This window comes from Phyllobates terribilis, unplaced genomic scaffold, assembly GCF_046119375.1.
Source record: "Phyllobates terribilis strain yellow unplaced genomic scaffold, ASM4611937v1 Scaffold_1__5_contigs__length_1240528914, whole genome shotgun sequence".
Lineage (NCBI taxonomy): Eukaryota > Metazoa > Chordata > Amphibia > Anura > Dendrobatidae > Phyllobates > Phyllobates terribilis.
Genome location: NW_027362761.1, coordinates 1,023,415,196 through 1,023,559,374, shown reverse-complemented (window position 1 = coordinate 1,023,559,374; position 144,179 = coordinate 1,023,415,196).

Genomic DNA, 144,179 nt, shown 5'->3' with positions numbered 1-144,179 from the left:
GTCAGCCAGTCGATGAGGTCAACGGAGGAGGTGGAGGAGGATGTGACTAGCCCAGGGGATGGGGATGACTCGGTACCCGGGCCTTTGCCTGGCCTTGGGGATGTCGCGGTGGTCGGCTCCCTGGCCCGTACCCTGGGGTCACTCTTTAAAAGAGTGGATAATTGTTAATTTTATAAGAGTTTGTGACGCCACCTGTGGTATCTGGTGACAAGCACCAGCGCTGCAGCAGTCCACTGAGACCCGTGATAAGGCTGCTCGATGGTATAGCTCCCCACAGGTGGAGCTAGGTCTCAGGGCAGTTAATGCAGGGGGAATGCAGGACAGGCGAGACCCAGCTGGGTCAGAGCAAGAACGGGAACGGACACGGTAGTCACTTCAGTACCTTTTACTGGAGGAAATTCAGGCACATCCCGGAGCACTGTAGGGTGAAGGGTGAATATCAGGATCCTCCCCAATGAGCGGGTGTAGGGCCTCCTGTTTCTTGCCTCTGCGTAGTAAGTTTCTGACCTGCCTGGAGCTAGGCCTAACTTTGTCTCTGTCCTGCGCTGGCTGACCTTGTGGTAGGGCCTTCTCTTGGAGTTCACACTCCCACTATGCGGGGCCTAAGTGTCTCCTGGCTCTGTTACGTATCAGCACCTTAGCCATCCTGGGACTTGTAGTTCTCCAGGGATTCCGGTTATGCCTTACTGAATCTAGTTAGCAGGAGCCTCGTGCTCCACTGCTGAACTATTAACTGAGTTCTCTAGACTAGACTGAGCTCCACTGCAGACTGACCTCTCTTAGGCTTCTCTACTGTAGGAACTCTTCAGAGGAACTGAACTGCCTAGCTCCACCTTCCCTATTTATATCCCTAACGGGCTCCCTCTGCTGGTCTGAGGTGGAAGGTGGAGATGTGTGAATGTTTATGGGGGCCTCTTGTGGAGGATTCCATCAATACACTCTTCTAGGATATGTGATACCAAGCACAGCGGGGCGTCACAGATGCTATTGACGACGAGGTTAGGTTGCGCCTTCCTGGACACAGATGGAGTACTGGAAGCACGTCAACAACTGCATCCTCAACCACAACTCTGCCTCTGACCACAAGTCGTAGTGGCTCTTCAGGTCGCATGGGCTCTAAGCCTTGCATAGCCTGGGCATTTATTCAGAATGATAAGGATGACCCAACTCGTGTTATCTGTAATATTTGTAACCAAAACATAAGTAGAGGCCAAAAAATCCATAGTTTGAGTACTTCATGCATGAACCGGCACATGGATATGAAGCATAAGTTGCAGTGGGAAGCTCACTGTGCTACAATGCGGCCTAGCAGGCTGGGCCAACCACCGTCTGCCCCATCTTGTGCATCCGCGGCCTCTTCATCCTCTGTGACTGGGGGGACAGCAGTCACACATGTTTTTGGACGCAGACCTGCCACCTCTTTACCTGCAACAGCCAGTGTGATTGGCAGGTCCTCAGTTCATTGGGAAGTGGAAACACCTGCTGGTGTTGAGCGTTCTCTGACATCGAGAGCACCAGCTTTGGATCAAGGCAATCTAACATGTCCGCCTGCATCTTCCTCACAGACCGGCAGTTTGCCGGGGACATCCTACTCAACCCCATCTAAGCACAACAGCCAGCCCTCGGTCCCTCAGATGTGGAAAAGTAAAAGACCATTTCCTCCTAGCCATGAGAAAGCTAAGAGGTTGAATTTCACCATCTGCAAGCTCTTGGCTACAGAAATGCTGCCTTTCCACCTGGAGGACACAGTGGATTTTCGAGACCTTATGTCCGTCTCAGTGCCCCAGTACCAGATGCTCAGTCGGCACTACTTCTCAAAGAAAGGTGTGCCTGCGCTCCACCAGCATGTCGCACACAACATCACCGCTTCTTTGAGAAACTCTGTGTGTGACAGGGTGCATTTCACCACAGACACTTGGACGAGTAGGCATGGACAGGGGCGTTACATGTCGCTGACTGGGCACTGGGTAACTATGGTGACAGCAGGACAAGGGGCTGCTGTCCAAGTCTTACCGTCCCCACGAGTTGTGCGTCAATCCTCTTTATCTCAAAGTTCCTCCACTGCTTCTGCCTCCTCAACCTCCTCTCGGTCCTCCACCTGCACCCAAAGCCTGTCTGGTAATGCCACCTGCATTCTAACTGCGCAGAAGGAATCCTGCACACCTCCTTACTATGCTGGCAGCAGGGCTCAAGGCATCAGTGTTTACTTTGAAATGTCTGGGAAATGTGAGTCACACAGCTGAGGAGTTGTGGTCAGCTCTGGAGACCCAGTTTCATGAATGGTTGTCTCCACTGGACCTGCAACCAGGGAATGCCGTGTGCGACAATGCTGCATCGCCGGGGCAATGTCACACACGTGCCTTGTATGGCTCACGTGTTGAACCTGGTTGTCCATAAATTGTTAGCCCACTATCCCGGACTAGATGGCCTTCTGCAGGAGGCACGGTCGCTGTGTGCTCACTTCCGCCGTTCGCATCCCGCAGCTAAATGACTTACATCTCTACAGAAGTCGTTGGGCCTGCCAGTTCACCGGCTGAAATGCGATGTGCCGACACAGTGGAATTCAACTCTGACCATGTTGCAGCGACTGTGGCAGCACCGACAAGCCCTGGTGCAATACGTTCTGACGTATAGCCTGGGCCAACAAGATCCAGAGGTGGGGCAAATCACGCTGCAGGAGTGGTCTCAGATCAGGGACCTATGAAGTTGACGCGCCCCCTGGGCCGTGGGGTACCCTGAGCCGGGCCGGTAGACGCTGGGGGTTGTAGTCACTGTGGCGGTGACCCGGTCCGTGATCCAGGGCGGTCAATCCAAGGGTAATTTGTATATATGGGTTTTATAATGTCCGACTACGCCACCTCTGGAGTGGGGCAAAAGGGGCCGCCGCTGCGGAACAGTCCTCTGAAGCTGGTGGTTTTGCAGCAATGGTATTATTACTCACCACAGGAAGAGTGTAGCTTGAGGGCAGTGTGGGTGGATGATGGTGGTTGTAGTGCAGGGAGTCAGTAATGAACACAGAGTCCGTGTGATGCAGTCCCAAGATCTTTACTCACAGTTGTTGCAGTCCAGATTACAGGTACCAGAGCAATCTCACCCGTCGTGCTGTGCGTACTCAGTGAGGGGCTCAGTCCACCCCCAGATAGCTCCGGAGTACTTAGCAGGACCCCCTTCTGTGTGTCCTTTCTCTGGCCTTCTACCTGCACCTCACACCCAGTGACACTTCTATCCGGTATCCTCGGGCCTTGGCGGGCGACTTGTGTTCCGTCCCCTGGGTCCTATGTGGCTACCTTCTTAGTGAGACTGGTGTGGACTTTTACCTGCAGTACATGAAATGCTGCAGCCTCCAGTTTCTAGTTGAGCCTTGCTGTTTCTCCGCTAGTTGAGGGACCGGTTCCCCTTATCTGGTCTGACCCCTCTGCCTCCTGGTAGCAGCAGGAGTACGGGTGGCCTTCTGCACGGCCCATAGCCCTAGGGTCCCTTCAGTTCCTGGAGCCTTCCTGCTCCCACTCCTCTCTTCTCTCCTTCAGTCCTGGGCCTCCCAGGCTAGGCCCGCCTCTGGAGCAGAGCTCATGCCGAGCCTCTGCTCCTGTCACTTTTCCTCCTCTGACTGGCTTGCTCTTTCTAAGATAGCTTCCTATTTATACTCTCCCTGTCATGTGCTCCGCTAAGCTGCTCCCCTAAGCACCCACTACATAGGACCCTTCCACCAGCTAGGGACCTGGGACTGTGCTCTCCCTTAGGAGCATTCTTGCCCTACCCCCACTGCGGGTATGTGTTGGATGCAGGTGTTAGGGTCCCGAGCCATATGCCTTCCTTACCTGAGGGTGAGATACCACACCTCTGGGTGAGATGCAGTAACTCTGTGGCGACTGAACCCTCAAGGGCGCCACACACCCTTCTGCACAGTTTTGAAATGGCGACGAAGATGTTTAGTGCTGACGACGATGCCATTATCAGCATGACTATTCCGGTGATTTACATGCTGGAGCACACACTAAACAGAATTCAGAGTCAGGTGGTGGGACAAGAGGAGGTGGAGGAAGTAGAGGAGGAGTCGTATGCGGAAGGGATAACATCTACAAGGTCCAGACGGTTGGCAGCACCAAGGCGGCAGGCATGGGAGGGTGGGGGAGAGGGATTAACCAGGGCGCATGGTAGCAGCCAAACTGTTGAGGAAGGTGCAGGAGCCGAGGAAGAAGTGGAGGATGAACTGGCGATGGGCATGGAAGACTCATCAGATGAGGGAGACCTTGATCACATTTCTGTTGTGCGAGATTGAGGGGAGAGGGCAGAGGAAGGAAGCATGATTCTTACCTCGCTACCAACACAACAAGGACTAGGTCCTCCTGGATGCGCAAGACTCATGAGTGCCTTCTTGCTGCACTACCTGCAACATGACCCTCAGATTGTCAGAATTCGAAGTAATCCCGACTACTGGGTTGCCACACTCTTAGATCCCCGGTACAAAAGTAAATTTGCCGAAATAATTCCTGCCATAAAAAGGGATTGACGCATGCAGGAGTATCTGCAGACGCTGTTGCAGAATCTTACATGTGCTTTTCCACAAAACACCAGTGGTGCACGTAGTGAATCTCACAGTTCTAACTTGCCAACCGTGGGACTGTCGAGTCTTCATCACTCAAACCGTAACAGTAACACAGTATCTGCTGGTAACAGCAATTTTGTGGAATCGTTTCACCACTTTTTTAGACCATCCTTTGCAAGGCCACAGGAGACAAGAAGTCTGACACATAGTCAACGCCTAGAGAGGATGGTGCAGGAGTATCTCCAAGTGAACATCGAAGCCATGACTGTGTCACTGGACCCTTGCTCATTTTGGTATTCCAATCTGGAAAAATGGCCGGAGCTCGCCACTCACGCCTTGGAGATCTTGTCATGCCCTGCAGCCAGTGTTCTCTCTGAACGTGTGTTCAGCGCTGCTGGTGGTGTGCTGACAGATAAGTGCACGCGTCTGTCCACTGAGAATGTAGACAGACTGACGTTCATAAAGATGAACAAATCATGGATTCGCAAGGACTTTTCTACCCCTGTGTTATCCTTGGGAGACTAAAACCTTGAGGATTTGGTAAAATCACCTCACCAACCGTTTTAAGCAACTGTGGGGCAATTGATGCCACTTAACCCTAGAACGCATGACCATAAAAATCTACACTTTCATATACCTGGGGCCTTTTAGGCTCGTGTGCAAATAACATGGAATAACTCAAACTCAAATGACAAACAACTATATACATGAAGAATACCTAGAGTTTCAAAATTCTAACTAAAGTAATCTTGCAGAAAATAGAAAACAATTAACAGGGCGGGCCTGCGAGGCCCCAGGTATGCGTTCTAGGGTTAAGTGGTGTCTGTGCCACAATTTTGGGAAAAAATGGAGACTCTTTTTGGAGTCCCCTTGCTGTGTCTTACGTGACGTTGGCATCGTCAATTCCAGGTGGGTTGGGTCGCTCCCCCCCCTTTTTAACTGTAAGAAACTAGATACACTATGGCTTGGGGTAACACAGATGGTTGAGTCTGAAGAGCTCAGAGGTCTGCTCCAAATCTTCAGTGTCTGCTAGTCAGCGTAGAATTTTTAACTGCATCTAGCCTAGGCAATACTTTGGGCGTAGTAGCCCAGCTGCGAAGCAAGCTGCACCGCCTGTGTATCTAGTAAGAATTTTTAAATGCATCTAGCCTAGGCAGACTGTGGGGACCCCCAACCAAGCCCAGACGCTCAGCCCCCCTACCGCCCCCCTTTCCTTGACAATACAATAATGTAACACTTACAACTGGATGGGTGAGGATCGGTCACAGCTTTATTAACTCTTTATACTCATTCCATTAGAAAGGCATTTTATTTCTAAAATAATTCAGCTTGTTGCAGCATGCCCTGGGTCTCCACTCCGGCAAGTTGGCCAACAAGTGTAACTCTCCAACATGTCCTTTCTATTTCCAGGCCACGGAGGATCCTGCGTACTCGTATGCAGGACTCTGACCCCCACCCATCACTCTTAACGCTTGTTCCACTCCATCCTGGAGTCCTGACAGGAATATGTCCAGTTCAATATTCATTAAGTGAACAACGTCGGGCCGTATGAGGCCTGCTTTATCTCCTTCCAGTTGTCGGTGTCGTACCACTACACCGCTTCTGTCTCTTCTAAATTTTGCCATCCGAATATTTATTACCCGCCTTGTCCGTTCGATGGCCGTGATGTCTCGCGCACCTTGCCATACCGCTATCGGCACAATCGCTGACCATACTATCGCTAGTTTTGTGAAAAATTCTCTGAAGCGCTCAGTGTCTAGTTTCATTATTGCCATTAGTTATGCGCTGTTATGATGACCTAGGTTGTTTCCCCCGGCCTGTATAACCAAGATGACCGGACATCTTGCCTCTCTCCCTACCTTGATTACCTCCATTAGTACCTGTGGCCATAGCAGGCCTCTAATACCGCTCTTGAAATATGTGTTATGAAACTCTAATTTCCTCCCGCCTGGGCGGACTTTCGCCCTTTTTTCTGCCCAATACATATACGAGTGACCTATCACCCACACTGTTGGCTTAGCGTCACCTGTAAAAGAAACAAACCACGTTAGGATAACAAGTCCGGTCTTATGTATCTTGCCAAACACGTGGATTGCCATCTCCCTATCCTCTGAACTTCCGTTTCTGACAGTCCTGCTCTTGCTGCTTCCGTGGCCGCGCCTATGCGGAATGAGTGTGTCCCGTAATCTTTGGGGTGGTTCCCTGCCGATGTTATGCATTTATTAAATATAGCTTGGAACTGGTATCTTGATAATGGCATTCCATCAATGTGTGATAGGAAGAAATTACTTTGTGATCTGATGGTTAGATATGTTTTTACTATTGTTACCCAACTCAGTGTACCGTTTGTGGGTTGTAGAAGTACCCAAGTGCCCCTGCCCGCTGGAACCGTTTTCGATTTGTGTATGCGTAGACGTATTGCATTATTGGCTATGACTACGTCCTGGTGTAATAAGCCTCCACTGGTGGTAATTTTGGATTGAGGGACTAATTCCCTTATGCATAGCGCCCCGAAGAAGGCGATCACAAATGCAGTAGACAGTAGTGTTGCTTCAAATTGTGAGTGTCATGTTAATGGTGTTAGGGATATGATGTGAGAAATCAGTTTTAGTGACACGGGATGGGACGTCTACACTCCTGACTTGGCTGACCCCTTTTCCACCCTTTTATGGATTGTCTGATGATGAACCTTTGTCACATCTCCCCAATTCAGTAGTTGGAAGTGAAATGCTACTCTGGTCAGACACCGCTGCGCTGACGCCCCTGATATGCCCCTCATAATTAGCTGGTGGAGAAATTCTATGGTGACTTATGATCTGGCTTGTTCACATTGGTCAACCCGTCTGCCTGCTACTAGTCGTGTCCACTCTTCCCATGCCTTACCGTATGCTTGCCACGTCGACGGGGCAACTGACGCTCTGATTAATGGCATCAACTATTCGCCACTAGATCCCATAGGGAAGGTGGGCAACTGTTGCCCGATGGGTGGGCGTTGTGGAAGAGCTCTGTGAAAATCTGCCAATTGAATTGTTATAAAGCGTTAGCAGCAGCTTTAGACCCCTCAGCATAGTGGCTAGCGCGGACCCATACATTGTGTTTTAGGCACAGGAATGCTAGCCTGGGTAGTAGGTCTAGCACTGGGGGAGACGATGATGCCATCTTATTAATGCAGTGCGCTAGGCTGGTGTTTTTTGTTATGAAGCGTATATTTTTGTAAGCCAGGCGCGCGCCCCATATTTCTATTGCTACCACTATTGGGAAGAAAAATTATTTTCAGGGCTAGATGCAGCTAAAAATTATTATTAATTTATAAGCTGGTGGAGCTTGGTATAGATGGACTAATACAATGAGTCCCACACACTGCTAGAAGGCCAAATATTTTTTCAGAGCTAGATGCAGATAAAAATTATTTTTCATTTGCAACCTGATGGAGGTCAGTATAGATGGACTAATAGACCAAGTCCCACACACAGCTAGAAGTCCAAATATTTTTTCAGAGCTAGATGCAGATAAAAATTATTTTTAATTTGCAACCTGATGGAGGTCAGTATAGATGGAGTAATAGAGAAAGTCCCACACACTGCTAGAAGGCCAAATATTTTTTCAGAGCTAGATGCAGACAAAAAATTATTTTGAATTTGCAACCTGATGGAGGTCAGTATAGATGGACTAATAGAGAAAGTCCCACACACTGCTAGAAGGCCAAATATTTTTTCAGAGCTGGATGCAGATAAAAATTATTTTTAATTTGCAACCTGATGGAGGTCAGTATAGATGGACTAATAGAGAAAGTCCCACACACTGCTAGAAGGCCAAATATTTTTTCAGAGCTGGATGCAGATAAAAATTATTTTTAATTTGCAACCTGATGGAGGTCAGTATAGATGGACTAATAGAGAAAGTCCCACACACTGCTAGAAGGCCAAATATTTTTTCAGAGCTAGATGCAGACAAAAAATTATTTTCAGTTTGCAACCTGATGGAGGTCAGTATAGATGGACTAATAGAACAAGTCCCACACACAGCTAGAAGCCCAAATATTTTTTCAGAGGTAGATGCAGAAAAAAATTATATTCAGTTTGCAACCTGATGGAGGTCTGTATAGATGGATTAATAGAACAAGTCCCACACACAGCTAGAAGCCCAATATTTTTTCAGAGGTAGATGCAGAAAAAAATTATATTCAGTTTGCAACCTGATGGAGGTCAGTATAGATGGACTAATAGAGAAAGTCCCACACACTGCTAGAAGGCCAAATATTTTTTCAGAGCTAGATGCAGACAAAAAATTATTTTTAATTTGCAACCTGATGGAGTTCAGTATAGATGGACTAATAGAGAAAGTCCCACACACAGCTAGAAGCCCAAATATTTTTTCAGCGGTAGATGCAGAAAAAAATTATATTCAGTTTGCAACCTGATGGAGGTCTGTATAGATGGATTAATAGAACAAGTCCCACACACTGCTAGAAGGCCAAATATTTTTTCAGAGCTAGATGCAGAAAAAAATTATATTCAGTTTGCAACCTGATGGAGGTCAGTATAGATGGACTAATAGAACAAGTCCCACACACAGCTAGAAGCCCAAATATTTTTTCAGAGGTAGATGCAGAAAAAAATTATATTCAGTTTGCAACCTGATGGAGGTCTGTATAGATGGATTAATAGAACAAGTCCCACACACTGCTAGAAGGCCAAATATTTTTTCAGCGCTAGATGCAGAAAAAAATTATATTCAGTTTGCAACCTGATGGAGGTCAGTATAGATGGACTAATAGAACAAGTCCCACACACAGCTAGAAGCCCAAATATTTTTTCAGAGGTAGATGCAGATAAAAATTATTTTTAATTTGCAACCTGATGGAGGTCAGTATAGATGGACTAATAGAACAAGTCCCACACACAGCTAGAAGCCCAAATATTTTTTCAGAGGTAGATGCAGAAAAAAATTATATTCAGTTTGCAACCTGATGGAGGTCAGTATAGATGGATTAATAGAACAAGTCCCACACACTGCTAGAAGGCCAAATATTTTTTCAGAGCTAGATGCAGAAAAAAATTATATTCAGTTTGCAACCTGATGGAGGTCTGTATAGATGGATTAATAGAACAAGTCCCACACACAGCTAGAAGCCCAATATTTTTTCAGAGGTAGATGCAGAAAAAAAATATATTCAGTTTGCAACCTGATGGAGGTCAGTATAGATGGACTAATAGAGAAAGTCCCACACACTGCTAGAAGGCCAAATATTTTTTCAGAGCTAGATGCAGAAAAAAATATATTCAGTTTGCAACCTGATGGAGGTCAGTATAGATGGACTAATAGAACACGTCCCACACACTGCTAGAAGCCCAAATATTTTTTCAGAGCTAGATGCAGAAAAAAATTATATTCAATTTGCAACCTGTTGGAGGTCAGTATAGATGGGCTAATAGAATGATGCTATGCCCAAAAGATTTTACTTCACTAGGTGCAGTAAAAAAATTGGTATTCTATACACAGGAGGTATATCTTGCAACACAGATAGGCTACTCCACTGACTAACACACTCTGCAATAGGCCAAAAAGGATTAGCTTTGCTAGATTCAGCCAAATGCTGTGAAAAAAACTTGCACAGCACTGGCACAGACCTGCCTGGCAAAAACTGATAGGAACTGATGTAACCTAGTCCTGAAAAGGACTGCAATTACAATTAGTCTTTACTCCCACAATCTATCTATTTAAGAGCACAGACGTGCCTGATAAAAGTCGTTGGAAATGCTGTAACCTAGTCCTTAAAAGGACTGCAATCACAACTATTCCCTACTCCCAAGCTATCTGTAGATTTGTGCGAAAATTGGCTTGAAATTAACAAGGTATAGCGCACACAGCAACAGCGGTGCCGTCTAACACGCAGCTGCAGCAGTGAGAAAATGGTGGCGACGGAGAAAATGGCTTGGTCTTATAGGGCAAGGACATGTGACATACACTGCCAATGACACATGCCCTTGCTTGTGTGAAAAAAGCACTTCGCTCCGTGTGTGCGCTGCTGATAGGCTGACAGATTGCACCTCCCCACTGTAAATGCGGGAAAGAGAAAAAAAAATGGAGATCTTCATTATTCCTGCAGAGATCCATCCCCTGCCCCTCCCCCCACCCCGCTGTACACTCAAACTGCGTATTAACATTAATTTTCATCATTACTGAGAAAAAATCCAGTTATGATTTTGGTGCACGAACAGTTATCGAACATAACCTCGAACAGCCGAATTTTTCTCAAATCGTTCGTGTTCGCCGAACGGCTCGAACACCGCCCAAAACAGCTCGAATTTGAGATTGGCGAACAGTTCGAGTAGAACAACGCTCATCTCTACTTGTAACCAGAATACCCAAATCCTTCTCCTGTTCTGTAGTCCCGAGTATACTCCCATTTAATGTATATGTAGCAATAGGATTACTCCGTCCTAGGTGCATTGCTCTACATTTATCTACATTGAACCTCATCTGCCAAGTGTTTGCCCATTCAGACATCTTATCCAGACCGTTCTGCAATATCGTAATGTCAAGATCAGATTTTAATATCCTACATAGTTTGGTATCGTCAGCAAAAACTGACATTTTACTCACAATCCCATCCCCAAGGTCATTAATAAAGAGCTTAAAAGGAATCGATCCTAGCACAGATCCCTGTGGCACCCCATTGTTGACTATGTCCCATTTAGATAATGTACTATTTATGATGACCCTTTGTTTCCTATCATTTAGCCAATTCCTTACCCATCTACATATAGTTCACTCAAGTCCTCGCTTCTGTAGCTTCAGTATGAGGCTGTTATGTGGTACAGTATCAAATGCTTTTGCAAAGTCCAGATAAATGACTTCAGCCACATTACCAACATCAAAATTTGCACTTACCTCCTCATAGAACCCCAACATGTTGGTGAGACACGACCTATTTTTCATGAATCCACGCAGATTATCATTTATTATATTATTCTCTGCGATATAACTCTGCATGTTATGTCTTATGATGCCCTCAAAAACTTTGCACACTACTGATGTCAGACATACCGGACAGTAGTTACCTGGATCCACCTTCTTACCTTTCTTAAATATTGGCACCACATTGGCTATCCTCCAATCCTGTGGAATTACCCTGTTACAAGAGAGTCTAAGAATACGAGATACAGCGGTTTGTCAATTACTGAGCTCAATTCCCTCAGTATCCATGGATGAATACCATCTGGTCCAGGGGATTTGCTCAGATGCAGGCATACTTCTTTTTGTGTTAAACTAGTTATATTGATTTTTGCCCTGTTGAAAGATTGTTTGTTGGTTATCTTGTTATTATCGTCTTTTAAAGGGCCTGTATCATGTGATTTACTCTTTTTGGCATTGATGTATGTATAAAATCTTTTGGTATTTAATTTAATGTCCTTCGCGATTTGTTGCTCTGTAGAACACTATGGCACAAAACATACATGTTCATAGTGCGAATTGAGATCAGGAGCAAAAATTAGAATATCATCAAGGTATACCACCATAGACCTTCCAATAGACTCAGAGAATATATCATTCATAAATATTTGAAAAACTGCTGGCACATTGGTTAACTCAAAAGGCATGACAAGATTTTCAAATAGGCCCTTAGATGTTAAAAATGCTGTTTTCCACTCATGACCCTTCCAGTTGAATATCAAATCATAAGCCCCTCTATGATCAAGTTTAGAAAACCATTTGGCCCCTGTAAAATGATTATATAGGTCGGGATGAGAGGAAGTGAGTAAGTATTCTTAACCGTAATTTAGTTTCATTCACGGAAATCAAGACAAGGATGGAGACCCCCCATCTTTCTTTTTAACAAACAAAAACCCAGCAGCTACAGGCGAGGAAGAAGGATGGATATAACCCTTCCATAAACTTTCGTGTACATATTCTTTCTTGGCAGTACGTTCAGGTTCCAAAAAATTGTACAGGCGAGCCTTAGGTAATTTGTCATTTGGGATAAGATTACTAGCACAATGATAAGGACGATTGGGAGGTAATATCTCTGCCAAGAACACATCTCCAAAGTCTTTCAGGTACCCCAACCCCATTCCAGACTAGCAGAGCAAATTTGTACAGAACTAAGACATCTGTTATGACGGTTGGGGCTCCAATTAACAATATCCCTCCAACGCCAATGGATAACAGGATTGTGCCTAAGCAGCCATGAAAACCCCAAATCCAACCCAGCAGGTAAGGTATCCAAAACCAATCAAATGATGGACTTCAGTAAAGTGTTCCCACTCTTAAGTGTGAACTCCACTGTTACCATCTGAACAAGATTCTAAAGTAACGATGTCGTGTCTATAGCAAAAATTGGAATGTGTCTTTCCGTCCTAATTTCAGAACCAGTCCTGAATCGATGAAGTTGGCTACAGACCCACAGTCAACGAAGGCTGACGCAGATAACAACTTTTTCTGGAAAAGTAGTTCCATGTTTATCAGTACTTTATTTGAGGAGTAAAAAGGTACCCGGAAGTCTGGGCAACCTCCTCGACAATCACCCAGACTTAAGCGTTTCCCTATGGCTTGCTTGCTTACTTGAGGGCGTGTAGAGCAGTCCTTAAGAAAATACCCAGCGCAACCACAGTAGAGTCCGAGATTGTGCCGACGCCTCCTCTCAACTGTCCGACAGCTGGCAGCTCCAACTTCCACCAGTTCCCCCTCAGGTAAGTGGACAGATTTGGGAAGAATGACTGAAGCCTCTTGCTGCTCATCATGCCTCTACCGAATCCTGTGATTCAACCTTATGGCCTGGGTAATGGCCTCACCCAAGGAACAAGCTGGAGTATGCAGATAAAGTGCGCCCTTAAGTGTATCAGAGAGGCTTCTGCGGAACTGGCACCTGAGAGCTGCATCATTCCATTGAATGTCAGTAGACCATTGTCGGAACTTGGTACTATAGTACTCAGCGATATGGCCCTCTTGTGTCAGGTTCATGATCTTTGCCTCAGTGACCTGGATCCTGTTGGGTTCATCATAGATCAACCATAAGGCATCAAAAAGGGCGTCAACAGAAGACCGTTCTGGGGCTTGTGGGGACAAGTAAAATGCTCAAATCTGAGGGCCCCCTCTCAGTAGGGACTTGATGATTCCCCTTCTGGGACTCATCTCCTGATGACTAGGGTCGCAGGAGAAAAAATAGCTGTCAGCTGTCCCTGAACACCATAAACAGTTGTTTCTCCCCAAAAAAATTATCAGGGAGAAATATTACTGCTTAGGGCGAGACCAACTGTACATCAGAAGGTACAGGCATCAAAGCTACTGCTTGCAGCAGAGGCTTCTGGGAAGCATCCATCGCGCTAGAAAACTGACCTTGGAGCTGGGACTGCGACGATTCAAGTTTCTGGTGCTCTCTTGCCAGGTCTTGAACCAACTGGGTCAGATTCGCCACTTGATCGCAGAATGCATGGAGTGGATACATACTGGTGGAAAAAAAATATAAGGACAGTTGTAAAGTGACGCTAGTCACTACTCACGGACAAGCTGTGAGGCTGGGTAGTCAAGAGGTCCGAGGTCAGATACCAAGAGGGTTCATCATAAGCAAAAGGGGTAAGGCAAAGGAACAGTCAGGTCATGTGACGTGTCACATGACTAAATGACGTCATGGAAGGTCCTTTTACACCACCGCGAGACACCGGGGAGACCGTATGCATCGGATAAGGAGACCGGGGGCCATCGGATGGTGAGTATATGTTTTTTTTTTTATTTTTTACCATTTTTATTTTAACTAACTTGGTCACACTATATAAAATCCATGCCGGTTGCATATAGTGTGACCAAGTTGTCAAGCACTTTCCAAGTGATGCTAAAATCGCTTGGAAAGCACTTGACAACCCGCATGCGAAATCGCATGATCAAAACGCTTCACAAACGCTTGTCCCTGGCTGAAAAAACACATGTAAAATCCGCATTTGCTAGTCCCTGGGTTGGGGGTAAAGTGTGCCCGTGGAGATGCTGGGAACTGTCCCGTGACCTGGGTTGGCATATGCACGGCCGGTAGTTTGGTGCCACACAAAGTGGCAATGTTTAGGACTGTGCACAGTGCGTAGGACTGTGTGCAGTGAGTTTGCAGTCTTATGGTGTGTCGGCATTGGTAGTGCAGTGTGCACTGTGTGCGGCTGTATGCCTGCAGAGCAGTATGGTACTTGTGTGCAGGCAGCAGAGCCTGTGTGCGTGATGTGCAAGCGGCGGAGCATGTGTTTGTGATGTGCAGGCGGCAGAGCATTGCTTGTAGCCTATAGGTAGCAGAGAATTGCATGTAGCCTGTAGGTAACAAAGCATTGCATGTAGTCTGTAGATAGCACAGCCCTGTGTAAATGGTGTTCCCCAGGAGGGTGAGATAATAATCATTTTTTTTTTAGCTTGAGTAAATATATTCCCTGTAGCCACTTGGGTAGGGTTGTCAGATGATGCCCAACCCTCTGTTTTGGGCAGAGGGGGTGGTTATGTAGCAAGGCCAGGATGGTGAGGGTTAAATTCTAGCACTGCAGGTCTTTATTAGGAGTGTACCTGCAGTGTGTTGCTGTGGCACCCCTGAGGGTTCGACCACCACAGGGATGCTGCACCTCTTCAATGGGGTGTGGTGTTCCTCCTTTGAGGTAAGAACGGTGCGATGGTCAGGACCCCACCTCCACATCCAACACCACACTTCTCCCACCAGAGGGGGCGAATTGGCCCTAGTGTGCTACCCCTACTGGAAAATGGGAGACTAGGGAACCAAGAGATAGGGGGAACCAATTAGTGGGTGAGGGTGGAGGACTCACATTTAGTTACACTTAATATTTCATATTTAATAAACAGCCATCTTGGCTCATGGTTCTTTGATTGTGTTCTCCATCCCTGAACGTGGCTTCTGGGTGAACCTGCAGAGGATGGAGACACGGCCCTCGTACCCTGGCCTTGAGTCGAGGGGCAGGTTGGAGTAAACAAATGTCTCAAACCCGGTCAAGGACCATAGCCAAGAAGGCCTGGAGCTTAGGAGTGTAGCTCCACCACAAAAGGATCCCAGGGGGATGCAGACAGAGCAGTATACGCCACCTGTCCTCGCTGTTCTGATCTAGTCAGAGGGATTCCGGCTGCAAGAGGGGTTACCGGCCCCCAACACCTGACTTTGCTACTCTACGTCCTAGTCAAGGAAGCCCGGCAGGCCCAGAGGATCCCACCGGGTAACGGAACGAGCGGAGCTGCCACCCGTACCCTTTTTCTGAGCGAAGTCCAGAGGGAGACCCGGCCTATCTACACACACACAGACAGGAAAGGAACCGGTCTGAAGTCTAGGAACACTCTGGTGCGGGGTCCTGATTAAGCACTTGAATTACTCGGAGGTTGTCGGACCCCCGTCCCTGGTGACCGCAGAACTCTATGAGGAGCAGGGAGAAGCCTTGCAGCTGTACTCTCCAACGTGAGTAAAAACCCTGGAAGTCGACCCCTATGGCCTCCGGACTCTATTTCTGCACCGCACCGCACTATGCAGCACCAGACCTCTTACACTACAACCCTCTTCATCCTCGTCTCTGCCGTGAGGCCCTGCTCCGCCTGTGGGGAGTAGTAACAACTTCGACTGCCACAACATCCCGCCTCGGAGGACTGCAGCAGCGCTGGTGGCCTTCACCAGGTACCACGGGTGGCGTAGTCGATAGCAACCACTCAACCCTGATAGCTCATTACATCCTTTTTAATGTGATGGCCCTGGGCATGGAACTGGTCCAGGCCACGGCTGCACCCCATCAAAAACAGGACCCGGCTCTGAGTAATCCCCCATCTTCCCAGGGTTAGGGCTGTGAGCGTCACATTGCCAAGAACCAGGAAATGGGTTTAGCTTGTGTTGCTGACTGTGGAGTCAGTCAGTCTTCTAGATGTAGCAGAGGCGAGTATGTAAGCTTGTGAGTGACCAGCCAAGATTTGAGCTGTAGCTGGGAGAGACATAACTGAGGGGAGTTGGCTTAGGAGGTAAGCAGTCTTTGGTTCTAGAGAGAAAATACCTGTTAATGCTGGACAGTCTACCAGAGTGTGGGAGCTGGGGAGGTCTCATACTGACCAGGGTATGGGTGCATATCTCCCTACTTTTGAAGAACAGAAAGAGGGACACATCACGCGTAGCAAATTTTGGCCACGCCTCTGGCTCACCCCAATCCACGTCCATTTACCATTTCTTTCTATACGACGTCTGACTTTTTTGTGTCTGTAAGACCATGTTCACATGTTGCAGAAAACATGTGTTTTTTGTTTTCTGCAGGATCTGCCCCAAACTCCACAATAAGAATCAAAGCTTTTCTGTACTGTTAAAAAGCGTTAAAAACTCTGCGCATATTTTCCCCAAAATCACATCAAATAAGCAGGAAAACGCATAAAAGAAACGCAGCAAAGACGCCATAATCAGAGGAGATTGTTACTGTTACTGTATCGTCTGGTGCCGACGCCTGCAGAAAAAAGCAGCAGAAAGAACGCAGCATTTACGCTACGTGTAAACACTGCCTCAGCATTACCGTTTTATTACATTGTTATGGGTTTAATAAATAACTTACGCCATTTTTTTTTACGTCATTTACTGATTCCCGTAATTAATCTGATCGCTGTGTCGTGCGGGTCATTATAATTACAGGGACACTAAATATGTCCATGTTATTTACTGATTTGTGATGGTTATTATTTAAAAATAAACGCATTAAAAATAAAAAAACATTTCATTATCAAGTGTTTTACATTATTATTTTTTTTAGTAATTTTATTAGATGAAAAAATCTTTTAGGGTGTATGCACACAATCTGGATCCGCTGCGGGTTTGACTCTGCGGGTTTATGCAGCCTCAAAACCGCAGCGTCCAGCGGATCACCCGCGGAAACTGACATGCGGCCTTTCCAGACCTCAGCATATCAGTTTCTCGCTGCGTCCAAAATGCTGCATTATAATCATACAGGTAAATCCGCTTGTGTTCACTGAACCATGTGGAGTTACCGCATCTAATGACATTCTATTGTGGACATTTCATAGTGGAGACCAGTGTCACTGCAATTTAGGTTGACATGCTGCGGCTTGTAAATCCGCATCTGGTGAGTTTACGCAGCGTCAAATAGAAGCACAGTGGGCGTGGGATTTCTAGAAATCCATCCACTGTGCTTGTAATGTAGAACGCAGAATTTTGGATGCAGCGGAGGTGAGCTGTGTTCAAAACACTGCTCTTCCTGATCTTGGGCTCATAGCCTTATAGGAACAAGATAACTATTTTTCTTCGCTCACCTCAGTATACAGCCACCATAAAAATACATTGTTATATATACAATGTATTTCTATGGAGATGTATACTCTGCTTCTGGATTCATTGCAATGTAGAGTCAAGATAACCAAATTTTCCTATCTTTATCATTATGGGCTGTAGCTCAGTGGTTAGAGCACACAGCCTGTGAACATTAGGAAGCATGTTTACATTGTGATGCAAGCTGATGTGAGACCTGATGAGAGGAGGTGAATATTTACTTTATGCACTGAGAAGAGGTGACCGTCCCGCCCCCTGAGGAGGTGGAGCGACAGAGCGATGAAAACGGGTAAGTATAAAAATCAGGAGAACAGCTGATCCGTGACGGGACGATTGGGAGCTATGTGGGTGGATGTATACAGTAGCTACCGGAGTATTGGTTGTGTAGCTGCTGGAATTTTGGATGTGTTCCTGCCGGAGTATTGACCTGCCGTATGCCAGAGCACGGCTGTTTTGTGCTGAAGTTGCTCCAGGGTTTATGGCGCTAATAAACCTTGCCTTGTTAGACTAAAAATGTTGTCTGTATGAACGCTGCCTAATGCATACCTGAAGCACTACCTGAGCAAAACCCTACAGCCTTTATACACTGAATTTTTGGACAATTTAATACTGGAAAAACCATGTTCTGCGATTACATTAGGAATGTTTATGATTTCTATTATTAACATCTTGATCTATGGCTTACATATATTTTTAGACACTCATGGTAAATATCTAATGCAGGATTGGAACTTCATATGTGTAACGGGTCTGGGAGGTGGAACCTCTGTGCAACTATACAAGGGGGCAGTCCTTGTAAGGAAGCGGGTGGCTCCCAGGGAAGACAGGCAGGTAGTCACGGCAAGTGACAGGGACAGTCTCTGGGTTGAGGGGCAGGTAGTCACGGCAAGTGACAGGGACAGTCTCTGGGTAGAAGGGCAGGTAGTCACGGCAAGTGACAGGGACAGTCTCTGGGTAGAAGGGCAGCGGGCTGGTGGCTGGTGAGCGCTCCCAGGTGAGCGGGCGAGAGTCTCTGGACAGGCAGGTGGTCACGGCAAGTGACGGCAGAGCCTCCAGGTAGGCTAGCAGGCCGGTAGCAGGTGAGCGCACCCAGGTGAGCGGGCAAGAGTCTCTGGACAGGCAGGTGGTCACGGCAAGTGACGGCAGAGCCTCCAGGTAGGCTAGCGGGCAGGTAGCAGGTGAGCGCTCCCAGGTGAGCGGGCAGGCTGGTCCATAGACAGACTGACAGGTGTCGGAGAGCAGACCGTCGGACCGCAGGCTTGCAAGCTGGTAAGCGGATATCAGGCAGTTATCAAGCAGGAATCTGGCAGATGACTGGCAGGTAACAGGCAGGAATCAGGCAGGTGACTGGCAGGTCACTGGCAACGGGACCTGAGGGCTGAAGCAGAGTGAAAGCTTTGCAACAACATTGCTCGGGCACCTCCATTTTGGAGGAGGTGCCTTATATATGGAGAGGTCCTCCGGCCATTGGCCGGGGACTCCTTAGGACGGCGCGCACGGCCCCTTTAAGAGAGGGGGAGCTCGCGCGTGCGCGCCCTAAGCACAGAGGCCGGGAAGCAGCGCGCGCTGCCAGCAGAGCGGGAGGAAGCCGCCGGGCACGGAGCGGAGAGGTGAGGGGAACGGCGTCCCTGCCTAGCAGGGGGCAGGGACGCCGACGCTACAGTACCCCCCCCTTTAGGCCCCCCTTTTTAAGGCCAGAGAGAAATTTAGCAAGGATGAGAGGGGCATGGATGTTCTCCCGGGGCTCCCATGTTCTCTCCTCAGGACCAAACCCCTTCCAATCTACCAAAAAAAAGGTCTTTCCTCTTACCCTCTTAGTGGCCAGAATACTCTCTACCTCAAAGACGTCTTCAGCGGAAACCGGAGGAGGAGGAGTACCTGGATAGTTGGAAAAAGAGTTAAAGACAACAGGTTTGAGGAGAGATACGTGGAAGGAGTTGGGAATCCGTAAGGTGGCCGGGAGTTTTAATTTGTAGGCCACTGGATTAATTTGCCTGAGGATTTCGAAAGGACCGATGAAGCGAGGACCTAACTTGTAGGAGGGTATCTTGAACTGTACATGATTGGAAGAGAGCCAAACCTTGTCTCCCGGACGGAATTGAGGAAGATCCAGACGTCTCTTGTCAGCATAACGCTTCATCCGCTCGGAGGACTGAAGAAGTGCAGACCTGGTACTCTCCCAAATGGTAGAAAACTCGCTGACAAGAGACTGCGCGGCAGGGTTGTCCACAGAGGCGGAGACGGAAAACGGAATCCGGGGGTGCTGGCCATAGACAATAAAGAATGGGGACTTGGAAGAGGATTCGCTCTCATGGTTATTATAAGAGAACTCGGCCCAAGGAAGGAGGTCCACCCAATCAGAATGGTGGGCATTAACAAAGTGCCGGAGATAGCTGGTAAGGATCTGATTGATCCGCTCCACTTGACCATTGGACTGAGGGAGCGGAGGAGAAGTCCAGAGTGACGTCCAGCAGTTTACATGTGGCTCTCCAGAAGCGTGAGGTAAACTGAACCCCTCGATCCGACACGATGTGGAGGGGTAGGCCATGGAGACGGAAGATATGGCGAATAAAGTCCTTAGCCAGCTCAGGTGCAGACGGAAGACCAGACAGGGGAATGAAGTGGGCCATTTTAGAGAAGCGGTCCGCGACCACCCAAATGACAGTACACCCGGCAGAGACAGGAAGATCGGTAATGAAGTCCATAGCGATGTGTTGCCACGGGGCAACAGGTATGGGAAGCAGCAGGAGATGACCAGCTGGTAAGTGTCTGGGAACTTTGTTGCGGCCACAAGATTAGTGTTGAGCCACCCCCGTAGTGTTCGAGTTGGGTTCGGTTCGTCGAACACCCGTGTGTTCGCCGAACTGTTCGTCGAACTGTTCGTCGAACACCTTCGAACACCGTTAAAACCAATGGCAGGCAAACAAAAACACATAGAAACACATAGAAAACACCTTCAAAGGTGTCCAAAAGCTGACAAACTGCTCAGAAGACACAACTAACACATGGAAAAGTGACACGTACATATAGTCATGCGAAAAGAAAAGAGGTGGAGGAGTAAAAGGAGGGGGAGACACACATATAGGCATGTCATGCCCTTCTAAAATCCAAAAAGTGAGAAGCCGAGACGGCCAGTCCGCTCCTGCCCGTGCCACCTCCGTGTCGCCGGGTTTGTGCCAGAGCCGCGGTGAACCCTGACGGCCAGCCCCCCTCTCCCAATACTGGTGCCTGTCCGCTGGTGGGTCGAGAGAGCCCCCCTGTGGTGGAGGCAGCTCTAAGCTTTTTAATTTAAATTGTCCCTCTAATTTGAATGAATACACTTTAAATCCATTTACAAGGATCTATTGGAGGGCAAGTCTCATGCCAGCAGCTGCGTAATTCCAGCTCCAGTAGCGTCCACTAAAGCTGCTGCAGTTAAAAAGCTTTTATAAGGATCGAGCTCGGCTGTCCACCGCAAGGCATCCTAGTGCCAGTCCCAGCCCCTATGCCTTGGGGTGCCTCCTGATGCTCTTCACTAAGTATCCCGTGGTCCCGAAGCATTTCCTTTGAAAAAATTAAGTGTCCAAACTACAGGTGGTGTAGCTTGCTTAACAGCCGGGATAATCCGCTGACTAGCAGACACTGCTACTAGGCACAAAGTATTTCCTGGGCTAGATGCAGTTAAAAATTTGTAAGTAGATACTCTCGTTGGATGCTGAGAAAGCATTCCATAGAGTCTCCTGGCACGCCATATATGATTCTCTTAAAAAGCTTGGGGTAGGGGTCTAGGGGACCCTTTTATAGCCAAAATCACGGCCCTGTATCACAATACGTCACCTAGGCTGAAGATAAATGGAACTGTAGCACCGAGGGCTCGGTTGCTACAGACGTATTGCACCTCACCCAGAGGTGTGATATCTCACTCTCAGATAAGGATGGAGTGTGGATCAGGACCCGACACCTGCATGCATTACACCACATTGCCGTGGGGCAGGGCGACCAATATGCCCCTGAGATGGGCACGACAGTCCCTGTCCCTGGCTGGAGTGGGGGGAGGGAACACTGAGGAAGGGGAACCCTGCAGTGCAGGAGCAGGGAGGAAGCAGTTCCTGGGTGCATTGAGAAGGGAGTATAAAAGGTGGGCACCATCTTAGTTCAGTGCAGAGAAGTCTGAGCAGAAGTGGCAGGGAGCAGGGGCTCTGCATGAGCTCTGCTCCGGAGGCGGGCCTAGTAACAGAGGCCCAGGCCTGCAAGAGGGAGAAGGAAGGAAGAGGAGCGGAGAAGGCTCCAGGAACGAGGAATGAAGGGATCCCAGGGGTGCGGACGGGCGAGTCGCCACCGCACGCCCGAATCCACCTGCGTGGAGGGGTCAGGCCAAAGGGGGAGACCGGTCCCCGAACTAGTGGAGGCAGGAAACGACCCTCAGCTAGAAACCGGAGGCTCTGACATTTTATGTGGCGCAGCCCCTTGCTCCACCCGCTAGGAAGGCACCACATAGGGTCAGGGAAACTGGCGCCAAGTTTACCAAGAGGAGGCCCGAGGCAGCCGGACAGAAGTGTTGGTAAGAAAGGCCAGACAAAGGACACACAAAGGGGGTCCTGTGAAGCGCTCCAAAGTTATCTGGGAGTTGTCTGAGCCCCTCACCTGGTGAGCACAGTACGACGTGGGCAGCCGTTACCTGCAGACGTGGTCTGGATAATAAGAACTGTGAGTAAAGGCCCTGAACTGCATCACTGACTCCGTGTCGTTACTGCTGCTGCCCTGCACCATCACCCCCATCCTCCGCATACACTGCCCTGAGGCTATACTCCTCCCGTGGGGAGTTATGCTACGCTCTGCTGCACCCACAACACCAGCCTTAGCGGTCTGCCCTGTAGCGGCGGTTCACTCTGACCGCAATCCACGGGTGGCGTAGTCGGACATTTAAACATCAAAACCACATAAATAGTTCCGCCACTGGTTTGACCGCCCTGAGCCACGGAACCGGATCGCCGCCACGAAGACTACAACCACCAGCATCCACCAAAAAGGGTCCGGCTCCGGGTGTCCCAAGGCCCAGGGGGTGCGTCAGAACATTTTCATCACCTTTCACAATCACCAATGGGACAAGGCAGGGATGTCCTCTGTCCCCTCTCTTATACATCCTAGTGACGGAGCACCTGCTCTCATCAATTCGCCATAACCCCAATATTAGGTGGATTGAGGTGGGAGGCACCGAGTACAAGTGCTCTCTATTTGCTGATGATGTCCTAGTATATATCACTCAATCACATATATCCATCCCTGCTGTTATGGCTGAAATAGATCACTTTGTTACATGGTAAAATTTTAAAATCAATGCAGCGAAGTCTGAGGCCCTCGATGTCTCCCTCCCTAAATCCATATAGGATTCCATCCAGTCCAACTTTCCCTTTGCCTGGCCCTCACAGGGTATCAAATACTTAGGAATTCCTATTCATAGAGACCTCTCCCATCTATGTTATCTTAATTTTGGGCCCTTTATTGAACAATTCCATACAGACCACGGTTGGCAAGTTGGAACTGTGAGATTCACTACGTGCACCACTGGTATTTTGTGGAAAAGCACATGTAAGATTCTGCAACAGTCTCTGCTGATACTCCTGCATGCGTGCATCCCTTTCTATGGCAGGAATAATTTCTGCAAATTTACTTTTGTACCGGGGATCTAACAGTGTGGCAACCCAGTAGTCAGGATTATTTCTAATTCTCACAATTCGAGGGTCATGTTGCAGGTAGTGCAGCAAGAAGGCACTCATGTGTGTTGCGCATCCAGGAGCACCAAGTCCCTGTTGTGTTGGTGGCGAGGTAACAATCATGCTTCCTTCCTCTGTCCTCTCCCCCCAACCTCGCACAACAGAAATGTGATCAAGGTCTCCCTCATCTGATGAGTCTTCCATCAGTTCGTCCTCCACTTCTTCCTGGGCTCCTGCACCTTCCTCACTAGTTTGGCTGCTACCATGCGCCCTGGTAAAATTATCTCCCCCACCCTCACATGCCTGCCGCCCTGGTGCTGCCAACCGTCTGGACCTTGCAGATGTTAGCCCTTCCGCATACAACTCCTCCTCCTCTACTTCCTCCACCTCCTCTTGTGCCACCACCTGACTCCGAATTCTGTTTAACATGTGCTCCAGCATGTAAATCACCGGAATAGTCATGCTGATAATGGCATCGTCAGCACTAAACATCTTCGTCGCCATTTCAAAACTGTGCAGAAGGGTGCATAGGTCCCTGATCTGAGACCACTCCTCAAGCCTGATTTGCCCCACCTCTGAATCTCGTTGGCCCAGGCTATACGTCAGAACGTATTGCACCAGGGCTTGTCGGTGCTGCCACAGTCGCTGCAACATGTGCAGAGTTGAATTCCACCGGGTAGGCACATCGCATTTTAGCCGGTGAAGTGGCAGGCCCAACGACTTCTGTAGAGATGTAAGTCGCTGAGCTGCGGGATGCGAACGGCGGAAGTGAGCACACAGCGACCGTGCCCTCTGCAGAAGGCCATCTAGTCTGGGATAGTGGGCTAAAAATTGCTGGACAACCAGGTTCAACACGTGAGCCATACAAGGCACGTGTGTGACATTGCCCCGGCGAAGGGCCGCACCCAGGTTTGCAGCATTGTCGCACACGGCCTTCCCTGGTTTCAGGTCCAGTGGAGACAACCATTCATGAAATTGGTTCTCCAGAGCTGACCACAACTCCTCAGCTGTGTGACTCACATTTCCCAGACATTTCAATGTAAAAACCGCCTGATGACGTTGAGCCCTACTGCCAGCATAGTAAGGAGGTGTGCAGGATCCCTTCTGCGCAGTTAGAAAGCTTGTGGCATGACCAGACAGGCTTTGGGTGCAGGTGGAAGACCGAGAGGAGGTTGAGGAGGCAGAAGCAGTGGAGGAAAATGACATAAAGAGGATTGACGCACAACTCGTGGGGACGGCAAGACTTGGACAGCAGCCCCTTGTCCTGCTGTCACCATAGTTACCCAGTGCCCAGTCAGCGACATGTAACGCCCCTGTCCATGCCTACTCGTCCAAGTGTCTGTGGTGAAATGCACCCTGTCACACACAGAGTTTCTCAAAGAAGCGGTGATGTTGTGTGCGACATGCTGGTGGAGCGCAGGCACACCTTTCTTTGAGAAGTAGTGCCGACTGGGCATCTGGTACTGGGGCACTGCGACGGACATAAGGTCTCGAAAATCCTCTGTGTCCACCAGGCGGAAAGGCAGCATTTCTGTAGCCAAGAGCTTGCAGATGGTGAAATTCAACCTCTTAGCTTTCTCATGGCTAGGAGGAAATGGTCTTTTACTTGTCCACATCTGAGGGACCGAGGGCTGGCTATTGTGCTTAGACGGGGTTGATAAGGGTGTCCCCGGCAAACTGCCGGTCTGTGAGGAAGATGCAGGCGGACATGTTAGGTTGCCTTGATCCAAAGGTGGTGCTATCGATGTCGGACAGCGCTCAAGACCAGCTGTTGTTACCACCTCCAAAGAAAATGATGACCTGCCAATCACGCTGGCTGTTGCGGGTAAAGAGGTGGCAGGTCTGCGCCCCAAAACAGGTGTGACTGCTGTCCCCCCAGTCACAGAGGATGAAGAGGCCGCGGATGCACAAGATATGGCAGACGGTGGTTGGCCCGGCCGGCTAGACCGCATTGTAGCACACTGAGCTTCCCACTGCAACTTATGCTTCATGTCCATGTGCCGGTTCATGCATGAAGTACTCAAACTATGTATTTTTTGGCCTCTACTTAGCTTTTGCTGACAAATGTTACAGATAACACGAGTTGGGTCATCTTTATCGATCTGAAAAAATGCCCAGGCTATGCAAGGCTTAGCACCCATGCGACCTGAAGAGCCACCATGACTTGTGGTGAGAGGCAGAGTTGTGTTTGAGGATGCAATTGTTGACGTGCTTCCAGTACTACGTCTCTGTCCAGGAAGGCGCAACCTGACCTCGTCGTCACTAGCATCTTCCTCCACCTCCTCTGCTGACCTCATCTCTTGGCTGACTGTGGGTTGACAGTAAGTGGGATCTCCGACCTCATCATCATCACCCTGTGCGTTATCACACCCGTCGTCCTCAGAGCCAACCTGTTCCTGCCCTGACAAAAAACTAAAGTTGTCGCTCCAATCAGGTATTTGAGTCTTATCATCGTCTTCCTCATTGTCTCCACCAACAGGAGTTACAGTTTGGGAATGAGGGTCTACATTATGGTCAGAACCTTCTGCGTCTGGTCCTGGATCCGACTCATAAAGATTCTGGGCATCAGTGCAGATCATTTCCTCGTCTGGATTCACAGAAGCGCTGGAGTCGACCTCTGATTCCCAGGCTATAGTATGAGTAAACAGCTCTGCAGACTCAACCATCTGTTCTACCTCATACTCAGACGGGCAGCTGGAGATTTGGGAGCTGTGAGGAAGCAAGTGCGATTTGGGTGACACCTTTGAGGACTGGAGTATTTGTGATGTTGAAGTTGATGTGGAGGAGAGCCCACTTAAAGGAGCACTTGATATCCGTTGAAGCACCTGCTGTTTTTGTGCCTCATCTGGAATTTGTAGCGATTGGCGTGGCCGTAAGAAAGGGATCTTATCACATTGTCCGCTAAAAGAAGTAGACATTTTAGTTTGGCTGGAAGATGGTCTTTCTTCTGCACCTACCCCACGGACACAACCTTTTTTCCCCTTCCCAACACGCCTATTCCCCTTTCCACCAGCAGCAGGCCTTTTTCCACTCATTTTGGTGGTTAACTAATTCACAACTCTGGAGTTGTTTGCACAAAAAAACAATGGATGGTAACCGAGCAGAGCTGAGTGGCCAAACTGTGGTATTAGGCCAAAACTATTGGCTGGGTTAGATGCAGAAAAAAATTATTTTTAATTTGCAACCTGATGGAGGTCAGTATAGATGGACTAATAGACCAAGTCCCACACACCGCTAGAAGCCCAAATATTTTTTCAGAGCTAGATGCAGAAAAAAATTATTTTTAATTTGCAACCTGATGGAGGTCAGTATAGATGGACTAATAGACCAAGTCCCACACACTGCTAGAAGCCCAAATATTTTTTCAGAGCTAGATGCAGAAAAAAATTATTTTTAATTTGCAACCTGATGGAGGTCAGTATAGATGGACTAATAGACCAAGTCCCACACGCTGCTAGAAGCCCAAATATTTTTTCAGAGATAAATGAAGAAAAAAATTATTTTTAATTTGCAACCTGATGGAGGTCAGTATAGATGGACTAATAGACCAAGTCCCACACACTGCTAGAAGCCCAAATATTTTTTCAGAGCTAGATGCAGAAAAAAATTATTTTTAATTTGCAACCTGATGGAGGTCAGTATAGATGGACTAATAGACCAAGTCCCACACACCGCTAGAAGCCCAAATATTTTTTCAGAGCTAGATGCAGAAAAAAATTATATTCAATTTGCAACCTGCTGGAGGTCAGTATAGAAGGACTAATAGAACAAGTCCCACACACTGCTAGAAGCCCAAATATTTTTTCAGAGCTAAATGAAGAAAAAAATTATTTTTAATTTGCAACCTGATGGAGGTCAGTATAGATGGACTAATAGACCAAGTCCCACACACTGCTAGAAGCCGAAATATTTTTTCAGAGCTAGATGCAGAAAAAAATTATATTCAGTTTGCAACCTGATGGAGGTCAGTATAGATGGACTAATAGAATGATGCTATGCCCAAAAGATTTTACTTCACTAGGTGCAGTAAAAAAATTGGTATTCTATACACAGGTGGTATATCTTGCAACACAGATAGGCTACTCCACTGACTAACACACTCTGCAATAGGCCAAAAAGGATTAGCTTTGCTAGATTCAGCCAAATGCTGTGAAAAAAACTTGCACAGCACTGGCACAGACCTGCCTGGCAAAAACTGATAGGAACTCATGTAACCTAGTCCTGAAAAGGACTCCAATTACAATTAGTCTTTACTCCCACAATCTATCTATTTAAGAGCACAGACCTGCCTGATAAAAGTCGTAGGAAATGCTGTAACCTAGTCCTTAAAAGGACTGCAATCACAACTATTCCCTACTCCCAAGCTATCTGTATATTTGTGCGAAAATTGGCTTGAAATTAACAAGGTATAGCGCACACAGCAACAGCGGTGCCGTCTAACACGCAGCTGCAGCAGTGAGAAAATGGTGGCGACGGGGAAAATGGCTTGGTCTTATAGGGCAAGGACATGTGACATACACTGCCAATCACACATGCCCTTGCTTGTGTGAAAAAAAGCACTTCGCTCCGTGTGTGCGCTGATGATAGGCTGACAGATTGCACCTCCCCACTGCAAATGCGGGAAAGAGAAAAAAAAATGGAGATCTTCATTGTTCCTTCAGAGATCCATCCCCTGCCCCTCCCCCCGCCCCGCTGTACACTCAAACTGCGTATTAACATTAATTTTCATCATTACTGAGAAAAAATCCAGTTATGATTTTGGTGCACGAACAGTTATCGAACATAACCTCGAACAGCCGAATTTTTCTCAAATTGTTCGTGTTCGCCGACCGGCTCGAACACCGCCCAAAACAGCTCGAATTTGAGATTGGCGAACAGTTCGAGTAGAACAACGCTCATCTCTACACAAGATGAACAGCTAGAGACGAAGTCTACCACATCCTTACGCAGGGTAGACCACCAGTAATGCCGGGAAATGAGTAGGAAGGTCTTCTTTTGGCCGGCATGGCCAGCTAGTTTAGAAGAATGACCCCAGCGAAGAACCCTCTCATGGTCTGGAGGCGCCACGAACGTCTTGCCGGGTGGAAGACGAGTCAAATCCAAGGGGGCCACATTCATCACCTTGGAGGGGTCGATAATGTGCATAGGCTCCTCCTCTTGGTCGGAGGACAGGAAGGATCGGGACAAGGCATCAGCTTTGACATTTTTGTCCACCGGGCGGAAATGAAGGATGAAATCGAAGCGGGCAAAGAACAAAGACCACCGGGCCTGACGTGGATTAAGTCTCTGGGCATTTTGGAGATATGCCAGGTTCTTGTGATCCGTATAGATGATCACCGGGTATAGAGCCCCTTCAAGCAGGTAACGCCACTCCTCCAGCGCCAATTTAACGGCAAGCAGTTCTCGGTCTCCTATGGAGTAATTGCGCCCAGAGGAGGAGAAGATTTTAGAGAAAAAGCCGCAGGTTACCATTCTCCCGGAGGAAGGATTCTGGGTGAGCACCGCTCTGGCTCCAGAGGAGGAGGCATCAACCTCCAGGTAGAACTGTTTGTTGCAGTCCGGACGGTGCAGCACAGGGGCAGAGGAGAAGGCTTGTTTCAGGGAAAGGAAGGCCTCCTCAGCTTCGGATGACCATACCTTGGGATTTGCTCCCTTACGGGTGAGCGCAGATATGGGCGCAGTCCTTGACGAGAAGTGAGGAATGAAGAGACGATAGTAATTAGCGAAGCCCAGGAATCCCTGTATCGCCTTCAAGCCCTCCGGACGGGGCCACTTTAGGACAGCAGAGAGCTTCTCGGGATCCATTCGCAAGCCTGTCTGGGAGATAACATAGCCCAGGAAAGGAAGAGAGGTCTGCTCAAAAAGGCACTTCTCGTATTTAGCATAGAGGTGGTTCTGCCTGAGCCTAAGCAGGACCTGACGAACATCCCTCCGGTGTGTGGGAAGATCCGGAGAGAAGACCAAGATGTCATCCAGGTATACCACCACGCAGGAGTAAAGAAGGTCACGGAAGATGTCGTTGACCAGTTCTTGGAAGACGGCGGGAGCATTGCAGAGACCGAAGGGCATCACACGGTACTCATAGTGTCCGTCCCGGGTATTAAATGCTGTTTTCCACTCGTCTCCCTGACGGATACGGACCAGGTTATACGCTCCCCGTAGATCCAGCTTGGAGAAGATCCTGGCGCCTTTAAGACGATCAAATAACTCAGAGATGAGCGGAAGGGGGTATTTATTTTTAACCGTGATCTGATTGAGTCCTCTATAGTCAATACAGGGGCGTAGCGAGCCGTCTTTCTTTTTGACAAAGAAGAATCCGGCTCCAGCCGGGGAGATAGATTTTCGGATAAATCCCCCAGCCAGATTGTCTTCAATGTACTCAGACATGGCCTGGGTCTCGGCTGCAGACAACGGGTAGATACGCCCACGGGGAGGAGTGGTGCCAGGTACCAGGTCAATCGGGCAGTCATATGGCCTATGGGGTGGCAACGTCTCTGCTTCCTTCTTACCGAAGACGTCCGTATAGGGCCAGTAAGGAGCCGGGAGACCTGGTAAATTAGCTGGAGTTGGCGGAGGGCGAGCTGGGCGGACCGGAACCAGGCAGGTCCTATGGTAGTCTGGACCCCATCGGAGTACTTCACCGGATCGCCAGTTCAATACGGGTTCGTGTGTCTGGAGCCAAGGTAGACCTAGCAATAGGGAGTGAGAAAGTCCGGACAGCACATGGAATGAGATTTCCTCAGAGTGCAGCATTCCCACCTGCAGGGTTATGGGTTCAGTGACGAGCAGGATGGTCTCCGAGAGAAGTCTTCCATCCACGGAGGCGACTGATAATGGTTCAGCCAGGGACTTGGTGGGAATACGGTATCTCTCTACCAGAGACTGGGAGATGAGGTTTCCAGCAGCTCCAGAATCCAGGTGGGCGAGTTCAAAGTGACGGTTTTCTCCCCAAGCAATAGAGACCGGTAAAGTCAGAGACGGACAGGGCTTACTTTTGTCTAGGACGACCTCTCCGAGCGGTCCTAGACACTGGCATTTCCCGGCTTCTCCGGGCAGGAACGGATGAAGTGCTCCATACTGCCACAATAGAAGCAGCTTCCCTCGGCTCGGCGAGATTCTTGGTGAGATCTGACCATCTTGGTCTGGTCGATCTGCATAGGTTCAGGCGAGGGCGCCCGCGGAGTGACTGGTTGAGAGGCAGGTCTCAGGGAAGTAGGAGCAGAGCAAGAAAAGTCTTTCTCCCAGGTAGTCTCTTTGGCACGTTCTTGGAACCGGATGCCAATCCGGGTAGCTAGTGACACCAGGTCATCCAGAGTGGTAGGAATGTCCCGACCAGCTAACTCGTCCTTAATCCGACCGGAAAGACCCTCCCAGAAGACGGACACCAGAGCCTCATTTTCCCAGGCAAGCTCAGAAGCGAGGGTGCAGAACCGTATGGCATATTGGCCCACGGTGAGACTCCCTTGGTGGAGACGTAGCAGAGAGGAGGCAGAAGAGGTTTTCCGTCCAGGTTCATCCAAGACTTTCCGGAAAGCAGCGAGGAAAGATGGCAGGTCGGACACCAGGGGATCCCCTCTCTCCCACAGGGGATTTAGCCATGCCAGTGCCTCCCCAGTGAGATGGGACATGATGAAGGCCACCTTGGCCCGGTCAGAGATGAACTGGTATGCCAATAGCTCAAAGTGCAGGGTGCACTGGTTTATGAAACCCCGAGCTAAAGTAGGTTCGCCAGCAAAGCGTGGAGGTGCCAGAAGCCGAGGTCCATAGTCGGGTACCATGAAGGGACTGGATTGCGGTACCGCAGGAATGGGCACGGCTGGACCAGAGGTAGACATAGACGAGTCACACAATGCGCCTAGACGAGAGTTAACGGACCGTAGATAGGACAGTACCACCTCCTGCAGAGTTTTCTGACGTAAGACTTCCTGGTGCAGATCGGAGATCTGGGGGCCACAGGGTTCCATGGCCCGAGCAAACTGTAACAGGTCTGGGAGGTGGAACCTCTGTGCAATTATACAAGGGGGCAGTCCTTGTAAGGAAGCGGGTGGCTCCCAGGGAAGACGGGCAGGTAGTCACGGCAAGTGACAGGGACAGTCTCTGGGTAGAGGGGCAGGTAGTCACGGCAAGTGACAGGGACAGTCTCTGGGTACAAGGGCAGGTAGTCACGGCAAGTGACTGGGACAGTCTCTGGGTAGAAGGGCTGTGGGCTGGTGGCTAGTGAGCGCTCCCAGGTGAGCGGGCGAGAGTCTCTGTACAGGCAGGTGGTCACGGCAAGTGACGGCAGAACCTCCAGGTAGGCTAGCAGGCCGGTAGCAGGTGAGCGCTCCCAGGTGAGTGGGCAGGCTGGTCCATAGACAGACTGACAGGTGTCGGAGAGCAGACCGTCGGACCGCAGGCTTGCAAGCTGGTAAGCGGATATCAGGCAGGTATCAAGCAGGAATCTGGCAGATGACTGGCAGGTAACAGGCAGGAATCAGGCAGGTGACTGGCAGGTCACTGGCAACGGGACCTGAGGGCTGAAGCAAAGTGAAGGCTTTGCAACAACATTGCTCGGGCACCTCCATTTTGGAGGAGGTGCCTTATATATGGAGAGGTCCTCCGGCCATTGGCCGGGAACTCCTTAGGACGGCGCGCGCGGCCCCTTTAAGATAGGGGGAGCGCGCGCGCGCCCTAAGCACAGAGGCCGGGAAGCAGCGCGCGCTGCCAGCAGAGCGGGAGGAAGCCGCCGGGCACGGAGCGGAGAGGTTAGGGGAACGGCATCCCTGCCTAGCAGGGGGCAGGGACGCCGACGCTACAATATGTTGTAATATCCGCTGCTGTACATGTTTAAATAAATTAGTATTTTCTTTGTTCAAGGCCAGATTTACGGCCTGACAACCCAGTCTTCGGACCTGAGCTAACTGACTCATATAAATTAGAAAGTTAGTTTAGGTCAGGAGTCCAGGCAGTATATTGTGATCCAAGCATGGTCCATGTTAAACAGACATGTAAAACCAATATAATCATGATTTATATCAGGAACTGTACTGTCTGCACTTTTTCTCCCTTCTTCCTTGCTGGTAGGGTGATATTTGGTCTCGTTGGCTTATTCAAGCTACTGTATGTTCCTGTGTTGTGCTGTTTTCATTGCATAGATACCATGCGCTATATAAGGTTAAAGGGTTAATTTTTTAAAAATATACCATCATGAAACGTTGTTAAAAACAAACAGATAAAAGGATGTAAAAACTCATAGACAGAAAGCAGAAAACTTTACTAATGTGTGGCCATGCGCAATGGAGAAAACCTACAAACAAGGAAAAAGGGCCATCATAGGAAATAGCAGTTACCAAACTATCTTGAATCTCAAACTATATGAAAAGCAGATCCTGAACATTATATCTGGATCCATTTATCAGGAGCTAGTTCAGAAATCCTACAATTTCCTCATTCGCCGAGTGTTTGCCGCCCTGTTTTAGATGGCTCGATATTCAGGAATGAGCGTTCCTATGAACAATCGTTTCCCAAATATTGGCCAGACTTAATGGGCTATAGGTATTTCTTGGTGACAAGTCTACTTTACACATCTGGCAGATATTTCATGGAGAGCCTCTTTCAAATTGGGAATCATGGAACATGGAGTCTCTTTCAAATTGAGGCACAATCATTTGTAGGAATGCTCATCGTTGTGGGTTCTTCTTAAGGCTGCATGCCCACTATGCGTTTTTCAAGCGTTTTTGCCACGGAATTTCCGCAGCGAAAACGCTTAAAAAAACGCTTGGTAATACGTGCCCCATGGTCCCCAATGATAATCCGCATGTGCTGTGCACATGCTGCGCAAATTTCCGCTGCGGATTATCATTGCGGAAAAATACGCAGCATGTCCATTAATTTTGCGGACACGCAGCGTAATTGCCGCCATTGACTTGCATTGAAATACTTCATATCCGCATCACTACATGTGCACACGCGGATATGAAGCGATTCAATGTGCGGATGGTACCCAAGTCTGGAGGAGAGGAGACTCTCATCCAGACCTGGGTACCATAGAAACTGTAAAAAAAAAGAATTTAAAATAAAAAATAAAGATTACACTTACCTTATGATATCCCCCGGCCTCCTCAGCGATGCGTGCAGTGTGTTGGGCGGCTCGCGGTGGTGTGAGACCTGACATGACGTCATTGAGTCAATGACTCAATGACGTCATCTGAGGTCCTTCACACCACCGCGAGACACCGGGGAGACCGGACGGAGCGAGAAGGAGACCGGGGGCCATCGGAAGGTAAGTATAATCTTTATTTTTTATTTTTCACCATTCTTATTCTTTTTTTTTAACTATTACTTGGTCACACTATATAAATCTATGCCGGTTGCATGGATTTATATAGTGTGACCAAGTTGTCAAGCACTTTTACAAGTGATGCTAAAATCGCTTGGAAAAGCGCTTGATAACCCGCATGCAGAAATGCATGCAAAAACGCTTGACAAATGCTTCTACCTGGCAGGAAAAACGCATGTAAAATCCGCATGCGTTTTTCCTGCCAGCGAGAAGCGGAAAAAATATGCAGCATTTCTGCATCGTGGGCATATAGCCTAAACAGGCCGATAAACTACCAACCAATGAAGAAAATGCTTGTTTATTGGGTATTTGCCAGCATGTTTAGGAGGTCAGTATTAGGCACCTGTCTCTGCAGGGCTGTGCTCTACTCCATTCCTATATGGCTGCCGCCCTTTGCTGTGCTCCATGTCAGGTTCTACAAGTTGTCCAACATGTCCCAGTGACATAATCTCCTCTATTCCCTGTTTCTGAGTTTTAAGACAGCACTATGTTCAACAGCCATACGTTTGGACTTTGTCAATAGCCAATTTAGGCTTTTGCTATTATTTCCTCAGACTTCTGAGATTCTACATCTAGCACCTATGGCTTCAGAAGACCAGCTGGTTAACTCATCATTTGCTGTAAGCTTTTTAAACTAATATTTAGAGACTAATCACTACTCTACATTTACAGTCATGGCTTAAATTTTTGGCACCCTTGAAATTATTCCAGAAAATGAAGTATTTCTCCTAGAAAATTATTGCAATTGCACATGTTTTGTTATACACATGTTTATTTCCATTCTGTATATTGGGACAATACAAAAAACATAGAGAGAAAAAAGGCAAATTTGACATAATTTCACACAAAACCCCCAAAATGAGCTGGATAAAAATTTTGGCACCCTCAGCTTAATATTTGGTTGCATACCCTTTGGAATAAATAACTGGAGTTTGGACCACTCTTTTGCTAACTGCTACAGGTTTCTCATATTTGAAGGGTGGCGGGGGCATTTATGCATATAGCATTTATGCATACTTTATCGAAGTGCCATAATTTAGCAAAGTGCCCTGGCAGTTAGAAAATGGCATTGCTAATATTCATCTTTCTTCTCTTCTTACAGGTATATATTTTTCACTGCTTGTGTGATCTGTCCTGAAAACTGCATTATATCTCCATGCAATGCTCTGCAGCCTATCAATTTCTGGTATATATTTTTCACTGCTTGTGTGATCTGTCCTGAAAACTGCATTATATCTCCATGCAATGCTCTGCAGCCTATCAATTTCTGGTATATATTTTTCACTGCTTGTGTGATCTGTCCTGAAAACTGCATTATATCTCCATGCAATGCTCTGCAGCCTATCAATTTCTGGTATATATTTTTCACTGCTTGTGTGATCTGTCCTGAAAACTGCATTATATCTCCATGCAATGCTCTGCAGCCTATCAATTTCTGGTATATATTTTTCACTGCTTGTGTGATCTGTCCTGAAAACTGCATTATATCTCCATGCAATGCTCTGCAGCCTATCAATTTCTGGTATATATTTTTCACTGCTTGTGTGATCTGTCCTGAAAACTGCATTATATCTCCATGCAATGCTCTGCAGCCTATCAATTTCTGGTATATATTTTTCACTGCTTGTGTGATCTGTCCTGAAAACTGCATTATATCTCCATGCAATGCTCTGCAGCCTATCAATTTCTGGTATATATTTTTCACTGCTTGTGTGATCTGTCCTGAAAACTGCATTATATCTCCATGCAATGCTCTGCAGCCTATCAATTTCTGGTATATATTTTTCACTGCTTGTGTGATCTGTCCTGAAAACTGCATTATATCTCCATGCAATGCTCTGCAGCCTATCAATTTCTGGTATATATTTTTCACTGCTTGTGTGATCTGTCCTGAAAACTGCATTATATCTCCATGCAATGCTCTGCAGCCTATCAATTTCTGGTATATATTTTTCACTGCTTGTGTGATCTGTCCTGAAAACTGCATTATATCTCCATGCAATGCTCTGCAGCCTATCAATTTCTGGTATATATTTTTCACTGCTTGTGTGATCTGTCCTGAAAACTGCATTATATCTCCATGCAATGCTCTGCAGCCTATCAATTTCTGGTATATATTTTTCACTGCTTGTGTGATCTGTCCTGAAAACTGCATTATATCTCCATGCAATGCTCTGCAGCCTATCAATTTCTGGTATATATTTTTCACTGCTTGTGTGATCTGTCCTGAAAACTGCATTATATCTCCATGCAATGCTCTGCAGCCTATCAATTTCTGGTATATATTTTTCACTGCTTGTGTGATCTGTCCTGAAAACTGCATTATATCTCCATGCAATGCTCTGCAGCCTATCAATTTCTGGTATATATTTTTCACTGCTTGTGTGATCTGTCCTGAAAACTGCATTATATCTCCATGCAATGCTCTGCAGCCTATCAATTTCTGGTATATATTTTTCACTGCTTGTGTGATCTGTCCTGAAAACTGCATTATATCTCCATGCAATGCTCTGCAGCCTATCAATTTCTGGTATATATTTTTCACTGCTTGTGTGATCTGTCCTGAAAACTGCATTATATCTCCATGCAATGCTCTGCAGCCTATCAATTTCTGGTATATATTTTTCACTGCTTGTGTGATCTGTCCTGAAAACTGCATTATATCTCCATGCAATGCTCTGCAGCCTATCAATTTCTGGTATATATTTTTCACTGCTTGTGTGATCTGTCCTGAAAACTGCATTATATCTCCATGCAATGCTCTGCAGCCTATCAATTTCTGGTATATATTTTTTCACTCCTCTAGCTTTTTTATTCCATGATACTTAAAGGTCATCACACTTACTTTAAGAGTTTATGATCCATGCCGAGTTTACTAGTCTTTTTTTTTTCCCTGCACTTTATGGTCTCCTGTTGTCTTTTAAGCTAGTGATTGATTGTTAATGAGTTAAATCTGTGCAGATCTAAGCAGATACGTCCCTATATATTGAGACTTAGTTAAGGGGAGGCATTTATGCGGGGGCATTTATGCATATAGCATTTATGCATACTTTATCGAAGTGCCATAATTTAGCAAAGTGCCCTGGCAGTTAGAAAATGGCATTGCTAATATTCATCTTTCTTCTCTTCTTACAGGTATATATTTTTCACTGCTTGTGTGATCTGTCCTGAAAACTGCATTATATCTCCATGCAATGCTCTGCAGCCTATCAATTTCTGGTATATATTTTTCACTGCTTGTGTGATCTGTCCTGAAAACTGCATTATATCTCCATGCAATGCTCTGCAGCCTATCAATTTCTGGTATATATTTTTCACTGCTTGTGTGATCTGTCCTGAAAACTGCATTATATCTCCATGCAATGCTCTGCAGCCTATCAATTTCTGGTATATATTTTTCACTGCTTGTGTGATCTGTCCTGAAAACTGCATTATATCTCCATGCAATGCTCTGCAGCCTATCAATTTCTGGTATATATTTTTCACTGCTTGTGTGATCTGTCCTGAAAACTGCATTATATCTCCATGCAATGCTCTGCAGCCTATCAATTTCTGGTATATATTTTTCACTGCTTGTGTGATCTGTCCTGAAAACTGCATTATATCTCCATGCAATGCTCTGCAGCCTATCAATTTCTGGTATATATTTTTTCACTCCTCTAGCTTTTTTATTCCATGATACTTAAAGGTCATCACACTTACTTTAAGAGTTTATGATCCATGCCGAGTTTACTAGTCTTTTTTTTTTCCCTGCACTTTATGGTCTCCTGTTGTCTTTTAAGCTAGTGATTGATTGTTAATGAGTTAAATCTGTGCAGATCTAAGCAGATACGTCCCTATATATTGAGACTTAGTTAAGGGGAGGCATTTATGCGGGGGCATTTATGCATATAGCATTTATGCATACTTTATCGAAGTGCCATAATTTAGCAAAGTGCCCTGGCAGTTAGAAAATGGCATTGCTAATATTCATCTTTCTTCTCTTCTTACAGGTATATATTTTTCACTGCTTGTGTGATCTGTCCTGAAAACTGCATTATATCTCCATGCAATGCTCTGCAGCCTATCAATTTCTGGTATATATTTTTCACTGCTTGTGTGATCTGTCCTGAAAACTGCATTATATCTCCATGCAATGCTCTGCAGCCTATCAATTTCTGGTATATATTTTTCACTGCTTGTGTGATCTGTCCTGAAAACTGCATTATATCTCCATGCAATGCTCTGCAGCCTATCAATTTCTGGTATATATTTTTCACTGCTTGTGTGATCTGTCCTGAAAACTGCATTATATCTCCATGCAATGCTCTGCAGCCTATCAATTTCTGGTATATATTTTTTCACTCCTCTAGCTTTTTTATTCCATGATACTTAAAGGTCATCACACTTACTTTAAGAGTTTATGATCCATGCCGAGTTTACTAGTCTTTTTTTTTTCCCTGCACTTTATGGTCTCCTGTTGTCTTTTAAGCTAGTGATTGATTGTTAATGAGTTAAATCTGTGCAGATCTAAGCAGATACGTCCCTATATATTGAGACTTAGTTAAGGGGAGGCATTTATGCGGGGGCATTTATGCATATAGCATTTATGCATACTTTATCGAAGTGCCATAATTTAGCAAAGTGCCCTGGCAGTTAGAAAATGGCATTGCTAATATTCATCTTTCTTCTCTTCTTACAGGTATATATTTTTCACTGCTTGTGTGATCTGTCCTGAAAACTGCATTATATCTCCATGCAATGCTCTGCAGCCTATCAATTTCTGGTATATATTTTTTCACTCCTCTAGCTTTTTTATTCCATGATACTTAAAGGTCACCACACTTACTTTAAGAGTTTATGATCCATGCCGAGTTTACTAGTCTTTTTTTTTTCCCTGCACTTTATGGTCTCCTGTTGTCTTTTAAGCTAGTGATTGATTGTTAATGAGTTAAATCTGTGCAGATCTAAGCAGATACGTCCCTATATATTGAGACTTAGTTAAGGGGAGGCATTTATGCGGGGGCATTTATGCATATAGCATTTATGCATACTTTATCGAAGTGCCATAATTTAGCAAAGTGCCCTGGCAGTTAGAAAATGGCATTGCTAATATTCATCTTTCTTCTCTTCTTACAGGTATATATTTTTCACTGCTTGTGTGATCTGTCCTGAAAACTGCATTATATCTCCATGCAATGCTCTGCAGCCTATCAATTTCTGGTATATATTTTTTCACTCCTCTAGCTTTTTTATTCCATGATACTTAAAGGTCATCACACTTACTTTAAGAGTTTATGATCCATGCCGAGTTTACTAGTCTTTTTTTTTTCCCTGCACTTTATGGTCTCCTGTTGTCTTTTAAGCTAGTGATTGATTGTTAATGAGTTAAATCTGTGCAGATCTAAGCAGATACGTCCCTATATATTGAGACTTAGTTAAGGGGAGGCATTTATGCGGGGGCATTTATGCATATAGCATTTATGCATACTTTATCGAAGTGCCATAATTTAGCAAAGTGCCCTGGCAGTTAGAAAATGGCATTGCTAATATTCATCTTTCTTCTCTTCTTACAGGTATATATTTTTCACTGCTTGTGTGATCTGTCCTGAAAACTGCATTATATCTCCATGCAATGCTCTGCAGCCTATCAATTTCTGGTATATATTTTTTCACTCCTCTAGCTTTTTTATTCCATGATACTTAAAGGTCATCACACTTACTTTAAGAGTTTATGATCCATGCCGAGTTTACTAGTCTTTTTTTTTTCCCTGCACTTTATGGTCTCCTGTTGTCTTTTAAGCTAGTGATTGATTGTTAATGAGTTAAATCTGTGCAGATCTAAGCAGATACGTCCCTATATATTGAGACTTAGTTAAGGGGAGGCATTTATGCGGGGGCATTTATGCATATAGCATTTATGCATACTTTATCGAAGTGCCATAATTTAGCAAAGTGCCCTGGCAGTTAGAAAATGGCATTGCTAATATTCATCTTTCTTCTCTTCTTACAGGTATATATTTTTCACTGCTTGTGTGATCTGTCCTGAAAACTGCATTATATCTCCATGCAATGCTCTGCAGCCTATCAATTTCTGGTATATATTTTTCACTGCTTGTGTGATCTGTCCTGAAAACTGCATTATATCTCCATGCAATGCTCTGCAGCCTATCAATTTCTGGTATATATTTTTCACTGCTTGTGTGATCTGTCCTGAAAACTGCATTATATCTCCATGCAATGCTCTGCAGCCTATCAATTTCTGGTATATATTTTTCACTGCTTGTGTGATCTGTCCTGAAAACTGCATTATATCTCCATGCAATGCTCTGCAGCCTATCAATTTCTGGTATATATTTTTTCACTCCTCTAGCTTTTTTATTCCATGATACTTAAAGGTCATCACACTTACTTTAAGAGTTTATGATCCATGCCGAGTTTACTAGTCTTTTTTTTTTCCCTGCACTTTATGGTCTCCTGTTGTCTTTTAAGCTAGTGATTGATTGTTAATGAGTTAAATCTGTGCAGATCTAAGCAGATACGTCCCTATATATTGAGACTTAGTTAAGGGGAGGCATTTATGCGGGGGCATTTATGCATATAGCATTTATGCATACTTTATCGAAGTGCCATAATTTAGCAAAGTGCCCTGGCAGTTAGAAAATGGCATTGCTAATATTCATCTTTCTTCTCTTCTTACAGGTATATATTTTTCACTGCTTGTGTGATCTGTCCTGAAAACTGCATTATATCTCCATGCAATGCTCTGCAGCCTATCAATTTCTGGTATATATTTTTTCACTCCTCTAGCTTTTTTATTCCATGATACTTAAAGGTCATCACACTTACTTTAAGAGTTTATGATCCATGCCGAGTTTACTAGTCTTTTTTTTTTCCCTGCACTTTATGGTCTCCTGTTGTCTTTTAAGCTAGTGATTGATTGTTAATGAGTTAAATCTGTGCAGATCTAAGCAGATACGTCCCTATATATTGAGACTTAGTTAAGGGGAGGCATTTATGCGGGGGCATTTATGCATATAGCATTTATGCATACTTTATCGAAGTGCCATAATTTAGCAAAGTGCCCTGGCAGTTAGAAAATGGCATTGCTAATATTCATCTTTCTTCTCTTCTTACAGGTATATATTTTTCACTGCTTGTGTGATCTGTCCTGAAAACTGCATTATATCTCCATGCAATGCTCTGCAGCCTATCAATTTCTGGTATATATTTTTTCACTCCTCTAGCTTTTTTATTCCATGATACTTAAAGGTCATCACACTTACTTTAAGAGTTTATGATCCATGCCGAGTTTACTAGTCTTTTTTTTTTCCCTGCACTTTATGGTCTCCTGTTGTCTTTTAAGCTAGTGATTGATTGTTAATGAGTTAAATCTGTGCAGATCTAAGCAGATACGTCCCTATATATTGAGACTTAGTTAAGGGGAGGCATTTATGCGGGGGCATTTATGCATATAGCATTTATGCATACTTTATCGAAGTGCCATAATTTAGCAAAGTGCCCTGGCAGTTAGAAAATGGCATTGCTAATATTCATCTTTCTTCTCTTCTTACAGGTATATATTTTTCACTGCTTGTGTGATCTGTCCTGAAAACTGCATTATATCTCCATGCAATGCTCTGCAGCCTATCAATTTCTGGTATATATTTTTCACTGCTTGTGTGATCTGTCCTGAAAACTGCATTATATCTCCATGCAATGCTCTGCAGCCTATCAATTTCTGGTATATATTTTTCACTGCTTGTGTGATCTGTCCTGAAAACTGCATTATATCTCCATGCAATGCTCTGCAGCCTATCAATTTCTGGTATATATTTTTCACTGCTTGTGTGATCTGTCCTGAAAACTGCATTATATCTCCATGCAATGCTCTGCAGCCTATCAATTTCTGGTATATATTTTTCACTGCTTGTGTGATCTGTCCTGAAAACTGCATTATATCTCCATGCAATGCTCTGCAGCCTATCAATTTCTGGTATATATTTTTCACTGCTTGTGTGATCTGTCCTGAAAACTGCATTATATCTCCATGCAATGCTCTGCAGCCTATCAATTTCTGGTATATATTTTTCACTGCTTGTGTGATCTGTCCTGAAAACTGCATTATATCTCCATGCAATGCTCTGCAGCCTATCAATTTCTGGTATATATTTTTTCACTCCTCTAGCTTTTTTATTCCATGATACTTAAAGGTCATCACACTTACTTTAAGAGTTTATGATCCATGCCGAGTTTACTAGTCTTTTTTTTTTCCCTGCACTTTATGGTCTCCTGTTGTCTTTTAAGCTAGTGATTGATTGTTAATGAGTTAAATCTGTGCAGATCTAAGCAGATACGTCCCTATATATTGAGACTTAGTTAAGGGGAGGCATTTATGCGGGGGCATTTATGCATATAGCATTTATGCATACTTTATCGAAGTGCCATAATTTAGCAAAGTGCCCTGGCAGTTAGAAAATGGCATTGCTAATATTCATCTTTCTTCTCTTCTTACAGGTATATATTTTTCACTGCTTGTGTGATCTGTCCTGAAAACTGCATTATATCTCCATGCAATGCTCTGCAGCCTATCAATTTCTGGTATATATTTTTTCACTCCTCTAGCTTTTTTATTCCATGATACTTAAAGGTCATCACACTTACTTTAAGAGTTTATGATCCATGCCGAGTTTACTAGTCTTTTTTTTTTCCCTGCACTTTATGGTCTCCTGTTGTCTTTTAAGCTAGTGATTGATTGTTAATGAGTTAAATCTGTGCAGATCTAAGCAGATACGTCCCTATATATTGAGACTTAGTTAAGGGGAGGCATTTATGCGGGGGCATTTATGCATATAGCATTTATGCATACTTTATCGAAGTGCCATAATTTAGCAAAGTGCCCTGGCAGTTAGAAAATGGCATTGCTAATATTCATCTTTCTTCTCTTCTTACAGGTATATATTTTTCACTGCTTGTGTGATCTGTCCTGAAAACTGCATTATATCTCCATGCAATGCTCTGCAGCCTATCAATTTCTGGTATATATTTTTTCACTCCTCTAGCTTTTTTATTCCATGATACTTAAAGGTCATCACACTTACTTTAAGAGTTTATGATCCATGCCGAGTTTACTAGTCTTTTTTTTTTCCCTGCACTTTATGGTCTCCTGTTGTCTTTTAAGCTAGTGATTGATTGTTAATGAGTTAAATCTGTGCAGATCTAAGCAGATACGTCCCTATATATTGAGACTTAGTTAAGGGGAGGCATTTATGCGGGGGCATTTATGCATATAGCATTTATGCATACTTTATCGAAGTGCCATAATTTAGCAAAGTGCCCTGGCAGTTAGAAAATGGCATTGCTAATATTCATCTTTCTTCTCTTCTTACAGGTATATATTTTTCACTGCTTGTGTGATCTGTCCTGAAAACTGCATTATATCTCCATGCAATGCTCTGCAGCCTATCAATTTCTGGTATATATTTTTTCACTCCTCTAGCTTTTTTATTCCATGATACTTAAAGGTCATCACACTTACTTTAAGAGTTTATGATCCATGCCGAGTTTACTAGTCTTTTTTTTTTCCCTGCACTTTATGGTCTCCTGTTGTCTTTTAAGCTAGTGATTGATTGTTAATGAGTTAAATCTGTGCAGATCTAAGCAGATACGTCCCTATATATTGAGACTTAGTTAAGGGGAGGCATTTATGCGGGGGCATTTATGCATATAGCATTTATGCATACTTTATCGAAGTGCCATAATTTAGCAAAGTGCCCTGGCAGTTAGAAAATGGCATTGCTAATATTCATCTTTCTTCTCTTCTTACAGGTATATATTTTTCACTGCTTGTGTGATCTGTCCTGAAAACTGCATTATATCTCCATGCAATGCTCTGCAGCCTATCAATTTCTGGTATATATTTTTCACTGCTTGTGTGATCTGTCCTGAAAACTGCATTATATCTCCATGCAATGCTCTGCAGCCTATCAATTTCTGGTATATATTTTTCACTGCTTGTGTGATCTGTCCTGAAAACTGCATTATATCTCCATGCAATGCTCTGCAGCCTATCAATTTCTGGTATATATTTTTCACTGCTTGTGTGATCTGTCCTGAAAACTGCATTATATCTCCATGCAATGCTCTGCAGCCTATCAATTTCTGGTATATATTTTTCACTGCTTGTGTGATCTGTCCTGAAAACTGCATTATATCTCCATGCAATGCTCTGCAGCCTATCAATTTCTGGTATATATTTTTCACTGCTTGTGTGATCTGTCCTGAAAACTGCATTATATCTCCATGCAATGCTCTGCAGCCTATCAATTTCTGGTATATATTTTTCACTGCTTGTGTGATCTGTCCTGAAAACTGCATTATATCTCCATGCAATGCTCTGCAGCCTATCAATTTCTGGTATATATTTTTTCACTCCTCTAGCTTTTTTATTCCATGATACTTAAAGGTCATCACACTTACTTTAAGAGTTTATGATCCATGCCGAGTTTACTAGTCTTTTTTTTTTCCCTGCACTTTATGGTCTCCTGTTGTCTTTTAAGCTAGTGATTGATTGTTAATGAGTTAAATCTGTGCAGATCTAAGCAGATACGTCCCTATATATTGAGACTTAGTTAAGGGGAGGCATTTATGCGGGGGCATTTATGCATATAGCATTTATGCATACTTTATCGAAGTGCCATAATTTAGCAAAGTGCCCTGGCAGTTAGAAAATGGCATTGCTAATATTCATCTTTCTTCTCTTCTTACAGGTATATATTTTTCACTGCTTGTGTGATCTGTCCTGAAAACTGCATTATATCTCCATGCAATGCTCTGCAGCCTATCAATTTCTGGTATATATTTTTTCACTCCTCTAGCTTTTTTATTCCATGATACTTAAAGGTCATCACACTTACTTTAAGAGTTTATGATCCATGCCGAGTTTACTAGTCTTTTTTTTTTCCCTGCACTTTATGGTCTCCTGTTGTCTTTTAAGCTAGTGATTGATTGTTAATGAGTTAAATCTGTGCAGATCTAAGCAGATACGTCCCTATATATTGAGACTTAGTTAAGGGGAGGCATTTATGCGGGGGCATTTATGCATATAGCATTTATGCATACTTTATCGAAGTGCCATAATTTAGCAAAGTGCCCTGGCAGTTAGAAAATGGCATTGCTAATATTCATCTTTCTTCTCTTCTTACAGGTATATATTTTTCACTGCTTGTGTGATCTGTCCTGAAAACTGCATTATATCTCCATGCAATGCTCTGCAGCCTATCAATTTCTGGTATATATTTTTTCACTCCTCTAGCTTTTTTATTCCATGATACTTAAAGGTCATCACACTTACTTTAAGAGTTTATGATCCATGCCGAGTTTACTAGTCTTTTTTTTTTCCCTGCACTTTATGGTCTCCTGTTGTCTTTTAAGCTAGTGATTGATTGTTAATGAGTTAAATCTGTGCAGATCTAAGCAGATACGTCCCTATATATTGAGACTTAGTTAAGGGGAGGCATTTATGCGGGGGCATTTATGCATATAGCATTTATGCATACTTTATCGAAGTGCCATAATTTAGCAAAGTGCCCTGGCAGTTAGAAAATGGCATTGCTAATATTCATCTTTCTTCTCTTCTTACAGGTATATATTTTTCACTGCTTGTGTGATCTGTCCTGAAAACTGCATTATATCTCCATGCAATGCTCTGCAGCCTATCAATTTCTGGTATATATTTTTTCACTCCTCTAGCTTTTTTATTCCATGATACTTAAAGGTCATCACACTTACTTTAAGAGTTTATGATCCATGCCGAGTTTACTAGTCTTTTTTTTTTCCCTGCACTTTATGGTCTCCTGTTGTCTTTTAAGCTAGTGATTGATTGTTAATGAGTTAAATCTGTGCAGATCTAAGCAGATACGTCCCTATATATTGAGACTTAGTTAAGGGGAGGCATTTATGCGGGGGCATTTATGCATATAGCATTTATGCATACTTTATCGAAGTGCCATAATTTAGCAAAGTGCCCTGGCAGTTAGAAAATGGCATTGCTAATATTCATCTTTCTTCTCTTCTTACAGGTATATATTTTTCACTGCTTGTGTGATCTGTCCTGAAAACTGCATTATATCTCCATGCAATGCTCTGCAGCCTATCAATTTCTGGTATATATTTTTTCACTCCTCTAGCTTTTTTATTCCATGATACTTAAAGGTCATCACACTTACTTTAAGAGTTTATGATCCATGCCGAGTTTACTAGTCTTTTTTTTTTCCCTGCACTTTATGGTCTCCTGTTGTCTTTTAAGCTAGTGATTGATTGTTAATGAGTTAAATCTGTGCAGATCTAAGCAGATACGTCCCTATATATTGAGACTTAGTTAAGGGGAGGCATTTATGCGGGGGCATTTATGCATATAGCATTTATGCATACTTTATCGAAGTGCCATAATTTAGCAAAGTGCCCTGGCAGTTAGAAAATGGCATTGCTAATATTCATCTTTCTTCTCTTCTTACAGGTATATATTTTTCACTGCTTGTGTGATCTGTCCTGAAAACTGCATTATATCTCCATGCAATGCTCTGCAGCCTATCAATTTCTGGTATATATTTTTTCACTCCTCTAGCTTTTTTATTCCATGATACTTAAAGGTCATCACACTTACTTTAAGAGTTTATGATCCATGCCGAGTTTACTAGTCTTTTTTTTTTCCCTGCACTTTATGGTCTCCTGTTGTCTTTTAAGCTAGTGATTGATTGTTAATGAGTTAAATCTGTGCAGATCTAAGCAGATACGTCCCTATATATTGAGACTTAGTTAAGGGGAGGCATTTATGCGGGGGCATTTATGCATATAGCATTTATGCATACTTTATCGAAGTGCCATAATTTAGCAAAGTGCCCTGGCAGTTAGAAAATGGCATTGCTAATATTCATCTTTCTTCTCTTCTTACAGGTATATATTTTTCACTGCTTGTGTGATCTGTCCTGAAAACTGCATTATATCTCCATGCAATGCTCTGCAGCCTATCAATTTCTGGTATATATTTTTTCACTCCTCTAGCTTTTTTATTCCATGATACTTAAAGGTCATCACACTTACTTTAAGAGTTTATGATCCATGCCGAGTTTACTAGTCTTTTTTTTTTCCCTGCACTTTATGGTCTCCTGTTGTCTTTTAAGCTAGTGATTGATTGTTAATGAGTTAAATCTGTGCAGATCTAAGCAGATACGTCCCTATATATTGAGACTTAGTTAAGGGGAGGCATTTATGCGGGGGCATTTATGCATATAGCATTTATGCATACTTTATCGAAGTGCCATAATTTAGCAAAGTGCCCTGGCAGTTAGAAAATGGCATTGCTAATATTCATCTTTCTTCTCTTCTTACAGGTATATATTTTTCACTGCTTGTGTGATCTGTCCTGAAAACTGCATTATATCTCCATGCAATGCTCTGCAGCCTATCAATTTCTGGTATATATTTTTTCACTCCTCTAGCTTTTTTATTCCATGATACTTAAAGGTCATCACACTTACTTTAAGAGTTTATGATCCATGCCGAGTTTACTAGTCTTTTTTTTTTCCCTGCACTTTATGGTCTCCTGTTGTCTTTTAAGCTAGTGATTGATTGTTAATGAGTTAAATCTGTGCAGATCTAAGCAGATACGTCCCTATATATTGAGACTTAGTTAAGGGGAGGCATTTATGCGGGGGCATTTATGCATATAGCATTTATGCATACTTTATCGAAGTGCCATAATTTAGCAAAGTGCCCTGGCAGTTAGAAAATGGCATTGCTAATATTCATCTTTCTTCTCTTCTTACAGGTATATATTTTTCACTGCTTGTGTGATCTGTCCTGAAAACTGCATTATATCTCCATGCAATGCTCTGCAGCCTATCAATTTCTGGTATATATTTTTCACTGCTTGTGTGATCTGTCCTGAAAACTGCATTATATCTCCATGCAATGCTCTGCAGCCTATCAATTTCTGGTATATATTTTTCACTGCTTGTGTGATCTGTCCTGAAAACTGCATTATATCTCCATGCAATGCTCTGCAGCCTATCAATTTCTGGTATATATTTTTCACTGCTTGTGTGATCTGTCCTGAAAACTGCATTATATCTCCATGCAATGCTCTGCAGCCTATCAATTTCTGGTATATATTTTTTCACTCCTCTAGCTTTTTTATTCCATGATACTTAAAGGTCATCACACTTACTTTAAGAGTTTATGATCCATGCCGAGTTTACTAGTCTTTTTTTTTTCCCTGCACTTTATGGTCTCCTGTTGTCTTTTAAGCTAGTGATTGATTGTTAATGAGTTAAATCTGTGCAGATCTAAGCAGATACGTCCCTATATATTGAGACTTAGTTAAGGGGAGGCATTTATGCGGGGGCATTTATGCATATAGCATTTATGCATACTTTATCGAAGTGCCATAATTTAGCAAAGTGCCCTGGCAGTTAGAAAATGGCATTGCTAATATTCATCTTTCTTCTCTTCTTACAGGTATATATTTTTCACTGCTTGTGTGATCTGTCCTGAAAACTGCATTATATCTCCATGCAATGCTCTGCAGCCTATCAATTTCTGGTATATATTTTTTCACTCCTCTAGCTTTTTTATTCCATGATACTTAAAGGTCATCACACTTACTTTAAGAGTTTATGATCCATGCCGAGTTTACTAGTCTTTTTTTTTTCCCTGCACTTTATGGTCTCCTGTTGTCTTTTAAGCTAGTGATTGATTGTTAATGAGTTAAATCTGTGCAGATCTAAGCAGATACGTCCCTATATATTGAGACTTAGTTAAGGGGAGGCATTTATGCGGGGGCATTTATGCATATAGCATTTATGCATACTTTATCGAAGTGCCATAATTTAGCAAAGTGCCCTGGCAGTTAGAAAATGGCAGTTGGACAGGGCAGGAGACAGGTAAGACATGCAAGACAATTAAACAAACTTGCTTCCAGGTCATCTTTTTGGCAAACAGTATTCACCATTTGTATCTGTGCCATTTATACTCTGGTTGCTACAATCATCCACATTCACCGTTCTCCCACAAATGCGGCACACTCCATCCATATTAATCCCTCACTCCTCTCTTCTCCTATGTACAGTTGTCATGCTCTCTTCACAATGTTATACCACGCAGATCCATTCATTCCCACCATACAACGCAGGAAACGCTCTCACAAATCACTCAATCATCTGCTCACTCTCTGTATCTTCCTTCTATTAGTCGCAGGTGATATTTCTCCCAACCCAGGACCCTCCAGTAATAATAACACTAACTCTTTCCCTGTTACATTCAGAAACCCTGCTAATCTCATTAATATTCCCTGCATATCTTCTGTCTCATTCAACTGTGCCCTTTGGAATGCACGCTCAGCTTGTAATAAACTCTCTTACATCCATGACTTTTTCCTCTCTAATTCCCTCAACCTTCTGGCTCTCACTGAAACCTGGATCCAGCAGTCGGACACCACCGCCGCTGCAGCTCTCTCCTATGGTGGCCTACATTTCTCTCATACCCCGCGACCTGACAACAGATCAGGTGGAGGTGTTGGTCTGCTTCTTTCAACAAAATGTACTTTTCAGGTTATCCCCCCTGTACCCTCCCTTATCTTCCCGTCCTTTGAGGCCCACACAGTCAGACTCTACCGGCCCTTCTCCCTGCGAGTGGCGGTTGTCTATCGCCCCCCAGGTCCCCTCCGTCAATTCCTGGATCACTTTGCTGCCTGGCTTACAAATTTTCTATCCTGCGACATCCCCACGATAATCATGGGAGACTTTAACATCCCAATTGGCGATCCTCTTTCCCCATCTGCCACGCATCTTTTATCATTAACCTCCTCCTTCGGCCTTTCACAGCTTGCTAATTCTCCTACACATGAGGACGGGAACACATTGGACCTGATCTTCTCCCGGCTTTGCTCAGTACATGACTTTACTAACTCTCCCCTTCCACTCTCTGACCATAATCTTCTTTCATTCTCTGTCAAGAACTGTGACTCTACTCAAGACACTCCCACCGTCCACACTTATAGAAATTTACGCGCCATTAACACCCAGAAATTTATAAAAAAGTTGCAATCATCATTGGCCCCAATCTCCTCCCTCTCATGTCCCGACTCTGCATTGAAGCATTATAACAAAATAATGCTATGCGCCCTGGATGAAGCCGCACCTCCTACACAAAGAACAATTCGGCATAGACGGCGACAACCCTGGCACACGCCTCAAACACGTCTTCTCCAGCGGTGTTCCAGGTGCGCTGAACGGCTGTGGAGAAAATCAAATCTGCCCGAAGATTTCCTCCACTATAAATTTATGCTGAAAACATATAACTCTGCCCTTCACCTCTCCAAACAAACCTACTTTAACAACCTCATCATCTCACTTTCCAATAATCCTAAACGACTCTTTGACACGTTTCATTCTCTCCTCAATCAAACAGCACAGGCCCCGACCACCGACCTCAGCGCTGACGATCTGGCTAACTATTTCAAAGAAAAAATTGACCATATCCGACAGGAAATTTTCTCCCAATCCCCAAATGTTATGCATGCTCCCCCCCGCCACATTGTATCTTGCTCATTTTCTGACTTCGAACCAGTCACGGAAGATGAAGTGATCAGGCTCCTTGCATCTTCTCGCCCTACCACCTGCACCAGCGACCCTATTCCCTCACATCTCCTTCAGTCCCTTGCTCCAGCTGTCACCTCTCACCTAACTAAAATTTTCAACCTTTCCCTCTCATCTGGTATCTTTCCCTCTTCTTTTAAACACGCCAGCATACAACCATTACTTAAAAAACCATCCCTCGACCAGAACTGCACGGCCAACTACAGACCTGTTTCCAATCTTCCCTTTATCTCTAAACTCCTGGAACGCCTGGTCCACTCCCGTCTAATCCGCTATCTCTCAGACAACTCTCTTCTTGACCCTTTACAATCTGGTTTCCGCTCTTTACATTCTACTGAAACTGCCCTCACTAAAGTCTCTAATGATCTACTAACAGCTAAATCTAATGGTCACTACTCCCTGCTGATTCTCCTGGATCTCTCTGCAGCATTCGACACTGTGGATCATCAGCTCCTCCTCACTATGCTCCGCACTATTGGCCTCAAGGACACGGTTCTCTCCTGGTTCTCCTCTTATCTCTCTGACCGCTCCTTCTCTGTGTCTTTTGCCGGCTCCTCCTCCTCCCTACTTCCTCTTACTGTCGGGGTTCCTCAAGGATCAGTCCTCGGCCCCCTTCTTTTCTCCTTATACACCGCTCCTATTGGACAAACAATCAGTAGATTCGGTTTTCAGTACCATCTCTATGCTGATGACACCCAATTATACACCTCTGCTCCGGACATCACCCCTGCATTACTACAAAAGACCAGTGATTGTCTTTCTGCTGTGTCTAACATTATGTCCTCCCTCTACCTAAAACTGAATCTGTCAAAAACTGAACTACTCGTCTTTCCTCCCTCCATTAATCTACCTGTGCCCGATATTGCCATCTCCGTTTGTGGCTCAACCATTACTCCCCAGCTACAAGCCCGCTGTCTTGGGGTCATTTTTGATTCAGATCTTTCTTTCACTCCTCACATCAAATCACTCGCTCGTTCATGTCATCTACACCTCAAAAACATCTCAAGAATCAGGACTTTTCTCACCTTTGACTCGGCAAAAACTCTTACTGTCGCTCTTATTCATTCTCGTCTTGACTATTGCAACGCTCTACTAATCGGTCTCCCTCTTACTAAACTCTCCCCTCTCCAATCCGTCCTGAACGCAGCAGCCAGGATCATATTCCTCGCCAACCGCTACTCAGATGCCTCTTCCCTGTGCCAGTCATTGCATTGGTTGCCCATCCAATATAGAGTTCGTTTTAAACTTATCACGCTTACCCACAAAGCGCTCCATGCTTCAGTACCCCCCTACATCTCCTCCCTTGTCTCAGTCTACCACCCTACACGTGCCCTCCGTTCTGCAAATGACTTGAAACTAAAATCCTCCATAATCCGAACTTCCCACTCCCGTCTCCAAGATTTCTCGCGTGCTGCGCCAATTCTCTGGAATGCACTACCCAGGACAGTTCGATTAATTCCCAATACCCACAGTTTCAAGCGAACCCTAAAAACACATTTCTTTAGACTGGCGTATCACCTAAACACACTCTGTCCATCCCAGCTTTCCCCCATATTAAAATCTTCTTCAACTTCGGGTTCAAACCAACCATGCACATAAAAGCCTCTGTCAGGACTGCACACATACTGGCTGGCGACCAGTCCATGTATTATTATTTATCCTATTCAGTATATCAAGGCTGCATTATACAATATATGTACTTTTTACCTTTTGTGTCTCCCCCACTTCCTCATAGACTGTAAGCTCGCGAGCAGGGCCCTCACTCCGTTCGATATGAGATATGCTTATTCTGTATTGTCTGTATAAGTCCCCCCTAAAATTTGTAAAGTGCTGCGGAATATGTTGGCGCTATAAAAATAAACTATTATATTATTATTATATTATATATTATAAGGGTGCCTTCTCACAACAGCAATTTTAAGATCTCTCCACAGGTGTTCAATGGGATTTAGATCCGGACTCATGGCTGGCCACTTCAGAACTCTTCAGTGCTGTGTTTCCATCCATTTCTGGGTGCTTCTTGAAGTCTGTTTGGGGTCATTGTTCTGCTGGAAGACCTATGACCTAGGACGCAAACCCAGCTTTCTGACATTGGCATTACATTGCAACCCAAAATCCTTTGGTAACATTCAGATTTCATGATGCCTTGCATGCAGTCCAAGCACCCAGTGCCAGAGGCAGCAATACAACCCCAAAACATCTTTGAACCTTTACCATATTTCACTGTAGGTACTGTGTGCTTTTCTTTTTAGCCGTTTTCAGTTAAACAGAATGATGCTCTTTACCAAAAAGTTCTTTCTTGGTGTCATCTGTGCACAAGACACTTTCCCAGAAGGATTTTGGATTATGTACTCACATTTTGGCAAACTGCAGAATAGCTTTTTTATATCTGTGTCAGCAGTGGGTCCTTCTGGGTTTCCTGCTATAGTGTTTAATTTCATTCAAATGTCAACAGATAGTTTGAGCCGATAATGATGCACCCTGAGCCTGCAGGACTGCTTGAATTTCTTTGACTTGATTGGGGCTGCTTATCCACCCTCCAGACTATCCTGCGCTGCAAAGTTTCATCAATTTTTCTCTGCCGTCCACGTCCAGGGAGATTAGCCATGAGTTGTAAATTTCTTGATTATGTTGCACACCGTGGAAAAGGAACATCAATATAAGTCTGAATATGAACTTGAAACCTTGAGATGGATGATATTTTTCAACAATTTTGGTTCTCAAGTCCTCAGACAGTTCTCTTCTCCTCTTTCAGTTCTCCTTGCCTAGTGTGGCACACACCGATACACAATGCAAAGATTGAGTCAACTGCTCCTCTTTTTATCCAGTTTTAGGTGCTATTTTCATATTGCCCACACCTGTTACTTTCCACAGATGAGTTTGAATGAGCTTCACATGCTTGAAACAAAGTTGTTTACCTATGATTTTGGAATGGTGCCAACAATTTTTTCCTGCACATTTTTGGGGTTTTGTGTGAAAGTATGTCCAATTTGCCTTTTTATTCCTCTGCCTTTGTGTTGTTCTAATACACACAAAGAAAATAAACATGTGAATAACAAAACATTTGTAATTGCAATTATTTACTGGGAGAAATACTTTATTTTCTGGAACAATTTCAAGGATGCCAACACTTTTGGCCATGACTGTATATTTGTAAACTCTGGTGATATCTACAAACCCTCGGACCTGCTGGTTAACCCTCTGTTAGTTCTCTGTGGGTTAACCCATCATTTGCAGTAAACATCATGAACTGCTACAAGAGACAGTTCACCTTAATCAATTCTGCCACCTACATCTTTGTGCTGCTTCAAACCTGCCATTATCCTTATCGTCTGCCTCTTGGTTTAGTGGCTTCCAGCATGTCCTGCCTCACTTGTTTTTCTGCCATCTAGCATAACCAGTTGTTCGGGTTCTACTGTGCCATGTGTTTTCCAGCTGTGCCAATGTCCTGGGTCCATATGCCCACCCTGATCTGCAGCTTCATAAATCACCACACCAGGAGGCTGGTAGTCGGGACTAAGCGTTCCTACATATGCTTGTTCCCCAATTTTGTTCCTGTCTTAATGGGCCTTAAAGTATTTCTAATTAACATGACAACTTGACACAGCTAGTGGATAGTGTATAGAGGCTCTTAAAGGGAATCTGTCACCAGATTTTAGATACTTCATCTGAGAGCAGCATAATGTAGGAAAATATGTATCATTTAATTTACTGGGTACAGCATGTGTGACACAATCAGTTTTTAGATATAGCATGTAGTTACATAGTTACATAGTTACATAGTTTATAAGGCCGAAAAAAGACAAGCGTCCATCCAGTTCAGCCTATTTCTTGTGCACTGCAGCTATTCTGCAGCGTTGATCCAGGGGAAGGCAACAAAAAAACATGCGGTATAGGCCAATTTACATCATTGAGGAAAAATTCACTTCCCGACACCAATCAGGCAATCAGATTAAATCCCTGGATTAATTAACTATCACTAAGCATAAAATGTAATTTTATTGTTCTCAAGAAAGGCGTCCAGGCCTCTCTTGAACTCATTAAGTGAGTTGGACATCATCACTTCCTCTCCCAGAGAATTCCAGAGTCTCACGGCTCTGACCATAAAGAATCCCCTTCTATGCTGGTACAGGAACCTCCTTTCCTCCAGACGCATAGTGTGCCCCCTCGTCTTTGTCACCATCCTTGGTATAAACAGGTCATGGGAGAGAACTCTGTACTGCCCCCTGATGTATTTATACATGTTTATGAGGTCTCCCCTAAGCCTTCTCTTTTCCAACGTAAATAGGCCTAATTTTGACAACCTCTCTGGGTATTCTAGTCCCTCCATTCCCTTTATTACCTTATTCGCCCTCCTTTGTGCCCTCTCTAGCTCCAATATGTCTTTCCTGAGCACCGGAGCCCAGAACTGTGCACAATATTCTAAGTGCGGCCTTACCAGTGCTTTATACAGAGGAAGAACAATGTTCTCATCATATGCCCCTATTCCTCTTCTGATGCATGCCATGACTCTATTTGCCTTCGCAGCTGCTGCCTGACACTGGGCACTCCAATTTAATTTGCTGTTAACCAAGACGCCCAGGTCCTTCTCCATGTCAGATTTCCCCAATGGTTTCCCATTTAATATGTATGGGTGACTGCTGTTTTTCTTTCCCATGTGCATGACCTTACATTTATCGGCATTGAACCCCATTTGCCATTTTTTGGCCCAACTCCCCAATTTATCTAAATCCTCCTGTAGCTGTGCCCTATCCTCATCTGTATTACCTACTTTACAAAGTTTAGTATCATCTGCAAATATTGCTATTTTACTATGCAACCCTTCCACTAGATCATTAATAAATATATTAAATAATATAGGGCCCAAGACAGACCCTTGAGGCACCCCGCTAGTAACCCTAACACACCCTGAGCTTACTCCATTGATAACTACCCTCTGCTTTCTATCACTCAGACAGCTATTTACCCACTTGCACACATTATCCCCTAGACCAAGCATTCTCATTTTATAAACCAACCTTTTGTGTGGCACGGTATCAAACGCTTTAGAGAAGTCAAGGTATACAACATCCACTGACTCTCCCCAGTCCAGCTGTGAGCTCACCTCCTCGTAGAAGGCGTTCAGGTTTGTTTGGCAGGAGCGGTCCCTCATAAATCCATGTTGATATGGAGTTAGACAGTTATTATCATTAAGATATTCTACAATAGCATCTCTAAGAAATCCTTCAAACAATTTACCCACAACAGACGTTAAGCTTACTGGTCTATAGTTCCCAGGGTCACTTTTAGACCCCTTTTTGAATATTGGTACCACATTTGCTTGGCGCCAGTCTAGTGGGACAGTCCCTGTCCATAAAGAGTGCTTGAATATAAGATACAGCGGTCTGTCTATCACATTACTTAATTCTTTTAGTACCCGGGGGTGTATGCCATCTGGGCCTGGTGACTTGTCTATTTTGATATTATTTAGGCGTTTCTGAACTTCCTCCTGGGTTAGGTGGGTGATATTTAGCGGAGGATTTACTTTATCACTTTGCATTTCCTCCGATAAATTGTTTTCTTTTGTGAAAACAGTGGAGAAGAAGCTATTGAGTAGGTTTGCTTTACCCTCATCGCCCTCTATGATTTTACCTAGGTTATTTTTCAATGGGCCAACTCCATCAGTTTTAATCCTTTTACTGTTTATATAGTTAAAGAACAGTTTGGGATTCTTTTTACTTTCCTTGGCAATTAGTCTCTCTGTCTCCTCTTTTGCTATTCTTATTTGTTTCTTACAGATTTTGTTTTTTTCCCTATAAGATATTAGCGCTTCCTCGCTGCCTTCTTGTTTAAGTTTACCGAAAGCCCTTTTTTTGTTTTTCATTGCCCTCTTGACTTCCTTATTTAGCCACATTGGCTTCCTCCTATTCCTAGCCCTTTTATTCCCATAAGGTATGTACCTTCTACAGTGACTATGTAGGACTGTTTCCCATTTTCTATCCGTGCTCCTATTACTAAAGATACTATCCCAGTCTATAAGGTGAAGGGCATCTCTTAGCTGATCAAACTTTGCCCTCCTGAAGTTCAGTGTTTTTGTGACTCCCTTGCTGGGCACCCTACTGAAGCACATGTGGAATTGTATAATGTTGTGGTCACTATTTCCCTGGTGCCCCCCGACCTGCACCTAAGTTATTCTGTCTGGCCTGTTAGTTAATATTAAGTCTAAAAGGGCCGTCCCTCTAGTTGGTTCCTGCACAAGTAGTGACAAATAATTGTCTTTGATGATTGACAGAAACCTGTTTCCTTTCTGAGATCGACAGCTTTCGGTTTCCCAGTCTATATCGGGGTAGTTGAAGTCCCCCATAATAATCACCTCGTTATTTTTTGCTACTTCGTCTATTTGTCTCATTAATAGACTTTCCGTGGCTTCTGCTATATTTGGTGGTTTATAACAGACTCCTATGATAATTTTATTATTGTTTTTTGCCCCATGTATCTCCACCCATAAGGACTCGACCTCCTCATTTCCCTCCCATACATCCTCCCGTATTGTAGGCTTTAGACACGTCTTTACATATAGACAGACTCCATCCCCTTTCCGACTTCTTCGATCACTTCTAAACAGACTGTAACCCTGTAAGTTAACTGCCCAGTCATAGCTTTCATCTAACCATGTCTCGGTTATTCCCACTATGTCATAGTTACCTGTAGATATTTCTGCTTCCAGTTCATCCATCTTGTTTGTCAGGCTCCTGGCATTTGCTAGCATGCAGTTTACACGATTTTGTTTTGTTCCAATCTTCTCCCTGTGGATTGTATTAGAAATTTTCTTACCTCCCTTCCAAGTATCTTGTCTTGGACCTTCTTTGTCGCACTTCATATCTTTCATTAGTATGTTCTCTGGTTGCATGTTCGTGTCCGGCATTTTTCTTCTCATCCCCTCTTCTTCTAGTTTAACGCCCTCCTGATGAGTGTTGCGAGTCTCCTGGCGAATGTGTGTTTCCCGGGTTTGTTGAGGTGTAGTCCGTCTCTGGCAAGGAGTCCGTCATAGAGGTAATTCACACCGTGGTCCAGGAATCCAAATCCTGGACCACGGTCAGGATTAAAGTAAAGCTCAGAACGCTAACCTGCTCACACAGCAGCTTTCTGTGTACATTGTGCATTGGCAGTAAGCTGCTTATCAGAGGAGGAGGCGTGGTTGGACCAGGGCTCACACGAGCTGTAGTCGAGGCACTGATAATCTCCTGGTGATAAAACATTGCATAGAAACAACAGTACTCAGCCTAATAAGTGACATATCACTAAATCTGAGTCTCAGCCACTACATCATGCTGTCCTCAGATTACATAGAAAAAACTCACTGACAGATTTCCTTTAAATTGAGTCAGTGAGCCCAAGCTGGCAGAATAAACTAATCTTTAATCAAATATGCATGGCCAAGAGGCCAAAAGGCTTTGCACCATTCCGCCCAAGGGTTTTGCATGTCAATCACCAGTGAGAGAGGTGGGGGCATGCAAAAACACTAGACGCAAAAGTGCAAGGAGCCTCTCTTCTATGCTAACAGTGCACTGAGAACCCTATTAGCATATTTCATTCTCCCTTTTGCTGCCAGGGGAATTTTTGACATTTTGCACCTTTGGTAGCCAGGACAATTTTCACTCTTTTGACATGTACAATTAAAATCTAAATCACAGCATAAAAAGTTGATGTCAAACTCCCATAGGCATATGTTTTCTGAAAGTAGACACCTGACACAATGTGAAAATCCCACTAAGCACTATATACAATATATAATTAATGCATTAAAAAATTATATTAATAGCTGAAGTGGCGGCAGGCTAAAATTATGATTTTTACAAGGCATAATAGGAGGAAAAAACATCCCACAATTTGTTATCCTATTTTTAATTCCTGCTGTGTACAGCAATAACATATTTGGTTGTATACTATTTTTGGGCACAGGGCCCTGCTCAGTAGGGAAGAACCACCATTTGGGTTTTGAAGTGAAAATTTTGCTGAATTGGTTTACATTTACCGAGCCCCTGAGGTATTAATACAGAGGAAACTCCTCAGAAACGACCCAATTTGGAAACTACACCCCTCAAGGAATCCATTTTCAGATATACTGAAGATTTTTAATCTACAATTATATGTAGATTTAGCTCAAAATATTTAATTTCTTCAAGAGATAATAAGAAAAATTGTAACCTGTATTTCTCGATTTCTCCCAAATACAGCAACACTTTATATGTGATCATACACTACTGATTCAGTGCACAGCAAGGTTTGGAAATAAAGGAGTGCCATTTGGAGTGAAAATTTTGCTAAAATGGTTTTCTGCCACCATATGCCCTTTGCAGAGTCCCTGAAGTTTTAGTACAGAGGAAACTCCCCCCACCACTCCTATAAGTGACCCCATTTTGGAAACTACACGCATCAAGGCATTTATCAAGGGGTATACAAATTTGCTCTCAAAAATATCTTTAAGAAATTAATGAGCAAAAACTCAAAATTGCTATTTATTTTCCCAATTAGGGCTTATTTTTTTCGACATTGATAGTGTGCCATAAATATCATTACTTTTTTCTCTGTGTCAGTACAATAATTGAAATGCCAAATTTATATAGTTATTTTTTACAATGTTTGCACAATTAAAATAATTTGTAAGAAAGAAAAATATTTTTGTATCGTCGTCATATTGCAGAAAACATTAACTTTTTATTTTTCTGTTGACTGCGCTGTATTAGGGCTTATTTGTGTTAGGACAGGTTGTAATTTTTACTGGTATCAATTTGGGATATAGTGGACTGCTTTTTATTTCATATTTTGTGAGAAAGCGTGACATAAAAATTAAGATTCTGATTTTTTTTATGGTGTTGACTAATAGGGATAATTTTATAGTTTGGGTCATTACGGACATAATAATGCCAAATATGTATAATTTATTTGTATTTAATAACGTTTTTACAATAAAATTTAATATTTTAAAAGAATAGTTTTTATGTGTCATCATATTGTAAGAGTCATAACCTTTTTTAAAATTTTCATCGACAGAGCTTTGCACCTTTTTAGGAGTCATGAAACCTTTAATTATAAATAGATATTTAAATTTTTTATTTATTTTTCAGGTTTAATACACATCCAGCCTTAGGTCGGTTTCACACATCCGGATATTTCCGGTACCGGAAAAACCGGTACCGGAGATATCCGTGTCCCTTGTGTGAGTGTGTGTCTTACGTGTTGCATCCGTGTGCGGCACGTGTGCCGCATCAGGATCACACAGACGGGCACCTGGGAATCAGCGCTACAGGTATCGCTGTTCCCAGGCATGGGGGTGCACGCTGCCAACATCATGGTTCCCTGCCGGCGCTGCGATCAGCACCAGCAGGGACCATGATGAGGGTAGTGGTAGTCTACTCCCGGTGTCCCCACCTGTAAAAAATAAGAATAAAATAATAAAATCCATATACTCACCTCTCATAGGTTTCCCTTGCTGTATTCCATACGACCGCTGCTACCGAGGAGCCGGCAGAATGAGCGGTGTCCTGTCACTCACTGAGCGCAGCTCTGAAGCCGCTCATTCTCCCCGGCACCCCGGCAGCAGCGGTCGCATGGATTACAGCGGGGGACACCTGTCACGCTGTCTCTGTATACTGGAGGTAGGGGGCCTAAGCTGACCCTAAGCTGGGGCCCTGACTAATCCCTCAACCTGGAGGTACTGTTAAAGGTACAGAGGTCCAGGCCGCCAGCGTAACCCCTACCTCCTGAGGATCCCTGCACCTAAGTAATCTAGTCCTGAGAAGGACCCCGATCACAACAAAAGAGGACAAGTAATAATATGCCCACACACAGTACTTAGACGAACGAGACAGTACAAGGGAAAAACCAAAACCACCTTGCATACAAAAACTACACAACTACAACAGAGGGAACACCAACGGGAAAGGAGATAAATGATAAAGCGAGGAAGGGAAAAAACACTCCAAATACACTTATCTCAGAAACTCCAAATACCACGATCCGCTCTGTTAGTCTGTATGAAAAGCTTTCACCGACACTTCCCAAACAGACCAGCAGGCATTTGAAGGAGTCTCACTACAGCAACATTGATTGCAGCTGGGCGAGGCTGGACCTCGTCTAGCACAGAGAGAGAGAGAATTAACTCCCTCACTGCCGAAAACACAAAGCACCAAAAAGTCAGCTGCGAGAAGTCAGGCTGTGTAATCGTGACGATCTTCGTGGCGACACACCCGTGACAGTACCCCCCCTTCTACGAGGGGCCTCCGGACCCTCAGGGCCAGGTTTATCCGGGTGAGTCGTGGTGAAGGCCCGAACTAATCGGTCTGCGTTAATATCCGACGCAGGAACCCACATCCTCTCCTCAGGACCATACCTTTTCCAATGAACCAGGTACTGAAGGGACCGGCGATTAAAACGTGAATCGATGACCCTTGATACCTGGAACTCCAAGTTACCATTGACCACCACTGGAGGGGGAGGTAAAGGTGACGGTACCACCGGCGCCACATACCTCTTAAGCAACGATCTGTGGAACACGTTGTGAATTTTAAACGTAGGGGGGAGGTCAAGACGGAATGCCACCGGATTAATAATAGAACTGATTCTGTACGGCCCGATGAACCTGGGACCCAGTTTCCAGGAGGGAACCTTAAGTTTAATATTCCTGGTAGACAACCATACCCGATCGTTCACACTTAGGTCCGGACCAGACACTCTCCTCCTATCAGCCATACGTTTGTATCGGTTCCCCATAGTATTCAGATTCTTCAGCACCCCTCTCCATACTGAAGCGAGTGATGAGGAAAATCGTTCCTCCTCAGGAACCCCCGAAGAGCCCCCCCTACTGAAAGTACAAAACTGGGGGTGAAAACCATATGCCCCAAAAAACGGGGACTTACCAGTGGACTCGCTCCGCCTATTATTAAGAGCAAACTCTGCCAGAGGTAAGAAAGAAGCCCAGTCCTCCTGGTTCTCTGACACAAAACACCGGAGATATGTCTCCAAGCTCTGGTTCATACGTTCCGTCTGACCATTGGTCTGAGGGTGAAAAGCCGATGAGAATGACAAATGCATCCCCCGCCGTGCACAAAACGCCTTCCAGAACTTGGACACAAACTGAGACCCCCGATCAGACACCACATCGGAGGGTACCCCGTGAAGCCTCACAATCTCCCCAATGAACACCTGAGCAAGAGTTTTAGCATTAGGGAGAGCCGGAAGAGCGATAAAATGTGCCATCTTGCTGAACCTGTCCACTACAACGAGTATGACCGTTTTACCCGAAGACGGAGGGAGGTCCGTAATAAAGTCCATAGACAGATGAGTCCAAGGACGCTCCGGGATCTTCAAAGGTAAGAGGGCCCCAGACGGACGGGTATGTGAGGTCTTAGAGCGCGCACAAACCCCACAGGACGCGACAAAAGTTACCACCTCCTTATGTAAGTTAGGCCACCAAAACCGACGCGAGAGGAGATCCACAGTTGCTTTACTCCCCGGGTGTCCTGCCAAAACTGAGTTATGGTGTGCCTCGATCACCTTTTGTCGCAACTGATCTGGAACAAACAGTCTCCCCGGAGGTCCAACAGGGGCGTCCCCCTGAGCCTCCAATACCTCCTCCTCCAGCTCAGAGCATACTGCCGAAACCACCACCCCCTCCTGAAGAATAGGAATCGGGTCGTCCGTATTCCCGGCCCCAGGGAAACTACGAGATAAGGCATCCGCCTTTACATTTTTTGACCCAGGACGATATGTAACGACAAAATTAAACCTGGTAAAAAACAATGACCACCTAGCTTGTCTGGGATTCAGACGTTTCGCGGACTCCAGATATAGCAGGTTCTTGTGATCGGTGATGACGGTGACCGGATGGACTGCCCCCTCCAAAAAATGGCGCCACTCCTCAAAAGCTAACTTAATGGCCAAGAGTTCCCTATTGCCGACATCGTAATTCCTCTCAGCGGACGACAATTTTTTAGAGAAAAAGGCACACGGATGCCACTTACCAGGGGACGAACCCTGTGACAATACTGCTCCCACCCCTACCTCGGAAGCGTCTACCTCTACAATGAATGGCTGTGACGCATCAGGTTGAATGAGTATGGGTGCCGAGGCAAAACATTTTTTTCAAGGAGGAGAATGCTTGACAAGCCTTGTCAGACCACCTAGAAAAATCCGTCCCCTTTTTAGTCATGTCTGTGAGAGGCTTAACCATGGACGAGAAATTACGAATGAACTTCCGGTAATAATTAGCAAACCCCAGGAAACGTTGTAGTGCCTTAAGATTCTCTGGCCGATCCCACTCAAGAACTGCCCGCACTTTCCCAGGGTCCATACGAAAACCGGACGCTGAAACCAGGAAGCCTAAAAACTGGAGTTCCTGTACGGCGAACACACACTTTTCCCATTTGGCATACAGTTTATTATCCCGCAAGATCTGTAACACCTGCCTAACGTGCTCCTGATGAGACACCAGATCCGGCGAGTAAATTAAGATATCATCCAGATATATGACAACAAACTGTCCCACCAGGCGGCGAAAAATGTCATTAACAAAGTGTTGGAACACCGCCGGGGCATTAGTCAGACCGAATGGCATGACAAGGTTCTCATAATGCCCCTCCGGAGTGTTAAACGCCGTCTTCCACTCATCCCCCTCCTTCATCCTAATCAGATTGTACGCCCCCCTGAGATCCAACTTAGAGAACCATTTGGCGCCCACGATCTGATTAAAGAGATCGGGAATAAGTGGGAGTGGATACGGATCTCGGACCGTAATCCGATTAAGTTCACGGAAATCCAGGCAAGGGCGTAGGCCTCCATCTTTCTTCTTAACAAAGAAGAACCCCGCAGCCACCGGTGAAGATGAAGGTCTAATATGCCCCTTAGCCAGACTTTCTGAAATATAATCCTTCATGGCCTGCCTCTCAGGACCAGAAAGGTTATACAACCTAGCTTTAGGTAACTTGGCCTCAGGGAGCAGTTTTACAGAACAGTCATACTCGCGATGAGGAGGTAGTTCCTGACACCCTTTCTCCGAGAATACATCCTCAAAGTCCGCCAGAAATGGAGGTAAGACCCAAGGAGTAACCGCACCGATGACCGTGTTCATGCAGTTTTTATTACAGAATTTACTCCATTGGCTTATCTCTCTGGTTTGCCAATTAATAACCGGGTTATGCTTAGTTAACCAAGGAAGGCCCAACACTATAGGAGTGGGAAGACCCTCCAACACGTAGCAAGACAACAGTTCTTTATGTATCGCCCCCACTTGAAGTTTTACGTCATGCACAGCTTGCAAAAAACTTCCCTGACCGAGAGGCCTGGCATCGATCGAGAATATGGGGATGGGTTTAGCCAACTCACTCAATCGCATACCTTGAACCCAGGCAAACCGAGCATCAACCAGATTAGCCCCGGCCCCACTATCCAGAAGAACAGATATCCTCTCAGTTCTCGTACCCACCACCACCTCCGCCGGTACGAGAAACTGAGACGAACCTAGGGACGAAATACCTACTCCCAGATTGCCGTCCACCACACAACCTGGGATCAACAGTTTTCCGACGACTCTTCACTCTGCAAGGGACGGGATGGACACCCCCCAATAAAATGTCCCTTTCTCCCGCAGAAGAAACACCTTCCTGTCTTATGGCGCACCACCGGTCCCCTCCCCCGAAATGATGTCCCTCCTAATTGCATAGGCTCCTCTGGACTGACCAGGGGAACCACCATATGAGGGGACCTTGTAGGAGGTGGAGTCATCACAGGGGGTCGAGTTATCCCGCACCTCTCCCGAAGCCGTCTGTCAACGCGAATAGCCAGGGCCATAGCGGCTTCCAGTGACGCGGGAGAGTCATACTGTGCCACCACATCCTGTAATTTGTCGGATAAACCTTGACAAAACTGGCTCCTAAGAGCCGGGTCATTCCACTGGGTGTCCGTGGCCCACCTACGGAACTCCGAACAGAATTCCTCCGCCGGACGATCTCCCTGCTGGATCCTACGTAACTTAGACTCAGCAAGGGAGATCCGATCTGGGTCATCATATACGAGTCCCAGAGCAGCGAAAAACCTATCCACTGACTGGAGAGCCGGGGAGCCCGGGGGAAGAGAGAACGCCCAAGATTGTGGGTCCCCTTGTAGGAGCGAGATGACAATTCCCACCCTTTGTTCTTCACTCCCCGATGACCGAGGCCGCAGCCGAAAGTACAATTTGCATGCCTCCCGGAAAACAAAAAACTTGTCCCGCCCCCCAGTGAACCTGTCAGGGAGAGCTACTTTAGGTTCTGGTCCGGCTTGCTCCTGAGGATGCAAAACCTTGGACCTAACGTCCGCCAGCTCCATGGACAAACTCTGCAACTGCCGAGCTAGACCGGCTACTGGATCCATGGTAGCTGGAGAAAAACTAAGTGGGTCGGTGAAAATGTCACGCTGTCTCTGTATACTGGAGGTAGGGGGCCTAAGCTGACCCTAAGCTGGGGCCCTGACTAATCCCTCAACCTGGAGGTACTGTTAAAGGTACAGAGGTCCAGGCCGCCAGCGTAACCCCTACCTCCTGAGGATCCCTGCACCTAAGTAATCTAGTCCTGAGAAGGACCCCGATCACAACAAAAGAGGACAAGTAATAATATGCCCACACACAGTACTTAGACGAACGAGACAGTACAAGGGAAAAACCAAAACCACCTTGCATACAAAAACTACACAACTACAACAGAGGGAACACCAACGGGAAAGGAGATAAATGATAAAGCGAGGAAGGGAAAAAACACTCCAAATACACTTATCTCAGAAACTCCAAATACCACGATCCGCTCTGTTAGTCTGTATGAAAAGCTTTCACCGACACTTCCCAAACAGACCAGCAGGCATTTGAAGGAGTCTCACTACAGCAACATTGATTGCAGCTGGGCGAGGCTGGACCTCGTCTAGCACAGAGAGAGAGTGAATTAACTCCCTCACTGCCGAAAACACAAAGCACCAAAAAGTCAGCTGCGAGAAGTCAGGCTGTGTAATCGTGACGATCTTCGTGGCGACACACCCGTGACAACACCTAGGAGAGGTGAGTATATGGATTTCATTATTTTATTCTTATTTTTACAGGTGGGGACACCGGGAGTAGACTACCACTACCCTCATCATGGTCCCTGCTGGTGCTGATTGCAGCCCCGGCAGGGAACCATGATGAGGGCAGCGTTCAGCACCGGTGCTTGGGAACAGCGCCATTCCCATGCGCCGGTACGTGACACATGGATGACACACGGATGTCATCCGTGTGGTACGTTTTGTGGACCGTGTGTCTGCAAAAAAGCAGACTTGTCTCCGCGTGGAGCACACAGACACACGGTCCGTGAAAACACACTGAGATGTGCCCAGACCCATTCATTTGAATGGGTCTGCCTGCGTCTGTGCCTCTGGTACGTGTGGAAACTGTCACCACTCGTACTGGAGATACTGACATGTGAAAGAGCCCTTACACAGAGACAGGAAGAGATTACACATTAATTCCCTCTTGTCCCTGCTGCACATTGTCTGAATTGAGGGGGCATTTAAGAAGGCTGTATCTATGGCCATGTTCATACATTCAGTGATTGGTCAGTATTTTACCTCAGTATTTAGATGCCAAAATCAGGAGTGGAACAATCAGAGGAAAAGTATAATAGAAACAAGTTACCACTTCTGTATTTATCACCCACTCATGGTTTTGGCTTACACATACTGAGGTAAAAAAACTCACCAAATACTGAATACAGTATGTGAATGTGGCCTAAGGCTGGATCACAGATATAGAAGCAAGATTCTCAGCTTCAAAATTAAACCTTAAATTGCTGCTGTGGTTGAAACCCTGCCCGAGACATCACAGGTTAGGCCACATTCACACATTCAGTATTTGGTCAGTATTTTACCTCAGTATTTGTAAGCCAAAACCAGGAGTGGAAGAATCATAGGAAAAATATAAAAGAAACACCTCACCACTTCTGTATTTATCACCCACTACTGGTTTTGGCTTACAAATACTGAGGTAAAATACTGACCAAATACTGAACGTGTGTACATGTTCTAAGGGTGCAGCCAGATGGCCGTATAACACAAATGATGATCACATCACAATACTCAGATTGGCTGGTGGCTCTCCAGACCCCAGCGTGACAGCCTGAATTTATTTCTATTTAGCTTTCATGCTCTAGTTAGGAGAGCCACCGGCCACTCTGTGCACCGTGATGTGATCGTTGTCCATGTTATACGGACTGCGCCCTACGGCCACGGCCCCACTATCGGCATTTGGTCATTATTCAGTCAGTATTTTTTCTCAGGAGTGGGAGACAAAAACTGGTGAGGAACAATCAGAGAAAAGGTATAATATATTCAAATGCTACAATTCTGCATTTATCACCCACTCCTGGTTTTGGCTCCTACTCCTGAGAAAAAATACTGACTGAATACTGACCAAATACTGATAGTGGGGCCGTGACCCAACACCTCAAACTGGATTGCAATTACTGTTGCAGATAATCTTCAAAATGAGCCCTGGATCGCTTCTGTTGCTGCAATCCAGGCTCATATATTGGAATTAGTAGCCAGGACATATCTCAGGCGTCTTTGGGTGCGGAAGTGCCACCCTTGTATGGATGTATGAGATACATCCTTGGGGAGGGAAGTATTAGGCTACGTTCCCGCAAAGACCTTTTGATGCATTTTTGACGCTGCATATTTTTGCTGCATCAAAAAGGCAGCATCATACAGTTCCAGAACAGTGGATGAGATTTATAGAAATCTTATGCCCACTGTGCATTTATTTTGCTCTGTGTAAACTGACCTGCGGTGCATGTTTCAAATCTGCAGCATGTCAATTTCTCTTTCAGGTTTTCTGTGCAGATTTTTCCCATAGACTTGCATAAGATGCAGAAATTCCGCAGGTAAAAAACACACATGAGTTTTTGGTACATTTCTGCTTTAGAAACTCATCAAAAAGTCATGTAATCCCCACGCAAGTATATCACTAAAGTTTTGTCAAAACCAAATACCTGAAAGTATAATAAATAAAGCAGCTTTATTTAAACACCAACAAGAGACCAAAAACATCGTCAAAAGCATGATAAAAATACATGTTAAAAAAATGCACACAAACGCAATGAATAAACGCAAGTAACCTAAGTTACATAATAAGGCTATGTGCCCACGATGCAGAAATGCTCAGGATTTTTTCCTGAGCGTTTCTGCATCTCCCTGGCAGTAAAAAACGCATGCGGATTGTACATGCGGATTGTACATGCGGATTGTACATGCGTTTTCCTGCCAGGGACATGCGGAAATGGAGCGTTATTCACTGACATTTCCGCATACGGATTGACAAGCGCTTTCCAAGCGATTAGCATCACTTGGAAAGTGCTTGTGACAACTAGGTCACACTATATAAATCCATGCAACCGGCATGGATTTATATAGTGTGACCCGAGAGAGTGGTTAAAAATAAAAAAATAAATGTATGCTTACCTTCCGATGGCCCCCGGTGTCCTGCTCACTCCGTTCTCCCTTGCCGACAGCGGTGGATTGAAAGACCTGCCGACGTCAGCGTCGCATGACCCGTCACATGACTCTGACGTCAGTGCAGGTCCTTCAATCCACCACGAAGTGCCAGGAAGCAAGGAGGAGCGCAGCGGGGGGCCGCCGGAAGGTAAATATACGTTTATTTTTTATTTTATTCTTTTTTTACAGATTTTTTAATGGTACTTGGGTGTGGATGAGACTCTCCTCTCCTCTACACCCGGGTACCATCCGCACATTAGAACGCGCCAGTTACGCAAGTACAGATGCAGTCTTGCAGAATTGGCTCATTCTAATGCAAGTCAATGGCAGCGAAAACGCAGCACTTCCGCAAAATAATTGGTAGTGCTGCGTTTTTTTCCGCAATGATAATCCGCAGTGGAAATTTCCGCAGCATGTGCACAGCACATGCGGATTATCATTGGGGAACATTGCTGCCCTTCTATCATGCGTTTTTAATGCGTTTCCGCAGCTGCAAAAACGCTGCAGAAACGCATTAAAAACACATCGTGGGCACACAGCCTTAGTGCAGAAAATCTGCAACATCAAAAACTCACCAAAAGCTCATCCTGGGAATGTAGCCTTACACTTCAGTTTCAGAATGGTGGTAGCGATTAAAACACATGCTGCAATTTTTATAGGGGCTGTAATCCCTACAAGACTATGTACTTAGTGTCTACTCTCAGTTTGGGCAAACATTTTCCCTTTAACTATTAAAGACAAACAATTTTGCAAGCAGTGTCTTTATTTTATCCCATTCCTAATATTTTGATGCTTGATAACCTTACAAATTAATGCATAACAAATATAATAATTTTTTTGGTAATTTTTCAATCATTTATTTCAGCAATGTTATTTTTCAAGGTCAGTTCTGGTAGAAGAACAGCAGGGACGTCTGTAAAATGTTTATGCTTCTTAAGGTCAATAAATTCATTTTTTTTTCATTCAAGGGAGCACATCGATCATAAAGTCATAGAGAATATCTGATTATTGAAAATCAAATATCTTGTACTGCAAAGTCAAACCCAATCTGAACATTCCATGTATTGGAATTTTTTAGTTTAACAGATTTATAATGTCTTGTAGATTATATTATTATCCATTATTTTATGTTAACCTAAAACTAGTCCAAAAAGATGGGCCCATCAAAGCAAAGGAAACAGTGAAGGTACATTACTATATGCATGCGTACTGTTATCATGTTTTAAGTGAAAGATCAATAATTTATTGGATTTTTTTGTTGCCTCAGAAGCAAGGAAAGGATTAATCCTTACTAAAGATGATCAATTGGGGCTAAATTAATTATTGAAAGAGGCTGTCTTGTTGAAACAATCTTTAACTCCTTCACGACCTTTGACGTACATGTACGTCAAAAGTCGTGCCCCTGCCTTTGATGCGGGCTCACATGCCGAGCCACATCTTTCCCGGCAGATGATGGCTGATTTAATCAGCCATCATGTACCTTTAACAGCCATGGATGGAGCGGAGCTGCACCCGCAGCTGTTATCCTGTAAAATGCTGCTGTCAATCTCTGACAGCTGTATTTAACGTGCGCCTATTGACGGGTGAAATTATGCACCTCCCCCCATCGGCACGTGTTAAATCGTGGGGTGTCGATGGGTTGCCATTACAACCAGGCGTCTGCTGATGACTCCTGTGCCTGTCATTATGATACTCCTGTGAAAGCCAGTGTTTTCATAGGAGATTGTGATTTTAGCAATACCTAACAGTGCTGATGCATTGCTATATACAGCACAAGCAATTGCAGCTTCAAGTCCCCTAAGGGGACTATTAAATACAGTAAAAAGTAAAAAAGAAAAGTATTTAAAAATATGAAAAAAGCACAAAAGTTCAAATCATCTCCTTTTTGCCCCATTAAAAAAAATACACATATTTGGTACCGCTGCCTTCGTTTTGGTCTATCGAAATATAAAATAAATTAATCCAATTGTTAAATAGTGTAACAAAAAAAATTGAAACCCCAGAATGTTTTTTGGTCCCTGCAACATTGCAATAAAATGCAATCTACCCAAAAATAGTAAAAATGTCACCTCAGGGGCAAAAATAAGCCCTCACACAGCCCCATAGCCTGAAAAATTAAAAAAGTTACAAGTCTTGGAAATTGGCAAGCTAATTATTTTTTTTTTTTTACAAATTTCCAAAAAATTTTTCACCACTTAAATAAAAAAAAAAACTATACACGCTTGGTATCTGTGCACTAATACTGAAGTGGAGAATCATATTGCCATCTCAATTTTACCTTATAGTGAACTTGGTAATTTAAAAAAAAGAAAAACAATTGTGGTATTGCACTTTCTTGTAATTTCAACACATTTGCATTTTTTTCCTGCTTTCTAGTGCATCACATGATAAAATGAAAGATGTCATTCAAAAGTTCAATTCTTCCTGCAAAAAAACAAGCCACTTTACGGCTATGTGGACAGAAGAATTAAAAAGTTATGGCTCTTGAAAGAAGGGGAGGAAAAAATGGAAAATCCCCCAGGGGTGAAGGGTTTAAAGCACAACTCACTGGTTGCCATTATAAGCAGTTCTTATAAAGTATTCTAATTTACTGAGATAATTATTTTTGTATTTTCATTGACTGTAAGCCGTAATTTGAATCCTTGATATGGATCAATGATTTTTTTTATTTCTGTACATATTTTTTCTGGTGCTGGAGTTTCTCTTTTTTCTTGTGGCTCTATGGCTGGTGGTCCAGTGTCTTTTCCGTGCATCATTCCTATATTCCGATATTTCTGACAACTATGGTGAGCCGATTATTTTTGTTTTTCTTACTTTTTCATTTGAGACCGGACAGTATAGTCCTCCATACAGTATTATGGGCTCCATATAGTCCTCCATACGGTATTATGGGCACCACATAGTCCTCCATACAGTATTATGGGCACCACATAGTTCTCGATACAGTATTATGCGCACCACATATTGCTCCATACAGAATGATGGGTCCCATATAATGGTCCATATAGTATAATGAGCCACATATAAGGCTCCATATAGAATGAGCCTCATATAATGCTCCATATAGAATAATGGACCCCATATAATGCTCCATACAGAATGGGCTCCGTATACTGCTCCATAAAGAATGGGCCCCGTATATAATGCTCCATACAGCAGAATGGAAGAATGGGCCACATATATAATGCTCTCTACAGCATAATGAGCCTCATATAATGCTCCATACAGGAAAATGAGCCCCGTATAATCCTCCATACAGAATGGGCCCCGTATAATGCTCCATACAGAATGGGCCCCGTATATAATGCTCCATACAGCAGAATGGAAGAATTGGCCCCATATATAATGCTCCATACAGCATAATGAGCCCCGTATAATGCTCCATACAGGATAATGATCCCTGTATAATGCTCCATAAAGAATGGGCCCCATATAATGCTCCATACATGTTAATGAGCCCCATATAAGGCTCCATATAGGATGGGCCCCATATAATGCTGCATATAGAATTGGCCCCGTATAATGCTCCATACAGAATGGGCCCCATATATAATGCTCCATACAGCAGAATGGAAGAATGGGCCCCATATATAATGCTCCATACAGCATAATGAGCCCTGTATAATGCTCCATACAGGATAATGATCCCCGTATAATGCTCCATAGAGAATGGGTCCCATATAATGCTCCATACAGAATGGGCCCCGTATTATGCTCCATACAGAATGGGCCCCGTATATAATGCTCCTTACAGCAGAATGGAAGAATGGGCCCCATATATAATGCTACATACTGCATAATGAGCCCCGTATAATGCTCCATACAGGATAATGATCCCTGTATAATGCTCCATAAAGAATGGGCCCCATATAATGCTCCATCCAGGATAATGAGCCCCATATAAGGCTCCATATGGGATAGGCCCCATATAATGCTCCATAGATAATGGGCCCCATATAGTGCTCCATATAGAATGGGCCTCATATAATGCTCCATATAGAATAATGGGCCCCATATAGTGCTCCAAACAGAATTGGCCCCGTATAATGCTCCATACAGAAAGGGCCCCATATATAATGCTCCATACAGCATAATGAGCCCCGTATAATGCTCCATACAGAATAATGATCCCTGTATAATGCTCCATACAGAAAAATGAGCCCCATATAATGCTCCATAGAGAATGGGCCCCTGATAATGCTCCATACAGAATGGGCCCCTGATAATGCTTCATACAGAATGGGCCCCAGATAATGCTCCATACAGAATGGGTCTCAGATAATGCTCCATACAGAATGGGCCCCACATAATGCTCCATACAGAATGGGCCCCACGTAATTCTCCATACAGAATGGGCCCCACGTAATGCTCCATACAGAATGGGCCCCACATAATGCTCCATACAGAAAAGATCAGTCCAGGAGAAAGAGCAGATAATGTCTGTAAAGCGCTGTGGAATTAATGGCGCTATATAAGTGAGTAAAATAAATAAATAAATAAAAACATGTCTGATACGTTTTATTACAAACTTTCTTATTATAATGTGTACTATTGGCAGTCTTTTACGTCCTTAATAGTGTTGAGCGAACATGCTCGACATTGCTCGGTACTCGCCTGAGCATCACGCTACTCGGGATGTTTGGCGAGCACCGAGCATTTCCGGGTTACTCGGGCGGGAGCTCGGGTCTCCGCCCTGCATGTTTGGCGCTCTTTACAGAGCCAATGAACATGCAGGGTTTGCCAGCCAGTCACTGTAATGCCGCAGCCATGTTGGTTGTGGGCATTACATTGATTAGCTGGCCGCACAGCGTCACATCGAGTATTTAAAACCAGGCGCCGCAATCTTGGACACAGATGGCTGGGATCAGACAGTGTAGGGACAGCGCTGCTGATTTAGGGAGCGATATATACTGCAAAATAGTTAGTGTAGGGTCTGTAAAGGCTGCCAGATCAAACAAACAGTCCTTCTCAGGACTAATATCCATCCCAGATATCAGGCAGGCTGGCAGGCTGTATAGGAGACGCAGTGGTTATACCAGCAAATGCTGCAGTACAGTCCTGTGTGGTCTTGTTGCTGAAATTGCTGGACTTAGCTCAAGGTCTCAGGGGCCAGGAAAAATCCTTTTTTTTCATTTATATCCTCTTTTTTTTTTTCCTCCTTCGCACTGTACAAATACCCATCTTATTAACCTTTTGGTGTCCCCCCCCCCCCAAAAAAAAAAGTGTGTCTGTGACAGTTCAGACACAAATATGTTTTTTTAAAAGAGTATGGTGTAGGCCAGAGAAATAGAAGTGTGGTTTTGCAGTTCCACGGTTCAAACCTCTGTATTATCCACTTTTGGGCCATTTTTACCTAAAAAAAAAACAGTTTGAGTGTGTCGCTCACTGTTCAGCCGCAAATATATCTATTTAAAAAAGTCTGCTATACACCAGTAAATTATAACTGTGGTTTTGCCGTTCCACGGTAAAAAATCTCTATTATCCAGCTTTTGGTAATTTTTCTGTAAAGAAAAACAGTAATAGTGTCTCCTGATTGTTCAGACACCAATATATCTGTTTAAAATAGTCTGGTGTAGGCCCGAGAAATAGAACTGTGGTTTTGCAGTTCCATGGGTCAAATCTCTGTATTATCCTGCTTTTGGCATTTTTTTGCCGTAAAGAAAAACAGTAATAGTGTCTCCTGATTGTTCAGACACAAATATATCTGTTGAAAATAGTCTGGTGTAGGCCCAAGAAATAGAACTGTGGTTTTGCAGTTCCACGGGTCAAATCTCTGTATTATCCTGCTTTTGGCATTTTTTGCTGTAAAGAAAAACAGTAATAGTGTCTCCTGATTGTTCAGACACCAATATATCTGTTTAAAATTGTCTGGTATACCCCAGTAAACAATAACTGTGGTTTTCCCATTCCACGGTAAAAAATCTCTATTATTCAGCTTTTGGTATTTTTTCCGTAGAGAAAAACAGTAATAGTTTCTCCCTGATTGTTCAGATTGTTTAAAAGAGTCGGGTGTAGGCCAGAGAAATAGAACTGTGGTTTTCCTCTTCCACGGTTCTAATCTACTTATTATTACCCTTTTTCCATTGATAGTGCAAGTGTAAGCTATTTTACTTCCTTTACAATGGGCAAGGCGCGTGGCAAGGGACGTGGAACTGGACGTTCTGTTGATGGTGCGTGCAGAGGATGGAGCCATGGCCAAGAAGAAAATGTGTCACAACCAACAGCCACATCTTCTCGCTCCCACTTCTTGACCAAATTACTAGGGAAGCACAGAACAACCCCAGTGTTGCGAACTGATCAGTGTGAACAGGTTATTAATTGGATAGCAGATAATTCTTCCAGTTACCTGGGCACCACCACCTCCGGTCTGTCTTCCACACGGTCAAATCTTAGTAGCCATTAGTCTCGACTGCATACTCCTCCTCACCCTGATGCTCCTTCCTCCCACCATGCCTAGTGTCGTCAGACAGCAACTGATCCCACACTTGGACCCTCTGAAGAGCTGTTTACTGGTCCATTTCCAGATTTGTGCCCCTCGCCTGCTCCGCTTGAAGTGGTGGAAGAGGAGATCCCATGTAGTGATGCCCAAATATTTGAACAGCCACGGCCACAGGAAGTCGACGCTGGCAATTTGTCACAAGAGGTGGACGATGATGAGACACAATTGCCCGGAAGTGAGGACCAAGTGCGGACAGCCGGCCGCCAGGCGGCTGGGGACAGAGTATGGATACCAGGCCGCCGAAGCAGCCATGAGGTAGTGGCCAGCTTCGGCCTACTCCAAACTAAAAGGCCCCATTTCAAGTGCAAGCTAGCAGTATTGCATTGCAGCCTGGGGGTGGGTGGGTGGCAGGCTGCATACTTACGCTTGCATTAAAAGAAAACAAAGCAGATGCTAACTTCTATCATCATGATCATGCTCCTCACCTTGGCACTCTCAACTCCCCTGATGGAGAAGCCAGGGCCCACCGGAGGAATCTGGTTCTCTTGTGGGCTTGTCCAATGCTGCCCTAAAGCAGGCCAGGCTAAGACAAGTGTGTGGGAAGGTGACAGGAGAAATAGGGGCGGCTGGGGACCGTTTATGGACACCCGGCCGCCGGACGGCTGGGGAATGAGTATGGATACCAGGCCGCCGAAGCAGCCATGAGGTAGTGGCCAGCTTCGACCTCCTCCAAACTAAAAGGCCCCATTTCAAGTGCAAGCTAGCAGTATGGCATTGCAGCCGGGGGGTGGGTGGGTGTCAGGCTGCACACTTACGCTTGCATTAAAAGAAAACAAAGCAGATGCTAACTTCTACCATCATCATCATGCTCCTCACCTTGGCACTCTCAACTCCCCTGATGGAGAAGCCAGGGCCCACCGGAGGAGTCTGTTTCTCTGTTGTGCTCTTCCAATGCTGCCCTAAAGCAGGCCAGGCTAAGAAAAGTGTGTGGGAAGGTGACAGGAGAAATAGGGGCGGCTGGGGACCGTTTATGGACACCCGGCCTCCCCCAGGTCGCTGGGGACCGTGTGTGGACACCCGGCCGCGGGGCGGCTGGGGACCGAGAATGGACACCCAGCCGCCCCCTGGTGGCTGGGGACCGAGTGTGGACACCCGGCTGCCGGGTGGCTGGGGACTGAGTATGGATACCAGGCCGCCGAAGCTGCCATGAGGTAGTGGCCAGCTTCGGCCTACTCCAAACTAAAAGGCCCCATTTCAAGTGCAAGCTAGCAGTATGGCATTGCAGCCTGGGGGTGGGTGGGTGGCAGGCTGCACACCTACGCTTGCATTAAAAGAAAACAAAGCAGATGCTAACTTCTATCATCATCATCATGCTCCTCACCTTGGCACTCTCAACTCCCCTGATGGAGAAGCCAGGGCCCACCGGAGGAGTCTGGTTCTCTGGTGGGCTTGTCCAATGCTGCCCTAAAGCAGGCCAGGCTAAGAAAAGTGTGTGGGAAGGTGACAGGAGAAATAGGGGCGGCTGGGGACCGAGTATGGACACCCGGCCGCCCCCTGGCGGCTGGGGACTGAGCGTGGACACCCGGCCGACGGGCGGCTGGGGACTGAGAATGGATACCTCGCTGCCGAAGCAGCCATGAGGTAGTGGCCAGCTTCGGCCTCCTCTAAACTAAAAGGCCCCATTTCAAGTGAAAGCTAGCAGTATGGTATTGCAGCCTGCGGGTGGGTGGGTGGTTGGCTGCATATTTGTGCTTGCATTGCAAGGAATGGGGGAGGTACCATTGAACACTGCCCTGTGACAAGGATTTGCACGGGTATAGTTGCAAGTCTGCATCTTCTGATGCGGCAAGGATCACTTCTGATGGGCACACTTTTAGGTAGTGACCTGGGAGTCAGAGATGCTTCCAGGGGTCTTCCCCATGCTGTTCCCATGTCTTTTCAGCACTGTATGCATGTGTCACACAGCACATGGCCAGATAAGGTTGTAAAATGTTAAAATTACATTTCCCGGTGAATGCATTTGTCATAGTTGAAAGCAATACAAAAGTGCAAAAACGCATGAAAAATCCTACTTGTGAACATAGCCCAAGGTGTGGAGGAGTATTTTTGTTTTTGGTTATTTATTTTACCTTATACACAAGTCTTTACCCTGGAAAGGAAATTCCTTAACATACTTCACAGGAAAACCGTTTCAGTTTAGTGTTTGAACGGTTTATTGTGAGCCCGTAAAAGTGGCTTAATACCTCTGACCACGTCTTTGACAGCAGTGACCTGGGGGTCAGAAATGCTTCCAGGGGCGATCCCCCTTCTGCCCCCATGTCTTTTGAGCACTGTCACTATTGTTTTGGGCATTTTTTAGGCTTTCTACAGACTGCCGGGGGTGCCGCCGCAAAAATGCTCGGGTCTCCCATAGACTAACATTGGGCTCGTTGCTCGGGTCGAGCACCCAAGTATCACGGTGAGCTCGGCCCGAGCTTCGAGCACCCGAGCATTTTAGTGCTCGCTCAACACTAGTCCTTAATAGTTTTCCTGTCTTAAATTTCTATGGCTATATTACTTCTTGCAGAAGCTGCAGCCTCACAGGAGCCTATGACATAATGAAGGCTGCTTCCACCTCCAGAGAAATAAGTAGCTTTTCTCACAGATACATAAAGGTGCGCAATATGATGAGCTATTGGATGGCAAAGGGCTTTTTTTACAATTCTTGCACAAGGTCCCACTTGTGTCTGTATTCACCCTTACTGTGCCATGTGTCACAGGCCTTGTGCAAGACATAGCCCACCAACAAGAGGTTTTGATGACATGGCTTTACATAATGTCAAAATAACAGAAAGCAGCTTGGAGAAAATCCAATGACAACAGCAGTTCTCATTCAATGCATTTCTCAATCACTTATATGCAGTGATCTGTGCGCTTTCTGCCGGATAAGTAATGATTCAGGAATCTACAAGAGACAACTGTGGCATCGATCATGATTACTAGTGAAAATTCACATGAGAAATGACAGTTTTTATATGGTAACATCTTGTGAGTAGTGTTGAGCGATACCTTCCGATATCAGGAAATATCGTATCGGATTGGATCGGGCCGATACCCAAAAAGTATCGGATATCGCCGATTCCGATACCGAAAACCAAGGCAAGTCAATGGGACACAAATATCGGAATGAAAATAAACCCTTTCTTTCCTTGTAGGTTAATTCTACATGAAGTAAAACAACTAAGAATAATGTAGAATGACATGAAAAGCCGGCAATTCATCAGCGGCATTCACCGGTACCCGACAATTTACAACAGAAAGAATAGAGCTTCACACATAGATTAGGTAGATAGAACCATGTCAGTCACATATATATGAAGTACTGTGACAGTGTTGCTTACTGTACTTGTCATTTAGTGTAAAGGATTTATTTTAAAAAATATTAGTGTTTTCGTGCACCGTCTCTTTAAGAAAGCCGGCCGGCAATTCAGCATCTGTACCCGACAATTTATAATAGACAGAATAGAGCTTCACACATAGATTAGATAGATAGAAACATGTCAGTCACATATATATGAAGTACAGTGACAGTGTTGCTTACTGTACTTGTCATTTAGTGTAAAGGATTTATTAAAAAAAATAATAGTGTTTTCATGCACCGTCTCTTTATAAAAGCCGGCCGGCAATTCAGCATCTGTACCCGACAATTTATAACAGACAGAATAGAGCTTCACACATAGATTAGATAGATAGAAACATGTCAGTCACATATATATGAAGTACAGTAATAGTGTTGATTACTGTACTTGTCATTTAGTATTAAAATAAAGGATTTATTTAAAAAAAAAATGGCGTGGGGTTCCCCTTAATTTTAGGCTCTAGCGGAGGTTAAGCAGACAGCTGGGGCAAATGTTTGAAGCCTGGGAAGGGGGTAATACCCACGGAGCTTCCCAGGCTACTGATATCAGCCCCCAGCTGAATACATAGCCTTTACTAGCTATTAAAATGGGGGAACCCCCCCAAAAAAATAACGTGGGGTCCCCCCTAATTTAATAGCTAGCACAGGCTAGGCAGACAGCTGGGGGCTGATATTAATAGCCCAGGAAGGGTGCCATGAATATTGGCCCCCTCCCAGGCTAGAAACACCAGCCGTCAGCTGCCCCAGAAATGGCGCATCCATAGGATGCGCCAATTCTGGCACTTAGCCTCGCTCTTCCACGCTGCCCTGTAGCGGTGGCAGGGGGTAATAGGGTAGGGGTTGATGTCAGCTTATAATGCCAGCTGACATCAAGCCCAGGTTAGTAATGGAGAGGCGTCTATAAGACACCCCCATTACTAACCCCATAGTCAAAGTTAAAGAAAAACACAAACACCCAGAATAAAGTCCTTTAATTGAAATAAACACACAATTCTTTATTGTTCTAAATTAAACCATACTTACCATCACGCCCATTCCAGCTGAAGCCAACAATCTCCTGCAATAAAAGAAAAATAATAAAGCAACATCATCCTTACCTTTCAATGGTTCCCAGGACAGCTCCAGCTCTGCTACATCGAGATGACAGGCTGGACCGCAGCAGAACGCTGCCATCCAGCCTGTCATCCCGCAGACACTGAGAAGCGCAGGCATGCTTGCGCTCCTCAGTGTCTCTCTGTGACGTCATCCAGATGAGCCGAGTTCATGTCCAATGAACTCAGCTCACCTCATGCACGTCACTGACAGCGTGGGAAAATTCTCACGCTGAAGTGCTGAGTGCAGGAGAATTTTCCCACGCTGTCAGTGACGTACATGAGGTGAGCTGAGTTCATTTGACATGACCTCGGCTCATCTGGATGCCGTCACAGCCAGACACTGAGGAGTGGAAGTATGCCTGCGCTTCTCAGTGTCTGCGGGATGACAGGATGGATGGCAGCGTTCTGCTGCGGTCCAGCCTGTCATCTCGATGTAGCAGAGCTGAAGCTGTCGTGGGAGCCATGGAAAGGTAAGGATGAGGTTGCTTTATTATTTTACTTTTATTGCAGGAGATCGTTGGCTTCAGCTGGAATGGGCGTGATGGTAAGTATGGTTTAATTTAGAACAATAAAGAATTGTGTGTTTATTTCAATTAAAGGACTTTATTCTGGGTGTTGTGTTTTTTTAAATACTTTACTAGAAATTCATGGTGGTCATGTCTAATATTGGCGTGACCCCATGAATTTCGGGCTTAGGGCCAGCTGATAATGCCAAGCTGGCCTTAACCCCTTTATTACCCAGTGAGCCACCGCACCAGGACCCTGGATGAGTTGGGTACAGCGCCAGAAGATGGCGCTTCTATGAACGCGCCATTTTCTGGGGCGGCTGCGGACTGCAATTTGCAGCGGGGGTGGCCCAGAAAGCTTGGGTCTCCCTGTGCTGCGGATTCCAGCCCCCAGCTGCCTAGTTGTATCTGGCTGGGCACAAAAATAGGGCGAAGCCCCACGCATTTTTTTTTTAAATTATTTCATGAAATTCATGGAATAATTAAGAAAAAAAGGGCTTCCCTATATTGTTGTGTCCGGCTAGGTACAAATAGGCAGCTGGTGGTTGGGGGCAGCCCGTTCCTGCCTGCTGTACCTGACTGGACACAAATATAGGGCGAAGCCCCAGATAATTTTTTTTTAATTATTTCATGAATTTCCTGAAATAATTAAAAAAAAATTGACGTGGGGCTTTGCACTATATTTGTGTCCAGCCAGGTACAGCAGGCAGGAACGGGCTGCCCCCAACCACCAGCTGCCTATTTGTACCTGGTTGGACACAACAATATAGGGAAGCCCTTTTTTTCTTAATTATTCCATGAATTTCATGAAATAATTAAAAAAAACAAAACGTGGAGCTTCTCCCTATTTTTGTGTCCAGCCAGGTACAACTAGACAGCTGGGGGATGGAATCTGCAGCGCAGGGAGGCCCAAGCTTTCTGCCCCCCCGCTGAAAATTGCAGTCTGCAGCCGCCCCGGAAAATGGCGCGTTCATAGAAGCTGGATGCTGTACCTGGCTGGCATACAAAAATATGGCGAAGCCCACGTCAAAAGTTTTGGGAAAAATTAATTAAAAAATAAATAATAATTTAGGGACTGCATCTTTATTAACTCCTCAAATGTCATTTAGTGTTAAAATAAAGGATTTATTTAAAAAAAAAATGGCGTGGGATCCCCCATAATTTTAGTCTCTAGCGGAGGTTAAGCAGACGGCTGGGGCAGATGTTTGAAGCCTGGGAAGGGGGTAAAACCCACGGAGCTTCCCAGGCTACTAATATCAGCCCCCAGCTGAATACCTAGCCTTTACTAGCTATTAAAATGGGGGACCCCCCCAAAAAAAATGACGTGGGGTCCCCCCTATTTTAATAGCTAGCAAAGGCTAGGCAGACAGCTGGGGGCTGATATTAATAGCCCAGGAAGGGTGCCATGAATAATGGCCCCCTCCCAGGCTAGAAACACCAGCTGTCAGCCGCCCCAGAAATGGCGCATCCATAGGATGCGCCAATTCTGGCACTTAGCCTCGCTCTTCCACGCTGCCCTGGTGCGGTGGCAGGGGGTAATAGTGGTGGGGTTCATGTCAGCGCCAGCTGCCATGAAGCCCAGGTTAGTAATGATGGGCGTCTATAAGACACCCCCATTACTAACCTACAAAGTGTTAAAAAGAAAAAACACACACTACACCCAGAAAAAAATAATTTATTTGAAATAAAACACACAATTTTATTTAATTCTTAGTTTACTAAAAATAATAGTTACCTGTCCACGTTCCTGCGCTGATCTCCCATGCACAGCTGTCACATCTGGAGATGGTGACAGCTGTCATGGCTGCTGTAAGCTCACGCTGCCGGGAACACGTCCGCTCCCGGCAGCGGGAGCCACTGACTGAGGTCACCGGAGTGCATTCAGGCAGCGCAGCTCCGGAGACCTCCTTTACGGCACTGCTGTACCGTGGGAATTTCTCACGATACAGCAGGGCCGTAAAGGAGCTAACCGGAGCAGCGCTGCCTGAACTCCGGTGAACCCTTACGGCCCCGTCATTCTAGCGGCGGCAGCGGTTCAGAGCGGTCACATTCTATGTGGCTGCTCTGAACTGGAGATCTTCGTGGGACACTCGTGGACTACTACGGAGGGGTAAGGATAAGGTTGTGGTTTATTATTTTATATTTTATTACAGGAGATCGATGGCTTCGGGGAATTAGGTGTCTAGGTGAGTATAGGTGTAGTTTTTTATTTTTTACTTTATTTTAGGTGGCGATCGGCGGGGACAGGTAATGTATGAACTAATTTCTTTTAGGTAACCACTGGCCACCAATGACATGTATTTAACATTTATTGGGGACACAGTAGGGCAATTTAAATAGCAGGATCAGGCTGATGGGAACTACTGCTCCCATCGAGCTGATCCTGCTGGCAGGAGTGGACGGGGGACAGACATAGGCCGATGGGAGTAGTAGTGTCACATCGGCCTATGTCTGCCTGCACGCACAGACACCGCGCACACCCGCACAAACATCGCACACACACCCCGCACACACACCCCGCACACACACCCCGCACACATCGCACAGACACCGCACACACCCGCACAAACATCGCACACACACCCCGCACACACACCCCGCACACACACCCCGCACACACACTAATCATGACGGGTCTGGGAGGTGAGGCTGACCTGTGCGGCCGTGGGAAAGTTCATGTGAGTTCATGCAGTCAAGCATGAACTCACATGAACCCTCTGAGGGCACCGCGGCGACTTCAAATGAACAGCTGATCGGCATCACCTGATACCTCAGCTGTTCATTTGAAATAACCGGCGGGAAAGCGCAGCACAGAACGGGAAAGCCGGCGGTGAAGTCTTTTCACTGCCGGCTTCCCCGCCCGGGTCCTTCGCTCCTTGGTGCTGCGCTCCCCGCCCGGTCCTAATTTACGATTGGGATTGGAGGTGGCGAGGGGAGCGGAGGATCAGGGTGGGAGGCTGCGGGGAAACAGTATGGGGCTGTGTGATTGTTTAAAAGCCGGCGGCTTTTAAACAATCAGGAGAATTCTCCCCCGCTGGGATGGCATTCTGATGACAGGCTGGATCGCAGCTGAGCGCTGCCATCCAACTTGTCATCCTTCACAGACACTGCAGAGCGCAGGCATTATGGGAACTTCCGATTCCGGTATCCGATATTGTAAAAGTATCGGAATTAAGTATCGGAATTCCGATACCGCGAATATCGGCCGATACCCGATATTACAGTATCGGAATGCTCAACACTACTTGTGAGGAGACAGAGAATGCCTACAGCTCCTTATTACAGAGCCTCAGAGACTTTCCAGAAGTTCCATGCATGTTGTCATGTCTTGTGTATACCTTCTCCTGGGTAGCTGCAATCTGAAAACTCATGTCTAAGTCCCTTTTAGGCTAGGGTCCCATGATGAGCTTTTGATAAGCTTTTGAAGCTACAAAATTTTTGAACCTATTGTTTAAATTAGGTTTCTTGTGTTTTTTCATTGATTTTTTTTAACATGCGTTTTATGGCGTTTTTGACGCTACGTTTTTGACCCTGCATTTTTGTCTCTTTTTGGTGTGTCATGTTTTAAATAAAGCTGCTTTGTTTTTGATGCTTTCTCTTTTTTTGCATCAAAGTACTTTATTGATATATAAGTGCGAATTACATGTGTTTTTTAATATGTTTCATCCTCGGACACACACTTAAAACACAGGTTTTTTACCTGTGGAATTTCCGCACCTAATGCAAGTCTATGGGGAAATTCCGCACAGAAAACTCAACGGACCCGCAAGAGAAATTGACATGCTGCGGATTTGAAACACGCACCGCAGGTCCGTTTACGCTACGTTATAAAGCACAATGGGCATGAGATTTGTATAAATCCCACCATCTTTGCTGAAACTGTAAGACGCTATGAAAATACACAGCATCAAAAAAGCACAAAAAACTCATTGTTGGGACGTAACCTTATGGTGGTAACCACTTGTAGTGATGAATAATGGTGATTTCACCCATTGATGAGTTTCCATTCTGTAGATACTGTGCAATTTTTCTCACTTTCCATCTTCTGCTCCAATTTTTTTCCCCAGTTAGCATATGTATACCTGGTATACTTTTTATACCTACTATCTAGATAATTACCTACTGTATTTGTAGATCATCGCACATATAGTATTGCCCATTTGCTGATATTGCTCTCAAATAGGTAATTATACCCGAGCAGTAAAACCCAATGTGTCATCCTGTGTTACCTTATTAAAAATAATGACAAATACATATTTAAAATATTGTGTTATTAGGACAAGAGTTATCTTTTTTTTTGGGGGGGGGGGAGGGAGGGGATGGGTTTAAATGGAGTCTGTCCTGTCAGCCCAAGCTAACAGTATAAACTAAACACACAGCCTCATATGACATATAGTGCCTGTTAGAATGTGGGGCATCGATGGTGATTGGAACAGCGCTGTGAAGAATATAGGGCTATAATTTCTTACCAATTAACTATCATATCCTGTTCAAGATTATAGTTCTCTTGCAATTTCATAAAGAGTTATGGAGTTATGGACTTATCATTCGTCCTAGCAGTATAACGGTTACATTTTCGAGATCTTGGGAATGTGTTGAACACCCGCCGGGGTCTCGACCTGTTCTAGCACCCCAGGGTGAGGAGATACGGAGAATGGCTAATGGAAGCCAGGTAGCAAAGACTTGTTTGGTCACCAAAACCGCCACCCTATGACCTTCCATAGAGTAGTTATGATCCCTCATAAGTTTTGCTTATAGGCTGCCAGAGCAAGTGGGAGATAGACTAGGAGCGGGCAAGGGAGTGACTGACCAAGGGGTTAAGCACACGTGCGAATCTGTGGGTCTTTTTTCTCTGCAAAGGGAGGTCATGCTGTGCAGCATGTTGGAAGAAACTGGAAATAACTGGCCCCCACACCTCGGCAGAACATCAAGCCGGTAACTGACTTTTGTATCATCTGCTTATATCTTTTGTATTTCACCTGTATTTGCATATCTGACCGTTGTATATGTATTACTATTGTGTATATAGTGGTTTGTCTAGTGTGCCCTTGCGATTAAATATATAATTTACCTTGGGTTGCTCTTTCATCTTGATCCACGAATCCACACATCCATGTTCTCGGCTTAACTCTCTATGCTACCGGGGCTGGTTTCTAGCCCGATAAAATCCTGCTAACAGACCAGGCTTATATCTAACAAGGAACTGGTCACAGCTCTTTTGGGATGACCAGGCGCTGTATCACTGGTGCTAGTGAAAGGGGCCTCTCAGCTTGTTAGGGTTGTGAGCCAGTGTGATGCCATGTCAGTGACTGCATGGGCCACATCCTCTCACTCCCCGCACCCTCATGGATATGGGGTGTCTGTGTAAAACTGTGCCAAGCTGACCTTGTCCCCAGGGATGCAATGTCACGTTGGTGCAAGTGAGGAGACCATACCGCGTGATCCTTCTGATGGAAAAGAGATGTCAGGCGAGCTGGCGAGGTGCAGGTTCGTCACAAGCGCACCCCCCCAGGATGTGTGCTGTAAGTACCGCTTTCATAGATTGACAGTGGCATGCAACAGGTTAAAAGTGGAAGATTATGGCTGAATAATACAGCCATCATTTGCAAGCTCTGTTCCTGAGACAGCATCAAAGTCAGGGAGCCGACACATGACGTACCAGTAAGTAATGTCGGTAAGAGGTTAAGCCTGTCCCATTTTCTGTCAGAAAAAAACAAAAATGATGTATGAATTATAGTGAATCTAATATTTCAAGAATCATGACACATATCTTGCTAATAACTCCTTTTGAAAAATAGAGTGGGAAGTCTGATAGAAAAAGATTATGTTTCATTGTGGGAAAAGGCTGTGAATAATTTAAACAAATCAGTAGAGAACTTCCCACACTAAGAAGAAGGCTGATTTGTTTTGCTTGTAAATAGAATATGACAAATTGTTAAGAAATATAATGTAAGAATTCATAAGTACTTCTTAGGGGGTCAACTTCCATACATCCAATTATAATAATCATAAGAAAATTGCCCAGGGAATAAAGTTGTTACAAATACGTAAGCAATATTTCTCTCCAAACTAACAATGAATTGGGGATATTCCCTTTGATGTAAATGAACTGGAGGAACTTAATAAAGATTCTTAAAAGAAGCGGACTATTCTCTGTATTGGATCATTAAGATACCCCTCCCTATAAACATAGAACTGTACTTATATAAGTGTACTTATAGGCAATATGTCTTCAGAAAACGACCTATTGTATTAATGATTTTTATGTTCAATTGATTGTTTTTATGTAGTAGTAGTAGTAGTAATAACATAGGTTGAATAAAGACCTAGGTCCATCAAGTTCAACCTTCCTCCCCCAATTGTTCTCCCTACACTAACACTTCACTAACTTACTAACTAACTGGGACTAGGCCTCACCAATGTGTTATTATTACCATTTTTATTATTGCTGCTCTTTTACAATTAAAAATTAACCCGTTTATAATTTTTGAATCAACTTTATTTTTTCTATTACTCTAGTGATTCTAATAAATTTATTACTAAAATCCCTATGCCTAAATCTGTTGATCCAGAAGAAGGCAAAAAACCCCAGGACCTTCAGCCAATTTGTGTCACAAAAATTCCTTCTTGACCCCGAGAAAAGGCGATCAGTCCTAGAATCCTGGATCAAACCTAATTATTATACTAGTTACGTAATTACTATTACCGTATTAAATGTCCTACTATAGGTGTAACATTTTGCCTAATTTAACTGTAGCCCACAATGTTATGTGTATTGAGGAAATCGTCCAGCCCTTTTTTAAAGCTGTTATAGTATCTGCCATCACTACCTCTTGTGGTAGGGAATTCCACAGTCTGACTGCTCTGACTGTAAAGAACCCTTTCTTGTTTAGGTGCCGGAATCACCTTTCTTCTAACCGTAATGAGTGCCCCATGGTCCGTAGTATGGTCTTTAAACAGAATAAGTCATGTGCCCTTTGTACTGACCCCATATATATTTATACATGTAAATAAGATCCCCTCTGAGGCGTCATTTTTCTAAGCTAAACAATCTCAACTTTTTCAACCTCTCATCATATGAGAGGTCTTCCATTCCTTGTAAAAATGTAGCTGCCCACCTTTGAACTGACTCTAACTTCTGAATATCCTTTTTAAAATGTGGAGCCCAAAACTGGATCCCATATTCCAAATGTGGCCTCCCCAGTGATTTATAAAAGGGTAACAGTATGTTGGAATTGCAGGATTTTATTTCTCTTTTTATAAATCCTAAAATCTTGTTTGCTTTTGCGGCTGCTGCTTGACATTGAGTACTGCTGCTCAGCTTACTTGTAACCAGAATATCCAAGTGCTTCTCCTGTTCTGTAGTCCCATTTAATGTATATGCACAAATAGGATGACTCCATCCTAGGTGCATTACTCTACATTTATCTTTCTTTCCTATCATTTAGATAATTCCTTACCTATCTACATATAGTTCCCCCAAGTCCTTGACTCTGTAGCTTCATTATAAGGCTGCTATGTGGTTCAGTATCAAATGCCTTTGCAAAGTCCAGATAAATCACATCATTACCAACATCCAGATTTGCACTTACCTTCTCATAGAACCCCAACATGTTGGTTAGACAAGACCAATTTTTCATGAATCCATTCTGATTATCATTTATTATAATATTCTCTGCGATCTAACTCTGTAGGTCATCTCTTACGATGCCCTCACATTCTTTGCACACTACTAATGTCAGACTTACCGGACGGTAGTTACCTGGATCCGCCTTCTTACCTTTCTTAAATATCGGTACCACATCGGCTATCCTCCAATTCTGTGGCACCACCAATGTTACAAGAGAGTCTAAAAAAAATGAGATTCAGCGGTTTGTCAGTTACTGAGCTCAATTCCCTCAGTATCCATGGATGAATACCATTTGGGCCTGGGGATTTGTCAATGTTTAATTTACTCAGACGCAGGTGTACTTCTCTTTGTGTTAAACTAGTTATATGAAGTGGTGAACTTTGATTTTTGCCCTGTTGAAAGTTCCCTGAAACAGACTGTTTGTTGGTGAACATGGATGAAAAGTGCCTGTTTAATATCTCAGCCTTTTCTTTGTTCTCTATAATTATCTTGTTATTATCGTCTTTTAAGGGGCTGATACCATCTCTTTTTTTCTCTTTGGCATTGATGTATTTATAAAAAATGTTGAGATTTATTTTAACCCCTTTACAACCCAAGGTGGTTTGCACGTTAATGACCAGGCCATTTTTTACAATTCTGACCACTGTCACTTTATGAGGTAATTACTCTGGAACGCTTCAACGGATCCCCCTGATTCTGAGATTGTTTTTTCGTGACATATTGTACTTCATGATTGTGGTAAAATTTCTTCGATATCACTTGCGTTTATTTGTGAAAAAAATGGAAATTTGGCGAACATTTTGAAAATTTAGCAGTTTTCAAAATTTGAATTTTTATGCCCTTAAATCAGAGAGATATGTCACACAAAATAGTTAATAAATAACATTTCCACATGTTTACTTTACATCAGCACAATTTTGGAACTAAAATTTTTTTTTGTTATGGAGCTATAAGGGTTCAAAGTTGACCAGCGATTTCTCATTTTTCCAACAAAATTTACAAAACCATTTTTCTAGGGACCACATCACATTTGAAGTCACTTTGAGAGGTCTTTATGACAGAAAACACCCAAAAGTGACACCATTTTCTAAAAACTGCACCCCTCAAGGTGCTCAAAACCACATTCAAGAACTTTATTAACCCTTCAGGTGCTTCACAGAAAGTTTTGGAATGTGGAAGAAAAAAATGAACATTTAACTTTTTTCCCAAAAATGTTACTTTAGACCCAATATTTTTTATTTTTGCAGGGGTAACAGGAAAAAATGGACCCCAAAATTTGTTGTGCAATTTCCCCTGGGCACGCAGATTCCCCATATGTGGGGAAAAACCACTGTTTGGACGCACGGCAGGGCTCGGAAGGAGAGGAGCGCCATTTGAATGTTCGATTGTAAAATTTGCTTGAATAATTAGCGGACGCCATGTTGGGTTTGGAGAGCCCCTGATGTGCCTAAACAGTGGAAACCCCCCACAAATGACCCTATTTTAGAAACTAGACCCCCCTGGGAACTTATCTAGATGGGTGGTGAGCATTTTGAACCCCCAGGTGCTTCACAAATTAATCTGTAAAAATGAAAAAGTATTTTTTTTCCAGTTTTTCATTTTTACGAATCAATTTGAGAAGCACCTGGGGGTTCCAAGTGCTCACTATGCATCTAGATAGGTGCCTTGGGGGTCTAGTTTACAAAACGGGGTCACTTGTGGGGGAGCTCCAATGTTTAGGCACACAGGGGCTCTCCAAATGTGACATGGTGTCCGCTAACAAATTGGAACCATGTCTCGTTTGGAGAGCCCCTGTGTGTCTAAACATTGGAAACCCCCCACAAGTGACCCCATTTTGGAAACTAGACCCCCCAAGGCACCTATCTAGATGCATAGTGAGCACTTGGAACCCCTAGGTGCTTCACAAATTGATTCGTAAAAATTAAAAAGTATTTTTTTTCCGCTAACAATTTGAGCCGATTTTCCATTCAATTTATTAGCGGACAGCATGTCACGTTTGGAGAGCCCCTGTGTGCCTAAACAGTGGAAACCCCCCACAAGTGACCCCATTTTGGAAACTAGACCCCCCAAGGCACCTATCTAGATGCATAGTGAGCACTTGGAACCCCTAGGTGCTTCACAAATTGATTCGTAAAAATTAAAAAGTATTTTTTTTCCGCTAACAATTTGAGCCGATTTTCCATTCAATTTGTTAGCTGACAGCATGTCGCGTTTGGAGAGCCCCTGTGTGCCTAAACAGTGGAAACCCCCCACAAGTGACCCCATTTTGGAAACTAGACCCCTCAAGGATTTTATCAAGGGGTATAGTGAACATTTTGAACCCAGAGGTATGACAGAGAATTTGATAACATTAGGTCATCATATTGAATAAGTTGTCATTAGTCTTGAGCGCAAGTGCTCGCTACTTGAGTTTGCATCGGGTACTCAGGTATGCACCATGTACTGCGTGTGACATGCTCGAGTCCCTGCCCCGCATGTTTCACGGTTATTAGACACCCAGAAAAAAACATGCAGGGATCGCTCGTGCATGGCAGGCAATCCCCGCAAAGTTTCTTTGGCCGCAAAGCATATGGGGCGGAAACTCAAGCATGTCACTCAAATACCCACGATACTCAATGCATACCAGAGCACCCGATGCAAACTCAAGTAGCGAGCACTTGCTCAAGACTAGTCACCATATCGTCATCTTTTTTTCTTACTTTTGAAAAAAATCCCAACCCCAGCCCTGACCCTAGCCCAACCCTAACCCTAGCACAACCCTAACCCTAGCACAACCCTAACCCGAGAGTTTATTTTTTACGCCATTCCTCGTGCGGTATAAGTGATGAGAATACTTTATTCTTCGGGTCAGTGCGATTACAGTGATACCAGAATCATATGGGGTCTTTATGATTGACAGCTGTCACACATTAAAAGACGCATTTTTTGTAAAATCTAGTTTTTGCATCGCCATATTTTGAGAGCTATAATTTTTCCATATTTTGGCAGACAGAGTCATGTGATGGCTTGTTTTTTGCGGGATGAGTTGACGTTTTTATTGGTGCCATTTTAAGGCAGGTGACATTTTTGATCTCTTTCTATTCCGATTTTTGGGAGGCAGAATAAACAAAAACCAACAATTCAGGAAATTTTTTTTTTTTTTTTATTATTCTGTTCCGCGTGTGGTAAAATTGATAAGGTAGCTTTATTCTTTGGGTCAGTACGTTTACAACGGTACCACATTTATTTTGTTTTTCTAGGTTTTGGCGCATTTACACAATAAAAGCTATTTTATAGAAAAAATTATTTCTTTGCATTGCTTTATTCTGAGAGCTATAACTTTTTGATTTTTCGGATGATGGAGCTGTATGGTGGCTTGTTTTTTGCGGGACAAGATGATGTTTTCAGCGTTACCATTTTTATTTATATTCGTCTTTTTCATCGCGTGTTATTCCATTTTTTGTTTGGCAGTATGATGATAAAGCATAGTTTTTTGCTTTGTTTTTTATTTTATTTTTTTACCGTGTTCTCTGAAGGGGTTAACTAGTGGGACAGTTTTATAGGTCAGGTCATTCCGGACACGGCGATACCAAATATGTGTACTTTTATTGTGTGTTTGCTTTTTTTTCATAATAATATTTATTGATGGGTACATTATATTTTTATTTTTGATGGATTATTTTTATTTTTATTTTTTAAATATTTTTACAATTTTTTGAAAAAATTATTTTTCACTTTCTGAGAGTTTTTACACTTTTTTACTTTTTCCCACTCTGAGACTTTAACTTTTTTTATTCTGATCGCCTGCACAGCATAGGGATGGAGCACCATCCCTGTGCTATGCAGGCAGTCAGCGCTGCACAGTGAGAACATTGTGTGGTCATGCACTGCGCATGACCAAACAATGTTCCTGCTGCCTGGTGACCTGAATGTTGTCATGACGACATCGGGTCATCATGGCAACACCCGGGAAGCCGCGGCAGACAGCGCTGGAGGCCGGAAGAGGAGGTGAGTATACCGATCACCTCCCCTTGCCACCGCAATGCTACGATCGACTTCGATCGCAGCATTGCGGGGGTTAATGTGCCAGGAGCGGTGCGGGACCGCTCCCTGCACATAGTACCGGGTGTCAGCTGTGACAATCAGCTGACACCCGGCGGCGATCGCGCCCGCACAGCCTGTGTGCGCGCGCGATCGCGATGACTTACTAATACGGGTCAGGCTCTTAAAGCCCAGGGCACTGACGCGTATTAATATGTCATGGGCTGTAAAGTGGTTAATGTCGCTGGCGATTTGTTTCTCTGTTGATAATTTTGCTAGATTGATTTCTTCTTTACATTTCTTATTTAGGTCGTTATACTCCTGAAATGCAATTTCTGTATTCTCAGCCTTCAAGATTTTCAATGCCCTTTGTTTTTGTCTTAGTACAAAGTTTAATATCTTATTTATCCATAATGGTTTCTTTTTATTTCTGGACATTTTATTACCAGAGGGTATACATTTTCTACAGGATTCTAGTAGTATTTTCTTAAACATGCCCATTTACGTTCGGTATTCCTAGTTACCATGACATGGTCCCAATCTACACAATTAATCTTTTCCCTTAATTTGTTGAAATCAGCTTTCCTAAAGTTCCAGTTTTTCCTAAATTTTTTTGCATTTCCTTTTTGAAATGTTTTGCTGAATATTATATTGAAACTTACCATATAATGGTCACTGTTCCCCAAATGCTCCCGGACCAGTAGATCTGAAATTATATCTGGTCTATTTGATAGAGCAAGATCCAGCAGATTACCTTTCCTGGTTGGTTCATCTACCAGCTGAGAGAGGTAATTGTCCTGAACTGTGGATAAAAACTTGCTGCTTTCAGCACAACTGGAAGATTCTATGTCCCATTGAATATCTGGATAGTTAAAATCTTCCATTATAAGGACCCTATTATCATTTGCTGCCTTTTTAATTTGTTGCTGCATTTCATTATCTACCTGTTCCGTTATATTAGGAGGCTTGTAACAAACTCCAATTAAAAGCTTTCCTTTATGGCCATCCCCATCCTACATTGTTGCAGCTTCCTCCAATGTTGTCATTGACCACAGGTTTTAAGATGGATCTTACGAAAATACACACCCCTCCACCTTTTTTGTCTTTCCTGTCCATTCTAAATGTAGTACATCCTTCCATGTTTGTCACCCAGTCAAGGCTTTCATCCAGCCAGGTTTCCATAATACCCACCACATCATATTCCGTGACCGACATAAGAGTCTCCAGTTCATTCATTTTGTTTGCGAGACTTCTTGCATTTGCCAGCAGACACTTAATATTATTAGCGCATTTGTTACTGCTACTCAGCTCCCTACTTTCCTTGCATATCCCAGACCCCCTAGATCCTCATTAACCCTTGCTGTTCCACTCTCTCTGTCTACTCTATCTATCCCCTTATTAGAACGAATACCCTCCCTTCCCCCAGATCCTAGTTTAAAAGCTCCTCCATCCATCTGACCATTTTTACCCCATCACAGCTGCACCCTTCCCATTGAGATGCAGCCCGTCCCTACCGTAGAGCCTGTAGCCAACAGCGAAGTCAGCCCAGTTCTCCATGAACCCAAACCCTTCCTTCCTACACCAATTTCTAAGCCACTTATTTATCTCCCTAAGCTCCCGCTGTCTTTCTAGTGATGCACGTGGAACCGGCAGTATTTCTGAAAACACCACCTTGGAGGTCCTGGCCTTCAGCTTCTTTTTAGTTTTCTGTAATCATTTTTAAGGACCTTCCACCTCCCTCTAACTTTGGCATTGGTACCGATGTGTACCATGACTACTGGGTTTTCCCCAGCCCCACCCAGCAATCTGTCTATCCGATCCTCATTATGTCGAACCCGAGCACCTGGCAGACAACACACTTTTCAGCATTCACGGTCTCGGCGGCAGATGACCCTGTCTGTCCGCCTAATTATAGAATCCCCTACCACCAACATCTGTCTGGCCTTTGCTGTACTCCTATTTCCATCCTTCCTACAACAGTCGTCTTCCTGGTTACTAGGAGCAACGTCCTGATGCAGTGATCCTAATCCTAGGTTTGCATTCTTAATATCAGCCAAACAGGCATATTTACTAGGTTGTGCCAGATCAAGACTGGGCTCCCTTGCAATTTTCCCCCTACTCCTCCTTGTAACCTTTACCCAGCTACATTCTTCTCTGTCCTGATATTCCCCACCTCCACCCTCCTCCATATCACTGGCCCCAGCTAGCGCAAGCCAAGTGAGCTCTAAACTCCTCTCCAGGTTTGCAATACTCCTGACTGTTGCTAGCTGCACATTTAGATCCAGTATCTGGGCTTCCAAACATGTAACTCACTGATATTGAGCACATACATATTCACCCTCAAACGGCTGTTCAAGGCATGCATAGATCTCACAAGATGCATACCTGGTAGCATTGCCCATGGAGCACATATTAAATGGGGATAAACAATACAGGTAAAAGCAGAAAAACTAATAGAAGGCTAGTAAGGAAAACACCAAACTATGCTCTTGCGCTAAACTATGTTATTGCGTTTAACTATGTACTTATCTGCCACATCTGTATTTATGCCTCCTCTGGGACGCTCAATGCAGCCTCTGTACACTCAGCAGCTTCGCTGGTTAGTTCTGCACTTGTAGTCCTTGCAGTCATCCCAGCACTGGTGATCCTGTTAGAAGATTCTAAGGCTATGTGCCCACGTTGCGGAAATGAAGCAGAAAATTTCTGCTTCATTTCCGCATGTCCTCTCCCGGAAAAACGCATGCGGAATTCCGCACGCGTTTATTGCGCGTTTATCGCGCGCTTATCGCGCGTTTACCACATGCGGAATTGACTTGCGTTTTTAATGCATTGCACAAGGCAATTCCGCTTGCGGAAACGCAAAATTAATGAACATGCTGCGGATTTTTGAATGCAGCATAAACGCTGCGGAAAAATCCGCAGCGTGGGCATAGAACTTGCGGAATCCCCTTGGGGACCATGGGGAGCGGATTACCTAGCGTTTAACAAGCGTTTACGCTGCGGAAATTCCGCAGCGTAAATGCTTGAAAAACGCTACGTGGGCACACAGCCTAAAACAAATAGCCCTGCACACACACAGCTGGTCACAAGAACCAGTCAAACTACCTCCCCCTTTTTTTTTCCCCTTTATTCAGCGGTAACCCACCACAAAGACAAACAGATAATCTCGCAACAGTAACAGTAACACCAGTTAACACAAACTATGTTATTGCATTTAATAATGTTTGATAAAGTTTTTTCAATTTTCCATTTCTCCATCTATATAAAAAATAAGAAATCTAGCAAACTGTTGCTCCTTGTAGACCTAATGTTAGACTCATACTTGCTCTTCTTTTCAGCAGCTACATAGACATAAGCAACAATAGACAGACTTTGACTAGAGATGAGCGGATTTTTTGGAATGCGAATTTGGAGAATTTTCCCTAAACATTTTATTTTGCTGCTAATCAATTCACTCATATTTTAATATTGGAAAGCTTGTAATTGCTCGGAAAATACATGTGGCGAACAGGTGAAAGAGAACCAACCTGACTATAAGGGCTTATACTTTATAGGCGAAAGAGAGGACCTCGCTGACCATAAGAGGTTACACTTTCCAGCTGAGAGAGTACCCCACTAACCGTAAGAGCTTACAGTCTACAGAAGAAAGACTTACGCAGTGACTTTGGATATGAAAAACAACTCTGCCGTACAAACTGTGCTCCACTGGGAACCGCTGATAACAGATGGCCCAGGTACTGACCACCACTGTACAAGATATGATAAAATGTGAGACGTCATATCTGCATGGCATTATGTTGAATCCTTTGTGGAAATGCAAAATGACTATTGCTTGCTCTCTGATGTTTCACCAATGTGAGAAATGGTGCTGGAAAGATTTTTTGTGAACCACAAATCGAATTTCAACATTTTTGAATAACCGTGAAACCGCGAATTTAAGGAAATTACACTCAAATTTGATCCTCTGCAAATTGATTGGCTCATCTCTAACTATGTCCTTAGTTGTTTATATACAAATAATACTTGTCAAGTATATTTTGGCCATGAATACTGTGATTTGGACATAATTCATTATGAAGGGAGGGAGAGGAGGTGAGATGCGACCATCACCTATTGTGAATATTGAATCATGGGATACCTTTTATTATAATCCTATATATGATGATGAGACTACTGAAAAGTCTAGTATCTAGTCTTTTTCCTCCTCTTCCAGTAATTATAACTGTTTTTATTTATCCATTGACATAGGTATACGAGGGTTTGTTTTTCTGTGGGACTAGTTATAGTTCACTTTACCATATAATATAGTGAAAAACAAAAAAATGCTTTGTTTTGTGGCTCTCATTTTTAAGGCATTAAGTGGGCGGTAAAAATTACCTGGCAGCATGATTCTGAAGATGAGTATCATATGATGGTTTGAAACATACCGTAATTATTTTATTTTACTGGTTTTAAAAAAATTCTGAACTTTTTAAAAAATGGTTTTGTGTTGCCATTTACTGCTGAGATTCATAACTTTTATTTTTCGATTGATAGAGCTGCGGGATAGCTTATTTTTTTTCATGATAAGCTAGCTTTTATTCGTACTATTTGGGGTACATACAATATTTTGATATATTTTGTTTTCTATAGAATTTTTTTGGGGGGAAGTGCTGTGACTAAATATGGAATTTCTGGTGTTTACATTTTTTTTCTATATACTGTATAATATATTATGTATATGTATTAATAATTTTATATTTTGGTAGATTGGACTTTTACATACACAACAGAATTACATTTGCTTTTTTTCGTAATGGGAAAAGGGGAGTTATGAAAAATTTTAGGTAATTTTAATTTCTAAATTTTTTTTTACTTTTGTTTTTAATTATATTTTAAAAATTTTGAGCCAACTACAATGTACTGTTGTGTTCGGATGGGCTCAGCTCCTGACCCTACTAGATATACCTTCACTAAACATGACATAAATGCACTATATGACACATCTTGGTAAGTTAAATATTTTTTAATATAGTTAGTGATACCTTGTCTACATTGGCAGAGCCACTGATTTCAATGATTTCCTGCAGTGATGTAAACATGACATCACCATTGCAACTTATAGAAAAAGAACAAAGCAGTGGCGGAGAGGCATTGCTGCACCTGGACAGGTTAAGTAAAAGCTCAGCTTGTTATTTTTTACGTCTTTTAGCCTTTGAGCTAACGATATTGGAAATAGAACAACCCCTTTAAACTTTCCTATCACAATTAATACAATATTCCTAATACATAACATCTTATGTGTATTATATACCCTTCTTTCAGAACTTTGCCAGTCATCATTGTAAAACAAATTCCACAATAATAATAATAATTCTCCGATACTTACCTAACACTTTAGGTATGCAGTTGTAGAAAAATAACAAAAATATAATTGAAAAAAATTGATGAAACTGTAAATTGTATAATATTGTAAATTATTTCTGGTATGTTACATTTCTGTATCAGACTGATGACGTGATTAGAAAAACAAGAAACTTTCTTTTTCTAAAAATGGAATAAAATCAAAGCGATGCACCTTATGCTGTGCGCTCACACAGTGATAATGGCTGAACAGTTGGACAAATCAATCACTGGTCACCCTTGAAGCACACATGCAATAATGACACACACCTAAGTGAATGTGCTCATGCAACATAGAATGGCAATTACACTTATGTGACTCTTTTCTTTCTTCAGTTTGGCTACCACATCATTAGTATGCCTTTTTTTACTCAGGGAACAGTTTGAGTCCATTGATCTCGGAGAAGCACTGCTGCTACTGTACACAGTTATTGTTTGAATATGTCTAAGTGCTAATACACATTTCCTATTTCCAGAATGCGTGGTGAAGCTTGAGTCAGATAATGTGTTCCCATGACCTTATGGGGTCGTTTCATTTTAAAATCCATTACTCAAGTATTCTAAGATAATTAGAAAATCAGACTTCTCCCACTGTAATCTTTTAAGACTGCTACAATTTAATTTCTAGCAATATTGTGGAATAGTGTAGTCTGTAAATTGTTTGTAGAGCATTGTCCAATGCTAACAAGAGAAGTATCTCATGAGTTTTTAGAATTCCCTTCCATTTGTCTGCACTGAAAACAATTTACTGAATGTTTTCTTATCGTAATGCTGGAATTAAGAATTTGAATGATACTTGAAATCAAAGACGTGAAGATATTGTAGAGTGGACAAAATTCTGGGAAAGATGGCTGGATTCATTTTATACTACACGGAGTACTGTCCATGTCCTACATTTGCTGCTTTGTGCATGAAGCATACGATCGCCCTGAAGTCCAATCACCCATATCCACCCATCTTTCCCAGACAGGTTTAATTATAGCTAAGCCTGGATCCTAACTCTTCCACAGTTTACTTGAGGCCTGCTTAGGTGCATAGAGAGATACAGTATGAGAATTAGGGACCATCCAGTGAGGTCACCTTGTCGTTGGTGGCTTATACACTTTTGATAAAAATGTTAACTAAGTACTAGTGTTGAGCGAGCATGCTCGACACTGCTCGGTACTCGCCCGAGCATCACGCTACTCGGAATGTTTGGCGAGCACCGAGCATTTCCGGGTTACTCGGGCGGGAGCTCGGGTCTCCGCCCTGCATGTTTGGCGCTCTTTACAGAGCCAATGAACATGCAGGGATTGCTAGCCAGTCACTGTAATGCCGCAGCCATGTTGTTTGTGGGCATTACAGTGATTGACTGGCCGCACAGCGTCACCTCAAGTATTTAAAACCGGGCGCTGCCATCTTGGACACAGTCGCTCCGGATTAGACAGTGTAGGGACAGCGCTGCTGAGCTAGGGAGAGATTTATCCTGCAAAATAGTTAGTGTAGGGTCTGTAAAGGCTGCCAGATCAAACAAACAGTCCTTCTCAGGACTAATATCCATCCCAGATATCAGGCAGGCAGGCAGGCTGTATAGGAGACGTAGTGGTTATACCAGCAAACGCTGCATTACAGTCCTGTGTTCTCCTGTTTCTGAAATTGCTGGACTTAGCTCCACGTCTCGGGGGCCAGGAAAAATCCTTTTATTTTCATCTAAATCCTCTTTTTTTTCCCTCCTTCATACTGTACAAATACCCATCTTATTAACCTATTGGTGTCGCCCCCCCCAAAAAAAAAAAGTGTGTCTCTGATTTTTCAGACACAAATATATCTGTTGAAAAGAGTCTGGTATAGGCCACAGAAACAGAAGTGTGGTTTTGCAGTTCCACGGGTCAAATCTCTATATTATCCATTTTATGGCCTTTTGTATCTAAAAAAAAACTGTTTGAGTGTGTCGCTCACTGTTCAGCCGCAAATATACAGTATATATTTAAAAAAGTCTGGTATACACCAGTAAATTATAACTGTGGTTTTGCTGTTCCACGGTAAAAAATCTCTGTTATCCTGTTTTTCGCATTTTTTGCCTTAAAAAAAAACAATAGTGTCTCCTGACTGTTCTGACACAAAAATATATCTGTTGAAAATAGTCTGTTGTAGACCCAACAAATCCAAGTGTGGTTTTGCAGTACCACGGGTCAAATCTCTGTTGTATCCAGTTTTGGGCCTTTTGTGGCTAAAAAAAAACAGTTTGAGTGTGTCGCTCACTGTTCAGCCACAAATATATATTTTTAAAAAAGTCTGGTATACACCAGTAAATTATAACTGTGGTTTTGCTGTTCCACGGTAAAAAATCTCTATTATCCTTTTTTTCGCATTTTTTGCCTTAAAAAAACCCAGTAGTGTCTCCTGACTGTTCTGACACAAAAATATATCTGTTGAAAATAGTCTGTTATAGGCCCGACAAATCCAAGTGTGGTTTTGCAGTTCCATGGGTCAAATCTCTGTATTATCCAGTTTTGGGCCTTTTGTATCTAAAAAAAAACAGTTTGAGTGTGTCGCTCACTGTTCAGTCGCAAATACAGTACAGACCAAAAGTTTGGACACACCTTCTCATTTAAAGATTTTTCTGTATTTTCATGACTTTGAAAATTGTACATTCACACTAAAGGCATCAAAACTATGAATTAACACATGTGGAATTATATACTTAACAAAAAAGTGTGAAACAACTGAAAATATGTCTTATATTCTAGGTTCTTCAAAGTAGCCACCTTTTGCTTTGATGACTGCTTTGCACACTCTTGGCATTCTCTTGATGATCTTCAAGAGGTAGTCACTGGAAATGGTCTTCCAACAATCTTGAAGGAGTTCCCAGAGATGCTTAGCACTTGTTGGCCCTTTTGCCTTCACTCTGCGGTCCAGCTCACCCCAAACCATCTCGATTGGGTTCAGGTCTGGTGACTGTTGAGGCCAGGTCATCTGGCGTAGCACCCCATCACTCTCCTTCTTGGTCAAATAGCCCTTACACAGCCTGGAGGTGTGTTTGGGGTCATTGTCCTGTTGAAAAATAAATGATGGTCCAACTAAACGCAAACCGGGCAGAATAGCATGCCGCTGCAAGATGCTGTGGTAGCCATGCTGGTTCAGTATGCCTTGAATTTTGAATAAATCACCAACAGTGTCACCAGCAAAGCACCATCACACCTCCTCCTCCATGCTTCATTTTGGGAACCAGGCATGTAGAGTCCATCCGTTCACCTTTTCTGCATCGCACAAAGACATGGTGGTTGGAACCAAAGATCTCAAATTTGGACTCATCAGACCAAAGCACAGATTTCCACTGGTCTAATGTCCATTCCTTGTGTTCTTTAGCCCAAACAAGTGTCGTCTGCTTGTTGCCTGTCCTTAGCAGTGGTTTCCTAGCAGCTATTTTACAATGAAGGCCTGCTGCACAAACTCTCCTCTTAACAGTTGTTGTAGAGATGTGTCTGCTGCTAGAACTCTGTGTGGCATTGACCTGGTCTCTAATCTGAGCTGCTGTTAACCTGCGATTTCTGAGGCTGGTGACTCGGATAAACTTATCCTCAGAAGCAGAGGTGACTTTTGGTCTTCCTTTCCTGGGGCGGTCCTCATGTGAGCCAGTTTCTTTGTAGCGCTTGATGGTTTTTGCAACTGCACTTGGGGACACTTTCAAAGTTTGCCCAATTTTTCGGACTGACTGACCTTCATTTCTTAAAGTAATGATGGGCACTCATTTTTCTTTACTTAGAATTTGTATTATGGCAAGAAAAAAGCAGCTAACAGTCTATTCAGTAGGACTATCAGCTGTGTATCCACCTGACTTCTGCACAACACAACTGATGGTCCCAACCCCATTTATAAGGCATGAAATCCCACTTATTAAACCTGACAGGGCACACATGTGAAGTGAAAACCATTTCCGGTGACTACCTCTTGAAGATCATCAAGAGAATGCCAAGAGTGTGCAAAGCAGTCATCAAAGCAAAAGGTGGCTACTTTGAAGAACCTAGAATATAAGACATATTTTCAGTTGTTTCACACTTTTTTGTTAAGTATATAATTCCACATGTATTAATTCATAGTTTTGATGCCTTCAGTGTGAATGTACAATTTTCAAAGTCATGAAAATACAGAAAAATCTTTAAATGAGAAGGTGTGTCCAAACTTTTGGTCTGTACTGTACATATATTTAAAAAAGTCTGGTATACACGAGTAAATTGTAACTTTGGGTTTGTTGTTCCACGGTAAAAAATCTCTATTATCCTGCTTTTCGCATTTTTTGCCGTAAAAAAAAAAAAATTAATCGTGTCTCCCTGATTGTCCAGACACAAAAATATATCTGTTGAAAATAGTCTGTTGTAGGCTCGACAAATCCAAGTGTGGTTTTGCAGTTCCACGGGTCAAATCTCTGTATTATCCAGTTTTGGGCCGTTTGTATCTAAAAAAAAAAACAGTTTGAGTGTATCGCTCACTATTCAGGCGCAAATATATATATTTAAATTTTATGGTATGCACCAGTAAGCAATAACTGTGGTTTTGCCATTCCACGGTAAAAAAATCTCTATTATTCAGGTTTTGGTATTTTTTCCGTAAAGAAAAACAGTAATAGTTTCTCCCTGATTGTTCTTATTGTTTAAAAAAGTCGGGTGTAGGACAGAGAAATAAAACTGTGGTCTTCTTCTACCACGGTTCTAATCTACTTTTTATTACCCTTTTTCCATTGATAGTACGAGTGTAAGCTATTTTACTTCCTTTAAAATGGGCAAGGCGCATGGCAAGGGACGTGGAAGTGGACGTTCTGGTGATGGTGCGTGCAGAGGACGGGGCCGTGGCCAAGGTGAAAATGTGCCACATCCAACAGCCACATCTTCTCGCTCCCACTTCTTGGCCGAATTACTAGGGAAGCCCAGAACAACACCAGTATTGCAAACTGATCAGTGTGAACAAGTTATTAATTGGATAGCAGATAATACTTCCAGTTACCTGGGCACCACCACCTCCGGTCTGTCTTCCACACGGTCAACTCTTAGTAGCCGTGAGTCTCGACGGCATACTCCTCCTCACCCTGATGCTCCTTCCTCCTACCATGCCGAGTGTCGTCAGACAGCAACTGATCCCACACTTGGACACTCTGAAGAGCTGTTCACTGGTCCATTTCCAGATTTGTGCCCCTCGCCTGCTCCGCTTGAAGTGGTGGAAGAGGAGATCCCATGTAGCGATGCCCAAATATTTGAACAGCCACGGCCACAGGAAGTCGACGCTGGCAATTTTTCACAAGAGGTGGACGATGACGAGACACAATTGCCAGGAAGTGAGGAGCATCGTGGTGCGCAAGTGGAAGAGGAAGAGGTGGTGGATGATCTAGTAACTGACCCAATGTGGCAGGAGGACATGCAGAGTGAGGCCAGCAGCACACAGGGGGAGGGAGGCAGTGTACCCCAACGGGCAGGAAGAAGCAGTGTGGTGGCCGCAGACAGAAGGCGGGCAACCGTTCCACGTAACACCAACACGAGGGACGTTGCCAGTACAAGCGGTAGGTCTTCCAGAGTCTGGAATTTTTTTAAAGACTCTACTGATAACCCCAAAAAGGCCATTTGTACCACCTGCCATGCCAGCAACAGCAGGGGTGACAAAACTACCAGCCTGACCACCACCAGCATGATCAGGCACATGGCAGCAAAGCACCCGACTTTGTGGGCGAACCCCAGGGTCCACAACCAGTGTCAGCGAGTGTCACTACTGCTTCTTCCGCTGTTGTGCGTGCAATAGAACCCCCTGTTGTGTGTGCAAGGCCATCCCCTGTCCATACTGCATGTAAAGATGCCCCCTCCTCTCAGTCTTCACTTGTTATGGCAGTTTCTCAAGAAACAACATCAACGTCCACGTACACATCCCACCGCAGCGTTCAATTGTCCATATCCCAGAAATTTGAACGAAAGCGGAAATTCGCACCTAACGCCCCACAGGCCACACTCCTAAATTCGCACATTTCACGATTGCTTGCGTTGGAAATGCTGCCTTTTAGGCTGGTGGAGACGGAATCCTTCCGCAACCTTATGGCAGTGGCCATCCTTTGGTACTCGGTGCCCAGCCGACACTATTTTGCCCAGTGTGCCATCCCCGCACTTCACAAGCACGTGTCCCAAAACATCTGCCGTGCCCTCAACAACGCAGTTACTGGGAGAGTCCACCTGACAACGGACACGTGGACAAGGGCTTGTGGCCAGGGACGGTACATCTCCCTGACTGCACACCCGGTAAACATAGTGGAAGCAGGGACCCAGTCGGACCTTGGGACTTAAAACATCCTCCCCACACCGAGGATTGCGGGCCCTATGTCAGTCAGAGTTGCCCCCACAGTGTACAGCTCCTGTGCATCATCCTCCTCCTCCTCATGTTCAGCCTCCATCTCAGATATCACCACATCAGTTACAAGCTGGAAGCACTGCAGTACTGCCTCCGCCAAGCGGCAACAGGCTGTGCTGAAACTCTTAAGCTTAGGTGAGAAACCTCACACTGCTTGTGAGTTGTGGACAGCTGTGAAAGAGCAGGCAGATCTGTGGCTGAGACCGCTGAACCTACATCCAGGCATGGTCGTGTGTGACAATGGCCATAACCTGGTGGCGGCTCTGAGGCGAGGCGAGATCACACACGTACCATGCCTGGCTCATGTGCTTAACCTCGTGGTTCAGCGGTTTCTTTAATCGTACCCCGAGTTGCCAGATCTGCTCGTGAAAGTACGCCGCCTGTCAGCTCTTTGTCGCAAGTTGGCTACAGCTTCCGCCGTCCTTGCTGTGTTGCAGCAGCATTTGCAGCTTCCGGCACACCGACTGGTGTGTGATGTCCCCACACGTTGGGACCCTACCCTCCACATGTTGCTAAGGATTTGTGAGCAGAAGAGAGCAGTTGTGGAGTACCAGCTGCAACAAGGCCGTCGATATTCAGGTCAGACTCCACACATAAGACCTCAGGAGTGGACCTGGATGTCTGACATATGTACCATCCTGACAAACTTTGAGGAGTCCACCAAGATGGTGAGTGGCAATGACGCCATCATTAGTGTCAGCATCCCACTTGTCTGTCTTTTGCAACGCTCTCTGCAGAGAATTAAAGAGGAGGCATTGCAGCCAGAGTATGATGAGAAGGATCAACAAGCCGTAGCGGGAGATTAGACACAGCCCAGCCTCATCTCATCCCAATGTGTATTGGGGGACAATGAGGGAGAGGAGGAGGAGGTGGAGGAAGAACAGGAGCTGGTATCATGCGCTGTAGACGGTAGTACCTGTAGAACTGTCATGCCGTTGGTTCAGCGTGGGTGGCCTGAGGACAGGGGGGAGGAGGAGGAGGAGGAGGAGAGCATGGTCAGTCGTCATCTTGGTGAGGACACGGAAATCTTGCCTTTCCATGACCCTCGCGTTGTCAAAATGTTGGGTGACAGTCATTACTGGTTGGTGACACTTTTAGACCCCCACTACAAGGAGAACTTTCACTCTCTTATTCCTGAGGTGGAGAGGTCTACAAAAATAGGGCAGTACCAGAAGGCCCTTGCTGCAGAACTGTTAAAAAAAATCCCATCTGAACACGCTAGCGGCAGAGGTCACAGTTCGTTGCGCAACCAAGGCATACATGCGAGAGAGACGCAACTCCAATCCAACAGAGGCAGGGGAACACTGTCAACGTTCTGGGACAGTTTTTTCAGACCATCCCTTCGGACAGACCCTGAGGCGTGGGGTACTCTCACAAGGAGTGGAAAGTTTCAAAAGATGGTGAGGAAGTACCTTGCCGACCGTACCAGTGTCCTCCGTGATTCCTCTGTGCCTTTTATTTATTGGGTATCCAAGCTGGACACTTGGAATGAACTCGCTCTGTACGCCTTGGAGGTCCTGGCGTGCCCTGCCGCTAGCGTGTTATCGGAGCGTGTTTTTAGTGCCGCTGGGGGAATTATAACTGATAAGCGCACTCGCCTGTCAACTGACAATGCTGACCTGCTGACCCTTATCAAAATGAACAAGGGATGGATTGGGCCAGACTTCTCATCACCACCAAATGACAGCAGAGTAACATAAAGTCAAATCCACTGTGTTATTTCGGCGGGTGTATTCACATGCACCGCTTCACACCCACACATGGGTATACGCTTCCTCATTTCGGCTGTTTTATGTTCTTCTCCTTATCCTCAGCCTCCACCACCACTATACCACCAGGGTGACCGTGGTCCGTGTTGCCATTATTGAAAGTTCCTCCATCCTGATTTTTGTCAGCTTTTGCTTGGAAGGCATAAGCAAAGACTGTGGGAGACCCACTCCCCAACAAAGGGAATAATATTTTTAAGAAGCTGTACTGTCTGGCTCTTCCAAGGGGCATTAAAACCGTCTTGTTATACCACTCTGACCTCCACGTCTCTTCTGAGGGGCATTAAAAGTGTCTTGTTATACCACTCTGACCTCCACGTCTCTTCTGAGGGGCATTAAAAGTGTCTTGTTATACCACTCTGACCTCCACGTCTCTTCCAAGGGGCATTAAAACCATCTTGTTATACCACTCTGACCTCCACGTCTCTTCTTAGGGGCATTAAAAGCATCTTGTTATACCACTCTGACCTCCACGTGTCTTCTGAGGGGCATTAAAAGCGTCTTGTTATACCACTCTGACCTCCACGTCTCTTCTGAGGGGTATTAAAAGCATCTTGTTATACCACTCTGACCTCCACGTCTCTTGTAAGGGGCATTAAAATTGTCTTTTTATACCACTCTGACCTCCAGATCTCTTCCAAGTGGCATTAAAACCATGTTGTTATACCACTCTGACCTCCACGTCTCTTCTGAGGGGCATTAAAAGCATCTTGTTATACCACTCTGACCTCCACATCTCTTCTGAGGGGCATTAAAAGTGTCTTGTTATACCACTCTGACCTCCACGTCTCTTCTGAGGGGTATTAAAAGCATCTTGTTATACCACTCTGACCTCCACGTCTCTTGTAAGGGGCATTAAAATTGTCTTGTTATACCACTCTGACCTCCACGTCTCTTCCAAGGGGCATTAAAACCATGTTGTTATACCACTCTGACCTCCATGTCTCTTCTGAGGGGCATTAAAAGCATTTTGTTATACCACTCTGACCTCCATGTCTCTTCTGAGGGGCATTAAAAGCGTCTTGTTATACCACTCTGACCTCTAAGTCTCTTCCAAGGGGCATTAAAACCGTCTTGTTATACCACTCTGACCTCCACGTCTCTTCTGAGGGGCATTAAAAGCGTCTTGTTAAGCTACTGGGACCTCCACGACTCTTCAAACGGGCATTGCATTTCCTCATAATTTTTGAAAGCTTTTGCTTGGAAGGCATAAGCAAAGACTATGCGAGACCCACTCCCCAATAATGGGACTAATGTTTGTAATATTCTGTACTGCATGGCTCTTGTAAGGGGCATTGCAAGTTGCTCCGTCCTAATTTTTGGAAGCTTGTGCTTGGAAGGCATAAGCAAATACTATGGGAGACCCACTCCCCAATAATGGGAATATTGTTTTAAGATGCTGTACTGTATGGCTCTTGTAAGGGGCATTAAAACCGTCTTGTTAAGCTACTGTGACCTCCATGTCTCTTCCAAGGGGCATTAAATCCATCTTGTTAAACCACTCTGAACTCCACAGCTCTTCCAATGGGCATTAAAACCATCTTGTTAAGCTACTGTGACCTCCATATCTCTTCCACGGGGCGCTGATGTTGTCTTTTTATTCCACTGCGACCTCCACCACTTTTCCAAGGGGCATTAAAACTGTCTTGTTAAGCTACTGTGACCTCCATGTCTCTTCCACAGGGCATTGATATTGTCTTTTTATTCCACTGCGACCTCCACCACTCCTCCAAGGGGCATTAAAACCGTCTTGTTAAGCTACTGTGACCTCCACGTCTCTTCTAAGGGGCAATGATATTGTCTTTTTATTCCACAGCGACCTCCACCACTCTTCCAAGGGGCATTAAAACCGTCTTGTTAAGCTACTGTGACCTCCACGTCTCTTCCACGGGGCATTGATATTGTCTTTTTATTCCACTGCGACCTCCAAAACTCATCCAAGGGGCATTAAAACCGTCTCGTTAAGCTACTGTGACCGCCACGTTTCTTCCAAGGGGCATTAAAACCGTCTTGTTAAACCACTCTGAACTCCACAGCTCTTCCAAGGGGCATTAAAACCGTCTTGTTAAGCAACTGTGACCTCCATGTCTCTTCCACTGGGCATTGATATTGTCTTTTTATTCCACTGCGACCTCCACCACTCCTCCAAGGGGCATTAAAACCGTCTTGTTAAGCTACTGTGACCTCCACGTCTCTTCCACGGGGCATTGATATTGTCTTTTTATTCCACTGCGATCTCCACCACTCTACCAAGGGGCATTAAAACCGTCTTGTTAAGCTACCGTGACCTCCACGTCTCTTCCAAGGGGCATTAACACCGTCTTGTTAAACCACTATGAACTCCACAGCTCTTCGAAAGGGCATTAAAACCATCTTGTTAAGCTACTGTGACCTCCACGTCTCTTCCAAGATGCATTAAAACTGTCCTATTAAACCACTCTGAATTCCACAGCTCTTCCAAGTGGCATTAAAACCATCTTGTTAAGCTACTGTGACCTCCACGTTTCTTACACGGGGCAATGATATTGTCTTTTTATTCCACTGCGACCTCCATAACTCTACCAAGTGGCATTAAAACCGTCTTGTTAAGCTACCGTGACCTCCACGTCTCTTCCAAGGGGCATTAACACCATCTTGTTAAACCACTCTGAACTCCACAGCTCTTCCAAGGGGCATTAAAACCATCTTGTTAAGCTACTGTGACCTCCACGTCTCTTCAAAGGGGCATTAAAAGCGTCTTCTTAAGCCACTCTGAGCTCCACAGCTCTTCAAAGGGGCATTGAAATGTTGTTTTTATTTACCTTTAATCTCCACGACTCTTCCAACGGGCATTGCATTTCCTCCTAAGTTTAGTCAGCTTTTGCTTTTCAATGCAAAGGCGAAAACCAAGGGAGACATACTCCCCAATAATGGGTAGAAGGTTTTTAGTACGCTGTAAGGGGCATTGCAGTTCCTCATAATTTTTGGAATGACTTCCATTCACTGCTTAGGCCAACAGTGCACTGGAGACCCAGTTGCTATAAATGGAAAAAAAGGTTTAGTTAAGGCCCTCTGACCTCCATGTCATTTACAAGGGGCATTGGAGTGCCTCAAAATTTTTGGTAGGCATTGCACTCACTGTATGCCCTATAACTGTGTAGCCGAACCGCTCCTTTTGTTACAGAAACATATCCTACAAGACATATGTGGTTGACTGGCCTGATATTGATGTGAATGGTCCCTGTTCCTCCTACTCTTTCTCCTTTGCCACTCATTTATCACCTGAAGCTTTGTTTTAATGGGAGTCATAGAACTTGGATAGTAGCAGGAAAACATCCAGCAATCCGCGGAGGAGGTAGGATATGCGCCAAAACACTGACCACCTCAGGCCTAGCCACTACTACATATATGAGCTTGCATTCCTCGAAAACAAAGCAGATGCTAACTTCTATCATCCTCATCATGCTCCTCACCTTGGCACTCTCAACTCCCCTGATAGAGAAACCAGGGCCCACCGGAGGAGTCTGGTTCTCTGGTGGGCTCGTCCAATGCTGCGCTAAAGCAGGCCGGGCTAAGAAAAGTGTGTGGGGGGATGGAAATAGGGGCGACTGGGGACCGTTTATGGACACCCGGCTGCCCCCAGGTGGCTGGGGACCGTGTGTGGACACCCGGCCGCAGGGCGGCTGGGGACAGTTTATGGACACCTGTCTGCCCCCGGGCGGCTGGGGACTGAGGATAGTTTCCAGGCCGCCAATGCAGCCATGACGTGGTGGCCAGATTCCGCCTCCACATGCCTAAAAGGCCCAATTTCAAGTGCAAGCAAGCAGTATGGTATTGCAGCCTGGGGGTGGGTGGGTGGCAGGCTGCATACTTGCGCTTGTATTGCAAGGAATGGGGGAGGTACAATTGAACACTGCCCTGGGACAAGAACTTGCACGGGGATAGTTGCAAGTCTGCATCTTCTGATGCGGCAAGGATGACTTCTGATGGGCACACTTTTAGACAGTGACCTGGGTGTCAGAGATGCTTCCAGGGGTCTTCCCCATGCTGTTCCCATGTCTTTTCAGCACTGTATGCATGTGTCACACAGCACATGGCCAGATAAGATTGTAAAATGTTAAAATGACATTTCCCGGTGAATGCATTTGTCACGGTTGAAAGCAATACAAAAGTGAAAAAACGCATAAAAATGCTACTTGTGAACATAGCCCAAGGTGTGGAGGAGTATTTTTTTGGGGGGTTATTTATTTTACCTTATACACAAGTCTTTACCCTGGAAAGGAAGTTCCTTAACATATTTCACAGGAAAGCAGTTTCAGTTTTATTTTTGAACGTTTTATTGTGAGCCCTTAAAATTGGCTTAATACCTCTGACCACGTTGTTGACAGCAGTGACCTGTGGGTCAGAAATGCTTCCTGGGGCAATCCCCATGCTGTCCCCATGTCATTTGAGTACTGTCACTATCGTTTTGGGCACTTGTTAGGCTTTTAAAAGACTGCCGGGGGTGCCGCCGCAAAAATGCTCGGGTCTCCCATAGACTAACATTGGGCTCGTTGCTCGGGTTGAGCACCCGAGTATCACGGCGAGCTCGGCCCGAGCTTCGAGCACCTGAGCATTTTAGTGCTCGCTCAACACTACTAAGTACCTCACATATTGTATGTGTGTTGCAATATTGGAATTCATATAATAAACATAGTAACATAGTTTTTAAGGTTGAAAGAAGACTAAGTCCATCTAGTCCAACCCATAGCCTAACTTGTTGATCCAGAGGAAGGCAAAAAAAACCCATGTGGCAAACACTAAGCTCCACATTGGGGAAAAAAATTCCTTCCCGACTCCATACGACAATCAGACTAGTTCCCTGGATCAACGCCCTATCAAGGAGTCTAGTATTTATAACCTGTAATATTATACTTTTCAAGAAAGGCATCCATGCCCTTCTTAAATTTTAACAGTGAATCACTCATTACAACATCATGCGGCAGAGAGTTCCTTAGTCTCACTGCTCTTACAGTAAAGAAGCCCCGTCTGTGATTATGTTTAAACCTTCTTTCCTCCAGACATAGAAAATGCCCCCTTGTCCCAGTCTCAGGCCTCAGAGTAAAAAGATCAGTAGAAAGGTCTTTGTACTGTCCCCTCATATACTTGTACATAGTAATAAGATCACCCCTAAGCCTTCTTTTTTCCACAGTAAATAACCCCAAGTGTAATAACCTGTCTTGGTATTGCAGACCCCCCAGTCCTCTAATAACCTTGGTCGCTCTTCTCTGCACCTGCTCTAGTTCAGCTATGTCTTTCTTATACACCGGAGACCAGAACTGTGCACAGTATTCTAAGTGTGGTCGCACTAATGACTTGTATAGAGGTAAAATTATGTTCTCCTCATGAGCATCTATGCCTCTTTTAATGCATCCCATTATTTTATTTGCCTTTGCAGCAGCAGCCTGACACTGGCCACTAAACGTGAGCTTGTCGTCCACCAATACACCCAGGTCTTTTTCAGTTACAGTTTTGCCCAGTGTTTTACAATTAATCATATAATTATACATTTTATTTCCTCTGCCCAAGTGCATTACCTTACATTTGCCATTTATCAGCCCAAGCTTCTAGTTTACATAGATCCTCCTGTAATATAAAATTGTCCTCCTCTGTATTGATTACCCTGCAGAGTTTAGCGTCATCTGCAAATATTGAAATATTACTATGTATGCCCCCTACAAGGTCATTAATAAATATGTTAAAAAGAAGGGGGCCCAATACTGACCCCTGTGGTACCCCACTGTTAACTGAGACCCAGTCTGAGTGTTTTCCATTAATAACCACCCTTTGTTTCCTATCACTGAGCCAATTCTTAACCCACATACATATATTTTCCCCTATCCCCATTGTTCTCATTTTATGTATCAACCTTTTGTGTGGAACCGTATCAAAAGCTTTTGAAAAGTCCATATACACAACATCCACTGCATTTCCTTGTCCAGTCCAGAACTTGCCTCCTAATAAAAACTGATCAGATTAGTTTGACAGGAACGGTCCCTCGTAAACCCATGTTGATATTGGGTCATGAGGTTATTCTTCTTCAGATACTCTAGTATAGCATCTTTTAGGAAACCCTCCAGGATTTTACCCACAGTAGAGGTTAAGCTTACCGGCCTATAATTTCCAAGTTCAGTTTTTGTCCCCTTTTTGAATATTGGCACCGCATTTGCTATACGCCAGTCCTGTGGTACAGACCCGGTTATTATGGAATCTTTAAAGATTAAAAATAATGGTCTATCTATGACGTTACTTAATTCCTGCAGTACTCGCGGGTGTATCCCATCCGGGCCCGGGATTTGTCAACTTTAGTGATTTTTAGACACCGCCGTACTTCCTGCTGGGTTAAGCAAGTGACATTTACTGGAGAATTTTTGTTATCACTAATCATGTTTTCTGTCATGCGATTTTCTTGTGTAAATACGTTTGAAAAAAAATCATTTAGCATATTGGCTTTTTCCTCATCCTCATCCACCATTTCACCCAGACTATTTTTAAGGGGGAATCTATCAGCAGAATTTCACACGCCAACATACTTATATGCGCATGTATCTCTTTCAAAGACAAATACAGTAATAACGTACCTAGACAGTCAGTACATCCATCTGTATTCACCAAGAGCCGCCTCCTACTGCTTGTAAAGATATTGCTGGACTTCTCTTTGAAAGTGCTGCAGTCACATATAAATAGTTTTTGGGGGGGGGGTGAAATCCTTCTGACAGTTTCCCTTTCACTAATTGCAGAGTACTGTTCTTTAGTGTTTGTATATATGATTAGTGTGCAAATTGCCTCCTTAGAGAAGAATAGGATTTAAACTCTAGTGCCAACAATTGGACGCAGCAATCCTAAAAGTCATAATAGACCCTTTAACAAGCCTTGCCATATGACTTAGGATAAAAGCCAAACCAGAACATGTGTTTGCTGACATGTGTTTTGGGGTCTTGCTCCTCCTTAGTGCAAAGCAAAAGATCTGAATTGGTTGTATGAGAGGCCTCTGATTGTGGTCTAAGGTTAGCTAACATCTCTACTTGTAGAGAGTGACATGCCTGATATGTCAATGTAAGGAGACTTATTGGAAATGCAGTGCTCCTCTGGAAAACTAAGTATGCAAATTGTCTCTTCAGAGGGGAAGAGGACTAGAACTCTAGTGTCACCTATTGGAAGTAGCAATCCTAAAAGTCAATATCAAACCTTTCACAAGCCTTTTATGAGTAGAAGCTGAAATGAAGTATCCAAAAGCAGTCCAATGCACATAACCTGTATGGCCATATTTTATTATACGTTAGGTCCTGTGTATTTATACATATACAAGGTGAGGCTTCAACGAATTTGGGTTGTGGTTCTTTACTGATTACCTTTCTAGTTCTAAGTTTTATAGACTCTTAAAGGGAATCTGTCAGTAGGATCAACCTTACTAAGCAGTCTATTTGGGTATGCAAGACATAGAAAGTAGAATCTGACTCCAGAGCTTATTTGAAATGAAAGAGGGTGTTACTATTGTGACATGTAATGACTGACAGTCTGCTCTCCTGATCTCACTGCAGAGCTGTGTGTGATTATAACTAACGTAGTACAGCAGAGCTGAACTTTGTCTCATTACAAATAGATGTGCAATTGTTCTCTCACTATGACATGTATACCCATAAAGAAATCATAGGTAGGTTGATCTTATTGACATGTTCCCTTTTAAACTGGAGTCTGTTGTATTCATTCTTGTTACAATAATTGTGCTCTAACTGGCATTGAGGCATTCTAGTTGGCAGTGTCAATTTGCAAATGTTGTGTATACTCATTGGGGAAGCTTTACTAAAAGTTTAAAATAAGTGTCAGCAACTTTTGGGCATGTGTTAAGGCCCCGTCACACTAAGCGAGATCGCTAGCGAGATCGCTGCTGAGTCACAAGTTTTGTGACGCAACAGCGACCTCAGTAGTGATCTCGCTACGCTTGACACTTAGCAGCGACCAGGCCCCTGCTGTGAGATCGCTGGTCGTGTCGGAATGGTCTGGACCTTTTTTTGATCGTTGAAGTCCCGCTGGGTAGCATGCATTGGTGTGTTTGACACCTTACCAACGACCTTGTTGACGACTCAGACACATAGGCGTGCATCCTTATACAGATCGTTACGGGTCGTTGGGAAGATCTGACTGTTTGACTGTCGGGATCGCTGTAGCGTCGCTTAGTGTGACGGGGCCTTTACAGCCAAATTGTAAGTCGTGCCTAGTTCACTGAGCAGCATGCACATAAAGTCTTCTGCCTATTGGCTCAACTGCAGGTGGGCAGGATTTTGAATGCAGTGACACCCATACAGTGCTGATGTTAGTGTGGCTTCTATCTGGCTGTCGCTAAGACTGAAACCTTGTTCGCCAATGGCCAAGTGATTAACCCCAGGACAAATTGTTTAGTAGGATGGTAACGTTTATGAGCATTATAGCTCATAAAATACAAGGCTAGCAAGGTATATAATGCTCAAATAGGGTTAATAGGTTATGTAAGTATGTACTAAGCATATATGGTACAGGGTGAGCTGGAAAGGTGGGCCCGTTCATGAAGGGTCATTGCGCTTGGCACTATGGCTGGCCCTGAGCTCTAACTTTCTTCCTTACTAATTAATTACATTTAGGTCCTATTTGATATTGATCTGGTGTCAAATTCAATTTAAAACATTACATTATATAAATTACAGGCCTTTACAGCTATCAAATGTTCAAACAAAATATATTACTCAACAACCATATAGGTTGTAACATAATTGCCAACATAGCCACAACCCAATTAGATATATGGGAAAAATTGTAATGTGTTTGTGACTTAACTGTTTGTGTTATGGTCACTTTCACATTGTATTTAATTATTAATTTTTATTTTTAATTTGGCACGTCATATAAAAACCTGATATAATCTGTTGACATTTTTTGTTAGGCTAGACAGTCTTAAAATAAGTCAAAATTGTCAGTGTGACTGATGTTGGATGATAAATTTTGTACATCCTTAGACTGTCTAGTTCAACTTTACATCACCTATTAGTTGACTATGTGCTAGAATCCATATGGTAAATTTTATACATTCTCACATCACCATATATAGTTATTATCTAAGGTTACAATATTTACATCTTACAATCAAGGTTCCTGAACAAATCAATGTAAAGTGATGGATTAATTAAATTTTAAATCTGGACTTTGTCATAAAAAAATGAAGGAAAGAATATGCAAATGCAAAAATAGATATCAGAAAACAGTGGCACGAGACTGCTAATGATAAGCACCATGAGGAGTAGTACAATACATAGCAACACTTACTTGTCGTTTCATCTGCAGATGTATATGCAGATCTGGTGTGTAATATACAGCTTGTGCACCTGCTTATACTATTTTTGTTTCTATTTAAAGGATGAGACGCAGACATTCTAGAGAGCTATTTATCCATTTCACAGCCGAGAGTGTTCCAAATCAGTCACTTAGTTTTTTTTTTATCACAAAATATCATGATGTTATTTATGCAAGCTGAAAGTAGGCTCATGTTCAAAAATGTAAAATTTCCAGATGGTTAACTTATTTCAGAAGCATGCTGAGAACATAGGGTCAGCAATTAGTAATCTCTCATCCAAATGAAAATGCCAGTATATACATATTTGTTAACACATAGAAAAGTATTGTAAATGATTTAAACAAAAGCATTTTATCATTTTATTAGTGGAGTTGAAGATAAGCAGATATATGCAATATAAAAGTCTATATGGTGATTAGTCTTAACATTAAAGGGGCTGTCTCATCTTCACTAATGGGTAAAATTTCAAAGTTCTTTTAAAGACAAGCAAGTTTTACCTCTTGTTAAAAATCCTCTCCGCTTTTGAGAACGACGAGATTTTAATTGTCTTTACAGCTTGCTGCCAAGATTACCAGCCACTTAAAGGTGGCCTTTTTCCCCAATCCAGCCAGCTTTAGAGCCCCTGTGCTTCTCCAATGCTGGTGGGCCGGGCGCACAGCCATGCTGCCTGCCAAGTTGTCATTCATCAGGGCTAACTGTTTCCTGGTAAGGAGAGGATGAGAGGCTGAGGAGTGGTATGCTCCTAAAATTGAAAATGAGGACAACTCACTAAAGCCTCTGGCCGAATATTGTGTAGGCCCACCTCACAGGTCAAAACACCTCTCAACCATTGAGAAATGGAATTCACAAGAAGGTGTCCTGTGGTGTCTGCCACCAAGACTTTAGCAGCAGATCTTTTAAAGATGTAGCTGCTGTTTTTTTTAAATATTTTTTCCATAATCAATAATACTGGACTGATTTTTCAATTCATGGGTAAAATCTTTATTCGGTAAAGAAATACCCATTACTGACATAGATTAGAGATGAGCGGATCAGGCCAAATTCAAATTTGTCTCTTTTCGCGGATTTTACTGGGAAATTCAATTCACGGAGAAGTTGCCATCCACAAATTTAATGTCTCTCATTATGCTCTGGGGTCCAGAGCATAATAAACGTATTGTGTAAAAAATGAAAAGAATTCTTGTACTCACCTGAACGCTCACCTCTCCAGCCCCTAAGCTCCTCACCCTCACCCATTAGGTCCTTGTCGCATGATCTAAACCCAACCGCTTGTGGTGAAATTTCCGGGCCTCTCACACTGAGCTGGGATTTCAAAATCTGATGAGGCCCCAGGACTGCTCTGCCCAAGCGCATGAAAGGTCATGATGTCATGTGGGCAGAACAATCTCAGACCTCATCAGAACCAGAAGTCCCAGCTCAGTATGAGAAGTCGAAGGTTTTCAGCGCTCACAGAGGAGATAAGAAAATTCAATAAAAGTTTTTTTTTTCATCAGTTTGATAAACCTTTACAGTTCCGAAAAATGGTGGCCAGCCGCTATCATTTAGTTGAATCCATGCAAAAGCAAATTACAAAAAATACACATTTTGGCAAATGCTCATTCTTTGTAAAGTTTTAGTAAAATTCAATATCACTCTAATTTACTCTCTCATCTCTAGAGATGTCAGTTGGTTCTCATAACATACTATGGAGGGGGGGAATAAGAAGCAATAGTGCCAGACACAGACATTCTGCTGTAAGTTCTCCTGAAATGACAATTACTATTCTCCATAGACATTTATGAGCTCCACCTGTCATCTTTCTCAGTAATCAGAAAGTCTGTGTTCACTGAAAATAGCTTTTATTCATGATTTGATAATTTTGAGAATGACAGATCAGTCCAGGAGAAAAAAGTAGATTTTTTAATAAGATATATTATAAAGTTTCATATTTACATGTGTACAATTGATCCAATACCAAGAGGTCATGCCGAGGACAAAATCAGAAAGCAAGCGGGTGGTCAAAATACAAGCCTAGTCATTAAGTGGGACTGGCTCAAAGGAGCAATGGACCAGAGACCAGATCTTAGCTGAACTAAATAACTGGCAGCAAAGATTGTCTGCTGAGTTTATATAATAAGGAGAGCCACCGACCCACCCATGGCTCCCAGCAGAGAGCTAATAACATTACCAGCTAACTGCAGCAAAACACAGGTGGACAGGAAAAGGACTAGTCTCAGCAATATAAAAGCTAAACCGCTACATGCTGCTGACTTCCAGCAGTAACTGCAAAAACAGTGCAGTGCCACCTAGGTACCAGGGCAGGGGTTACAGCAGTATGTTCAGACACGGATGCGACAGTGTGGCATTCATGGAGGGAACTTGTTTTTCTAACATTTTAGATGCTTAATTGGTTTGCGACTTGGAAAAAATTGGATGCCAAGTGAACACTGTGAACTATGTCATGTAACTCAAACCATTCCTAAGAAATTTTTGCGTTGTGTCAGGGCACACTATTCTGCTGAAATAGGCCAAAGACAATAGGAAATATCTCTAAAGTATTCTTGTTCTTCATTAACGAAGCACTTATTAGAATAAACTTCACATGCCAGGACTCAAGGTTTAGCAAGCGTACATTGCATAAAGAATAACACTGCATCCATTGACTTGCCTTCTTTCCATAATGCATCCTGTTTCCATCTTTTCCCCAGGTATCGTACCTGAACCCATTGTCCACATGATATGAAAGAAAAGAATTCAGTACTGGTTCAGTACTGATGCTCATGTGCATTGTAAACTTTGTAGGTGGTGGGCAGTGGAGAGTGATTAGCATGGACACAATGAGCAGCTGAGATACAGTGGCTTGCAAAATTATTCATCCCCCCTCCTTGGCTTTTTACCTATTTTTTAACATTACAAACAACCTGTGTTTAAATATTTTTGTAATCTGATTTGTGTGTGATGCATCAGCACTAAATAGTCTAAGTTGGTGAAGTGAAGTGAGACAAATATAGGTATATATAAGCTCTTATTCATTCTCATCTTGACTATTGCAACGCTCTACTAATCGGTCTCCCTCTTACTAAACTCTCCCCTCTCCAATCCATCCTGAACGCTGCAGCCAGGATCATATTCCTCGCCAACCGCTACTCCGATGCCTCTTCCCTGTGCCAGTCATTGCATTGGTTACCCATCCAATATAGAATTCAATTTAAACTTATCACGCTTACCCACAAAGCGCTCCATGCTTCAGTACCCCCCTACATCTCCTCCCTTGTCTCAGTCTACCACCCTACACATGCCCTCCGTTCTGCAAATGACTTAAAACTAAAATTCTCCATAATACGAAGTTCCCACTCCCGTCTCCAAGATTTCTCGCGTGCTGCGCCAATTCTTTGGAATGCACTACCCAGGACAGTTCGATTAATTCCCAATACCCACAGTTTCAAGCGAACCCTAAAAACACATTTCTTTAGACTGGCGTATCGCCTAAACACACTCTGTCCGTCCCAGTTTTCCCCCATATTAAAATCTAATTCAAATTCGGGTTCATACCAACCATGCACATAATAGCCTCTGTCAGGACTGCACACATACTGGCTGACGACCAGTCCATGTATTATTATTTATCCTATTCAGTATATCAAGGCTGCATTATACAATATATGTACTTTTTACCATTTGTGTCTCCCCCACTTCCTCATAGACTGTAAGCTCACGAGCAGGGCCCTCACTCCTTTCGATATGAGATATGCTTATTCTGTATTGTCTGTATATGTCCCCCCTAAAATTTGTAAAGTGCTGCGGAATATGTTGGCGCTATAAAAATAAAAACTATTATTATTATTATTATTATAAATTAAATGTATGGAATCAAATAACTAAAAATTGGTATGTGTATATGTATTGACCCCTTTTGCTATGAAGCCCCTAAACATTGCTGGTGCAAGCAATTACCTTCATATGTCACATGCCTAGTGTAAGGAAGTTCACCTGTGTGCAATCTAAGTGACACATGGTCTATCACTATATACACAACTTTTATGAAACGCCACAGAGGCTGCAACACCATTAAGCACGAGGCACCACTAACCAAACAACACCATGAAGACAAAGGAGCTCTCCAAACAGATCAGGGACAAAATTGTTGAGAAGTACAAGTCAGGATTGGGTTATAAAAAATATCCGAATCTCTGATGATCTCCTGGAGCACCATCAAATCCATTATCATAAAATGGAAAGAACATGGTGCCACAACAAACAAGAGAGGTCCACCCACCAAAACTCTCAGCCTGGGCATGGAGGGCATTAATCAGAGAGACAGCACAGACACCAAGGGTAACCATGAAGGAGCTGCAGAGTTCCCAAGCAGAGACTGGAGTATCTGTCCATACGACCACAATAAGCCATACATTCCATAGAGGTGGCCTTTATGGAAGAGTGGACAGAAAAAAGCCTTTGCTTACAAAAATTGTAAGGCTCATTTTGACTTTGCCAAAAGATATGTGGGAGTCTACCCAAATGTATGGAGGTAGGTGCTGTGATCAGATGAGACAAAAATTAAACTTTTTGGCCACCAAGGTAAATGCTATGTCTGGCGCCAAACCAACACAGCTCATGACCCCAAAAACAAGGCAGCAGGGAGACAGGGAAAATGATCCGAGTCGAAGGGAAGATGTATGGTGCAAAATACAGGGATATCCTTGAGGAAAACCTATTTCAGTCTTTCAGTGATTTGAGACTGGGATGGAGGTTCAAATTCCAACAAGACAATGACCCAAAGTATACTGCTAAAGCAACACTCCAGTGGTTTAATGGGAAACTAGTGGCCTAGTCAAAGCCCAGACCTTAATCCAATTGAGAATCTGTGGCTAGACTTGAAAATTGCTGTTCACCATAGGAAACCATCTAACTTGAAGGAGCTGGAGCAGTTTTGCCTTGAGGAATGGGCCAAAATCCCAGTGGCAAGATGTGGAAACTTATCCTTTGGAGATGCTGACACTGGAACATGTTTCCAGCCTACAACTTCATCATATCAACTTCACAAATTGCCTGTTCATGAGATGCCTATTATATCCAGTATAACCTCTCAATCTACCTTAAATTAATGCATTAGACAGCTGTTCACATACAGTTAATGGTACATATAAAAATGTTTTAAATACTATACATCAGTATACTACTGACACTACTTCTCTGCTTCTCCTTTCTGCAAATCCCTTCATTGTCTCCCAATTCCACAATGTATCCTTTTCAAGCTACTACCACTGACCTACAAAGTCGTCCATAATCTGTCTTTCCCATATATCTATGAATTAATCTCCCGATATCTCCCACCACATAATCTCTGGCCCTCCCAAGACCTCTTTTCTCTCCTCTACAATCGTACGTTGCTCATCCAATCCCCTGCAAGACTTCTCCCAAGTATCCCCCATCCTGTAGAATTCTGTGGCACATCCGATTATCCCCTACATTTGGAACTTTCAAGCGGAACTTGAAAACTCATTTTTCAGAACACTTTACAGCCTGCAATGACCCCTCTGCCACCTCACCACTTCCACCTCACCAACACCAATCCCTGAACCTACTGTCTCCTTCCCCATTATCTTGTAGAATGTAAGGCCGCAAGGTTGGGTCCTCTCACGTCTGTACCTGTCTGTCACTATTAGTTTCTTCATTGTAATTTTTATTTGGGTTTTGTATGTAACCGCTCCTTAGGTACAGCACCATGGAATAAATGGTGCTCTAAAAAAATAATAATAATAATAATCCTACTCATGATGCTCCACCCAGTCCTCACCCTTGCCCTCCTTGCCGGACTACACACAGCATAATGCTGCAGCAGTTGGTACCTGTGTTCATCATCATCATCAGAGATGTGCTGCAGTGGTCGGCTAACTGTTTGCACCCCTCCCACGTACTCATCTTGCAACAGAACAAGTGGTTGGGCATCAGTGCACTCAATCTCTTCCAATTATGGGGCAAGGCCAGATGGATGGCCCACAGGACTACAGCCAGAAGAGTCATCAAAAAGCTGAAGAGACTGCTGCATGACTTGGGACTCATACTGCTTGCCTGATTTACAAGGGGGTGAGATGGAAGATACATGACCATGGGCTGCAGGTGCAAAATCTGTGCTTACAGCAGGGGACTGGGTGGAAGACAAAGTGAAGAAACTGAAGGAACTCTCAGCCAAACAATCTAAAACCACCTCTACTTGTTCTGGCCTCACCATTCGTCCAGTTGTACTTGTGTCTACGAAATTACACAGAACGTCCTGTCGCCTGCTTGCACCAGAGGAAGGTGTTTCATTTGGGCATGTAGCAGGCACGGATCGACCACAGCCTCTCTCTATCTGCAGCAGCTACACTGCCACCACCACCAGCAACACAGCCACATCTCCTATTTGATGCTCTTTCCATTGTTTTCACCCCAAAAAAGTGCAGAGTGTTACACGGCCTGTATACAGAGAGAGAACAGCTAGCAGATTATTACACTTCCTGTTTTCAGACTACCCTCAAAAAATCTCTAAAAAACAAACAAAAAATAAACAGTGTTGGTACCTCCTCTTCCACCTACGTCTCTTCTACCTACACGGCCAATTTCTCGTCAACCTCCTCCTCCACTTGAGTCTCTGCCTCCTGGTTCAAGATTACTTACTCACCAGACTGGATATATCTATTTTCCATTCAGCTCATTGACCCATTGTGGTGTACTCCTGTCATTGTCCCCGATGAGCCCCGATTGAGGAGGGGGCAAAACACGTTGGGACTAAAAGCACTCACTGGGACTATTAATTAATTGGGATCAGATAAGCCCGTATTGTTATAGTCGACAAATTTGTCATGATTCTGATATGAATATGGTGATCACCATCTATCCCCAGTTTGACAAATTATTTATGGCAATCACTGTCGTTTTTTAAGTGCTGGAAATTGGAATTACTGCTCATATTAATTGAGGCATTTAACTGTGAGACATTATAGATTGAAGAGGTACCTAAATTGATCACTCACACTGCTTGCTACTTTGGGAAACGCTGAAATTAACTGATGGCTTAATCTTTATTTTTTCCCTGTGCTGGCCCATAGTTGCCAACTACCTTGTGGGTTTCCGGCATTTAAAACTTAAGAGAAGTCTTTTAGAGAACTCCCGATATTTCACGCTCCCCCTTCTCCACTATAACTGATGTATGGTTTTTTAATACTTTTTTCATACAGCTTGTCAAGCCGTGACATGACTGTTTGGTCATTCACTACTGTGATGCTTTTTGTTTTTTTGTGTCTGTATGTCTTTTTAGGGGTTGGCTAGGGACAGGTAAGGGACAGTCACCGTTGAGCGGGGACACCACGCCGACACTTTAGGGTTACTACTCCGCTGTCAGGTAGGGCATTCCTCCCTTTAGGGCCCTATAGGTTGAGTTTGAATGTCTATTTAGTGACCCTACTGTTACCCCTCCCCCATACTTTTATTTGGATCTCTGTCCATTATATATTATACTATTAAGGATACTCTTTTAAAATATCTATTAAAAGTTATATTTTAGGGTGTTCTTTGTTCTATGTTCTTTGGTTCTTGAATTATTTTTTTTATTCTGTAATTTTAATTAATTTCCCTATCCACGTTTGCTTGCAGGGCAATTGTCCTGTTCTTACCCCCATTTAGATTCCTTTTGCAGTCCCCTAGCCCTGACTATGACCATTTTGCATCCATTTTAAAGCACCAAAGTTTGGGTCCCCATTGATCTCTATTGGGTTCGGATGAGGACTCAAGTTTGGGGTCAAGCTCGGATGCCAAACCAATCTTTCAACTCTAGTTCGGCTGAACCCAACGAACCCGGACATCCACGGGATCACTCATCCCTAATGTTTGGCTGACTATTATTTTCTTAAAGGGAATCTGTCAACAGGTTTTTGCTACCTCATTTGAGAACAGCATGATGTAGAGAAAGAGACCCTGAATCACTTAGATTACTGGGTGCAGAGATTTTAGATTTAGCATGCAGCCGAGCTGAGAAAGCTGACTCTTCACACACCAGTCTCTCTGTATATATTGTCTATAGATAATGAGCTGCTTAGTTATCACAGTCGGATGAGTACACATGCACCAGCTATTCACAGCAATTATAATGTCCTGGTGATAAAACCTTCACTGTAAGTAAAAAAAAGCACACAGCCTAAAACAGCCTGATATGTGATACATCACTGAATTCTGTGTTTTAACCCATACCTCATGCTGTGCTCAGATTACTTAGCAAGCACCTGCTGACAGATTACCTTTAAATGAAAAGGGCTACCATACTGAGGTGATTGATCCTCTTTATTACTGAGACACCAGAAAGCAGAAATGTGGCTAACTTAAGAATAGAGCAGTCACAGCGTTGTCTGGTGCTTCTTGACGCACCGACAAGGATGAAAAGTAAAGCAGTTTTCTGTCATTTGAGCCTAGGTCGGCATATTATCTAGTACAGTAAAACTACAGTCCTTGGAATAGATTTGGAAGAAAAAGCCTATTAGTGAGTTCTGTGTTTTCCTGTCTGGAGATAAATGCAAAAATTATTTTAGGTCTTAGTAGTTATCCAAAGTGAGACTGTGAATACTGAAACCCCAGCGGCCCCAACTATGTGCCTGAAAAATAATCCACAATATATGACACTGCATTGATTTTCTTTAGAATGGATCTTGTGAAACAGAAAATAATGTTTTTTTTTTGTTTGTTTGTTTTTAAATCAAGGATTAAAAGGGTGACCTGCCAGTTTATGGCACCTGATAATGCCATTTTAATGTAGCCTTTAAGTTGATATACGGTACTATCTCACATATACCTTCATTTTATATATATACACCAAATCAAATTTGTTTTAGAGATAGATTCTCTTTACATTTTTAATTGATATTACGTCCTAAAGCTTAAAACAGAAGCTCACATATTGGCAACATATACAGGCTATAAATTATAGTTTATAATTGAATAATATATATAATTTCTAATTGCTTCCAGTCATTTCTATTTACAATGGCCATTTTGCCAGTGCTCCCAAGTATGGTGAAAGAACAGCCTGTTTCTATCAAAATGACATCCATCTTAGATCTTCATTAATTCTAGTTTATGTGATTCATTTCTTGCCATTGTGAGGGCAGAGGGTTCATGTCTCTTTAATCGACCATATTGTCAGAATCAATGTCTTGCTAATCATTTAGAATGTGAAGGTCAGTGATCAGGAAATATGATGCATTTTCCTTTAGAATCTTGGAAGATTAGCATCTAGCCAAGGTCATTGCTTTTGAAACCAAATAAATTTGGTTCTTGACTAGTGAGGTCCTAGGATTGACCTTTCATATTGCATTATTGTATTATTGACCCCAATGCAACAATGTACAGTAATAAATCAATTAAAAAGAAGTGTTTTTGCACTAGATAAGCATATAAATTAACAAGTCATAAAAATTACCTTGTTAATAGTGCATATTAAATACATTGCAGCAAACCTAAATATATAAAGTTGAGAGATATACTTTATTATTTAATTATGTTATCATTTTCTTGTAATATGGTGCATATTGTAGTACCATATCTCAGACTACGTTTTCCATAGTCTTGCTGATGGGATTTCTTGGAACACTACTAGGGGAAAACTTATTTATAAATTAATAAATAAATAAATTTATAAATAAAGCAAAACCTGTAGTAAAATGGGGAATTTATCAAGACTGACTTATGTATTCCAGCTTAAAACGTATTGCTTACTTGAGTAAGGTGCATTTATTGGGAGGTGATGATCTTTTAATAAATTTGCTGCATCATTTTGGCTGTTTGTTATTCATACACTATAGTAAAATTGTAGTGCTATGCTTCATTTCCCTAAGCCCCTACAACCTTTTTGAAAAAAAAAGTATTATATCCACCATAGCCTGGTCTTGAAGCTTTGAAAGTCGTAGATTTGAATAAACAATAAACACACCGAAATATTACAATGGCTTAAAGTTTAATAGTTCATGTTTGACGTATGTCAGAAGGCTTCACTGAAAAAAGTGGACACTTGGATTGCAATGGATCAGCAGACAGAGTTGTTCTTCAGACTGTCTATGTTGGGTAGACATCAAGGACTCAAGACATAATTGAGATATATAAAGCATAGTAAAAACAGGTCAATTTTTAGAGTTTATTCAATACTGGAGTCAGGCAATAGTTCAGAACAGGAATACAATCTGGGTCAGATAAGTCTTCAGGGATCAGCTTTAGCATGTACAGTCACCATAAAAAAACCTTTTGCTTAGGCAATGCCTGATGAGATAGGTCACTTTTAAAAATATGTGCCAGTGCGGCTTTGACTAGGGAGGAGAACCTGGGAGCTTTAGCAAAGAACATAATAGGGAAGCAGGCAACTGGAAAAGGAGCACTGAAAGAGAACACCGTAGACTGACTGTGGTGAGCTCAGGAACTCAAAGGCCATACATGAAAAAGAGAGTTGTACTGTTCAATTAGGTGAAGCTTGGTCTCGATTAAGAGACACTTCATATTCTGCAGAGTTTTGAAAGCAAATCCAATGATATTAGGTCCTGTTTAAACTATCCTGTGTGCTATACACAGTTCTTGTAAGGTCTTACATCTACCTTACCACTTATTTTGCAGAAAGCCATTGAGCTATTGTATTATTTGTTTGATGAATGGTACTCACCTGTCATGTCAACAACCCCGGTCTCTGTTTCCTCATTCCATGAATACTGGCACCATCTACTGAGGTGCGCATCGGATTACTATGGTAACCTGGTGCACACCTCTGATGTCCCTCCCCTAGGCCTTTCTAGGTTGATTCAGTTGGTGGCACACCATGTGAGTGTTTGGGTAGTTTAACATCTACACTTGCTACCTCATCTCAGACCTCTGTATGCCACAAGTCTACTTAAGCAAAGGGCTTTGTTACTCATCTCGATCTCCCAAAGTGTGACACCTGACAAACTCATGCCTACTGTTTCAGGGTACTTTTCCAAACACTTGGTTCTGCTGGTCCATGGTACCAGTCTGCATAATGTGGACTGCTGATATACGTTTTTTGTCCACACATTTGGCTCCGCTTTCTGAGGTGTCTGCATACAAAGATCTGCAGTTCCAAACTACTTGTCTGCAGACTTGGTTCTTCTGTTCCAGTGTGCCTTACTGCATCCTCGGCTCTGCTGTTCCAAGGTGCATGTCCACACAGTTGGCTCCACTGTTAAATCCTGTATCACATGGCAATCAGCATATCCAGTCCTGCTGATCCAGCTCTTCTGATCCAAGTATCATCTGGTTCATCCAACTCTGCAGTACTTCATTGAACAAATCTTTCCGATCTGTTGGCTTATTCTGACCTACAGCTTAGGCTAAGTTCACAGATATACAGTGCTCTAAGCCGAGCACTATCTCTGGGTTTCCGGCAGAATCGCCCGAAAACTATATTCTGTAAACTGATGAGAACAATGACAGAGCCCCAAGGGAGCCATTCAATTGAATGGAGCTGTGACTCAGGGCTCTGTTAGAGTTCTCATTGGAATAGAGCTTTTTGAGATTGTGATGGAAACCCTGATGCAGTGCTTGGCATAGAGTATTGTATAAGTGTGAACCTACACCTTAGGTTACCTTATATCCACAATGTGACAACCATAAAAAATATATATATGTTTTTCCCCCATAGGGATCCTGATAGTCTGTGAGAAAACAATCTCAACTTTACATTGATGTAATCCCATAGAAACTCCATATGTTGCCACACTAAAAAAATACCAGATATTCATAACCTTTTCAGTGACACTGTCAGCCAAGCTGGGAACGGGAGATGAACTGTCTATAATGAATACTAACTGACAAGACTGAAATATGAATGAAATAATTGCAAGAGTTTCATGATTCATAATGATTGAGCGATTGTTTGTGCTATCATTATTACAAAACCATTTACATACTTATTAGCAGCAAATGCCCAATTACATGGGTGGTTGTACTGCTGATCATCATTGATTTCTAGATTAGGGTATGATATACAATAATCAATAGCATTAATGCTGATTGTTCGCACGCTAACCATGTCTACACAAGTCAATAAACATGAATGACACATTTGCACAATCACAGCCAGGCGTGAATAATTGCAAAGACAACAATTTAACAATTTTTCAAATGAAGAATAGCAATAGCATCGAATGTTGACCATTTCTATGATACAATGAAATAATATAGAAATGCATTGCATGTTTTTAATAATTTGGAGACCCTTAGATCTGCTCTTAAATTTTCATGTTTGCAGATTTGACTTCAAAGAGCATGTTATTTATTTGGCAATGCTTTACATTCTTATTTTGACATTTTGTCAATATCAGGAGCTACATACTGTATACAAGTTTTTAAAAAACGAAAGACAAAAGCACAATACACAAATACCCATTTGGGTATTTGTGTATTGTGCTTTTGTCTTTGTTTTTTCTGTCCAATGGCCTTATCTGAACATGCATTTACATTTTGCATGCACACCAATTTATGTTTCAGTTCAGACTCCCAGGTTTTTTCTATATACAAGTTTTTGGCAATTGGAATTTTTTTTAAAAATGCAAGAGAATTTGTAAAAGAATCTAGATGTGTCAGCTGGCACACCCCTGCTTATTCATGGAGCGGTTCTTTAAGTGCTAATAGCAGCAGACTCTAACAGTATAAATGGATATCAAGGGAACACAAAATTACTAAGTGTGTGCTCCCTTTTAATTGTCATCATTAAGTGTTATATTGTCACACTCATTTTTTATGTTTTGGCATACAGTACCAGTCAAAAGTTTTGTTTTTTTTGTTCATGCAATTATTTTTCTTGTTATTATGCACATTGTAGATTCAGTCTGAAGGCCGCAAAATCATGAAGGAACACATATGGAAATAAAGAGTAAAGAAAAACTTGTGAAACAAACCAGAATATGTGTTAGATCTTAGGTTATTCAAATTCCATCCCTCTCCTCTCTTTTCCTTTTTTCCTAACAGCTCTACACTTCTTGGCATTCTCTTAAGCAGCTCCATCGGGTAGTTACCCAGAATGGCTTTCCAACTGTCTTAAGGCCTTATCAGATGTGCTGGGCACTAGTTGGCTTCTTTGCCTCCACTCTATGGTACAACTCATCCTCAACCATCTCAATTGGTTTTAGGTTGAGTTATGGGTGTGCAGGCCATGTTATCTGAGGCAACACTCCAATCCTTATCCTCTTGGTGATAAAGCGCTTACCCTGGAGGTGTGTTTTCCGTCAATGTCCGGTTGCAATACAAATGAGAACCACTAAGTGAAAACCAGATTGGATGATATGTCATTGCAGAATTATGTGATAGCCATGCTGGGTAAGAGTGCTATGAATTTGGAATAAAACACCAACAGTGTAACCAGCAAAGTTCCTCCACACCATCAGGCTATGTGTACTCTGTGCGTTTTTGCGGCATTTTTTCCAAGCGAAAATTCAAACAGCATAGCCAGAACAATAAACAGAATTTTTTAAAATTACAAAATCAAATTAGAAAACAGCAAAAAGGCAATGGTACTCAACAGCCAAGGGTTCAAGAAAAATGCACACCAGGACGCAGCTGGCCCCCTTTTGTAAGAAGGAGGTAACACTGGTGCAGAATGCTGATAAACAATCACTCTCAACCTCTCACTGGAGGAGCGACTGCCCAGCACCAAAACTGCACAAGATGAAACTTTGAATAGGGTACACTTCACACACTCGCGGCACCGTGCATTTTTCTTGAACCCTTGGCTGGTGAGTACCAAGCGAAAATTCACCAAAAACGCTAGGTAATCCATCTACGAGCTAATGCAATGACAATCCTAAAATGCTGTGCACATGATCATGAATTTTCCTGTCAGGATTGTCATTGCACTTAAATCTGCAGCATGTCAATCCTTTGTGCATTTCTACAGCGTTTTTCACCCATAGACTTGAATTGAGTCAGTCAAATCTGCAGCAAAAAAGCAGGTATAAAAATATTTTCGAATTTGCTGCAGATGTTTGCTGCATATTTGACTGACTCAATGCAAGTCAATGAGTCAAAAATGCAGCAAAAACACATAAAGAATTTTAGGCTATGTGCCCACGATCTGGACGTAGCAGCGTTTTGGACACAGCATATTTTTGCTGCGTCCAAAACGCTGCGTTCTATTGAACGCAGGTAAATCCGCATGTGTTCACTGAACCATGCGGATTTACCGTATTCAATACATTCTAATGGTCAAATTTCTGTTGCGGAGACTAGCGACTCCACAAGTGAATTTGACATGCTGTGGTCCTGAAAGACGCGCCGCATGTCAGTGTCTGCGTGTGAGCCGCATCCTCAGATCCACTATCCACTATGCTGTAACATCTGGTCGCTGTGGGTTTGAACCTGCATAAACACACATCTTCAAACCTGCAGTATTTCCTGATCATGGGCACATACCCAAAGTCATCCGGAGCATGTCAATTTCTGTAGCAGAGACTCTAGTCTCCACTGCAGATTTTGGCAGATTGAAATGTCATTATATGCGGTGGATCTGAATATATTGACAAAACTAGTGCGACATTAGAACACAGCATTTTGGGCGCAGCGAAAATATACTGCGTCCCAAGCACTGCTGGTTGTTGTTCATGGGGACATTGCGGGCTAACCAAACAGCTGTGAGTTGTTATTAATAGCCAGGGAACATGTTGACCTCATGGCACCTTCTAGGCTAAAGATAGCAGTTCTCAGCTGCCCCAGAAATTACATGAATGGGAATTAATGCTAAAGGAATTAGGGGTTATGAGGTTAGGTGTCGCTGACACCAAATCCTTTGTTTAGCTATGAAGAGGTGTCAACCAAACACCCTCATTACTAAACAAACCTGTAAGTAAAGAGTTAAAAAAGCATACACACAGAGTACTTTTTTTGAAATACAACAAACACATTTTTAAGGGTTAAAGTGATGTCCCAGGTTTTTTTTTCAAATATCTTTATTTAGATCCAAAAAGCATTCATTGCTATACAAAAATGCATAAAAAAACCGCATAAAATACAAATCAAAATCGCGGCAAAACGCATGTTTTTGCAGCAGCGTTTTTGCCTCCAAGAGATGCAGAAACCTTGCAGAAATTTCTGCAATCAAATATTGAACGTGCGCACATACCCTCATACCTCGTCCTCCATGCTTCATGGTGAGCATCACACATGTAGAAACTATAAGAACTCTCCTTTTTGCATCTCACAAAGAAATGGATGTTGGTACAAAAACTCTCAAATTTTAAAACATCAGACTTCAGTACAGATTTCCCCTGATTTAATGTGCAGTCCATGTGTTGCTTGGCCCAAAAGATTCTCTTCTTTTTTGCAATCTGGCTTCTTTGCAGCAGTACGACCATAATGGCCTGCTATTTGTGAACATATGATGTGAAGGTGTCTCTGCTACTTGATCTGTGCATTATTTATGAGGGCTGTTATCTGAGGTGCTGTCAATTTACGTTTTCTAAGGCTGGTAACTGATGAACTTCATTTCTGCAGCAGAGGTAATTCTTGGTCTTCCTTTCCTGGTGCAGTCCTCATGAGAGTAAATTTCATCATAGTGATTGATATAGTTTTCATGACTGCACTTGAGGATACCTTCAAGGGTCTATCAATTTTCCAGTTTGACTGACCTTCATGTCTTAAAGTAATGATCGACTGTCATTTCTCTTTGCTTAGTTGAGTGTTTCTTGCCATATTCTGACTTTGAATAGTTGTAAAATATGGCTCAGCACTGTGTACACTGCCTCTGCAAAACACACCTGATGGTCGCAAACACATTCCGAAGGCCGGAGATTCCATAAATGAACTTTTAATAAAGCCTACCTGTTCATTGGAAGCCATTCCAGGTAACTACAAAATGCAGCTGTTATGAGAGAATGCCAAAGGGGGTGTAAATCTGTCATCAGAGTAAAAAGGTGGTACTTTGAGGAATCTAAGGTTTAGTACATATTCTGGTTTGTTTTGCATGTTTTTTTACCCCTTGCTTCCACATTAGTGATGAGCGAGCACTAAAATGCTCGGGTACTCGTTGTTCGGGTTGAGCAAATTGGAATGCTCGAGTGCTCGGACCGAGTAACAAGCCCAATGTAAGTCTATGGGAAATTTGAGCATTTTTCCGGCGGCTCCCCCCGGCGGTCTGCAGAGTGCCTAAAAATTGCCCAAATCGATGGAAACAGTGCTCAAATGACATGGGATCATCATGGGGAAGACCCCTGGAAGCATTTCTGACTCCCAGGTCACTGCTGTCAATAATGTTGTCAGAGGTATTATGCCACTTTTACGGACTCACAAGAAAACATACAAAAATGAAACCAAAATGGATTTTCCTGGGAAATATGTTAGGGAACATCCTTTCCAGGGTAATGACTTGTATATAAGGCAAAATAAATATACAAAAACAAAAATGCTCCTCCACACCTTGCGCTATGTTCACATGTACCGTTTTTGATGCGTTTTTGCACTTTTGCATTGCTTTCAACCAAGACAAATGCATTCACCAGGAAATGTCATTTTAACATTTTACAACCTTATCTGGCCATGTGGTGTGTGACACATCATCAGACACATTCTGTTTCATTTATGATGGAGGGACTCTGAAAGTCACAAAGCCTATTTTTATAGGGCGAGCAATCGGCCATCTCTATTGTTAGAGAGCCATCAGCCGGCTATGCTTTGTTGTTCCCATTATTAATGAGTGGGTCTCCTATACTGTTATTGCATATGCAGTGACTGCAACGGCTGCCAAAAATTTAGAGGAACTCCAATGCCCCTTGCAAGAGACGTAGAGGTCGGAGGGCCTCCTGCTAAAAATGCTCCCATTATTAGGAAGTGAGTCTCCCATAGTGTTTGCCTATGCAGTGAAGCAACGGCTGCCAAAAATTTGGAGGAACTCCAATGCCCCTTACAAGAGACGTAGAGGTCGGAGGGTCTCCTGAAAAAAATGTTCTCATTATTAGGAAGTGGGTCTCCCATAGTGTTTGCCTATGCAGTGAAGAAACGGCAGCCAAAAATTTGGAGGCACTCCAGTGCCCCTTGCAAGAGACGTAGAGGTCAGAGAGCCTCCTGAAAACAATGTTCCCATTATTAGGAAGTGGGTCTCCCATAGTGTTTACCTATGCAGTGAAGCAACGGCTGCCAAAAGTTTGGAGGCACTCCAGTGCCCCTTGCAAGAGACGTAGATATGTTGATATGGTACATATGGTGGTGATATGGTGGTGGAGGATGAGGATGTGGAGAAGGAGGAGGACAAAAGCAAATAGACAAAATCAGGAAGCTTATACCCATGTCTGGGTGTGAATACAAATGTGCATGGGAATAGAGTTAGACCTCCCCCAAAAAAGACACTGTATTTGAGTTTATGTTACGCTGCTATCATTCGGTGGTGTTGAGAAGTCTAGCCCAATCCAGCCCTTGTTCATTTTTATAATAGCCAGCCTGTCAGCATTTTCAGTTGACAGGCAGATGCACCTAACGGTTATAATTCCACCGGCGGCACTAAAAACCTGCTCTGACAAAACGCTAGCGGCAGGGCATGCCAGGACCTCCAAGGCATAGAGAGCCAGTTCATGCCATGTGTCCAGCTTGGATACCCAATAATTATAAGGCACAGAGGAATCACGGAGGACGTTGGTACGGTCAGCTAGGTACTCCCTCATCATCTTCCGAAACTTTGCACTCCATATGAGAGTACCCCCCGCCTCAGGACCTGTGCGATGGGAGGGTCTGAGAAAACTGCCCAGAACTTTGACAGTGTTCCCCTGCCTTTGCTGGATTGCATTTGTGGCTCTCTCGCTTGTACTCCTTGGTTGTCTAATGAACTGTGACCTCTGCTGCTAGCGTTTTCAGATGGGAATTTTTTTAATAATTCTGCAATAAAGGTCATTCTGGTACTACCCCATTTTATTAGGCCTGTCCTGCAAAGGAATAAGAGACATAAAGTTCTTCCTGTCGCATGGGTCTAGAAGCATCACCAACCAGTAGTGACTGTCACCCAAAATTTGGACAACGCGAGGCTCACAGGAAAGGCAGAGTAACATAAACTCAGCCATGTGTTCCAGATTGCAAAGAGGCAAGACTTCAGTGTCCTCACCAAGAGAACGACTGACCATGCTCTCCTCCTCATCCTTTTCCTCTTCCTCCCTGTCCTCAGGCCATCCACGCTGAACAGATGGTATGATGGTTGTGCAGGTAGAACTGTCTATAGCACAGGAAACTATCTCCTGTTCTTCTTCCTCCTCCTCCTCTTCCTCATTGTCACCCAATCCATGTTGGGATGAGATGAGGCTGGGCTGTGTGCAATCACAATGTATGATTCCTTACTCCATCTCATCGTGCTCCGCCTGCAATGCATTTTCTTTAATTGAGAGCAGAGAGTGTTTCAGAAGACAGAGAAGCGGGATGGTGACGCTAATTATGGCATCATCGCCGCTCACCATCTTGGTGGAGTCCTCAAAGATTTGGAGGATGGTACATATGTTTGACATCCATGTCCACTCCTGAGGTCTTATGTGTGGAGTCTGAACTGAATACCGACAGCCTTGTTGATGCAGGTAGTCAACAACTGCCCTCTTCTGCTCACAAATCCTTCCCAACATCTGCAATGTAGAGTTCCATCGCGTGTGGACATCGCAGATCAGCCGGTGAGATGGAAGCTGCAAACGCTGCTGAAGCACGGCAAGGGTGGTGGAAGCTGTAGCTGACTTTCTAAAATGGGCACACAGGCGGTGTCCTTTGACAAGCAGGTCCGACAGATCTGGGTAGGTTTTGAGAAACGGCTGCACCACAACGGTTAAGCACATGGGCCAGTCATGATGCGTGTGTGAGCTCGCCACGCCTCAGAGCCGCCACCAGGTTCCGGCCATTGTCACACACGACTATGCCTGGCTGTAGGTTCAGCGGTGTGAGCCACAGATCTGCCTGCTCTTTCAGAGCTGTCCACAACTCTTCAGCATTGTGCGGTTTGTCACCTAAGCATATTAGCTTCAGTACAGCTTGTTGCCGCTTGGCTGAGGCAGTGCTGCAGTGCTTCCAGCTTGTAACTGATGTGGTCATTTTGGAGATGGAGGCTGAATTGGAGGAGGAGGATGAGGTGCAGGAGCTGTAGAATGTGGGGGCAACAGTGATTGACCCAGAGACCGCAATCCTCAGCGTCTGGAGGACGTGCTCCATCCCAAGGTCTGACTGGGTCCTGGCTTCCACTATGTTAACTCAATGTGCCGTCAGCGAGATGTACCGTCCCTGCCACAAGTATTTGTCCACGTGTCCATGGTTAGGTGAACTTTCCCAGCAACTGCATTGGTGAGGGCACTACTAATGTTGTGGGACACGTGCTTGTGTAATGCGGGGACGGCACATAGGGAGAAATGGTGGCGGATGGGGACCGAGTACCGAGGGATGGCCGCTACCATCAGGTTGCGGAAAGCTTCTGTTTCCACAAGCCTAAAAGGCAACATATCTAGCGCAACCATTCTCAAAATGTGTGGATTTAGTATTGTGGCCTGTGGGGCGTTTGCGTATTTGTGCTTGCGTTCCAAGAACTGGGGTAGGGACAACTGAACGCTACGCTGAGTCAAGGACGTGGACGTGATTGCTGATGGTGCTAGTTGAGAGTGTTCAACGACAGGTGCAGGGTGGAAGGCATCTTGGCATGCGCCATGGACAGGGGATTGGCGTGCATGCACAACAGCGGAGCAAGCAGTGGTGTCACCCGCAGACACTGTTGCTGGACCCTGGGGTTCGGCCCACTTTGTCGGGTGCTTTTCTGCCATGTGCCTGGTCAGGCTGGTCGTTTTGCTAGCCCTGCTGATGCTGGCCTGGCAGGTGGTGCAAATGGCCTTTTTGAGGTTATCAGCAAAGTCTTTAAAAAACAACCAGACTCGGGAAGACCTAACAGTTGTACTGGTAACTTCCGTCATGTTGGCATTACGAGGAACACTTTCCCGCCTTGTGTCTGCGGCCACCACACTGCTTCTTCCTGCCTGTTGTGGTGCTACGCCTCCCTCCCCCTGTGTGCTGCTGTCCTCGCTCTGCTTGTCCCCCTGCCAGCTTGGGTCAGTTACTATATCACCCACCACCTCGTCTTCCACTTCCGCACCCTGGTCCTCCTCCTGACTTTCTGACAATTGCGTCTCATCATCATCCACCTCTTGTGACAGTTTCCCACTGTCGCCTTCGTGTGACCGTGGCTGCTCAAATATTTGGGCATTGCTACATACGATCTCCTCTTGCCCCGCTTCAAGTGGACTGTGCGAGAGGCCCGAATCTATAAATAGAAATGTGAACAGCTCTTTGGAGTGTCCAAGTGTGGGCTCAATTGTCTCCAGGCACTTGGCATGTGGGAGGAAGAAGGATCAGGGTGAGGAATATGCAGTCCAGACTCACGGCTACTGAGACTTGACCGTGTGGAAGGCAGGGTGGTGGTGGTGGTGCTAAGTGACAGGAAGCATTATCTGCTATCCAACCAATAACCTTTTCATACTGCTCTGTGTTCAATAGTTGTGTTCTGTGGTCCCCTATTAATTGGGACAAGAAGGTCAAGCGACAAGATGTGGGTGTTTGTTGTGGCACAATTTCAGCTTGCCCACGGCCTCTGCCTCATCCTCTGCATGCACCATCATGTCCACTTCCCCGTCCCTTGCCACGCGCCTTGCCCATTTTAAATGGAGTACAATATTTTCCACATTCACTACAAATGGCTGGATTTGAACCGCAGTGATATGTGATACGTGTGATGGAAAACCACAGTTTTAAATAGCTGGCCTGTAGGTTACTATTTTTCACAGTGTAAATAACTTCACTGACACACTGCAACAAAATTTAAATGGAGGCCAGAAATGCCTGAATTTGGAGCACAATTATGTGATACGTGTGACGGAAACCACCGTTTTAAATAGCTGGCCTGTAGGTTACTATTTTTCACAGAGACCACGTGTCAATAACTTCAATGACACACTGCAACAAAATTTAAATGGAGGCCAGAAATTCCTGAATTTGGAGCACACTTATGTGATACGTGTGGTGGAAAACCACAGTTTTAAATAGCTGGCCTGTAGGTTATTATTTTTCACTGCGACCTCGTGTCAATAACTTCACTAACACACTGCAACAAAATGTAAATGGAGGCCAATATTTTCCATGTTCACTACAAATTTCTGGATCTTTATCGCTGTAATATGGAAAGAATCTGGCTGTATTCTGCTGTGGCAACAAGCAAATGGAGCAGAAAAACGGTGTTCTCTGGATTGCTTTTTAAGCAAATAATCAGGATTAAGATAAAAAAAAATAATTATCCCTGGTCCCTGATACCTGGGGCTTCTTTCTAGAAATATCTGTAACAGCAGGAGCAGACAGAACTGGAATGGAGCCTCTTGTGCTGTATGCACTGCAGTCTGGCACATACACTGCCTGCCTAGCTCTGATATATATATATATATATATATATATATATATATATATATATACATGTTGTGGAATACCTAGACTAACAGGACGTTCAATGGACCCTCTTGCTATATGCACTGCAGTCTGCCACATCCACATACAGTCTGCCTGCCTAACTCCTGCTATCACCTTCACCAATGAAAATATGCAGCTGGATTAGTTCTCAGAAGGACTTAGTTCAGATGGATATATATATATGTTGTGGTTTACCTACACTAACTTATAAACAACCAAATCTCCCCCTAGCTCAGCAGCACCTCTCCCTAAACTGCCTGATTCCGGAGTTATTGTGACGAGCATAGCGGTGCCAGGTCTGATATAGACCTGATGATGCTGTGCAGCCAGCCAATCACTGTAATGCCCACAACCAATATGGCTACGGCATTACAGTGTGTGGCAGGCAATCCCTGCATGTTCATTGGCTCTGTAAAGAGCGCCAAACATGCAGGGAGGGGACCCGAGCAACCAGGAAATATTTGCAGAGCGCCGAGCATGTCGAGCAGTGAGATGCTCGGGCGAGTACCGAGCAGTGGCGAGCATGCTTGCTCATCACTATTCCACATCTGTTCCTTTGTAGTCTTGCTGCTTTCTATTTTAATTCACAATCTGTACATTAAAATAAGAACAAGAAAAACCTTTGCATGAACAGGTGTGCACAAACTGCTAACAACATTTTCTGAAAAAAATTAATGACCTCCATGATAATTACTATTTTCTTGACCATCATCCTAATTTTTTGTTAAATAAGTAACTTTTTTTGTTTCGACTGGTATGAAATTCCCTGGTAGTTTCCTGTCCAGGACTGGTTCTCTGCACAGGGCTGCACACAAAAGGCAATAACAATAAAAAAAAAATCATTGCCTTTCATAAGTACTTTTTTCTTTATCATCATAATCACTATTTTTAGTAAATATTCAAATCTTTTGAGCCTGACTATCCATGTTCAGTCATCGCTAAGTGCTCTTCAGTGCTCTAAACCAAAGTCCAGGCTTTGTGTCAGTGATGTAACCACTCCACCTTTCATTTTAGTCTTCAAAGATTCCTATTTTCTCAGCCTATAATGCTAGCTGGCAGCAGAGTCTATGAACTCCTGGCTCCAAATTACTAAAATAGAAAAAAGATGAGCACCAAAAATAGGGTGCTACAGAGATGTAAAAAGCAAGTACATCAAAGCAAGTAAACAGCAATACATCACATATAAATCCAAAAACATCTACCTGTAAAAAAGAAACTTATTAATTGTGTTGTCTCAAAAATTCTTTATAATGTTTGCAGACAAATATTTTAAATGATTTAAGAACATATATAATTAGCCATTACCACCATTAGAAATAACTAGCGGTGCTACTGCAGCACCACCGCCATAGTTACATAGTTAAATAGGTTGAAAAAAGACATATGGTCACGGACAAAAGTGTTGGCACCCTTGAACTTGTTCCATAAAATGAAGTATTTCTCCCTGAAAATTATTGCAATTACAAGGGTTTTGTTATACACAAGTTTATTTCCATTGCATGTACTGGAGCAACACAAAAACATAGGAAAAAAACGCAAATTGGACATAATTTCACACAAAACCCTCAAAATGGGCCTTGACTGTACTTAACAAATAAAGAGAAATAGTCCCTGTGTATGTGGATCATACACAGGGACTATTATATCCCGTGGCCTAAGGATATAAAACTGATACCCGGCTGTGAGTAGCAGCGGGTGACGTCACAACACAAAGCTATGAGAATATCATGTGATAAGTAGTCATGTGATCGACAGTCACATGATGTCATGTCATTTGACGACATCACATGGCGGGGCTAACCAAGTCCACTTGTTTCAGCAATCACATGATGCCGCTTTATTCGGCAGCAATCAAGTGACATCACTGGGCAGGACTATGCACTATCAAAAGTCCAGCACCATAGTAATAGACTATTTAAGGAGTCAAGCTCATGCAAGCAAGTATCCATGGTAACTCCAAAATAATGGGTGGAACTATACAGTACTTAAAGTCTGGTGGTGACCGTAGGTTATATGGGAAAAAACAGGTTCCCTTTATATTGGCTAATAACATGTAAGAACATCAAGTTAACAAAAAGGAGAAATAACTGATTTCTGTCAGTTGAAAAAAAATGTGTAGAACATCAAAACAAAATATCTGGGTTATATTTTGATGTATTTTTCAATCCTGATGTCAATTACTAGCACTCAGTTCCATTGGGATAACATATTTCCTTCACATGATGCAGTTACACTGAATTGAGATTTTCCCACCATTGTCTAATCTAAATTTATGTACTATAGTCCTTGGGGAAAGAGCTTCCGCAGCTGTAAATTTTGTGCTCTCTAAGGTAAAAATTGCAAATAATAATACTGAATCCTGAAATATCACATAGCATTATTTGGTATTAGCTTTACATCTAAACAAGATTCCATACTGCAAAATAAGTTTTTGCAAATACACAATTCAATAAAATTAATCAATCGTAAAAAAACAGATATCCTGGACCATAGTGGAGTATTAAATCTTTCACAATCAATATGTTTGGCCAAGATTTAAATGAGTTTTCCAACAAACAAGCGTTCATTTTAAAAATTGTCTGTGTCTGACCGTGTACAGAACATACCACATCTCCTGGACAGGGGAGGAAACAAAAGAGGATACAGACATTACAGCAGGGGATCGTAGAGGATTCGTTTTGTGAGGTAAAACATTTCACTGCCTTTTTTTAAACAATATTTTACCTCACAAAATGAATCCTCTGCGATCCCCTGCTGTAATTGTTATGATCTGCAACAAGTACTAAGGAAAGATAGGGGAAAGCTGTCCCTACAGTAAGACTAAGCTGAATCCCTACGATGTAGCGGGCTGCCTGTTCCTTGTGAACAGACCCGCCTTAGTCCTCGGCTAGTCTTAACGAAGACCTATAGAATTAAGGGAGGGGTCCCTAAAAGAACTAAGGACTGGGATAAAAATGGGACACCTCCTAAACAGAAGTTGTTGCAGAACACAAAAAGACAAACTGACAAAAATGTACTAAAGGTCCCAGAGGACCAAGCGAACTTGACAGAGAAAGACACCGAAGCACCAGGCTAGAAAAACAGTCAAACACTGAAGTCCAGCACAGCCAGAAGGGCGGAGCTGGAATATTAAGGTAGATGGTCACGTGACCGCAAACCACAAGATAGCATAAACAAACAGGAGGGTTCTAACAGTAATGTCTGTATCTTCTTTTGTTTCCTCCCCTGTCCAGGAGATGTGGTATGATCAGACCATATTCCTGTACGGTCAGACACAGACATTAATTAAAATGAACTTTTGTTTGTGGGAAAACCCCTTTAAGGAATATTTTTATCTTTCACACTCAACAACATACTATTTAACGAATTACTTGACATTATACGAGAGGATTGAAGGTATGTACTATTTATCTTGTCATGTAAAAAAATATTGGATCATTTAGTAACATCGAATAGTATAAACGTAACTAATAGGCTGTAAGCCAGATGCTGTGCACTATTCATGTGTGAACAGTGCCCTATACAAGCTTTTTTTTGTGTGCAATTTTAATACTAAGCAATCACCCCCTCCTTGAACTGATAGGTTATGAGTGATTGTCTCATCAGTATTTTGCACATGTGTTGCTGCCATCGTTAATATAAGGGTTCACTGCATCCTGGTAGTATATAAAGGTGCCGTCACACTTAGCGACACTACCGCGATCCCGACACCGATACGACCTGGCAGGGATCGTTGCTGCGTCGCTGTGTGGTCTCTGGTGAGATGTCAAACAGTCAGATCTTCCCAATGACGCAGCAACGATACGGCAACCCATAGCGACCTGTATAACGATGCAACACAAATGCACGCCTATGTGTCTCAGTTCTGAGTCGCTAACGAGGTCATTGGTAAGGTATCAGACACACCGATGCATGCTACCCAGCGGGACCTCAACGATCAAAGAATGGTCCAGGCCATTTTGACACGACCAGCGATATCACAGCAGGGGCCTGGTCGCTGCTACGTGTCAAATGTAGCGAAATCACTGCTGAGGTCGCCGTTGCATCACAAAACTTGTGACTCAGCAGCGATCTCGCTAGCGATCTCGCTTAGTGTGACGGGGGCTTTAGTTTTGAGCAGATAAACACAGTTGCCCTTTTTTGCTGTGTTTTTCATTTAGTAACATAATATAGTGTTAGCTGAGATTAGATATAATCAGATAACTCCAAAGAACACAGTTCTATCTCTTTCAATCACTGTGAAACATTGCATATACCCACAGAACATATATCAAATTTAGTAAAAAAGATGAAGTATAAAGAGTGGAAAAGTGAGTGATCTAGTTGCTTGCTACTCCACTTTTTTTGCATGACTTTTGATAAATTTCTACCATTGTCTTCTCTACCATAAGGTGGTATGGAAAAGTGTTTGCCCCATTTCTGATTTCTTATTCTTTTGCATGTTTGCCCACTTTAAATGTTTCAGGTCACAAAACAAATTTAAATATTAGACAAAGATAATACAAGTAAACACAAAATGCAGTTTTCAAATTAAGCTCTTTATTATTAAGGGAAAAGGAAATCCAAACCTACAGGGCCCTGTGTGAAAAAGTGATTGCACCATAAACCTAATAACTGGTTGGGTCACCCTTAGCAGCAACAACTACAATCAAGTGTTTACGATAACTGACAATGAGTCTTTTACAACGCTTTGGAGGAATTTTGGCCACTCATCTTTGCAAAATTGTTGTAATTCAGCCACAATGGAGGGTTTTCAATCATGAACCACCTTTTTAAGGTCATGCCACAGCATCTCAATTAGATTAAGGTCAGGACTTTGACTAGGCCACTCCAAAGAACTCTGAAACGCGTTGACAATAAACCACCTTAAAAGATTTTGCCTTTAGATCCATTTTTAAATCATCAATGCACTTGAATTCCACATACCCTGAATCTTTATACATTGCAAACCTTTCTGTGGATGATGCAGTAGCTGACAACTATGCTACGATAGTTGTCGTGTCACACACAAGCATAGCAGGTGAGCAGATTACATTAATCCTGAACTCCATTACTCAGATAGGACCCTATTGCTCTTTGTATCCTTGTTATAATATTGACATTGAGGATTTCTACCTTCAATAGTTGGTACTAGAGACACAGTTCACCTCTACTGTGTAGAAGCAATTTGCATAATGTTTACGCTGGAGCATTCCATGGCCTATACATCAACCTATGCCAGGTTGGCACTCTCCTTAAGGAGAACATGTACTTCTTGTACCCTCCTTTGGAGGCTACTCACCCAGTTTACCAGGCTTTCACTCTACACTGATGATGGACACAAACCCCCAAACAGCTTTCAGCAAATGGAGGTCTTTTCATTTTGTACATGATTCCATTTTGGCTTTAAATTGTCAATATTGACCTCCAGAATTGCTACCACCAATAGGTAGCACTAGAAGTTTAGTTCTTTGACTCTATCAAGACTGTTTTTCCTGAGAAGATTACTTGGCCTATAAGTCTCCGTACATGAGCTTGGCAGTCTTCTAAAAGAGGACCTTTCATTACATTTTTCATGTTGAATTGGACACATGATACTTTTTTTATGTTGTCTCTGATGCGGAAATTTTAGCAAACTATTTGGTAGCTAATAAGTTAATCTTTGTCAAGTTCAAATAGGTGTTATCAGAAAGTTTTCACTGTGGGCGTTTATTTCTTCCCCCTGCATAATGTTGGTCAATCATAAACTGGCAGTAACACTTAAGGTAAAGCAGACCATTCCCCCACCATAGCTTAGAGCAGTTTTCTCAATGTGAGGCAAATATGGACAGACAGCCTGATCTCACTACAGAGCAATTATACAATTATAAGTTGCTGTGAGCACAGTAGAGCTGAGTATTATTACTGACACCTCTCAAGCCAGCCCATATGGGGGGGAGGTGTAGCACATCTGAGTTTAGCTGTTTCACATTACAAACTCTTCTATCTGCACTCTTGCTCTCATAGCCTTGTCGCCTCTACTGTACTACCTCTCTGTTGACATTGCCTGTCTGGATATTAGAGCTCAAAACTGTCAGTAATCACCTTTATGTCTGTTGTGCTCACAGCAATTTGTAATCTCTCTGCATTGAAATCAGGCACATTGAGCATAAAAGACGTGATAATTGCTGACACCTTTGAGCTTTAATCTCTGGACCGATTATGTTGGGGCAGAAGCAGTACAGCAGAGGTAAGAGTGTTATGAAATGAAGAGTTCTGATAAAAGGGTTTTGTAATATGACACAGGTAAACTCTGGTCCTATATTACACCCCCCTCTACATGGGCTGCCAGGAGCTAAAAGCTCAAAGTTGTCAATAATGACACATATCTCTTGTGCTTACAGCATTTTGTAATCACTCTTCAGTGAGATGAGGCTGTCATCGCATCTCACAGTAATAAGCTCCAAGCTGTTTCCCATGATTTATCATGTGACATAAAGTGGCTGGCAATATCTAATTCAAAAGCTTTCAGCCCCTTAAATGGTCACTGTCATGTTAACTAACTAGCATTGCACAAATCAATAGTACACATAAATAGTAGATATTTTGCTTAGTATTTTATCAGAGAAATATGCTTTTCTCCAATTATGAGCCAGTTCTCCTTCCCTCTGCTCCCTCAATTCATCATTGACTCTGAAAAACAGCTAAATTCTGTCTTTTTTGCCTAAGACTAGATAGACAGCCATTTCACTGAGATAAGATTTTCAGCTGCTTATTGAAGTCTATGGATGGAAGGGTAAGCACAGACAAGAAACTGCTTCTTTCTAACATATGTTTTTCTAACTCCAGTCCTGGATTCACATCTTCATTCTTACTTAATGCTGCTATATAGTGTTCTCATTGCTGCTGCTACATGCTAATGCTAATGCTGTAGGGTGTGCTACATTGAGACAGGAGAGCGGAATTTCCGTATATATATGTGTATTGTGTTTAGGAGATTAAATATACAAATTATCTCTTCACAGAGGAAGAGGGCTAGAACTCTAGCGCCACCTATTGGAAGCAGCGATCCTAAAGTCAATATCGACTCTTTAACGAGCCTTGCAATATGACATAGGAAATAAAGCCAAACCAGAATCTCAATTTGCAGACACGGCGTTTTGGAGTATTGCCGCTCATCAGTACAAAGTATGAGATCTGATTTGGCTAGGTGAGAGGCTCTGAAGATTGAGATTCTGGTTTGAATTTTATCCTAAGTCATATTGCAAGTCTCATTAAATTATCGATTCCGACTTTTAGGATTGCTGCTTCCAAGAGGTGACACTAGAGTTCTAGTCCTCTTCTTCTCTAAAGAGACAATTTGCAAATTAAATTTCCCAGAGGAGCATTGCATGGCTTTTAAGTCTCCTCATTCTGACATTCCAGGCTTGGCTTTTCACTTTCCACAAGGAGTAGTGTTTAGGGCAGCATAGTGGCTCAGTGGCTAGCACTGTTGCTTTGCAGCACTGGGATCCTGGGTTCAAATCCCACCAAGGACAGCATCTGCATGGAGTTTGTATGTTCTCCCTGTGTTTGCGTGGGTTTCCTTGGGGTTCTCCGGTTTCCTCCCACACTCCAAAAACATATTGATAGGGAATGTAGATTGTGAGCCTCTATGGGGACAGGTCCAATAATGTCTGTAAATTGTCTGAATTGTAAAGCGCTGAGAAATATGTTGGCGCTATATAAATAAAAAGATTATTATTATTTAGGAGATAACTCCCAATAGTCTCCACCCACTAGTTCAGAGACAACTCTAAATTATAAAGTATGCAGAGAGCAAAACTGGTGAAAATGCAGATAACAAGTTATATAACGGCCATAAATAGGTTATTCTTCTTGCAAAATCATGATACTAATGTAATGCTCAGGCAGCAGAACTGTTTAACATTGAGCCAGTTCCTTGCAGTTATCTGATTCCTGACTTGTCCACACAGTGGGAAGTGATTGCAGAGGAAAAAACACAACTATGTACACAATGTTACTGATCATTTAAATAGAAGATCTGAGAAACTAATAAAACTACGCAAAGAAATCTGTCTTGTCTCCAAATGCTATTAAAACAAGTAAAAAGGAAATCGCTTGGCAATGCCATCTTCCTCACATAAAGGCACGCTGATATACACAGGTATATATCACCAATATGTAAACCCAGGTAAGAGTATGATGATCCCAAATTGCACTAAGATGCATAAAGATACCAAAAACAAGAAATTATGCTAGGACCAAAGGTAATCACGAATTAAGTATAAAAATGTATAATCTTTGTTGAACAAATAATTAAAAAAAATACATAAAAGATATTAAAAAACATTCCAAAATACAGACATAAAGACAAAGAGGTGGGTGAGTGCTGTGGGAGCCCTGATAAATAATATGCATAAATATAAATACAGAGTGACAGATTAGTAACAATATAAATGTACATAAGTATAAACAGATACATATGAATATAATAATTCTGTCAGTCACTCAATGCATATGATCATAAAAATAGATCATACATATATGTATACAGCCCACAGCAAAGTATGACAATTAGGGATAAAGTTACATGTACTTATACTCACCCAATGCACTTTTCACAACTGCTTCATCAGGGGTAGTTGGTAGGTAAGTGACCAGACTATTTAAAAGACAGACAACCAATAGGAGAGGACAAACTAATTAGGGACAGGTGAAACCCAGAGTTAGTTACAAGCATGCCTCACATACCAAGAACGCCGCGCGTGCGCATCATAGTTTATCCTATTTCCTCACAGGTGAATCACCTGTGAGAACACTGATCCGCTGTTG